Raw genomic sequence first — 121,896 nt, forward strand, 5'->3', positions numbered from 1 at the left:
TGAACACGAACTCAGAAGAATTTGCTGATGAATTAGTTGTGGTCCACGAGGGAAGCAGAGGAGTCAAGGATAACACAAAGGCTTTTGGCCTGAGAAAGTGGAAGGAGAGAATTGCCATAACTGAAAGATGGGACAAAATGATAGAAACACTAGAAGAAAGTATAATATTATATATTAATATTAACATTATATAATAACATTTCTATAGTCTTGGATTAGAGAAGGATTTCTTAAAGAAGACATGAAACTCAGAAGGTGCAAAGAAAAAAAATTACTAGATTTAACTACGACAAAATGCAAACTTCTTTATACTAAAAGACAAATTTTTTAAAAAAGTGATGAGCTGGAAGAGAATATTTGTAATGTATGTACCAAACTCAGATTAACATTCATAACTGTAAAGAGTACTTCTACAATATGCAAAGATAACTCAGTGAGAAAATGGTATAAGGTCATAAAACAGGCAGTTTACAGGAAAAGGAACACAAATTAGGCCAGTAAATCTATGAAAAGAGGCTTAACCTCATTAGAGAAATACAGAACTGGAATGCAATACCAGTTTTCATCCATGATACTAACAAAATTAAAAGACTGATAAATTTCATTGTGGACAAGGCTGTGGAGAAATGGGCACTCTCATACGCTCTTAATGGAGGTGTAGATTTGTAAAGAATTTCTGGTGAGCAATGTTTCATAATCTGCCCCAAATTAAAATGTTCATACCCCTTGATCATCCAGCAATTCCATTTCTAGGTACCTAATCTACAGAAATAATCACATAAGTGGGCAGAAATATAAGCAAAAGGATGTTCATTTCACCATTGTTTATAATAGTGAAATACTGGAAATGACCTAAGAATTCACCAAGAGGAGAATGGTAAAGTAAGTTGTGGTATTGTACATTCATACTATGAAATACCATATAGCCTTAAAACGGATAAGGTAGATCTATAGATGTACTTGTACATGGTGACATAAAGCGATAACAAGAGCGCTTTCTGGGGGGAAGAAAACCAACTTAATAGAAAAATACATATGATATGATTACCTTAAAAAAAAAAGAAAAAAACCCACCTCGTGCATGTGTGTAAATTCATAGAAAGGCCGAGAAAATGAAAAACTCCCATCGCTTGTGAACATGGCATGAGATTACACATGTGGGTGAGAGAATGGAGACTTTCTTTTTATCCTCTGTATGCTTCTTTGTTCTTTGAAATCCCTTTACAGTCAAAATGTATTACTTCTGTAATTTTTAAGTATAAAAAAAATGAGGGATAAGTCAGATAGTGCAGGTTTCTGAAAGTTCCCAGAGAAGAACCCTGAAGGCAGTGGCATGTTTGTTACGATATAGTTACACTGTGCAGTGTGACAGGAAGGACAGCATCTAATGCGTGCTCTGTGGCCTTGGGAAAGACACAACGTTTCTGAGCCTCTGTTTCCTTATACAGAGAATGTAGATAATACCTGCCCTATTTTATTATCAGCTGTGAAGATAAAATGGAAAAGCAGTTTAAAAATTGTAAAGCTCTGTAAAACTGTGCAAGATATTTGATAATATTTTATTTTAACAGAGCTCTACCTGTCCAAGTTAGTTCCCACGTAGCAACAGTGTAAGCATTTTACTTAAATTTTCTAGAGTGTTTTGTGTTTGTATGAGAGATTCTGGTGCAGATGGATTTTGGCAATAGCCTTAAGCTATACCCTCCACTCCCCATCTCAGGGCCAATCACCCTGGACATACTGAATTAGTTAGCAGGCTTTTATTTAGCAACTGCTTTGTGCGTAGCACTCTCCTGTGGGCAGGAGGCCAGACGTTCAGGTTTGCCTGGGACTGTCACGGTTTACACTGTCTCGTGTAATTGCTAATAGCACCACTTTCACTCTCAAAACTGTCCTAGTTTTATGATTAATTATATAATCACCCTACTATATCACCTATGGCACACGGAAGGAAACACAGGAAGTCCTTAGCTGATAAACACCAGACTCAGAGATTTCTTTCCCCATTCCAGCTCCCCACCACTGGAAAAGCCAGTATTACTTCCAGAGGAGCCATTATGAAAACTATGGGTCTCTCGGAGGCTTGGTGGCTCAGAGGTAAAGGCAGAACCAAGGCTGAGAAGAGCTGGTGTGGACCTCCAGAAGGCTGCCCTACAAGTTGTCCTCCTCTGCAAAACCTCCCTCAGACCATTTGTCTTTATTCATTGCCTGATACTCGTGTTCAGAGATTTATCTGGGGGAAGACAAGCATTCTATTTTCAATAGTGTAAACCGGTTGGGGAATGTTCATGGCAATTGATTTTGTTCCCTCCTAGTATGGAGCTGATACCTGCTTATACAGAAGAGGGAGTGTGTTTCTTGGAGGAATAGGATTGGAAAGAAAACAGTAATTTTTCCGCACAGGATTTTGGGGGAGTAAGACCCTCCCTTAGGGAAGCCTAGGTACACAAGGGGCCAGTGGACCACGAGGGTGGGGGGGGGGCAGAAGGGAAGGTGGGTGACAAAGACATGTAATAGTTATTTGGGAAAAAATGTTGCCTTGTGCTCAACCTGTGTCTTGGGAAAGGAAAGGAATGTTCTTTCTCTGCCACCTGCTGCCCCTTCTTCTCCTCCCCTACCCTACATTGCCCAGCACCCAGAATTCAAGCCAGTGCTAGACTATGCTCTGCATAGGTTTGGGAATGAGACTTCATTTATAGCATTGCTTTGGCAGGAATGTGTACTCTTGGGTCCAAACAATGGGCTTACCAATACCTTTTGGGGCATACCCTTTCTTAAGTTGGGAACTACTTGTATAAGACCTGGTCCCTGCCCTGGAGGGGCTCACAGCCAGTGGATTTAGGGGAGACCCCATTAATAAACAGGAGACTACTGAAGAGTAATCAGGTGCCAACTGTAGGGTATTGGATCTAAGTACAATACAGATTTATCCAAGAGGGAGCCCAGAGAGGGGCGGTTTGTGGGCTCTTCAAATTTTTCACATAGGACGGCACGACTGATCTGCACTAAGAATATGCTTAGAGAGCAAAAGGAGGGAGGAGAAAGTTCTAAGTAGTGATGGAATTCACCTGAAGCCAAAGTTTGGCATCAGACATGAACATGGACGGAGAAGGCTTCGAGAAGGTATCATACCTGATGAGAGCAAAATGGCTTTCTGAGGAGCAGTGGGAAATTGGCTTGGCTGAGATGAGATGGTGTCAAATATTTCCTGTGAATTAAAGTTCATAAAACATCTCATGCAACTTGTACATATTTCATGTGACTGAACACTTTGAGGCAATAACCTTTGGCAGCATTTTTCAGGAGGATGTCTTAGCATGACTTAAGTTCAGATGAGGTGAGGACCAGAGGCTGGAAGACTGGGAATCCAGAATAAGGACTTTGGACTTGATGAAAGAGTCCATAATGGTGTCATTGAAGATGCGTGATCAAGATTGGAACGTTGGCATGTGGCTGGTACACGGAGTGAAGGGGGAAGGAGTCAGGGAGACCATTTAGGAAGCTGCTACAGTAGGCTAGAGGCGAGGAGCTGCGGGCCTGGACCGGGATGGAAGCAGCAGGCTGGAGAAGGGACAAATCTGAGAACTACTGTAGAGACAGAAACACCAGCATTTAGAGCTTGCAGGTGAAGAGCCAGAGGAGGCCCTTATGTATCTCAGGGTAACGTAAGCATGAGAGCAACTTTGTTAGAAGTTCATGTTCAATTGAAGGCCTCTCGTCTCTGCAGCCTGCCATTCCTTTCTAGTGAACCCCCTTTCCAAGTTAACTCTGTGGTACCTATTCAGTATCCTAATTCTGCAAAAATTCAATCCAATGGAAGTCTTAAAGCATTTATTCATTCACCTGATTTTGCAAAATTAGGTGGATGAATAAATGCTATAGGGTTTCTAACTTGGAAGACAAAAGCATGCAATTCATCCTACTGCTAGGGCTTCACAAAAGTGTGACATGTCCAGAGTTTGTTCACATAGAAATGAATGCTTTCTTACTTCATGTCCGCTGTGCCCTTCCTGTGAACCCTGTTCCCTGAGAAAATCTTAGAGCACCAATTTGCTAACTTAATTTGTAAAACGTTAGTGAATCAATGCCCTGAGACTTTTATAGAAGTATTTGAAATTAATTAGCCTTGTCAACTTTTATTTATATAGGCTCTCTTCCAATTATATCTTTTCCCCCCCCCAAGTATAACTTTTCAATGAGATTGATTTTAAACAATAAAACTTAGAGAATCTGTGTAAGATTGAAGAATTTAAATATGTGGGTTTATCATTAACACAGTAGCAAATATGTCAAGGAAACACGCCCCATGAAAAGTGTTTCAAAGAAACACACATCTGTTCTGAGAAAGGTCTGTACCCAATAGTAAGCCCGAAGAGGCTTGTTTGCTTGGTGATGCCAGCAGATAAGCCTGGCAAACCTCGGTGTGACTGAAGAAGCCAGTTTGAGACTCAGCCTAGCCCAGGAGAGCTACTGGACCCTGGCTGCGCTCAGTGAACCTTGGCACGATGGTGTTCACATTTTGGAAGGTCTTTCTGATCCTAAGCTGCCTTGCAGGTAAGGAAAGGATCTGCAACCGACCACAGATCATTGGGAATAGAGTTTCTTTTTAAACTGAAATTGCAAATTTTTACATAGACTATTCCCCTCCTGTGCTTAAAAGGAACTATGATTAGTATGCTGAGTAAAATAATTTTTGGAAATCTTGCTTAGCAAATATGTCCCATGCCGATATTTTGGGGGCCCAGCCTGTAAATAGAATTGTTTTATGTAGTTTCTGAATAAGGATTTTTTTCACAGGAAAATCACAGTATCTTCCTTTTTTTCGTTTGAAAGTTGAATGGATGAATTTACTCAGAAGCTGAAGTTTGTGCCAAGGATACATTTTTCTCTGTTTTACTTGAGCATTTCCTTCAAACTCATTTTGATTGACTTGCTAAGCCTGGCTGGGAGTGCCTGCCGTGCTTTACTATCTAACATTTCTTAAGAGTTGTCCTTTTCCAAACATAAGACTGTGTTTAGGAAAATATGTGAGTGATCTATCATTGTGCACAGTATGGGTGTTTTTAGGGGTTTGAGTGGAACAAAATTATTTTTAGAGTCAAAATCCTAATGTTGGTAGGCCCAGGAGAGATCACTAATTCAGAAAAACCCCTTGGCCAGTTTTTTCAAATACCGGATACATTTTGAATCTGTTCTTATGATAAATTAGGTCCATGGTAGATACAAGAAGGTTGTTTACCCAAGAAATGATATTTTTAAGCCATCAGTAATATTAGGCAGTTATTAGAATGAGGTTTACTAAGCATATTTAATGACATAAGAAAATGCTCAGGATAAAATATTGAGTGAAAAAGCAGGATATACCCACATTCCTAGAATAAATTACTAGAAGGTTATATACCAAACTGCTCATGGTGATTGCCTCCGGCTGCTGGGATTATAGATGTTTTTTTATCTTATTCTCTGCCTTTTTCATATTTTCCACGGTTTCTACAAAGAATATTACATAATTTTTATAATCAGAAAAAAGTGTTACTTTTCAAAACTATATGGTATTTAGTAATAGTTCTCTAAATGTTCGTTACTGTTTAAACAAACATGTTCCGTGGAGTCACCAGAAGGCAATACTGCATTTATCCAGTGATCTAACCAGGACTTAGAGCTGGAAAAAGCCGCCTTTCTCAATTTCCATCCTGGTGGGAACATATGTTACTATTTTCCCTTTCCCCCAGGGATATTCATTTTAAAACCTTAACTTTAGACAGTGAAAGTCTTTGTTCCTTTTAAAGAGCTTCCAGTCATTAGCTAATTGGGTCGCCCCTGGGCCTTCTGCACTAGCCCTCTAAAAATCACACCTGTAGTCAACACCTACTTCCCTATGTGACGCCTTTCCCTGGCCTATACTAGATGCCAGTTTCAGAACAGTTGCAAGAGTGGTTGTTCACTCTAACAAACATATATATATATATATATATATATAAAATTTTTACTGATTATAAGTGTAATGTATGGTCTTTGTAGAGAGGTTGGAATACGGAAATGTATAAATAAGAAAATAAAAGTCACCAGAAATCTTACCAGAGATTTGGGTGAATTTCTTATTTTTTTCCTTTGCAAGTGTATGTATTACATTACAAAATTGGGTTTATACCTTGTATACATTTTTTTTATTGTTTAAAACTTACTTAGATGATGTCAGGATCTTACTTGATTATGACTTTTGGAACAAAGCCCAATCAGAATGACCAATAAATACTTCAGAGACTTTGTTTTTAAATTACTGTATAACTGGTTTTGTTGGTGCATAGTGTACATATACAATTTAGCTGGCCCAAAGCAAAATGTGGTAGTGTCAGTCTAGTAGATAGAATGGAAATATGGTACAATACATTGTTGTTTGCTTACATAAGTATGGAAGTCAGAGAAAAAAAGAGTTCAGTAATGTATGCCTGGCGTTAGTAGTGTCCATCAGTTGATCCAGAAATGGCTGTGAGGTAACTGGTAATGTTTCCATCCATGTGTAATTTGATGTCCTACCTGGACTTGTTTCCTGGTCAGGAAGAATGTCACATTTTTGGTGTCAAGCATGGTGCCTGGCACATAGTGGGCACATAGGAAAGGTTTACTGGAAGAATTAACTACCTTCCGAAATCTTGCCATTCGTGACATGGATGGACCTTAAGGGCATTATGCAAAGTGAAATAAGTCAGAGAAAGACAAACACTGTATGATCTCACTCGTATGTAGATTTGTATCTAAAAACAAAAAACTGAATTCATAGAAACAGAGAGTATAGCAGTGGTTACCAGGGGTGGTGGGTGTGCGGTAATGTGGAGATGTTGTTCGAAGGGTATAAACTTCCGGTTAGAAGATGAGTAAGTTCTGGGGATCTAATGTACAGCATGGTGACTATAATTGACAATACTGTATTACATGGTTGAAAGTTTTTAAGAGGGTAGATCTTAAATATTGTCACCACAAAAAAGAAAACATAATTATGTGATGTGATGGAAGTGTTAGTTAATGCTATGGTGGTAATCATTTTGAAATATATATCAAATCAACACTTTGTACAGCTTAAACTTACACGATGTTATATGTAAATCATATTTGAATAAAGGTGGAAAAATAAAAGAGTGGATTACCTCCTCAAACCCCAAGCATCCAGAAATGATTTTCACTTACATATATAAAACGAATTTTTTGTACAGGTAAGCATGACTGATTTTATTTTAATGAGAACCTTTCTGCTGACTTCTAAGGAAGTTGGGTTAAATTCTACTTCCGAAAAATAATGTTAATCAAAAATGTCTTCTGCAAAATAAAAATGTCTTTTGCAAAAGTTCAAGCATATCATTTTAGATGCTTGTAATATATATTAGTCACCTGTTGGAAAGATATGTTAATGTTGTTTCCATTCTCGGAAGGTACGTGCTATGCATTTTAATGCAGTAATATATTTGAACTTTGGTTTTGCAGTCAGATCCATAAAGTTAGTGATCATTTGGTTATATTATTCCCTAACTCAAAAATGAAGCAATTTTACATGAAATTGCTGGAAATTAAATCACTTCAAATGCATCAGGTCAAATATGGCTATTTGGTATAATAGGAGAATAATAATCCCCCTACAAGCAAAGTGCCTTCCACATTGTAGGCATTAAATAGATGAATGAATAATCATTACCAAAACATGAGGCATTTAAAATCTTTCTAGAGTGTTGATTAACTCAAGTGTATACAACTTGGATTATTTTCCTTTAATAGTATTCACTGATTTTTAAAAGCAGTCACACATATTTCAACCATGTATGTGTTTTTTTTGGGGGGGTGTTGTTTTTAATTCAGCCAGGTCAGTGAGTGAAATTGCAATTCTGAGTTTTGTTTAAATCAGGTACTAATCTTTATTTTGCTGTTTATTCACAGTCTCGTCAATGTGGAGATTTTTTCTGACTTTTTCAATTTTTAAATGATTTAGACTAAATGAATCCAAAGGGAGGGAACATTTTTTTTCCTGACACACACAGAATCACTTTCAGTTTAAGACTAAATTTGTACTGTTCACTAGCCACATGTGGCTATTTAAATATAAACGAATTCAAATGAAATAAAATAAGAAATTCTGTTCTTCACTAACCACATTTCAGGTGTTCCATAGCTACACGTGGGCAATGGCTACTGAACTGGACAGCACAGCTGTAGAACATTTCCATCATCACAGAAAGTTCTATTGGACAGTGCTGGGATAGACAGTGGTCTCAGAGGTTTAAGTAGTGTGCACTAATTGAATTACGTGACATTTTTTTTAAAGTTCATCTGGAAATATATAACTCAGCTCTGAAGTGTATTGTCATTGTATTAGAGAGGGACAGTTTCTGAAAACTGTCTTTTCTTCAGAATTTAAGGATTGATTATGGTGCTGAGTATTGGGAATCAGGGCAATAAAAATGGCCTGGAAATATTGCCTTGCCAATTGTCACCTATTTACAGAACAATGTGTCGTATTCTTAAAAATATGTTGTCTCACAGTAGATTTGGATGTTACCATACTTATTCCGAGGTGACATTGTTGAGCTTTTACAGATCTCAATTTACATATTTATATGTCTTCTATTAAAAATACGTTGAAAATCCCAAATCCTTGATTTTCATTTGCCTCCATCCTGGTCTGTACTATAAATGGTTCCTCATGCGTTGACATGGCAGGCAGAGATTGTGTCTGTCTTGTTCATTAGTATTTCCCCAGTGTTAGCACTGTTTGTGGCAGAAAATAGGTGCTCAACAGATACTAACTGATAGGCATCAAGGCTTCTTCCATGGCTTACCTTGTGTGAGAATTGTGTTTACTCTGCCTTCAGGCACTTTTGTCTGAGGGTAGCCCTTAAAGGCTTTTTTGGTTTGTTTTTGGTTTTGTTCTTTTTTTGCCTTACCTATCATAAATTATTACCATTAGCCAATCCCATAATAGATACTGGGACATAAACTAGAGAACAAAAATGATGGCCAAATAATATCTTCAAAAATCCCTTTTTTAGGGGAAAGTTTATGGAAATTTTAATGGCCACCGAATCCCCATTCTATCCCTTTAATTTTGGATGCTTTAAAGACATTTGGAAGTCACTATTTGGGCATAGCCAGAGATGGATGTGGCTAACTTCCAGGAGAAATGAGATGAGCTTCTGAGGGCAGGAGAGAGTCACTTAGCTTTCTCCAGTGAACTTTCCATCAGAAAATGTAGCTGATTTCTGCAGGCCAATTTTGTTTTGGGGATAGGCATTATGGGAACCAGGAACACATAAGGAGGAGAACATTGGGAAAGGGAAAACTGCATGGAGTTAGAAGGTGCTGCATCGGTGTCTACCCTAAAACACTTCTCCCAATTCATCAAGACATTGGTTGCCATGTAAACAGCCAACTCTAACAGAGAAGCAGCTGGACCAGATGGCCTGGCTGTGACAAAGAACATGGCTATTGAATCCAGGAAACCAAGGGTAATCAGTACCATGGTTTGCTTTTTCTTTAAAATTTTCAAAATGTTTAATTCTCTGAGTTCCTTTTGCCTGACCACTGTCATTAAGAAAAAATAAAATTAAAGTCGTCTTTGGGAAGGGGGCCAGGAATTTGTCTTTCTGTACTATTTCCTCTGATCTTCCCACTATCTTTGTATCCTCATCCTGTCCCAACCTGGAAGGCAGCTAGTGTTCTCACTCTAGCCCCCCTGCAGCATAGAGAGCACCTCTTAAACTTGACCTTTTCTAATACCTGCCTGACAGTCTTATGTTCCATCCTGGAAAGCTTCTATACTCTGACTTCGCAATGGATAATAACCAGTTATTACGATGAGCCAATGCCTCTATAGTGTTACCCAAAGTATTGTCCGCTATAACATCCCTTGGGAAAATGTTTACATAGTACTAAGGATTTCAAGTACAGTGGTAGGCTGGATTTTGGGGTAGGGAGCTCTTTGGTATTCCTCTAAATCGTATGGGAAGCCGATCCTTTTCTAAGGCCAATAGTTCTCTTAGGCCCCTTTTACAATCTTAAATCTTGAGGGAGATTTCTGGTTTGGACAAAATGACATAGATCTGTGTCTCCTTGCTTCTCCCTGCTAAGCACAAGTATAAACCCTCCCTGGAAATAATGCAAGAGACAACCAAGGGAGAACTCTGAAAGATAGTAAGAAGAAAGCAAACTGGCTTGGACCCTGGGAACTACAGAGAGGCAGGGTATCTTATGCCTCTTTACCCAAAGGAGGAAGGGGCCCCAGTCCTGACATTTCTTGATCCTAACATAGCAGCCCACAGGGAGACTGATTCTTCCCCCAAACTGAGTGGGGGTCCCTCTAACATCAGATGAGCTCAACACCACTGGCAAGGGGCAATCATCAGGAGACCCACCAACTATAGTAGACAAAAGAAGCAATCTCCTTCCTCACTGAGCCTGAGACTCCCTACTTTCACCTAGCGATACTGAGGAGGGAGGGTGGAACAGACAAGAGGGGTGAAACCACAGAAAGTATCCGGTTCTAGAAGGCTCTTTGTCTCTCCTCCCCCACAAAGAGACACCAGGGCAGCTGGGGGTTCCAATAGGAGTGTCCTGCCATACCTGTCTCCCACTGAGAGATACGCAGAAACCTGACCTAGGGAAATGCTTCCACGTGCTCAGGCAATGGGGTCAGAGATAAATAGAAGCCCTGGTGACCCCAGATAACCAAACAGACCAAAACAACACCACAAAAGTTAAACTGGCATTAGAAATATGCAAAAGTAGGCCAAGACCTGTGTGCAAAACATAAAACAAAATAAAAGTGACTGTCTGCTAAAATAAAAGATTTAAGTAGGAGTTTTCTAACATAATGCCTGTAGGTTTTGACAAATGTATAATCACATGTATCTACCATTATATTATCGTACAGAGTATTTTCACTGCCCTAAAAATCCTCTGTGCTCCACTTATTGATGTCTTCCTCTACACCAGCCCCTGTCAACCACTCATCTTTTTACTGTCTGCATAGTTTTGCCTTTTCCACAATGTCATATGGTTGGAATCATACAGTGTATAGCCTTTTCAAATTGGCTTATTTCACTTAGGAATATGCATTTAAGGTTCCTCCATGTCTTTTCATGGCTTGATAGCTCATTTCTTTTTAGCACTGAATAATATTGTCAGTGTCTGGATGTACCACAGTTTATTAATCCATTCACTTACTGAAGGACATCTTGGTTGCTTCCAAGTTTGGGCAGTTATAAATAAGCTGCTATAAACCTGTGTGCAGATTTTTGTGTAGACGTAAGTCTTCAACTTCTTTGGTTAAATATCAAGGAACACAATTGCTGGATAGTATGGTAAGAGTATGTTTAGTTTTGTAAGAAACCACCAAACTGTCTCAAAATGCCTGTACCATTTTACATTCCCACCAGCAACAAATGTTACTGGTGCTCCACATCCTCATCAGCATTCAATGTGTCACTGTTGTGAATTTTTTTAAAAAGTTAAAAAATTTTTTGGCTGCGCTGTTCAGCATGTGGAATCTTAGTTCCCCGACCAGGGATCGAACCCGTGCCCCCTCCATTAGAAGCGCGGAGTCTTAACCACTGGACCACCAGGGAAGTCCCCCAGTAGTGTTGTTTTAATTTGCATTTCCCTGATGACATAAAATGTGGAGCATCTTTTCATATGCTCATTTGCCATCTATATAGCACCTTTGGTGAGATGTCTCTTTAGGGTCTTTGCCATTTTTTAATCTGGTTGTTTGCTTTCTTATTATTGAGTTTTAAGAGTTCTTTGTATATTTTGGATAATGGTCCTTTATTATCTTTGTCTTCTGTAAATAGTTTCTCTGTGGCTTGTCTTTTCATTCTCTTGACAGTGTCTTTCACAGAGCAGTTTTAATTTTAATGAAATTCAGCTTATCAATTTTTTCTTTCATGGATCATGCTTTTGGTGTCATCATCAAACCCAAGGTCATCTAGATTTTCTCTTATGTTATGTTGTAGGAGTTTTATACCTTTGCTTTTTACATTTAGATCTGTGATCCATTTTGAGATAATTTTTGTGAAATGTGTAAGTTCTATGTCTAGATTCTTTTTTTTTTTTTTTTGGCAGATGGAAATCCAGTTGTTCCAGCACCATTTATTGGGAAGATTTTCTTTCCTCCATTGTATTGCCTTTGCTCCTTTGTCAAAGATCAGTTGACTATATTTATGTGGGTCTACTTCTGGCCTCTCTATTCTGTTCCATTGATCTATTTGTCTATTCTTTCATCAGTATTACACAGTCTTGATTACTATAGCTTTATAGGAAGTCTTTAAGTTGGTTACTGTCAGTCCTCCAACTTTGTTTTTCTCCTTCAGTATTTGTCTTGGTTATTCTGGGTCTTTTGCCTCGCCATATAAACTTTGGAAAAACTTTGTTGCTATCCACATAATAACTTGCTGGGATTTTGACTGCGATTACATTGAGTCCATAGATTAAGTTGGGAAGAACTGATATCTCGGAAATATTGAGTCTTCCTTAAACATGGAATATCCCTCCATTTATTAATTCTTGTCTGATTTCTTTCATCAGACTTTTTTAGTTTTCCTCATACAGATCTTGTACATATTTTGTTAGACTTACACTGAAGTATTTCATTTCTGGGGGTGCTAATGTAAATTGTATTGTGTTTTTTTAATTTTAATTTTATTATAGTACAGTTGATTTACAAAGTTGTGTTAGTTTCAGGTGTACAGCAAAGTGATTCAGTTATACATATACATGTATTCATTCTTTTTAAGATTCTTTTCCCATATAGGTTATCCCAGAATATTGAGTAGAGTCCTGTTTATAGATAGGAAAGCGATAAAGTTTTGTACATTAACCTTGTATCCCGAAAATTTGCAATAATCATTTATTAGTTCCAGGAGATTTTTGCTGATTCTTTTGGATTTTCTACATAGGCAGTCATGTCATCTCTTGTTTCCTTCACAATCTGTATACCTTTTATTCCCTTTTTGTGTCTTATTGCATTAGCTAGGCTTCCAGTATGAGGTTGAAAAGGAGTGATGAAAGGGGATATCCTTGCCTTGTTCCTGACCTTAGTAGGAAAGCTTCTAGTTTTTCACCATTAAGTATGATGTTAGCTGTAGGGTTTTTGTAAATGCTCTTCATCAAGTTGAAGAAGTCCTCTGTTCCTAGTTTATTGAGAGCTTTTATCATGAATGCATGTTGGATTTTGTCAAATGCTTTCTCTGAATAAATTGATATGATCATGTGATATTTTTCTTCAGCCTATTGCTGTGATGAGTTACATTAATCAATTTTCAAGTGTTGAACCAGCCTTGCATACTTGGGGTAAACCATTCAGTGTAATCTCTCATATCAACAGGCTAACTTAAAAAAAAAAGAGCATATCAATTGATACAGAAAAAGTACCTGACAAAATCCAACACCCATTTATGAAAGAGAGAAACCAAAACAACAAAACAAAAAACCCAAGACCTCTTAGCATGTTAGGAATAGACGATGTGTTAGTTTCCAAAAGCTGCTGCAGCAAATTGCCATAAACTGGGTGGCTTAAAACAGACAAATTTATTCTCTCACAGTTCTGGAGGCCAAAGTTCCAAAGTCAAAGTTGCTGGCAGAATTGATTCTGGAGAATCCATGCCATGCCTTTCTCCTAGCTGGCTGCTAGCAATTCTTGGCGTTCCTTGGCTTGTATATGCATCGCTCCAATTTCTGACTCCATCTTCACATGGCCTTTCCTTCTATGTATCTGTGTGACAAATCTCACTGTCCTTGTTCTTATAATGACAGCAGTCATTGGGTTTAGGCCCCACCTTAAATCCAGGGTGATCTATGTCATCATTAATTACATTGCAAAGACCCTGTTTCCAAATAAGGTCACATTCACAGGCGCCAGGGATTAGCACTTGTTCGTATCCTTTTGGGGGCCCTAATTCAACCCATGGCAGAATTCCCTTAACTTGATAAAGAACATCTACAAATATCCTATAGCTAACATTGTATTTAATGGTGAAATACTGAATGCTTTTCCCCTAAGACTGGGGACAAGGCAAGGATGTCTACTTTCTCAACTCTCTTATTCAATAAAATACTGGAAGTTATAGCTGCTGTAATAAGGCAATAAAAATTAATTAAAGACATACAGATAGGAAAGGAAGAAATAAAGTTCGCTCTACCCAACAAAAGACTAGCATCTAGGTTGTATAGAGAACTCTCAAAATTCAACAGTAAAAAATTAAGCAATCAGAAAATGGGCAAGAGACATGAAAGACATTTTGCTGAGGAAGATATACAAATGGCAAATAATCACAGGAAAAGTTATTTAGCATCATTAATTTGCATTAGGGAAATGCAAATTAAAATCACAATAATATATTACTACGCACCTATTAGAATGGCTAAATTAGAAAACAGTGACAGCACCAAATGCCGATGAGGATGTGGAGAGGCTGAACCACTCATACACTTTGGAAAACGCAGCAATTGCACTCTTGGGAATTTATCCCAGAGACATGGGAATTTATCCTCATACAAAAATCTGTACATGAATGTTTGTTGGAGTTTTATTCAACTGCTAAAAACTAGAGACAACCCAGATGTCCCTAAATGGGTAAATGGTTAAACAAATCATGGTACATACATAACATTGAATGTTACTAAGCAATAAAAGGCAATGAACTACTGATGCACAGAACAATTTGGATGAATTCCTAGGTAATTATGCTGAGTGAAAAAAAGCTAATCAGCAAAAAGGTTACCATGCTTCCGTTTATGCAACATTTATGAAATGACAAAATTTTAGAAATGGAAGACAGATTAGTGGTTGCCAATGCTTAGGATCAGGGATGGGGTACAGGAGGGAGGTGAGTGTGATTATGGAAGGGAAATATGAGGGATCTTTGTGGTGGTGGACTGTTCAGTATCTTGACTGTGGTTGTGGATACACAAACCTACACATGTGATACAATTGTGTAGAATTAAATGCATACACACACAGGAGTACAAGTAAAACTGGAGAAACCTGAAATGAATAAAATCGGGGGACTGTATCAATGTCAGTGTCCTGGTTGTGATATTATACAGTAGTTTTACAAAATAAGTTACCATGGGGTTGCTGAGTAAAATGTACATGGGATCTCCATCTTATTTCTTAGAATTGCATGTGATACTATTATCCCAATAAATTTTCAATTAAATATTGTTGAGGGCCCCAAAGACTTTTTGCTATGTAGGTTATTTCTATCTATATTTATTGTATTAGAAAATAAAACTAAAAGAAATTTAAACACAAAAATACACAAACATGCATTCCATTAGCCACTAGAGGAATATCATTACTTGTCATGTAACTGCTGGAACACTCCGTTGTACACTCATGAGAAGATGAGAGTGAAAAAAATAACAACTTAGTATTATTATGAACATCATTTTGATCTTGTAGCCTCCCCAAAATGGTCTCAGGGCTAGGATGACCAACTCATCTAGTTTTACTGGGACTTTCCTGGTTTAAGCACTGAAAGTCCTGGCAAAACCAGTATAGCTTGCCTGAGACTCACCTGGTTTTAAAACTGAAAGTGCCATATCTACAGAACCTCATCAGCCCTGGGCAAACTGAATTGGCTGTTCTCCATACTCATGGACTTTTCGGGTCCTTGGACAATGCTTTAAGAACCTCTTTGTCAGGCCATCCTTACACAGAAGAAATTCCCAGTTCAGTGTTATTACCTCACCATCACATAGGAGTTGAACATCTTCATTTGTTAGAAACTCCCCTACCCCATGTCAGTTGCTTGCTCGACTTTCCTATATGGTTCATTCTACATTCTCCTTACCTTGGATTCCCCAAATAAGATGTCATTGAAAGTGCTTTGTAATGAAAAAAATGTCATCAGAATGTGAGTGTGTACCATCGTTTTTTGATGATTATCTTTTCAGGTCCAGTTCGTGGAGTGCAAGTGACCATCCCAGACGATTTTGTGAATGTGACTGTCGGATCTGATGTCACTCTCATCTGCACCTACACCACCACTGTGGCCTCACTGGACAAGCTTTCCATCCAGTGGACATTCTTCCATAAGGAGTCACAGCCAGTTTCTGTAAGGACTTCTTCCCCCTAAACTCCTCTCCTTTGGTAGTTCTGACATAAACTGTTGGGGTCAGTGTGAGAAGAAGGAATGGTAAGCCAGTGGCAACAGGAGCAGAACCTCAGATGCAAGGTGTTTGAAGATAGCTGTTTAGAGAAGATCATCATCTAAGTGACTTTGCTTTTGTCCTCTCCTCATATTCAGTTACAGCCTGTTATCTCAATTCTGTGTAGGTCAACATCAAGTATATCATGCATTCTAGAGTAGACAGGAAGGGTCTTTCTCACAGGTGAAATGAGCAGTAGTTCTGAAAGGGCTTCTCCCATCCCCCAAATCTCTCCCTATTATTTCCAGAAAACCCCAGTTCAAATATATGTCCTAGTTGATCTGCAAATCTGTGTCAAACTTAATATCTGGGCTCTGCCTGTCAAGTGAGCTAGCTCATTGTGACAGACTGAGTCCTGATGGAATGAGACTCTCCAGGTGGGTTGATAAGGGCAAAGTAGTAATGAACCTTGGGAAATAAAAGGTATCTGGAGGCTAGAGGATAAGAGACAGGAGGGGAGGCTAGGGTCTGGGGAAGAGGTTGCTGGAGGAGGGTGGGTGAAAGTCAAAGGAGGAGGATGATTCTACATGCAAGCTGCCTATTCCCAGATTTTTTTCATCTGGCCCTAAGGGTAATGCCTTCTTTAAATTAGTCCAGGGACTAAAATGGTATACTCAAAAGTATGTGTGTGTGTGTGCATGTATACGCACATGTACGCATGTGCATGCACTCACGCATGTGAGTGTGCAAGCATATATGCCAACACATATCCCTTGAGGGAAAAAGTCTGTAGTTTTCATCAGATTTTCAGAAGGATGTATGATCCAAAACAAGGAGTTCAGAGAAGAGACAAATCAGTGTGGTTTGGATATAGTGGAGTTGGGCCTTGAAGGAAAGCAAGGGTTCTGATTATAGAAAGACAGAGGGAGAGGCGAGTTGAGCGGGCTAGAGGAGGCCCAAGGGCAGACGTGGAGAAGAAGGAAGGCCAGTATCTCTTCAGCCATCACTGGTCTTTTGGTCTTTTGTCTTTTCCAAAGGTCCTGAATATTTGTTTAGCAGGAAACATCGTTCAAGGGGAGACTATCAATGCCACCCTCTAATCAAAGTTCAACAATTTTGCTCAGTACTGGTTACTTTAGACAAGTATCTGAATCACTCTGTGCCTCTCTTCTAAACATGGTAGAATAGTAATATTCTTCTACATGGGCAGTACACCATGTAGCATTCAGTTCTCAGATCCACCCACTTTTTTTTTTACATCTTAATTGGAGTATAATTGCTTTACAATGGTGTGTTAGTTTCTGCTTTATAACAAAGTGAATCAGTTATACATATACATATGTCCCCATATCTCTTCCCTCTTGCGTCTCCCTCCCTCCCACCCTCCCTATCCCACCCCTCTAGGTGGTCACAAAGCACCGAGCTGATCTCCCTGTGCTATGCGGCTGCTTCCCACTAGCTTTCGGTTTTACATTTGGTAGTGTATATATGTCCATGCCACTCTCTCACTTCGTCCCAGCTTACCCTTCCCCCTCCCCACGTCCTCAAGTCCGTTCTCTAGTAGGTCTGTATCTTTATTCCTGTCTTACCCCTAGGTTCTTCAAGACATTTTTTCCCTTATATTCCATATATATATGTGTTAACATACGGTATTTCACTTTCTCTTTCTGACTTACTTCACTCTGTATGACAGACTCTAGGTCTATCCACCTCATTACAAATAGCTCAATTCCGTTTCTTGTTATGGCTGTGTAATATTCCATTGTATATATGTGCCACATCTTCTTTATCCATTCATCCAATGATGGGCACGTAGGTTGTTTCCATCTCCGGGCTATTGTAAATAGAGCTGCAATGAACATTTTGGTACGTGATTCTTTTTGAATTATGGTTTTCTCAGGGTATATGCCCAGTAGTGGGATTGCTGGGTTATATGGTAGCTGTATTTGTAGTTTTTTAAGGAAACTCCATACTGTTCTCCATAGTGGCTGTACCAATTCACATTCCCACCAGTAGTGCAAGAGTGTTCCCTTTTCTCCACACCCTCTCCAGCATTTATTGTTTCTAGATTTTTTGATGATGGCCATTCTGACCGGTGTGAGATGATTTGCATTTCTTTAATGATTAATGATGTTGAGCATTCTTTCATGTATTTGTTGGCGGTCTGTATATCTTCTTTGGAGAAATGTCTATTTAGGTCTGCTGCCCATTTTTGGATTGGGTTGTTTGTTTTTTTGTTATTGAGCTGCATGAGCTGTTTATAAATTTTGGAGATTAATCCTTTGTCAGTTGCTTCATTTGCAAATATTTTCTCCCATTCTGAGGGTTGTCTTTTGGTCTTGTTTATGGTTTCCTTTGCTGTGCAAAAGCTTTGAAGTTTCATTAGTTCCCATTGGTTTATCTTTGTTTTTATTTCCATTTCTCTAGGAGGTGGGTCAAAAAGGATCTTGCTGTGATTTATGCCATAGGGTGTTCTGCCTATGTTTTCCTCTAAGAGTTTGATAGTTTCTGGCCTTACATTTAGGTCTTTAATCCATTTTGAACTTATTTTTGTGTATGGTGTTAGGGAGTGATCTAATCTCATCCTTTTACATGTACCCGTCCAGTTTTCCCAGCACCACTTATTGAAGAGGCTGTCCTTTCTCCACTGTACATTTCTGCCTCCTTTATCAAAGATAAGGTGACCATATGTACGTGGGTTTATCTCTGGGCTTTCTATCCTGTTCCATTGATCTCCATTGATCTATCTTTCTGCTTTTGTGCCAGTACCATACTGTCTTGATTACTGTAGCTTTGTAGTATAGTCTGAAGTCAGGGAGCCTGATTCCTCCAGCTCCGTTTTTCGTTCTCAAGATTGCTTTGGCTATTCGGGGTCTTTTGTGTTTCCATACAAATTGTGAGATTTTTTGTTCTAGTTCTGTGAAAAATGCTAGTGGCAGTTTGATAGGGATTGCATTGAATCTGTAGATTGCTTTGGGTAGTAGAGTCATTTTCACAATGTTGATTCTTCCAATCCAAGAACATGGTATATCTCTCCATCTATTTGTATCATCTTTAATTTCTTTCATCAGTGTCTTATACTTTTCTGCATACAGGTCTTTTGTCTCCTTAGATAGGTTTATTCCTAGATATTTTATTCTTTTTGTTGCAGTGGTAAATGGGAGTGTTTTCTTGATTTCACTTTCAGATTTTTCATCATTAGTATATAGGAATGCCAGAGATTTCTGTGCATTAACTTTGTATCCTGCTACTTTACCAAATTCATTGATTAGCTCTAGTAGTTTTCTGGTAGCATCTTTAGGATTCTCTATGTGTGGTATCATGTCATCTGCAAACAGTGACAGCTTTACTTCTTCTTTTCCAATCTGGATTCCTTTTATTTCCTTTTCTTCTCTGATTACTGTGGCTAAAACTTCCAAAACTATGTTGAATAAGAGTGGTGAGAGTGGGCAACCTTGTCTTGTTCCTGATCTTAGTGGAAATGGTTTCAGTTTTTCACCATTGAGGACGATGTTGGCTGTGGGTTTGTCATATATGGCCTTTATTATGTTGAGGAAAGTTCCCTCTATGCCTACTCTCTGCAGGTTTTTTTTATCATAAATGGGTGTTGAATTTTGTCGAAAGCTTTCACCCACTTCTGATCAGACACAGCACGGCCCATGCCTCGATAGGGAGGGTATGAAGGAAAAGGCAGTCAGTCAGTGTCTAAAAATGGCGCATGCAAGAGAAGCTTGGGAAGGATGTAGTTGGACCTGTCAGGCAAGAACACCTGTACTGGACCCCTTCATTGTTTGGGGTCTCTAGGACAATGGCACCAGCTTTTAGGAGTAGGATGGGAGGGTCTGAGTTTGGTAACAATTCAGATCAGCACAAGCCCCTGGCAAAGCTGGGACAGTCTTGAGTTTGCCTTCTCATGCCCATGTCTGGAATTCCTTTCAGCTTCCTCCAAAAGGCTTTGGGACCTGTGGCTGCCTTGAGCAGGGCAGTGGTCAACTCTTGTCATAAGTTCATCTTCTTTTCCTCCCCCAAGATCATTGTGTTAAAGGAGCAGTTGACTCCAAGATCTAGTATTTCTCAGTACCCAGGAGAGACTATCATCTCTTACTGACTATCCCCGCCATGGGGTTCCTTTGTGAATGGGGGCTATGGAAGTATTCCATAAGTCTTCTGACCAGGAGCCAGGGTATTCATTAGCATGGTATTTCTCTTAGAGAAGCCCTCCTCTCAGAAGACATGGACAGATTCAGATAGTCAGTCCCTCAGCAGGGAGTCACAGCTGAAGCCTCTAGGCCCCAGAACAGGCAGGCTAGCATAGAAGTTTTGGTTCCCCTCTGATCACATGAATGGCCTCCTCTACCATCCAGCTAGTCACTGGTTAAAGTACAGAGACTTCTCCTGCCCATGAACAGAACAGGCATTGACCCTACTTAGCATGAGTCTCTCAACCAACACTTACTCTTCCAGAATAGCCACAGTGGAAGAAACCCTGTGCCATCTTCACCTTTCTAACACACATATAATGTGGACAACTTCTTTCTAGAACCTAGTATCTTTATATTCCATGGCCGCTCAGATTCTTCCAACTTGGCCTCTGCAGATAGCATTATATCAAATGCTTTTCAGATGTTGGTGGAGTGAGGGTGCTTCATCTCCTCAGGGGCATTTGAAAATGGGAGGAGTATTGGTTTAAGTGTTATAAATGGGAGTCACTACCAGCATTTAGTGGGTGGTGGCTAGAGAGGCTGATTGTCTTGCAATATGTAGGAGAGACCCACACAGGAAAGAATTGTCTGCCCCAAATGCCAGTGTGGCATCCCTTCCCATCAAAGTTTATCTATTCTGTGTCCCATTCCCTCAGGTGTCTATCCTTGTTAAATCTGATAAATTAGTGTAATGCTAAGGTGTTAAGGACTGGCGCTCGTTCACTTTGTTGTCTCCCGAAGAAAATAATTTAAGCCGAAACCTTCCATGCTTCAAAGAAGCAGTTCGGTTGGTGGGTGTCTCAGGCAAATGGCAGGCTGGGAAGGGAGTGGTTTGGAGGCAGGGAAGGCTTCCTTTTGGTGTTATATTCCTTCCACGTGCAATCCCAGCCCCCCTATGCAGTCTAGAGAAAATTCTGGGCTTGAGACCACTGCCACTCTATACTCCTCACCTCCCATGGCTAGCGCCTTTATGAACAGTGCAGGAAAGCAAGAAGCTGGAAGGGAAAGAATGGGTGGTTTGCTGTGAACTTCCATGCCCTCCTCATTTCCAAAATGTACCCACAAAGCAGCTCTGGAAGCTAAAGGTATTTATTAACTCCAACTCAGACTCAAACAGAAAGCAGACTGAATTCTTTCAACCCTTCTTGTTTATACTCCAGCTTCTAGTTAGAGAGCAGTGTCACAAAGCTGAGGGGAAAGAAATCTTTTTGGACAAATCTGGCTCCCAGCTGCATGGCCTCCTGTGAATAGGAACTTGGCACAGTAGGAAGAGAAAGGCTGTCATTGCAGCTGGCAGCCGTCGAAGGCCTCATGCGGTGAACCCACTCGGCATGGGAAGCATCATGCCAATGGATAGCAGCAACTGGCAGGAGAAGGGCTGGGTTGGAGTAGCGGATGGGATGGCCCCAAGAGGGGAAGTTTGCCTGGGAATCAGCTTCCTCGTCTAAGGCAGGGCTATGAGTGCCGTGTTAAGGTATTCAGCGGGAATTGGGAGGTCTGGATTCTAGGTCTGACTACAAATTGTGTGACCTTGGGAAGATCACTTCCTCTACTGGGGCCCTCAGTGTCCTTTTCTGTAATAGAAGAGGATGAATCAGAGGTTGCAAACTGGCAGCCTCTGGGCCTGATTTGGCCAGTGGATGCGTGTTGGTTGGCCAGCCCAGTATTTTGTTCATTTCCACAGTTTGAAAGCCTTGTTTGTCTTGGCTCTCCAGTTCACCACAGTTCCCACTATCCTCCATGATCTTACCACTATCCACCAGCCCCTCCCAGCCATTTCCCATATGTCCAATATCCAGCTGGTTCCTGAAGGCTCTTCAGCCTTAGCAGCCATGAGCTAAGTTATCTCTAAGGGGCTCTTATAACTAATGTGCTATTATGTCTCCACATGTCAGCCTCTAATATCACCAAGGGGCAGGCAGAGAGGACCTTGGGGGGAAAGTGGGGCAGTCTGTCATGAACACAGCCACAAAGGGCAAGTGGGCAAAAGAATGAACAAGCACCACTTAAGGGAACACTTGGATGGGTTTTCTTAAAGCTGACTTGTCAGCCCCCAAATCACCACCCCCAAAGGATGTGGCCTGTTGAACAACCATGACTTTTCCTGGACCTCAATTGCTTTGATTTCTAAATTGACAATATACTTTCTTTGAAAAGTGTACAAGACTCACAGGATCATGGGCCGGGATTTGGCCATCGTTCAGCTTTGATTTCTAAAAGGGTTATTCTTTTGTGAAAAATTGAACCAAGTTTCAGTCCTTCCTGTGTGATTAGATAAGTGGTTTCAGGAAAGCATTTCATTTTGTTTCTCTTTACAAGGACAGCGTGACAGTGTGGACTTCCCCTAACAGAAAGCCCCTCCTTCTGTGTGTCTGGCCACTGACCTGCCCTGGGGACTTTCCTTCTCACACAGCACCCTGAGGCCAAGGCCTTTCCCTTTTAGGTCTCCATGTTACACCTCCTTACCTCCATTTCTCTCCCAGACACCTCCAGTATTATTTGTGCGAGGGCAGCATATATTAGGCTACAGTGCGAGGAGCAAGGATAGAAGGGCTGGTGAAGGTCCTTTTTGTCGGGAAGTTACAAGTCCAGGGCCTCCTGACTTATTTGCTCATTGATTCCTGGCCAACCGTGAGACTTTTACAATGTGGCTTCTTTTCATGTCCTAGTGCTGACCTGAAACACATTCTCTTGGCCCCCTGTTTTCTGCAGTAATAAAGTCCTTTCAACTAGATCCTCTGGGACTTACCGTGGGCCGTAGGCAGGACTGATGTATCTCCCTGTGATGTCATCAGGCTTCAACATAAAACAGGCCGACCTACCCTCAGTCCTCCTAGGAGCAGGGGAAGCGGCCAGATGTCTAAGTTGTAAAGGGCTTCCTTGATAGACCACAGGCTGCGTTCCAGGTAAGAGTCCACAGGACCGCAAATTGTTAATTAGAAAGTAAATAAGGCTAGCGCTGGCTAGTGAAATGGAAAGCCAGATATCTTGGACGTCAACTCACATGAAGGTAATAGACCTTTGACAAGTTGAACTTCCTCCTGGCCTACCTGAATACCTTAGGTTACACTGGCTCTCCAGTTTGTAAGTCAAACAAGACCCCTCTGGGGCAAAAGTTTGTGATTTCAGTAGGTGTGAATGGACGAATTGAATTATAAATGGTTCATTTAGGGCAGAAAAGAAAGCTAGTTGATGTTAGAGAACTGGAGGAGAGAGACAAGTTGTTTTCTCCTTAAATATACTCTTTTCTTTGAATTTTCCGTCAGAATCTCCGTTTCTGCTTTAGTTTAAAAGTATATTGGCTTTCTACCTGAAGGAGAATACACTTGAATTTATCTAGACAATATCTTTTGGTTTACCGATTGCCTTCCCTCTCGTTAGCCTGTTAATGTAAAAAGCACTGGACAAGGAATTAGAAGGACGACGTTCTTGACCCGGCCCAACGGTTAACTTTGTGTGTCTCTTTTTTAACCTCTTTGAGCTTCAGTCTCTTCTGTAAAGTGAGGAGAGTGAATTAAATGAACCATAAGTCTCTTCTAGTAGATTTTATGAAATGTTAATTGCCATTGGACTAGGGCAATCCCAGTTTATTGAATAATAAAAAAACAATCACTGGAATTATACACATTTATATGAAACTAGCAAAGAGTGTAAATAGGCTTTGTGTATTATGAAGGGACCTCAGGGATCACCTAGTCCAGTGATTCCCAACGTTTAGTCATTCGTGTCTCATCTTCATGATTTGTGTCATATTTGTGTATTACCAACACTAGTAATTATTTAATGTCGTTTTCTCTATTGACTTGGGTCTTTTTGTTGGTTTGTTTGTTTTTGGCTGCACCACGCAGCTCGTGGGATCTTAGTTCCCTGACCAGAGATTGAACCCGGGTCCGGTAGTGAAAGTGTTGAGTCCTAACCACTGGACCACCAGGGCACTCCCTGACTCGGTTTTTAAAAGTCTTAAAAATGTCTGCCTTAGTTTCACTGTAAGCAATAATGTCCATGAAGTCACAGATTTGATGTGACAGCTATGTCTCTAATACACATTACATTTTTAAAGTTTTCAATTTCTTGCCACCTAAAATCAACTTGTCGGCTTATGCTTAGGGAGTACATATCATACTTTAGAGAACACTACTCTGGTTCCTCATTCAGATGTGGAAACTAAAGTTTGGAGAGATTAAATAACTTTGTTTCTTATTGCAAAGTAGGTTGCCATGTAGACATGAGGAGAGGCTACTTCCCCCATGTCACAGTCAGAGATCCAGCATGGCTAAAACCCAGGTCTTATGGAAGCAACCTAAGTGTCCATCAACAGAAGAATGGATAAAGAAGATGTGGCACATATATACAATGGAATGTTACTCAGCCATAAGAAGAAACGAAATTGAGTTATTTGTAGTGAGGTGGATGGACCTAGAGTCTGTCATACAGAGTGAAGTAAGTCAGAAAGAGGAAAACAAATACCGTATGCTAACACATAAATATGGAATCTAAAAAAGAAAAAATCATTCTAAAGGACCCAGGGGCAGCACAGGGGTAAAGACATAAAGACGCAGATGTAGAGAATGGACTTGAGGACACAGGGATGGGGAAGGGTAAGCTGGGACGAAGTGAGAGAGTGGCATGGACTTATATACACTACCAAATGTAAAATAGCTAGCTAGTGGGAAGCAGTCACATGGCACAGGGAGACCAGCTCGGCGCTTTGTGTCCACCTAGAGGGGTGGGATAGGGAGGGTGGGAGGGAGACGCAAGAGGGAGGAGATATGGGGATGTATGTATACATATAGCTGATTCACTTTGTTATAAAGCAGAAACTAACAAACACACCATTGTAAAGCAATTATACTCCAATAAAGATGTTTAAAATAAATAAATAAATAAATAAACCCCAGGTTTTCTTACTCCTAGACCAGGTCTCTTTCCATCACACCATGCTGCTTCCACAGTTGCCATTATGATCTGAATATCCATATTCTTTAACAGAGATGGGACTATAATCAAGATCTTTCTTAAATCTAGTAAATTATAATAATAATAAATAAATCTTTATGGATTTGGGTGAGTCGTTTAATCTCTGTGTTTGAGTGTCCTTATTTGTCTAAAAGCAGTAATAATTCCAGTTCTGCCTCCTGCTGTGTGGGGAGAAAGGTAGCAGCTACCATTGACCAAGCACTTCCTAGGCCCTTGGCTAAGTTACTTTGCTTCATTCTCGCACCACCACTATGAAGCGATGGGGCCAGATGGTTTCTCAGGAGCCTCTCTGCTCTGAAATGTTATTCTTCTAACAAACAGGATGAACTCAGTTTTGCTTACCCAAAGGAATATGCATGTAAGGAGCGTGAATATTCTTTTAGGGAAATCAGATATTCTAGATAATCCCACTGGGTAAAGTAAACCGAAATCAAAAATGTTTATCAAGTAGGAAAGACGATGCTTTTGGTTTTCCTATCAGATGTTTGTGTCCTATATAATGAGTTTCCTCTAGGTAGACTCATCAGGTGAGCATCTTGATCTGTTAGCCTAAGCTTAGGAGTTGAATTCTGTCAGCTCCAGCTGCCTACTGTCTATAAGATATGCATATCTCCCTGCCCTGATGACATCACAGAGCTGCTTTGAGCACAAATGAGGTCGTGGCTGTGCAATGCTGTGAGAAAGCTAAAGTGTCCCACTGCGCTGAGAAACTTTTGCCACAGGGACCTGTTCCTTACCGGGGGTGGGGGGCGGATACTGCTTCCTTTTTTCATTCAATGTCAAAGTAGGTAACATTGGATAGGGGGAACTTCCACGTAGCTTATCCTAGCCCCGGACACTGTCCAGTTCTCATTTCTGTCATTTTCTGTCCTAGATTTACTATTCTGAAGGTGGACAAGCTACAGCCATCGGGCAATTTAAAGATCGCATTGTAGGGTCCAATGCTCCAGGTAACGCATCCATCACTATTTCGCATATGCAACCAGCAGATAGTGGCATCTACGTCTGCGATGTTAACAACCCCCCTGACTTTTCCGGCAAAAATCAAGGCACCCTCAACGTCAGTGTGTTAGGTATGGACAATTTTTTCTGCTTTTTCTCTTCTTGCAGCAACTTAGGAATTGAATGAGCTAGGGCCGTGAGTTATTGGTACCAATTAAGCCCCAGGGTAAATATCCTCCCTGCTCCTTTTATTATCGGGAAAATAAAGACACACCACAAACCCAACCCACAGAGTAACACTGAGAAATCACTCATAAAACATGTTGAAACAATTGTCAAACCAAAAGGGCTGCCAACATGACAGATAGCAATAGATGACCATTTCCTGGATCCCTATCTCTGAAGGATGCGATGAGAACAGATGGGAAAATGCACAGTCCCACTATATGACCACTAGCAACTCTTTCCGAGGGAACCTCCAATTAGGGCCAGTCCTACCTGGGGGAAACAGCTGTCAATTTGTGTCTGAGCTTGCTGCCCAGGTGATGCCTAAAAAGAACCAGCTATTTACTGTGAGGCTTGCTACTGCATCTACCCACCTGGAAAAGAAGAAAAGGTAATCAAGAGCTGATTTCTAGGAACGGGATGACTCTATCATGTTTTTATTTTGCTGTACCCTGTGCTAGGCTTTGGGGTAAAGGGGATGACAAGAGAAGTATACACAAGCCCTTTCCTGGGAGAGTTGATGTTCCAGTGTGGAATAGATGCTAGCACATCAGGCTGGGAGTCAGAAGACCTAGGTTCTAGCTCTTACTCTGCTACTCAGTGGCCTCAGACAAGTCAGTCCACCTTTCTCTGGCCATTTTGAGATGGGGTTGAAATTCCTGCCCTGTCATATTATCGTTATGAGAATCAAATGATATGCTGGAGATTCAGTGTTCATAGAATTTGAGGGATTAGTCCTCTAATGTTTTTCTGTTACTCCCTGGCTCTGGGTTGTCCTTCTGACCAGAAACAACCTAAAGAAGCCAAGCCTCTTTTTCTCTGAGCTTGGAAATAGCCCTGAGGTAACGTTAGAGTGGTTAATATTCTTAAAGTTCAGAGAGTCCCCAATCAACTTCCATAAGAAGTTGAGGGTCATTTCCTCTCTAAGTTGTTTTTTCCCATGCATCTTTGGGTCAGTTGTTCTTGCAATGACTGTGCCATGACTTTTCCTTAAGCATCCAGTATCCAGGCAAGATAAGAGACAGAAGGCTCTGTGGATTTCTTTGTTTGGGAACTCTCAAAATCCTATTTTTATTAATTAGGCTAAGAACAAAGGCATTCCACAAATTTATGCTTTCTGGAAATTTTGAGACTGATATTTCCTCTAAAATTTGCAGAGGCTGCTTGCAGTTCTCAAATTCTTTGCACATGAGTGCCTGTTCCGCTTGCCCTGACTGAGGGGTGGGGCATGGTAGCGGCAAGTGTGTAAGGGAGACCAACTGAGGAGAAAGGTATTGATATTTCCTTAAATATTGCTCAGTTACCATGGTAGGCAATGGAGATGGAAAGATGTCAGAGTTCAGCTCCCAGCCCTCCTAAACTTCAAAGTCTAGTGGGGGAGGCAGATATATAACATAAGCTTACAGTGGAGGGAGGAGAGGAGAGCTGGGAGATCACAGGGGAAAGGGCATAAAGCCGTGCAGGGGGAACTGGAGAAGGCTTCCTGGAGAAAGTGACTTCTGCATTGAATGTTGAAGGATATGCAAGAGCGTGTCAGGCAGAAGAGGGGCTGAGGTGGCAGGGCACGATTTAGGTGAAGGAGACAGCAATGCACAAAGGCCCAGGTGGTTTGGACGACCATTCAATTGAGAGACTTCCATTAGGTATGATAGCCTTAGAAAATGAATCTCTGAAAAGTACCCAGCAGAAGTTTGAATAATTATTTTGTATGCATTTGGAAGGAGCATCATCTTCCTTCTGCAATTTGGCACATAAAAAGAAAATGATGAATTTAGAGAAGGTTTGAGAACACACTGAAGCATTTTCATTAATTTTCTGAGGTGAGCCTCTTCTTCCCATCCCAATTCTGTAGAAAGCAATAAAGCTAAATGGTAGATCAGTGGCTTTGCCAGTAAAACATCCAAGTTCTGTCGGGGACTTTAACTGGATGAAATGTCAATTCAATACTGAATCAGTAGTCTTAGAAAATATATGGGTTTGGGATGTGGTTCAAAGTGATTTACTAAGTGTTTGGTTAATAAAAAATAAAGAAAAATCTGTTCAGCAAAATAAAAAAAATGCCTATCTGGGTTTGATTCTGGGCTCAAGAAATGAATGCAAGTAATTCCAGGATTGTGTCCATAATTAGTTCAAGCCCTGGGGTCTGGCTTCGTGATGAAGCACCCCCATTTAATTTTCGGTTCAGATTATTCTATTCCACTTATAGTGGAATAAAATCACCATGTTTTTAAAAAAGGCAATATCTAAATCTAGTGATAGGTGCACTGGATTTCTGGTTAAATAGCCTAGTCTATTTAGGGTAGGCAAATCCAAGGAGTTATCTCCATCTGAGGAAATCAACAGTAAGAAAGAATAAAGAGGGACTTCCCTGGTGGCACAGTGGTTAAGAATTTGCCTGCCAATGCAGGGGACATGGGTTCGATCCCTGGTCCAGGAAGATGCCACATGCTGAGGAGCAACTAAGCCCATGTGCCACAACTACAGGGCCTGCGCTCTAGAGCCCGTGAGCCACAACTACTGAAGCCCGTGTGCCTAGAGCCCACGCTCCGCAACAAGAGAAGCCACCACAGTGAAAAGCCCATGCATCGCGATGCAGAGTAGCCCCTGCTTGCTGCAACTAGAGAAAGCCTGCGCGCGGCAATGAAAACCCCATGCGGCCAAAAATAAATAAATAAATTTATTTAAAAAAAGAAAGAATAAAGAGCTAAACAGAAAAAGACTTCTTTTAATTAAAAGACACCTGTTTAAAAGAAGGGATGGCACAACAGACAATTGGCTTAAGAAGGTATGGTACATACACACGATGGAATATTACTAAGCCATAAAAAAGAATGGAATACTGCTGTGCAGAATGGACAGGCCTAGAGAATATTATACTTAGTGAAATAAGTCCAACAGAGAAAGACAAATACTGGATATCATTTATGCGTGGAATCTAAAAAATAATACAAATGAATGTATATGCAGAACAGACTCACAGACATAGAAAACAAACTAGTGGCTATCAGAGGGAAGAGGGAAGGGGGAGGGACAGATTAGGGGTGTGGGATTAACAGATACAAGCTATTATATATATAATAGATAAGCAACAAGGATATACTGTAGAGCACAGGGAATTATACCCATTATCATAACCTATAATGGAGCATAATCTGCAAAAATACTGAACTGCTATGCTGTACATCTGAAACTATAACAGAAAATCACAAATCAAGTACACTTCAATTAAAAGACAAGAAGGGATTGTGAAATTTTCAAAGAACTATAGCTATATCCATCTGTTTTCCTGCTCACATGTACAGTGGGTTAGAGTCTGAGATTGGAAGATTATCAGTGGCAAGGTCGGAAATGTGGCAGCAGGAGTTCATTCCTGCCTGTGGCCAACAGCAATTCCACGTGTATGATACTATATACATTATTTTATTTATATAAATACAATATATTTGGATTAGCTGGAGGCCAGGTAATCTCTTGTTCACATTTTACAGATGAATCAACTGAGGTTTGGCTATGTTAGGTTACTTGCCTAAATACATCTAGGGTAAAGTTGTGGAGCAGTGTTCGGTGTGGATCCAGAGCTGTGCTCTTAACGGCTGCCTCCCAAGTAAGAGCCAGAGAGCTGGGCATCCTGGAGCATTTAGGGTCTAACTAGCCTAAGGCAGAGAATCTATGCCTTTGGAGTGTCTTATATCCAAATTAAGGAAGGTGAATTGGAAAGTATCGATTCAGATCCTTGTCTATAAGTCAGACTGAGGATAGAATAAGCTGTGAGCAGTAAGATAAGTGAGGAGAATCAGATTCTCAGCTTCCCACAGGAGTTCCCCATACGCAGATGAAACTCAGTATATCCCAAACTGACCTCATCATCGCCCCTTCCTCCTCCTCACTACTTCCCCGAAAACCTGCTACTCACCCTAACCCTAACCCTCACCCTCACCCTAACCCTAACCCTGTATTTATCTCAGGGGATGGCAAGATCATGTACCCAGCTGTCAAATCAGGAACCTGGGAGTAATCACTGAGCCCACCCTCTTCCTCATGCCACAGATCCAGCTGGTCCTCAAGCCCTCTCGACTTCTTAATACGGCTTGAATCTGTCTCCTCCTGTCCCTTGGCTCAGGAAGCCCTGGAGTCAGAGCAATTCATCTAAAACGTTAGAATGATCATCATCCCTCCTCTGCTTAAATTCCTTCTGTGGTCCTGCTGCTCTCAGTATAAAATACATGAAACACGAAGCCCCCTAATCTATGGCCTCACTGCTCTCTAGCCTAATCTCTTACCACTCCCCCACCCTACTTCAGAACTGTGTCAGAGTCACTTTTGAATTTCTGGTGCCTAGTCCAGTGCTGGGCACACAGAAGGCACTCAAGTAAGAGCTTGTGGCATGAAGGATGAATCAAGATTTCAGTGCCCTGTAGCACACCCCTCCCCCGCAATGGGTTTCCCCTCTCGATGAGGGACACGGGCAAATTCAAACCCTCTATTTTGTGTCACCCCCAGAAGAATAAATGCCAAAAAATGACTCACAAAGGAAAAATATGGCATTAATAAAACGTTTTAAAAAGAATAAGTAACCAGTTATCTCAAAGTATTTAAGGGTTCTGTTTTCCTTTAAGACTGTGCTTCCAAAGTATAAACTATGTTCCTAGTTGTTTTTTAATAAAGGCATATTTTAACACACAATGCAGAAATTCATGGTTATGAATCTGGGGAGCAGGCAGATAGAATGGATGCTATTAGAATATTAATGGCCCAGTGACAGAAGGTCTTTGTACCTGAAGTGCTCTACTCCCACCTGGTGGTACAGCTAGAAAACTGTCAAAATAAGTTTCTAAAGATTAAAAAATAAGTATACATACTCTACAAAATGAACGCGAGGAAGTGACTAAAATTGGTACAGACTGCCATTCATCATGCAGGATTTTTTACTCTTTGTCATTGCCTTACAGTCAAACCTTCTAAGCCCTTTTGCAGCATCCAAGGAATACCAGAAACTGGTCATCCTATATCTCTTACTTGCCTCTCTGTGCTTGGAACACCTTCCCCGGTGTACTACTGGTATAAACTTGAAGGAAGAGACATCGTCCCAGTGAAAGAAACCTTCAGTGAGTATAGCCCTCTGCTGCCCCTGGCAAGGCCTGGTGTGTGGGCTTGGTCGACAGCATGTGTGTGTGACTGGATGATTGTCCTTAGAGCACAATCTTCGAGTTTTCTGGGAGGAGAATGTACAAAGAATGTCAATCTCTCATCAAGATGGCTGTCCTCTGGTCTTCTCCCCAACTTCTAGAAACCAAGACCATTTTTGGCTCACAGGTGGTGGGTATGGAGAAAATAGGCATCGTCCCAGATGGGAGTCTCCAGGGGTCTAGTTGGACCCTGGACATCTCAAGAAAGAGAGGCCAATGTGAGGGAGTGGGTGGGCATTGAATGATCTGCTACATTCACATGATCTCTACCCACATAAGAGATTTCAAAATGCTATTTCCTGGTTTTGACAGACCCAGCCACCGGGATTTTGTTTATTGGAAATCTGACCAATTTTGTACAAGGTTATTACCTGTGCACCGCTATCAACAACCTTGGCAATAGTTCCTGTGAAATTGACCTAACTTCTTCACGTGAGTTGATCATATAACTTTAACAGTTTCTCCTTAAGTCAAGTATGCTGGGCCTTAAGTCAAGTATGCCAATCAAGTAAATTAATTAGAATCCCTGGTTAGTCCTTGCTGACTGGAGACTTTGGTGCTTTATTTATAGGTTGACATGGTGGATGGCCATCCTAATATCTAATGCTTACATAATACTTAATATATGCCACATGCTGCTTCAAACTGTTTACAAAAATTAAGTTGCTTAACCCTCACAAAATCTCCAGAAAGTAAAACAACAGCCTCATTCATAGTACGAGGCTGAATTTTCTTTGTGATGCTGTTGGTAGATCCAGGTGAAGCTATAGCAATCTGTGTCAAACATGGAGCTCACAAACTTTCCAGTTATTCACTAATTTGCTGAAATCTGCCTCTAATAATAATAGTAGTAACGACACTTGCACCTACATTCAGAGTGGCTAATATTGCGGAGCACAAAATATGTGCCGGACGCTTGGCCGCGTGCCGTGAGCATTATCCCACTCAGTCCTACAATCACCCCGTCTAGGAGGCAGAATATACTGTTAAGCTTCACTTTACTGAAAAGGAAACTAAAGCTCAGGGAGGTAAGTGACTTGCTCAGGGTCATTCAGTTTGTAACTGGCAGAGTCACAATGCCTCTAAACCTCAACCTTCCAGTTCAAACGTGCCTAGTTTCTAAGCATAGACTTGAGGGCCTGAGATTGTCAAATTGGGCCAGTTAGGGGGCAAGTTCTCACAAGGGATATCTTGCTACACCTCTCAAGGATCACTTCATTACATTTCAGATCCTGTCATTTATTCATTTTTTCAAACTTCCTTTGAATCTGTGATTTTAATATATACCATATCCAGGGGGGCCCATTTCCATTGGATTATTATTATTCTCCTATGAAGCTGGGCTTTCTTCCTTTTATTTGTCCGGAATCAGATTATTTTCCAACTCCAGTTTGCTCCTTCATTTTCGTATCACTTTCAGCCATTTTTTTAAACATCTTTATTGGAGTATAACTGCTTTACAATGTTGTGTTAGTTTCTGCTGTATAACAAAGTGAATCAGCTATACATATACATATGCCCCCATATCTCTTGCGTCTCCCTCCCTCCCACCCTCCCTATCCCACCCTCCCTAACCCACCCCTCTAGGTGGTCACAAAGCACCGAGCTGATCTCCCTGTGCTATGCGGCTGCTTCCCACCAGCTATCTATTTTACGTTTGGTACTGTATGTATATGTCCATGCCACTCTCTCAGTTTGTCCCAGCTTACCCTTCCCCCTCCCCATATGCTCAGGTCCATTCTCTACATCTGCGTCTTTATTCCTGTCCTGCCCCTAGGTTCTTCAGAACCTGTTTTGTTTTTTTTTTTTTTAGATTCCATATATATGTGTTAGCATACGGTATTTGTTGTTCTCTTTCTGACTTACTTCACTCTGTATGACAGACTCTAGGTCCATCCACCTCACTACAAATGATTCAATTTCGTTTCTTTTTATGGCTGGAAACTTCATCTCTTTGTGTGTCCTTTTTTGTGGTCCCATTCTGTCCCTGCTCCCTTGATCATTTCTGCTGTTTTTCTCCATATCTTCCCCAATCTCTTTTTGCCTTTCTAGAGGTACAGTCATATTGCAGATATAGAGACTCCTCAGATTTGTACTTGAGCCTTGCTTCCTTTTGAATCCTCTTTTCAATGATGTCTAGCATTTGGCTTCCTTCCTGCCTTCCTGCCTTCTTGACTTCCTGTCTCCCTCCTTCCCGCCATCCCTCCCTTCCTCAAAGCTTCACTGACTATCTACTGTATGTCAGGGAATGTCCTAGGCGATGGAGATTCAGACATTAATAAGATATATGTCTTACACTCAAGGAGCTCACAGATTAGCTAGAGGCACAAACACTAAAATTTGTTAAATGTTATAACAGAGGTCTGCACAGGGTCTATAGGATGCCAAAGAAGAAACAACTAATTATGCTTATAGAACCAGGGCCAGCTTTACCAACGAAGTGCTATTTGAGATGGAGCTTGCAAAGCCTGCTTCTTTATCTTTAAAATTAGGATGAGGGTAAAAGGAAGGTTGAAGGATGACAGCAGAGCAGCAGGCTTAGGAGGGCAACCAGTCGACGCTCAGGGAGGAAGGTGGAGGACTCCAGAAGGGATGTCTCCAAGGGAGGAAACAACAACAACATAAGAACCCGATAGATTAGCTGATGTGTTTGAAACTACTGAAAAGACTTTTGCTAGAAATTTTGGGGATTAGTAATAATACATTAAAAAACCCATAAATCCCCAAATGAGGCAATTATTAACCTTGGGGAAATTTAAAAAATGTTGTACAAGAAAGAGTCATACTATGTTCTGCAGCTGTGAACAATATTTACATGGTCATAATACTGCAAACATTGATTTAACGATACCTTATGTTATATTAGGAGAATATGGCGGGATGTGAGGGGAGTGGTGTAAGAGAGTTAAATCTTCAACCTCCAGAGTAGGAAGCCAATAGAAAATGACAAAATTTGGAAAAGGCAGAACATATTAGAACAAGTGTAATAGAAACATGGGGGCAAATTCCTCTTGTGGTGGGACTTAGGGATGGGAAGGAGTGGAGAAAGGAACTGCTGATTTTTTTTGTTGTTGTTAGAAGCCTAGTAGAACTGTTTGACTTTCTAAATGATGCACATGTATTCCTTTAATCATAGAAAGTTAAAAGAATGATCAGGCAACTCAACTAGCCTTTCATCTGAGTATAAGATATTCATCCTTGCTTGAAGGGAGGCCGATGGGGATGGGCCCACCTGGAATCCAGACATGGTCTCTTGGGGACAGTACCTCAGTGCTTGAAGGTCTGGCGCTCAGCTGGATCATTTCACACTCATTAAGTTTTTCCGTAGACTGATCTAATAAACCAGATGCTTGTTTATGGAAATGGGCATATCCCTTCCCAGTGGCCAGAATGCATGAGGCCCTTTGGTGAGCATGGAATCTATGGAAGAGAAGGTTTTTAGGGAACTACTTCACCCATGCTTTGGGAAAGCCTGGTGAAATGTCCCTGCCTGTAACAGACATTTCTCTGGTGACCGGATTGCAGCTCCATCGTGTCTCTCTCACTGCCCAAGCAAATGCACGGTGAAGACTCACTTCTCCAAACCGCATTTTTTAGTTCGGGGGGGCCGTGCCACAGGATCTTAGTTCCCCGACCAGGGATCGAACCCACACCCCCGGCGGTGGAAGCACAGAGTCCTAACCACTGGACCGCCAGGGAAGTCTGAAACCGCATTTCTAAAGCGACCCCACCTCCCCCAAGTTGGCATATTCTTTTTTCTTTATGTGTGTAAATGTGAATGGGAAGGCTACATAGTCAAGCCAGTCACCTTTCTTCTCCCACTATGAGTCCAGCTGAAAGAGTTCTAGGGGTTTCCATGCTCTCAGCCTATACAAGGCACCTTCCCACTATATGAATGCCCCGGATATTCCCCATTGGTCACGAATGCACGTGGATGAGGCAGACACTATGCTCCACTTTACTAACCAGCTGCTTGTGTCCTCCAGATCCAGAAGTTGGAATCATTGTCGGGGCCATGGTGGGTACCCTAATAGGTGCTGCCATTATCTTCTCTGTGGTGTGCTTCGCGAGGAACAAGGCAAAAGCGAAGGGGAAGAAAAGGAAGAGAAATTCTAAACCCACCACAGAACTCCAGTAAGACCTTACTTTGTTGCCTTTACTTGAATAGACATTTCTCAGGCCTATCTCTTTCAGTCAGCTCTTCCTAAGCACTCCTTTTAGCATAAGCTATAGAGGCATCTTTCTGCTCACCCTCACTGCTTTTATAAAAGAATGGTGATGGCTATCATGTACTGAGCGCTGTGTGCCAGACTCTGTGCTAAGCATTTTATGTGTATCAACTCATTTAACTGCCACGACAATCCTTTTAGGGTTAAGAAAATGTTTTAATATATTAATATACTTGTCCTTCTACCAAGAGTGATAAAATGTAATTTTTAATGTTTATTTTATGGAACAAGGGGCCCATGGAAGCAAAAGTGCTGAGGGCCCAGGCTCTTGACCACTTTGTTATTTCTTATCAAATGTTATTTCTTATCCATTTCTGTGCTTCCACAACCAAGTGCCAAGCATTGTGCTAGATGGAGTGGGTGCTAGATATGCACCAGAGCCATGAATTTGGCCAAAGACCTTATTAGAACTTTAGGCCCTTTCAACCTCATAAGTTTTCTCACCTCTTAAACACTGGTTTGTCTTTCTTGAACTCTCATTGTATTGTTGAGACCTAACCTTTCTGCACCCCAAATGGAGACCCGTGGTCTGACAGTAAGTCAGACTATCAGAAATCACAGAGGTCCTGAACGGTTCGGGACCTATGGTCACTGAGGCTGCAGAGCCTATGGCTCCATGTGAGATGTCAAACCCTAACTTGTTCTTCCCTGGGCCTTCTTCCTGCAGACCAATGACAAAAGTAAACCAAAGTGCAGAGTGTGAGACAATACCAGATGAAGATGTCATCCAAATAGAAGCAACTCTGCCATCTGCCATCCGTGAGGCTGAGCCTAATACCACCCTGGGGCCAGATCACAAGCCTCTCCCCAAGCCTGAGCCTGCCTTGCAGCCCGCCCTGGAGCTGGCCTCAGGGCCTGAGCTTGCCCCAGCGCCTGAGCTTGAGATCAAGCTGGAGCCACAGCAGGAACCGGAGCCCTCGATTGTAGTTGAGCCCTTCTGTGATAAGGGAGAGGGGGTGATTAAGACATAGGCCCGTAGCCTGAGTAGCGTTCATCACTAAGGAACCCATTACTGGCGTTTGGAATTCAGCTGACCTAACTAACCCACCACCTCCCTCCATTCTGACCAACCCTCTTCTAACAAGGTGCTCCTACCATCAATCCAAAACAGACAGGTCAAGATAACTACTAAATAAATGCAAGGGTTCCTGCATTACCAGTATAGAGTACTTACAGTTTGACTAACATGTAAACACAACTAATTAAATGACAAATGATTTTGAACTCAGTTGAAGGTGTTTTACAACATGTGTGTCTTATTTCAGACAATCTTACTTCTCTATTTTTAGCTACTCTTTGAGATTCCACATGCACACATGACAAGGTGGCATTAACTGGATTCAATATTATTTCTAGGATTTGTTGTTGACAGAGCTTCCCTATTCATTTTCACATTGACCACTAAGAAAAGAATTCACCAGCATTATCTCATAGATTGGAAAAAAATTCCTTACAATTCCAGAGGGAAATAAAGGGTACATATTAATTGGTACATAGCATTTAAAACTAGGTCTTAAAATTAATGCTTCATTTATCATATTAGATTTCCCAAAGAACCACCGGCTATCCAATATCTGAGCACAGCAAAATTTTAAAATAACCCAATTTTTAAATGCAAAATAACGTACAGGCAAACAATTCCAAATACACTTTTCCTTCGATGAATACAAAATATTGATACTACAGGTGATGTACAATTTAGCTTTGCATGAGCTATTATGTTGTCACACTGTCTGATGCTATCTACTTTGGAAGGGCCAGACTAGGAAACTGTTCTAAATGAACACTTAAGATCTATTTTGGATAATCGGAACTAATTAATCTATTTTACTGTTGGGATATTTCACATTAATAAAGAGATATCAATCTTGTATACATGCTTAATATTAACTAAAATGCATTGATATCACCTCTTCACCTGTTGAAAATCTTTTCTATTGATCATTTTTTACCCACATCTCACTTTGAAGAAATTTACCGGTAGACTTTTTCATCTGTGTAATCAATCAGATTTTAAATCTTATTTTAAGGTTCAATAATACTCAATAAAAATATTATTTTAATGATCCTAAGGTAAATCTTTTATACATAATTTTATTGATATATACATTATGTACAATAAACTGCACCTATTTCAAGTGTAAAATTTGATGAGTTTTGACAGATGTATACACCCATGAAACCACCGTGATAATCTAAATGGAGCATTTCCATCATCCCAAAGTGTTTCCTGTGTCCCTTTGTGCAATCCCACCATCACCCTGGACCCAGGTAACCACTGATTTGTTTTCCATCCTTAGAGAGTAGCTTTGCCTTTTCTTGACCTTCATATAAATAGGACCATACAGTATGCACTTTTTTGTGTCTGACTTCCTTCTAAGTGAAGTCTTTTAAAAAAATTTTAAAAATTTATTTTATTTTTGGCTGTGTTGGGTCTCTTGCTGTGCGCGGGCTTTCTCTAGTTGCGGTGAGCCGGGGCTACTCTTCGTTGCAGTGTGCGGGCTTCTCATTGTTGTGGCTTCTCTTGTTGCGGAGCACGGGCTCTAGGCGCGCAGGCTTCAGTAGTTGTAGCATGTGGGCTCAGTAGTTGTGGCTCGCAGGCTCTAGACTGCAGGCTCAGTAGTTGTGGTGCACATGCTTAGTTGCTCCACGGCATGTGGGATCTTCCCGGACCAGGGATCGAACCCGTGTGCCCTGCATCGGCAGGCAGATTCTTAACCACTGCACCACCAGGGAAGTCCCTAAGAGGGGACTCTTGAAGACAGATAATTCTTTAATCCAAAGATAATAAAAATGGTGGAATTTCAAGCATTGGAACAATCCAGAGGGGAGATATTCCTGAAGAAAGAAGCTTTCTCAGCCCCTCTCAAATCAAACCATGTGGGTTACCATCTAACTACTCCACCTACTTATAAGGCCACTCTGGGTCAGTGCAACTTTTATCCCAGTCTCCTTAATCTTCTATTAGTACATCCATAATATACCATATATTTATGTTTGTGATGAATCCTGAGACTGTATAAAATACAGAATCGTAACAAAATTGTGTTCACTAAATTTTACTTGGGCAGGAAAATGGACTCCTATGTACAAGAGATTTCCAATAAGGGAACAAAAGAAAGTTTTTTTTTTCCTGCTTATTCATCAGTGGATCAGAAGATAAGTAATGGAATAGGTCATTACCCAAATATTCTGATAGCTTAAGCTTCGACCAAATTGTTTCAGCTTAATTCTCACTAAGATAAGGTACTACCTGATTTATTTTGCTACAGGTAGTTAAAAGTTAAGTGGGTAGTGTAAGGCCAACTGGCCCGAGGCAGGGGAACACAATCAGATTCACAGGTTGCATCAGAACAAAATTCTCCGGACCACCCAGTTCCAGAAACTGCCCTGGAGACATTCCGGACCACCCAGTTCCAGGAACTGACCTGGGGACTTTGAACCCGGCCCAGCCTTCCCGCCTTTCGAGGGGCGGGACGAACGGTCCCCCAGGATACCCGAAAAGACCACCAAATAAGGAATACCCTGCGCCCTCCCAGATTCACCACACCCCTTTCCCTTCTTCCCCTATAAAATCTTGCCCAACCCTCGTCCGGGCGCGACTCCTCTGGCCCCCTTTCTCTCGGACCAGTGAACCTCGCCCGGGAGCGCTCCCTAATAAAGCTCACTTGAAGCTTTCCTCTGTTTTGTGGTGCCGTTTGTTAAGATCCGACCTTACATTTGGCGCCGAAACCCGGGAGGGGTACCAAGCCCCGCGGGTTACCGCGCGGGCCGCTCCTCCCCTCCCCCGGGAGACAACCAGGGAACCTCTACTCATTCACCCGATCCGGCAGAAAACGGGGTAAGTCCCCCTCCCTTGTTCCCTCCGACCCTCAGAGTCCCTGCCCACCGGACTCCCTGTCCTTAATCGCGGCCGCGTCAGGGATCCCTCCGTCCTCTCTCCGGGCCTCGGGCAACTGTGGAGACGTCCCAATCGCCTGACCGCCCTCCGACCTGCTGTGAATTGGAGACTGAGACCAGGGACGCCTCTCTCCCTCTCCACTCACTCAGGGACAGACTGGGGGTCACGGGAACCTCACAATCGAAACCAGATCCTAAGACGCCCCTGGGGTGTCTCCTAGCCAATTTTACAGCCCTTGGTTTCTCCCAAGATCTCCGTCGCCGACGGCTTGTTTCCTATTCCACTGTGGCCTGGCCACAATATCCTCTAGACAATCAATCCAAATGGCCTCCTGAAGGGACTTTCGATTTTAACATCCTCCGTGATCTAGATAATTACTGCCGCAGGACGGGCAAATGGTCCGAGGTCCCCTATGTTCAGGCCTTCTGGTATTTGCGCTCCCGCCCTTCCCTCTGCGTCGATTGTTCCACTTCCCAGATCCTTCTTGTCAAACAGACATCTCCTACATTCAAGCCCTTAATTTCCTTTGACGATGACCCCTCTCCACTAGCCGACCCTCCAGAATCTCTCGCCTCTCCCCCCTCCAGAGCTCCTCTCCAACCTCCACCCTACCCTGAGGCGGTCCCTCCTCCTCCCCCCAACCCTCGACGGTTTCTCCTCCCACGCCCCTTGCTTCGCCAATCAGTGCACACACACGCTCTCACGACTCCCAAGATTCAAATCTGCTCTGCCCTCTGAGGGAGGTGGCAAGAGCGCAAGGATTAGTTAGAGTTCACGTTCCCTTTTCTCTCCAAGATCTCTCTCAAATAGAAAAGCGATTAGGCTCCTTTTCTGCCGACTCTTCCCGCTACATCAAAGAATTTCGCTACCTCTCTCAAGCTTACGATCTAACCTGGCACGATATCTTTGTGATCCTATCTTCTACTCTGACCCCTGACGAGAGGGAAAGAATTCAAACTGCTGCCCGAAACCATGCAGATCAGGTTCACCTTACCGACAACTCCATGGCTGTCGGAGGGACTGCCGTGCCTGGCACCGACCCAGGCTGGACTTATCAGGATGGCCAAGATGGCCGCCATAAACGCGACCTCATGATCCAATGCCTCCTGGCTGGCAGGCAGGCCGCCGCTCATAAGGTAGTCGAATTTGAAAAACTAAAAGAGAGAACCCAAGAACCTAACGAAAATCCAGCTACCTTTCTCAATCGCCTTACAGAGGCCTTAACTCTCTACACCCGGCTGGACCCCGACACCCCGGCAGGGGCAGCGGTCCTAGCTACCCATTTTATCACCCAATCAGCCCCAGACATCCGAAAGAAATTAAAACGGGCAGAAGACGGCCCTCAAACCCCTATTCGAGACCTGGTAAAAATGGCCTTTAAAGTCTATAACGGCCGTGAGGATTTGGCAGAATCCAGCCGACAGGCTCGGATGCACCAGAAGGTAGCCCTCCAAACCCAAGCTCTTGTAGCCGCCCCTAAGGCCGGCCATCTCCCATGGATTGCAGCATCCACGGGGTCCGCAAAAGGCAACCCCGCCGGGGGCCTGCTTCAAATGCGGAAAAGAAGGCCACTGGGCTCGCCAATGTCCCAATCCCCGACCTCCTTCTAAGCCCTGTCCCAGCTGCGGGCTAACGGGCCACTGGAAGAGGGACTGCCCTACGACTGGCCCTCCCTCAGCGTCTCCACGCGGGGGGCAGGCTGACCCAACGGCATTACCACTCGAACTGCTGGGATTGGCTGACGACTGACGGCGCCCGGACTCGAAGACCCCCCATCACCCTCGCCGAGCCCAGGGTAACGCTACAGGTAGCGGGTAAGTCCATCTCATTTCTGGTGGACACGGGGGCTACCTATTCGGTCCTGCCTACTAACTCCGGGCCAGTTTCTCCTTCCCAGATCTCGGTCATGGGTATTGATGGCAAACCATCCTTCCCACTCCAGACCGGTCCACTCCCATGTCATATCGAAGGACTCCCTTTTACTCATTCTTTCTTAGTCATACCATCCTGCCCAGTTCCCTTGCTAGGCCGAGATGTCCTTTTCCACTTAGGGGCCTCCCTCCAGCTGGTTAGACTTGACCCTAAGGTCCCCTCCTCCCAACACCTGCTTCCTCTTCTCGGCCTGTCTCTAGAACCCTCCCCCCCATCCCCCTCTTCCAATCACACCGAACCCAATCAATCCCCAAGTCTGGGATACTTCTAAGCCTATAATAGCAACACACCATTCCCCCGTTCTCATCCGCCTAAAGGACCCCTCCAAATTTCCATCAAGGCCCCAATTTCCCATCTCTGAGACTCACCTTAGGGGCCTACAACCTATTATCACCGGACTCCTAAACCAGGGACTCCTTATCCCCACTGACTCTCCCTGCAACACCCCCATCCTGCCTGTCCGCAAGGCCTCTGGGGATTATCGCCTGGTCCAGGACCTCCGAATAATCAATGAGGCCATAATTCCTCTCCACCCAGTAGTACCAAACCCATACACCTTGCTCTCCCATATGCCCCCCATCCACAACCCACTTTACGGTTCTGAATCTCAAAGATGACTTTTGCACTATCCCCCTACATCCCGACTCCTATTTCCCCTTCGCCTTTACCTGGACGGATCCGGATACTCGTACTTCCAGTCAGCTCACCTGGACAGTTCTTCCCCAGGGCTCCCGCGACAGTCCTCACCTCTTCGGTCAGGCGCTGGCACGGGACCTCACTTCCTGCTCCCTTACCCCCAGCACACTCCTTCAATATATAGATGACCTCCTCCTTTGTAGCCCGTCTCTCAGCCTCTCAAGACAACATACTGCAGATCTCCTCAATTACCTTGGCTCTCGAGGTTATCGGGTCTCCCCAGCCAAGGCTCAGTTATCTGTATCTTCTGTAACCTACCTGGGGCTCCACCTTACCCCTACCACAAAAGGTCTAACAGCCGACCGCACCCAGATTATCCGTGAACTCCAGCCCCCGGAAACAGCGGAACAAATTCTCTCCTTTTTGGGCCTCATAGGATTTTTCCGACACTGGATCCCTAACTTTGCTCTCCTCACTAAACCCTTATATCTAGCCGCTAAAGAAACCCCTCAAGGACCCCTCACCTCTCCTTCCGCCGTTCGACAGGCCTTTCTCACCCTCCGTAACGCTCTGATATCTTCTCCTCCCCTTTCTCTGCCCAACCCAAACCGACCTTTTCACCTTTTTGTGGATGAACGGGCCGGAAGAGCCACTGGACTCCTTGCCCAGCCTGTAGGGCCTTCCTACCGCCCCGTGGCTTACCTCTCCAAACAGCTAGACCCAACCATTCGGGGATGGCAACCGTGCCTTCGGGCCCTAGCAGCGGCAGCCGAACTGACCAAACAAACACTCAAACTGACTCTGGCCCACCCGCTAACCGTGTTTTCCTCCCACCGGCTGGTCGACCTCCTAGGCCACAAGTCTCTCTCCCTCCTGGGCCCCTCCCGCATCCAGGAGTTCCACCTACTATTCATTGAAAACCCAGCTATTTCTCTTGATCTCTCCCCTCGCCTGAACCCGGCTTCCCTCCTGGCCTGTCTCTGGCACTGGGGGTTTTCCAATCCCATTCCTGCCCTCATGTCACAGAAGCCTTCAAACCACCAAGAGAGGGACTCTTTGACACCCCTCTTTCAAATCCGGACCGCAATCTCTTTGGCGACGGTAGTTCGATACTCGGTCCTGACGGGCGCCGACGGGCAGCCTACGCGGTGGTAACTATCTCAACTATTATCGAGGCTAACAGCCTCCCAGAAGGAACGACCTCCCGAAAGGCTGAACTAGTCGCACTTACACGAGCCCTTAATCTTTCCAAAGACCAAAGGGTTAACATCTACACAGACTCTAAATATGCCTTTCTCATTGCACACAGCCACTCAGCACTATGGAGGGAACGCGGATTTCTGACCACTAAGGGATCCCCAGTGGTCAACGCTTCCCTTATTGCAAAACTTCTGGAGGCCCTCCAGCTTCCTGAAGAAGTAGCAATTATCCATTGCAGGGGTCATCAACTCCCATCCAACCCAATAGCACAAGGTAACTCAAAGGCCGATTCCGTGGCCCGAGACCTTACAAAAGGGGATCCTCCAGCTCCACTCCTATTTTTTACCAGTCCTACCCAACCCACATATACCCCGCACGAGGAAGCTCCCTTACTATCAAAAGGGGGACACAAAGACAACAAAGGATGGATTTTTATAGACAACAAAATTGCCCTACCTCTGGCCCAAGCGGCCAGCCTCCTATCAGACATCCATAAATCCTTACACATTGGTCCAAAAGCAATGTTCCGTTTTTTGGACCCCCTCTTTCATCTGCCAGGACTTAGAGAGGCCATCTCAAAGACTCACACGGCCTGCCAAACCTGCGCATCCGTCTCCCCACAAGGAGGCCTACGGCCCCGAATTCCTACACACCAGATGCGTGGACATCAGCCTGGTGAAGACTGGCAGATCGACTTTACCCATATGCCCCGCTGCAAACGCTTCCGATATCTGCTCACTCACATTGACACCTTTTCAGGTTGGATCGAGGCCTATCCAACAATTCGAGAAACGGCAGACACAGTCGCCAGCGTCCTGCTTGAACACATCATCCCCCAGTTTGGTCTGCCGGGCTCCATTCGGTCGGATAACGGACCCGCCTTTGTCTCTCAGGTGGTTCAACAGGTATCAGAGGCTCTCCAGATCACCTGGAAACTCCACATCCCCTACCACCCCCAAGCATCCGGTAAGGTTGAACGCGCCAATGGGATCTTAAAAGACCACCTCACCAAACTGTCCCTTGAGGTCCGTGTCTCATGGCCCGACCTGCTTCCTCTAGCCCTTACCCGAATCCGAGCCTCACCTCAGACTCCTACTGGCCTCAGTCCATTTGAACTACTTTACGGCCGCCCTTTCCTCCTTCACAACCTACCAACCCAGAGTCCACCCCTAGCCTCCTACCTTCCCTACCTCTCCCTGCTTCGCCGTCTTCTCCGCGAACACCCTGACCGTCATCTACCGACAGTGACTGTCTCTGAAACTTCCTCTCTCCCTCTACAACCCGGCGATAGCGTCCTCCTCAAAGAATTACACCCTCAATCTCTCAAGCCACGGTGGACAGGCCCCCATACGGTGATCCTCACCACTCCCACGGCAGCTAAACTCCTGGGACACCCTTCCTGGTACCATGTTTCCCGCCTTAAAATGGCCCCAACTCCAGAGACTTGGACGGCCCTACCGCTGGGTCCCACGAGATTACGGCTTGTCCGTCACCCTGTCTCTCCTCCTGCTGCTCCTCCTGCCACCCAGGACTCACCAGATGTCCCTATGGCGCTTCCATGTCCACAGGACATGGCAAGCTAAAGGTCGGACCCACACCCGAGTCCTGGGCACGGGAGACTGCCAACCAGATGGGTGCCAGGCTTTGGTAACAGTCCAGATCCCCATCTCTAACATAGAAGGTGTTCCCTTGGGATGGTCCACCCCCACTGTCTGCTTCACTTACGATCAGACCCGAGACTACTGTCAATGGTGGAATGAGACCTATGGTGGGGGGGTGCCCCTATCACTCACGTAGCATCCATGTGGCAAAACTAGATACCAGGAGCTCGCTCCGACAATCCCACCTGCTCACCAGAAATGGCAAGGGTCAATTATTCATCAACGTCAAAGATCCCTGGGACACAAGATGGGTAAAAGGGGTACAAGGAAAAATCTACCAATGGGCAACTGATGCCTACCCCGTGGGCTCTATCAGGGTCTTTCGCTCATATATCAGTTTGATTCCCAAAGTTATCCAACAGTTGAGCGAACAAGCCACTGCCATCCAGGAAACAGAACAAGCCCTAAGACACCAACTACCTCACCCCGAACACAAAGAGGATCCTTTTTCTTGGTTGACCCTCGTCCGTCAAGCAGTACAGATACTCAACCACACAGGAATAGGTAACATCTCCGACTGCTTTCTATGTGCCTCGCCTGGCCGGCCACCCTTGGCTGCTGTCCCGCTCGACCAGCCCTTCAATTCTACTTCCCACACCTCCCAAGACCCACCTTTTTCTCCGTTAAAAGTCCCCATATTCCTTGATTCAAAAAATCTCACCATCTGTTACGGCAGCCGCCCAAATCTAGCTGATACTGGGTTTCTTTGCAACTCATCCCTCACGGTAAGCACATCAATTAAAGCACCACCAGGCACGTTTTTGTGGTGCAATGGTTCCCTCACAAAAGAGATCAATTCTTCCTCGCCCTTCCCATGTATCCCCGTTACTCTCGTCCCACAACTCACACTGTATAGCCAAGCCGAATTTTCCTCGCTAATCACGCCGTCCTTTACCCGACGGAAAAAGAGCTATCTTTCTTCCTCTGGTCGCAGGCATCTCTCTCGCCTCCTCCCTGGTCGCTGCAGGCCTCGGGGGGAGGAGCTCTAACACATAGTGTTTCAACATCCCGCCACTTAGAACATAAACTCCAGCTAGCCATTGAAGCCTCCGCCGGCTCCATCTCCTCTCTCCAGCGCCAAATCACCTCCATAGCCCAAGTCGCTCTCCAGAATCGACGAGCCCTGCATCTCCTGACGGCCGACAAAGGAGGTACCTGCCTCTTCCTACAGGAGGAATGCTGCTATTACATCAATGAAACAGGATTCGTCGAAGACAACGTAAAAGCCCTCCATCGCGTAAGAGAAGAACTCCAACGCAAACACCAACAGTCCGCCTCCCCAATTCCCGATTGGTGGCGATCCACCCTCTATACCTGGCTAACACCAATCTTAGGCCCCTTAATTCTCATCTGTATCTTGCTCACGTTTGCTCCCTGTTTTCTTAGGTTCCTTCGCAGGCGCACGGAGGAAGTCTCTCGGGTGGCCACAAACCAAATGCTCCTCGGTCCTTACACCTTGCTTCCTACAGAACCCCCCACTGGTCTCCCCTAAGCCTCAGACCTCTGGTCGCCCGACTCCCCTTTCGACGCCCCCATTCAGCAGGAAGTAGCCAGAGATCAGAACGCCGCCCCATTACACCAAAGATGTCGGGATGTAAGGCCAACTGGCCCGAGGCAGGGGAACACAATCAGATTCACAGGTTGCATCAGAACAAAATTCTCCGGACCACCCAGTTCCAGAAACTGCCCTGGAGACATTCCGGACCACCCAGTTCCAGGAACTGACCTGGGGACTTTGAAACCAGCCCAGCCTTCCCGCCTTTCGAGGGGCGGGACGAACGATCCCCCAGGATACCCGAAAAGACCACCAAATAAGGAATACCCTGCGCCCTCCCAGATTCACCACACCCCTTTCCCTTCTTCCCCTATAAAATCTTGCCCAACCCTCGCCCGGGCGCGACTTCTCTGGCCCCCTTTCTCTCGGACCAGCGAACCTTGCCCGGGAGCGCTCCCTAATAAGAGCTCACTTGAAGCTTTCCTCTGTTTTGCGGTGCCGTTTGTTAAGGTCCGACCTTACAGGTAGTCCCAACGAAATCCCAAACCAGCCTTGGCTTCTTAACCATTCACTTCTCACCACCCAAAAAGACTTCCAGGAACTTCTCTCACCTCTTTGTTTCAGCATTTAGCAGCTAGGATATGCTAAAGTCAATGGAACAGCTTTGGAGCTGTCTGTCGGTCCTTATTCTCCCCAAATTCATCTGCTTATTCAGTCACCCACTGGACACTTACTGAATGGGTACTATGGACCAGATACTGTGGCTGATGATACAATGGTGAGCAGAATCAGAGCTAGCTCTTGTCTTCATGTAATACACAGCTCTACTAACTATGACAAGTTCTTGCACGTCATTATCAACAGTAGTGTGCTGACTGAAGGGAAGGCTGGAATTTGTACGGCACTGTGGCGGGCCTCCAAATAATAGTGATCTATGATAAAAAAAAAAGGAGTAAAACATAGTAATTCTTGACCAACAACCAAGAAATTATGCATTTGAGATCTCCCATGTCCTTTAGAGTACCAAGTGAACTTTCCCCGCAATATTGTATGCTGAGAAGTTAATATTTGCAGCTTTTACACTGGCCTGTAACTCAGGTTTGATGAACTTTCAGTAAGAACTAGAATGGAGCTTTGAGATCAATAGTACTCGAAATTTTTCAATCTCAGTGCACCTGAGGGTAGTAACGCACACAATGGCCCACTCCTGACAATGATGGGGTGGAAGTGGGAGATGATGCAGAATTATATTCTTGGTGGGGGAGACAGGAAGGGGTAAGTGTTGTTTAAAAAGCTGGGTCATTCCTATAGAACCCCACCCAATCTCCAGAGGAGAATCCCTGAGTGAAGAGAGGTAAAATGATCTGCCTAAGATTTTACAAAGTCAATACTAGATCCCAAGTTCTCTGATTCCCAGTGTAATGCTCCTTCAACTGCACCAAACTACTAATTTCAATGAAACAAACCCAAGTTTTAGTAATAAAAGGTGGTTTTACAACCTTTAACCTGTAAAACAGGTTAGAGGGTCTCATAAAATGTTCAAACCAATCAATGAAGACTCAATCCCACTTGTCTTTGAAGCTTTGGTCTAAAAACAAAAAACTCAGAGATGATAATGAAGGTTCTGGGAAACCAGAAAACAAACCAAAAAAACATCCCCCAAACCCACGAATTTAAAAAAAAGCACAGGGTTTGGTCGGTGGGGTGTTACAACTAATGGGTCATTATCAAAATGCCACAGTACCTTCCATTTGGCCCACTGTTTTTGAGTAGAGGCAGAAAGAAAATGGATCAGGATCCAGGAAAGCTAGATTTTAGTGTTGGCTGTAGTGCTAGCTCTCAGTGTCTGCTCATCTGTAAAATGGAGATGATTTCTACCGTCTTAATGCCTGCAATGGAGAATGGATATAAACATTTATAAAGTGTGGTACTCTACTTTTGTAGAACCCAGGTCTACTGATAATTGATTCAGCATTCTTTTTTCTCTCAACCAGGGATCCTTAACCTTTTGGGAAGTCACAGATCCCTTTGAGAATCTGACGAAAGTTACTGAACCCTCTTCCCAGAAAAATGAACATAAAAATTTCTGCATTCAATTTTAGGCAGTCAATAGAACTGTGAAGCTAGTCATACACCCAAAGGAAAGCTCCCACACTATATCAAACTTGCTAACAGAAGGTTTTGGGGGTTTGATAGTGTAAAAGGATATGGCAACAGAAAGTAGAAGACGCTGCCATGTAATGAATTCAGTGTAGTTGGTATAGTTAAATTGGGAAATCAAAACACTGGGGTCATACAGTTAAGTTGTTAAGTCAAAGATTACAAAGTAAAATGCAGAATTATCTTGAATCTCACTCATAGAACCTCACTGAAACTGTGGATTCCCTCCAACAGATAGTTGAGAATGTAATTTTTTCCACTCTTCTATTTACCTGTTTCTTCCATCTTATATTCTCAGTTAAGCTCTACAATTAAAATTGTCATCTTTCCTGAGTTCATCTTGAAAGTAACTGTAAAACCTGCTGAACTTGAATCAGCTTCATCTCTATTGGGTTTCCTACAGGGAACAGGTAACAATCTGATCAATATCTGAGGCCATCAATATCCTTAGTTCACACAAATCAATGATTGAAATGTTAAGCCACTTCATTTAAAATGCCAATAGCCTACAAATTACCTGAGGCCTGGTTCCATCTGTATTATAAAGAACTAAGATGAATTTTCTTTTGCATTCACAAAGCCTATTACCTCAGACAATAAAACTCAGTACTTATGAATACCTTCAGCCCTAACAGGCCCTATTAGATATAACTTTACTCTTTGATCATGCTAAAAAGCATTAGAAAGAAATTATTTTCCCTGTCATTAGTTCTATCCCTGGCATTCAATAAACAAAGTTTAGTTCCATAAGAATATGCTTCCCTGATTAATAATCGTAAAGCTCAGCACTCAAAATACTTACGTAAAAGGGTCTGAATATCAACAACACGGTTTGCGTTTACAAAACTCATTTTAGATACTGGTCATTAAGTTTCTGACCCCAAATTAATTGAAGTTTGTGGACTCACTTGGATTACTTATTTCAAGCAATATTTGCAGCATAAAGTTCAAATTAAAAAATAATTTGAAGAGTCACCTGGAGTTCATTAGATTTTATGACTAGTAATCATTTAAAATGTTTCCCTAAATTGAGATCAAGTTTACACTTATTAATTTTCTTTTGTTCCACATTTAATTAGCAATTCAGAAGATTACTATTTTTAAAGATTTTAGCTGCAGGTCAAGCTTCACTGATTTTATTGACTTCAGAGCTACCCAGAAATTGTCTTTATAAAGAAATTGTCTTTATAAAGGATTTAAAGGCTTAAGTGGGTGTCTGATTTGCAAAAAGAATTAGGAGATTCTCTCAACATTTTATTTTTTTAGTTTCTGAAATACAAATCAAAACACATTTTTGTTACACATCATGATAACAAGCTTGACATTCTTTTCAATACAGGATGACTTAATATAGGTACTTTAAAACTTCCTTTATAAAAACAATAAACTTGGGCTTCCCTGGTGGCACAGTGGTTGAGTCTGCCTGCCGATGCAGGGGACACGGGTTCGTGCCCCGGTCCGGGAAGATCCCACATGCTGCGGAGCAGCTGGGCCCGTGTGCCATGGCTGCTGAGCCTGCGCGTCCGGAGCCTGTGCTCCGCAACGGGAGAGGCCACAACAGTGAGAGGCCCGTGTAAAACAATACACTTTATTTTGGAGGAAAATAGGTCATCATTAAAAACATACATTGGTACACAGGCTATTATTTTTCATTATTTTAGTGTTTATGAATGCCAAACTTGGATAGCATGCCTGCCCTCTGAACTGAAAACTTCATCCTCACAATATATAAGTATTCCTCCTATAACAAAAACAAATTAAACCATACTGTTGGAAAAAACAGAAATATTTGGCATAGGCCTCTGAGTGGGCTTGAAAAACGAGTTACGATGTGTTTCAACTGTATGGAAGAACATTCTAGAATTCACCTAGAAACATTTGGCAAAACAATTGGCCTGGTGCTATTGGGGTTGTTCTGCCTCAGAGGGGGATAGAGGGTGCATGGCAGGGTGCTGAAGACTCACAACAGCCACAGAATCACTGACTCAAAGTTAACCAAGATTCAATACAGAATAATATACAACAATAGAACAATCTCAATTATTATTATTGTTATTCAATGCCTGGAAAGCAAGTTGTAAGCTAAGAAAAAAATACCTCAGCAGGAACAATAGTCAACATGTTTATAATACTTGGAAGATGAAACAACTTCATAATTCATAGATGACATCTTGTGCACAAGTACATAGTTTCTAGGACAGTAGGGGACAACCACAAAACATACAAAGTAAGAGTGAATCCAAGCTGCTTAACTTTCCACCATTCTCTTGAGTATTAAACCCAGACCACCTTTGGCCACTTGCAGGGGTGTCTTTTCTTCTTTATTCTCAATGTAAATACTTGCTCCTTGGGACACCAGCAGTTTTGCTACTTCCACTCTCTCCTCATCACAGGCTAAGTGTCTGAAATCAAGGACCACAAAGATGGATTAATCATTTGCAATTCTATGTAATGGTTAGGATTTCCTGACAGGTAGTCTAAACTGCATACTATTAGGTAGTGTAATATCGGAAAGTTACTTAATCTGGAAAGGAAAATCGATTTTCATGGGGAAGACTGTTTATAAGTTAAAATTCATTGGAATAGTCTTATAATACCAGATCATAAATCACAATTCTGGTCCTACTACAACAGAAGTGATCTAAATGCCGGCCTAAGGAATAACGTCCTTATTTTATGAAGATTAGTGGTTTACACCAAACACATGCAATAATTCCAGGCTAGAACTTAGAAAAACCTCCACACACAACCTGCTAACAGCAATTTGTGTGGTTTAAATTTTGGAAAAGCAGTTTAAAAAATTTTATATTATCTGATTGTTACAGACACCTTGTAAGTTAGCAAGGTACTATTATCACCATTTTACAGTTGAAATTGTGACAGAGGTTAGTCTTTGCCTATGATGACATGGCTGAGCAGTAAGTGAGGGGGAAACCTTGTCAGGCACTTAACGGTTTACCAGGTAGGGTATTAGACACTAACATGTTATTTTATTTAACCTTCACAACAATCTAGTGAGGAAGGAATTATTATCCTCACATTACAGATAAGGAAATTAGAATCAGGAAAGTTAAGTAACTTCTCTGAGTTACTTAATACAAGTATTTAATATAGTTGTTTAAGTGGCTGAGTTTGGATCGGGTAAACAGCATGTAGCTATTCCTTAATCGTAGGCTCTGCTCAGGACCCGATACTGCCTGACTCCGAAATTTCCTCCAGGCCACCCTGCCTTTCTTATTTGGAGAAAAGGGATAGAATATGCATGTTTTTCTAGACAGAGTCGCTCAGAACTACAGAAAAAAATTGTAAAACTAAGAGTTAAGAAAACAGTACTTTAAAAAAATTGAATCCTACTTTGGACTAAAAAGAAGACTCACAGAATTTCTGGTTCAAAAAAGTCACCATTCGATAAGGAAGAATAGTGGCCAAGTACTGTAGAAAAAATATCAAGGTAGAGGACAGCTTCAGGTCAAGCGTAAATCAATTCCAGATGGATTTGAGTTAAATGAAAAACAATAACCAAACCAAATCAATGCAATGTTTTAAAAAAAATACAATAAAATACAGGTGAATAGTTAACTAATTTCAGGGTGAGGAAGCACTTTCTAGTTATGAGGGAAGATTAACAGGTTTGACTGTATAGAGTTGAAATCTTCGGTTATTTCAAAAAATCATAAACAAAATGAAAAGACAAACTGGGAAAAATATTTTCAACATGGCAGAAGGTTAATATTTGTACTATGTCAAGTCAAGGGTACATAAAAAAATCAGTAAAAATAAATTAATTCTCCAAAAGGAAACAGAGAAAGGGATACAAAGTGTTATAATTTAGAGAAGGAATATAATTAGTCATAGCCATTAAAAAATGTTTAGCTTCATTGATAATAAAAAATGTAAATTACAACTCTGAAATACCATTTTTCCTATAAGACAAGGATATTTTTGGTGTTGGTGAGGGGGTAATAGGCACTCTCACACTGCTATTGGGAGGGTACAATGATACAACTCCTCTGGAAGCAATCTCGGAATATACAGCAATTGTCTTAAACTATGTGTATCTGTTGACCCAGCAATTCTACTTCTAACTTCTATACTAAGATAATAATCAGCAGTATGGCCAATGATTTTTGTATAAAGTTGGTCAATGTAGCATTATTTATAATAATGGAAAACTCAAAAAAGCTTAAATATACAGTAATAGAGGAATCATTAAATTATGCCATATCCATAAAATGGAGTTGTGGATAGCCATTCAAAAACATTTTAGAAATATTTATTCACATTGGAAAATGCTCACAATATACTATGAGGTGAAAAGAACAAGATATAAAACTATATACACAGTATCATCCCAATTTTACAATAAAAAAAGCATATGTAAAGTAAGTATATTTGCATATAAAATACAGGGAGGAAATACATTAAAATGTTATCAGTGGTTATTTCTGGGTGGCAAAATGATAGGCATTTTGAATTTTTATCTTTATACTTTTGTGTACTTTCAAATTTTTTTGCCATAAACATGTATTACATTTATAAGCAGACTGAAAAAAAAAATGATGTGTAAGAATTAGTGCAAGAGGGCTGATGTCAGGTAGAATACAAATGACTGCTACTTGTCACTTACAGAGGAGTGTTACCCTCAGTGTCTTGGATGTTTGTAGAAGCTTTGTAGTACAGAAGAATATGAATCATCTTCAAGTTACCCTTGGCTGCTGCCCGGTGCATTGCTGTAGCCTCATAATGGTCCTTAGCATCTGGATTAGCCCCGCCTTCCAGTAACATGACAGCAATCTGGGAAGATGGAGAAGAAAACAATGCAGGGATCTATTTGTGTTTGCGTACAGGTTTAGAACTCAAAAGAAGTAGCCTAGGAATGGAACCCTACCTCATGCCTGTTTTTGGAAGCTGCATAATGTAGGGGAGTACAGCCATTTTGATTGACAGCATTCACTTGAGCACCTTTTCCCAGAAGAGCTTTTACAATCTCATCCCGGCCAGCGGAAGCAGCAATATGAAGAGGAGACCAACCTGCCTGTAAAAGAGGTGGGCAGAACAAAAACCAGGGAGAAAAGGCACAGGGATTAATGCTAACATTTAGGCAGGGTTTACAGAGCTGTGTGTAAATGGTTTAAAAAAATAATATTCTTTCTCTTTCCCTCATTAAGCACTGCAGGATATTTAGAAACCAGATATATAAAAGAAAAGAAAAGCACCCATAATCCCACAACATGGAAATAATACATAAGTCTAATTCTAATGTGTTTTAAGATTGGGATCAAGGATACCCCAATAGGATATCAAGTTCCGTGAGGTGCATTTTCCACAATGTCCACTTATCACTACGTTGTGAAAATTTTTCTATGTCATTCTTTGGAATCATAACTTTATTGGTTGCATATTATTATCATTATCATTATTTTTTTTTTTGGCCACGCCGGGCGGCTTGCGGGATCTTAGTTCCCTGACCAGGGATTGAACGTGTGCCCTCGGCAGCAAAAGCGCAGAGTCCCAACCAGTGGACCACCAGGGAATCCCCTGGTTGCATATTATTTTATTAGGTGTATATATATATATGCTGTATTCAACTGTTCCTCCATTAAACTGTTTTTACTTTTTTGCCATTATCAATATTATTTCATTGAGCATCCTCGAAAAGGAATCTGCCTACAAAAACATTTCCATCCTTATTCTTCACAAGTCTTATCCTAATATAACCAATACCATTACACCAAATCTTTATATAACAAAAAAAGATATCTAGGCCCTCATTATTCAGGCAATATTCACCAAAAACAATTTCCAACATAATAAAAAGGATTTGTAGTCTCTTAGGGATCATCATAATAAGACTTGATCTGCATGTTTACCTTAAATTACAGGCTATGGGTGGCAAAATGAACATTCTGAAATAATGCAACCACCAGTCCTGTATTTGGTCACTGGGGCCATGCTGTAACTTCCTAGTCATAAAGGTTAAAATTTGTTTGTGAGCTTAATACTCGGGCTTTAGTAAACACCAGTCTGGAGTCTAAAGATAACTGGGAATTTATCAACTCTGCCTAGTACTCACATCATCTTTATCATTCACTGGCACTCCAAGTTGCAGCAAGAATTCAACAATTTCTGTATGTCCGGCTGAGCATGCCCAATGCAAGGCAGTTCTGCTGTCCTACACGGGAAGCAGAGAAGCAATAAGACCAACATTCTCGAAGAAAAACAGAAGCACTAAGGCAAGAAAGCAGAAAAAAAATTAATATTGGAGCCAGCAAACCTACGGTTTGGGAACAAGAAATGGAGAGCACTGGATCCTCAGGTAGGTAACCTTAAACCATATTACTTACATAAGAGAGACCAAGGTTTTAGTAACATGAGGAGAATACATTGATGAAAGTAGGTAATTCTGGGCAGACTAGAGCCATGAAAGCAATAGAGCAAAAAACTGATTTCAGTGCTTCGGCAGAAAAACAGCTTTGGCTATTTCCATTATGTACATACTTTTATGTCAGGCACTGTGCTAAGAGTTTTACGTGCATCATCTCCTATAATCCCCATGATCCTATACAGTGGATATTATCCCCATTTTACAGACTCCTCAGGGTATCTTGTTAAGGTCGCACAGCTAGTAAATCGTGAAGTTGGGACACAAACCCATCAGCTCTTAATTTTCTAGATTCTCTAGGAAGAACAAATGTATCTTGTGGGAAAGAAATATTCATGAAACTAGTTGAGATTATAACCATTTAAAAAACATACCAGGGCTTCCCTGGTGGTGCAGTGGTTGAGAGTCCGCCTGCTGATGCAGGGGACACGGGTTCGTGCCCTGGTTCGGGAAGATCCCACATGCCGCGGAGCGGCTGGGCCCGTGAGCCATGGCCGCTGAGCCTGCGCATCCGGAGCCTGTGCTCCGCAACGGGAGAGGCCACAACAGTGAGAGGCCCGTGTACCGCAAAAACAAACAAACAAAAAAAACATACCACACACAGAATTAGAGAGCAACATTACTTTAAAAAAATAATAAGCTAGGAGTTAGGCATGTTTCTCAAAGGGAATCTCTCTCTCTTTTATTTTTTTTGCAGTGACTGCTATATTTCTTAGCCCTATGTAAAAGAAAATGGTATTTTAAACTTTATTACAAAAATTTCAAACTCATATAAAAATACAGGGAACATAATATAATCCATATGCCTATCATCTACATCTTATAACTATTTTTCCATACTTGCCTCATCTGTTTTTCTCCTTGATGAGATTTTTAAAAACAAATCTTAAATATTATGACCTTTCATACCTAAATATCTGAGTATCTAAAAAATACTTTACTACATAGCTATTACACTGATTAAAATTAACACTAACTCCTTTATAACATCAAATACCCAGATTTCCCCAGCTGTCCCCCAAATGCCTTTTTGCAGTTGGCTTGTTTCAATCAGGATCCATACAAGCTCCATAAGTTGCAAATGTTTGTTATGTTTCTTAAGTCTTTTGATCTTGAATAGTTTCTCCCTTTTTCATGCCATTGACTTGATGAAGAATGGTTAGAAGTATTATTAAATCTTAATATTGTTAAATTAAATCTAAAGTATTAAATATCACCAGAGCAAAATGAAGGTAAACTAGACAAAGGCATTTTCAGGTTGAGCAATAAAGAGAAGTTCCAGAAAAAAAGTCTCTGAACTTCTAATTCTCTTCCCAAACACACAAAATGGAGATTTGTAATTATGTGACACTGTCTTGCTAGTGCTGAGCACGGTGCCTGTCAAATAGGAGGCAATCTATAAATGTATGTTGGCTTACTGAGGGCACCGTGAATCTTTCTAGAAACTCAGGGTGAAAGCATGAGGGTCTTTTGAGGAGGGCAGAAAGAAACACTTCCCAAGGTCCACTCACTTTTGTTCTGCCTTTGCCTAGAATGCCCCTTCATCCCCCTGGGAAATCCCACTCATCCTTCAAGATACAGCCAATCTTCCCTCCTTTGCAAAGCCTCTTCAGTTACGACAACATTCGGCTTTTCTAAGCAAGATTAAATCAGGTCCTTCCATGATATGTTCTGAAAGCCCCACGTCAACTTCTCTCCCGAGTATTTACCACAATTTATAATCGGACATATGATTTGGGATTATTTTATTAACGTCTGATCCTTCCATTCGACAGTATCCTCAGCTCCCAGCTGAGGCGTTCAGTTGAATAGTCACTAATAAAAGCAAACAAACCCACTTCCAAAAACCAAAAACTTCCCTTCTCACGGATGTCTCAAAGATTGGGCATTTCTGAGAAACGCGCAAACGTTCTAGAAATATCCAAAATACAGCGACTAAGTACTGGGCCAAAAAACAACACTGGCGGTTTGTGGGGCTAGCTCCGGCCGCCCGGTCCCGAGTCCTGAGGTGACCCTGGGGTAAGGATGGGGCGGCGGGGGCGGGGATGTGGCCCTCCCGGAACCGGCCTCCCCATGGGTTGGGCTGGGCCGGGCAGCCACGTTGGTCTCCGCCGCTGCCGCCGCCGCCGCCAGCGGAGAGGCCCCAAGCGTTGCTTTACCTGGTCAGTCCTAGTGGCCAGGGATTTATCGGCCAGGATCCTCTCCTTCAACTCCTCCAGCTTCCCGCTGTAGGCCAGGTTGCAGACCATTAGGTTAGACACACACCCCTCCATTTCGCTTTCCCAGGATCTCGGTGAAGCCTGACCAAAGACCGCGTCACGTCGCCAGCTCCGACTGCCAATCAAAAGAGGCATTAGAGCTCCCCCAGTGACCAATCGCGCTCGTTCCTTTGCTTCTTTTCCCATCGCAGGGCGCCTCTGGGAGTTGCAGTTTGAGCGCAGTTCCGGGCGGGGAGGAGCCTTTGCCGCTGTCTCCGTCTCTGCCGTTAGCAGCGCGGAACTACGAGTCCCGGGGTCCCTTGCGGCCGCCGTAGTCAAGTGGCCGGTGGAATTGGCCCAGGATGACAGCTGGAGAATGGAGTCAGGTACGGGCAGCGGCTTCGTGTAGAACCGGGGTGGGTGGTCGCTGTTGGGGCATTGAGTCTGTGACGCGAAGTGGGTGCGGGGTCATGGCAAGAGAGTTATGGGAGCCAGAAAGTCCTGTCCCACGGGGGCCCTGACCTGCAGTGGTAAGCGGAAGGGAAAACGGTAGCAGCTGAGTACTACCTCCTGAGCTCGAACCAGTGCCTGTGGCCATCCTCCCCCGCCGCCAAAGGAATGGAAAGAACTAGGGGTTAATTATTCTTACGTTTCGACGGAGTGGCATTAGGGCAGAATTCTTCCACAACAGTGATAGCATATGACATCGTAGTAAGGTGATGTGCCAGGGTGATGCCAAAGGCAGGGTGTGATGCCATAGGACCCACTTGATATCTAAGAGATCTCGGGGAGTCCATGGCGTGGTGACATCACAACTTGATGAGGGTCATCTTGACACTGTGGCATGGTGTTGGCTCTTTAATATCACGATAATAACGGTGACATCGAAGTTTTGCTACAACTATTAAGCTAATAGTGTTTCTATTTATAGGATTCCTAAATAGTGCCATAGCAGAAGAGATGCAAGGCTTATCCTTTATAGGGCATATCCAGGCTGGCATCATACCAAAACCAGGTAACGATAAGAATACACTCAAGAAAGAAACTATGTTTATATTTACCCTGTTATGGTGTAGAACAGAGCTTGGCAACCTTTCCGTAAAGAGCCACATAGTAAATATTTTAGGCTTTGGGGGCCAAAAGGCAAAATCGAGGATAATTTGTAGGTACTTATATGACAAGGGAGAAAACAAATTTCAACAAATATTTATTGATGAAATTCAAGGTATAGTAATAATAATTGAGCATTTTTTTGTAATATGAGACTACTAATGAGAATAATGGAATTATTTTGGGGGGGATAACATTTTGTTTATTTGGGGCTAATAGTGTTCCCTATCATCAAAATCATTTCAAATGTTCATCTGTTAATACTGATCTGTAATGAGATTTTACCCATTTCATCTTTGTAAATGTCTTTTCACACAGATAGGTATGAATCCACAAACATATTCTTGTTATTTTTTATTTAAATACATTTTAAATTTCAGAATAGCTTTAGATTTATGGAAAAGTTGCAAAGATAATGCAGAATTCCTGTGTACCCCTCACCCAGTTTCCCCTACTCTTCCTTTCCTATTTTTAACAACTTTATTGGGATATAGTTTTCATATCATAAAATTCACTCATGTTAAGTATAGTTAAATATTTTTAGTAACTTTACTGAATGGTGCAACCATAATCATAATCAGTTTCAGAACATTTTCATTTCCCCCCAAAGATCCCTCATGCTCATTTATTTACAGTTAATCCTCGTTCCCACTCCCAGCCCCAGGTAACCACTGATCTACTTTGTCTCTATAAATTTGCCTATTCTGGGCATTTCATCTAAATTAAATCAAATAAGAAGTGGTCTTTTGTGCCTGGCTTCTTTCACTTAGCATAATATTCTTTGAGGTTCATCCATATTGTAGCATGTACCAGTACTTCATTAATTTTTATTGCCAAATAGTATTCCATTATGTGGCTATAAAACATTTTGTCTGTCTACTCGCTACACATGTAGGTTGTTTCCAGTTTTTGGCTATTATGAATAATGCTGCTAAGGACATTAGCGTGCGAGTCTTTGTGTGGACAGGTGTTTTCGTTTCTCTTTGGTAGGAACCTAAGGGTGGAATGACTGCATGATATGGCAAATTTATCTTTAACTTTGTAAGAAGCTATAAAACTATTTTCCAAAGCGGCAGCACTGTTTTGCATTGCCATTAGTAATGTATGAGGGTTTCTGTTTCTCCACGTCCTTGCCAACATTTGTTATTGTCTTTTTGATATAGCCATTCTGAATGGATGTGAAATTATATCTTATTGTAGTTATAATTTGTACGTCCTTAGTGACTAATGATGATGAGCGCCTTTTCATTTACTTACTAACCATTCATACATCTTTTCCATTTTTAAATTGAGTTATTATCTTTATTGTCTTTTTATTATTGAGTTGTAAGAATTATTTATATATTCTGGATACAAGTCCCTGTAGATATGATATGTGGATATTTTCTCCCACTCTGTTACTCATCTTTTCATTTTCTTAATGATGTCTTTTGAAGTGCAAAAGTTTTAAGTTTTGACAAGATCTAATTTATTGGGTTTTTTTTCTTTTATGGGTCATGCTTTTGGTGTTGTACACTTTTAAAAATTGTACAATTTAATGTTATTAGTATTTTAGAGTTGTGTTACCATCACCACACTCTTATTTGAAACATTTCCATTACCCCAGAAAGAAACCTCATGCCTGTTTTCACTCTCTCCCCATTTCCACTCCCAGGCCTAGGCAACCACTAATTTATTTTTTGTCTCTATGGATTTTCATTTTGGGGGATTTTATGTAAATAGAATCATACAGTATGTAATCTTTTGTGTCTGGCTTCTTTCACTTAGTATAAGGTTTTTGAAATTTATTATATCAATACTTCATTCATTTTAATGGCTGAGTAATATTCCATTGTTTGGCTATACCATATTTCACTTATCTGTTCATGAGTTCGTTGGTTTCTGCCTTTTGGTTATTATGAATAATGCCGTCATAAACGTTCACGTACACGTTTCTGTGCAGACATATGTTTTCATTTCTCTTAGCACATATCTAGGAGGGGAATTGCTAGGCCATATGGTAGCTCTATGTTTAACTTTGTGAGGAACTGCCAGACTTTACCAAAGTGGCTGCACCATTTCCCTTCCCACCAGCAATGTAGGAGGGTTAGAATTTCTCCACATCTTTACCAACACTTGTTAATGTCTTTTTTATTATAGCCATTCTAATGAGTGCGAAGTGGTATCTCACTGTGATTTTGTTGTTTTGACCTGTGACAGCATGGGATGCATATAAAGCATGTTGACATTACTTATGATTCAAACAATGTTAGCCGTTGAAATGACTTTCCTGCAGTGTAAGTTTCACATATAAGTGCTGTTTTGTCTTGTAATTTTAAGTTGAATTAATTAAGAAACATTATCAAGTCTGGAGCAAAAGCTAATTTCCAGGGCCATTCGGTGTTTGGTAGTAGTGGTTGAAGGCAGTTCTTCCAACAGTTAAAAAATGTAAAAATCATTTCTACCTTCCTTACCATAAGAAAAACACATAGTGGATCTAATTTGGCCTGCCAGATGTAGTTTGCTGATGGCTGGTGTGTAAAAGTGTCCTGTATTTAGCAGGTGTTCAATAAATATTTATCCAGTTGATTACATAGGTACAGTAGACCTGTTGTGTGGTATTCACACAGGATTGGGTATAGTAACATTTCACCATAATAATACATCAAGAAATTGGATTTGATTGTCAGAAACAGCTGGAAAAACAACTCCAAGTGCCTCTCCTACTGAGTGACTTGTTTGGGTAATCTTCCTTTATAGACTGTGTGTTGTGCTTTTATTTTATTTGATATGACAGGATGGTTAACTTTCAATTCTGAGTCCCTTAAGGCCAAGGGTAAGGTATTCTTTGACTCTTTGAAAGCTTTCAAAGGTGTCTTCCCTTTTGTCACTGTCCTCAAGTATGGAGGAACAATGTGGTTACTGTTTATCAAGAAGAGTCAAAGTGGGGCCCTGTTAGGGACTGACTCCGTTGCTGTGCATACAATTGCATATTCCCTTTACTACTGGTCATATAGAGTCTAGGTCCTAGAACAAGCCAAGTTCACCTTCTGGCCTTTAGAAAAACTAACGTTTACTGATCACATGTGTCAGGTATTGGGCTTATCTCATTTAATCCTTCACAACAACCCTAGGAGGGAGGTACCATTATCCTCCAGTCTCCACCTTTTAAAAAATGAGAATACAGGCACAGAGAAGTGAAGTAGCATGCCTGAGGTCACACAATTTGGCAAAAGTTGGAGCTAAAATTAAAATCCACTGCTATTCTACCCCAAGGCCCTAGCACTTAACCACTGCAACATACTGCTCAATATTGCTGAAGATGAAATTATGTGTAAATGCAAACCTCAGGGGCTTCCCTGGTGGCGCAGTGGTTGGGAGTCCGCCTGCCGATGCAGGGGACACGGGTTCGTGCCCCGGTCTGGGAGGATCCCACATCCCGCGGAGCGGCTGGGCCCCTGAGCCATGGCCCGCAGAGCCTGCGCGTCCGGAGCCCGTGCTCCACAACGGGAGAGGCCACAACAGTGAGAGGCCTGCGCACAGCAAAAAAAAAAAAAAAATGCAAACCTCAGGTAATGCAATACTAATTCCTGTCAGAGCTCTTTGGGCTGTAACACTACCTGTCCAGTAGAACTTTTTGTGATGATGGGAAAGTTCTACATCTATGCTGTTCTGGTAGGGTAGCCACTAGTCACACTGAGCACTTGAAATGTGTCCAGGGACTAAATTTTAAATTTAATTTTAATTATTTTTAATTTAAATAGCTTCATGTGGCAAGTGGTTATCATTGTGGACAGTGCAGAGAGAGGCAGTTTCCCCCTACTTGCTCCTTTCTAATTATCACTAAACATTTTATTTAATGTAAATATTCTTTCCATAGCACAGCTGGAAACCAATATATTCTATAGTGAAACAAACTTGAGGAAACCCTACAGAGGTATATGACAGTTAACTGTATGACAGGCACAGGAATAGGTTCTGTCTTATCCAGAATGAAACTTCTCCATTCCCACCACTTACTAGGTAAAGTTTGAACAACTGGCCTGAAGACCCTTTGCGATTGATTTTTTTCACTGTTTGCAGATGTAAGTTGTTTATGTGGTTAATTGCAAACAATTCACAATAGCCAGTTGCCTGGTTTAAGATGAGACATTTTAATCTGTGGATCTAATATTTTTTTAAGCACATGTTTTAATCCTACAGATAAAAATGTCCTTGGTATTGTGTGTCACTGACCTATGCAAATCTTCCCAGTTTAAATCTCTCCGTAAAGCTGGCATATTGTTATAGGCTATTATAATAAAACATTTTATTTACTTGCTCCCTGGGTTTTAGCTTCCACACACTCTTGTTTTCTGAGTTATTTGCTTTATAAATGGTTTACTTTTAAACTTTTTACTATAAAGAATAAGGGACTCACAAGAAGTTGCAAAAACTGTACCATATACTCTTCATCCAGTTTACCCCAATCATTACATTTTATGTAATTATAATACAAGGTAAGAAACAGGAAACTGACATTGGTAGGATGTGTGTGTACAGTTCTATGTTATTTTCTCACTTGCGTAGATTTGTGCCACCGTAACTGCAATCAAGATACAGAAATATTCCTTCACTAGAAAGCTACCCCTTCATAGTCACAGCTATCCACAACCCCTGCCAAATACTAATTTGTTTTCCTACTCTATAATTTTGTCATTTTGAGAATTTTATATAAATGAAGTAATGGAGAATGTGATATTTTCCAGTTTTTTCCACGTTGTTTAATGACCTTGAGACCCATCCAGGTTGATACGTGTATCAGTAGTCTGTTCTTTTTTTATTGCTGAGGAGTGTTTCATGCTATGGGTATACCACAGTTTGTTTAACCATTTACCTAATGAGAGACATTTTGGTTATTTGCAGTTTGGGTCTGTTGCAAATAAAACTGTTATAAACATTTGAGTATAGGATTTAGTGTAGACATAACTCTCATTTGTCTGAGATACATGCCCAGGAGAGTAATTGCTGGGTCATATGGTAAGTGTATGTTTAGTTTTTAAAGAAACTTCTCCAGAGTGGCTATATAGCATTTTACACTCCCACTGGCAATGTATGAGAGATCCAGTTTCTCTGCATCCTTACCAGCATTGTCGTTGTAATTGTTTCTTATTTTAGCCATTCTGATAGGTGCATAGTGATATCTTATTGTGGTTTTATTTGCATTTCTCTAATGGCTAAAGATGGTCAGTATTTTTTCATGTGTTTATTTTCCATCCCTATATCTTCAGTGAAATGTCTCTTCATGTCCTTTGCCTATTTTCTTTAAAATAAAAAAAATTATGAGGAAGCAGTGGTTAATAACATATGTTTCATGTGTACAATATTTTATTTCTGTGTACACGACAGTGGGCTCACCACCAAAAATCTAGTTTCTATCTTTCACCATGCAGTTGACCCCCGTTGCCCATTTTGCCATCCCTCCGCCCCTTCCCTTCTTGTAAGCACTGCTCTGTTCTCTATGTGTTTGTTTATATTTGGTTTCATTTGTTCATTTATTTTGTTTGTTTATACATTTCACATATAAGTGAAATCATACAGTATTTGTCTTTTTCCATCTGACTTATTTCACTTAGCATAATACCTCAAATTCCATCTACGTTATTGCAAATCCTTTGCCCATTTTACAATTGCATTGTTTGGGTTTTTTTGTTTTTTACCTGTTGAATTTTGAGAGTTCTTTATATATTCTAGATATAAGTTCTTTGTCACATATGTAGTTTGCAAATATTTTTCTACCAGTCTATGGCTTGTCCTTTCATCTTATTAATAGGATTTTTTCATAGAGCAAAAGCTTTTAATTTTGATGATGTCCAGTTCATCAATTTTTTTCTTTTATGGATTGTGCTTTTGTTGCTATGTCTAAGGACTCTTCACTAAGCCCTCGGTCTCAAAGATTTTCTCCTAGATTTTCTTCTAAAGTTTTTTTAGTTATATTTTACCTTCAGGTCCATGATTCATTTTGAGTTAATTTTTGTATTTAGTGTGAGGTTTAGGTTGAGGTTAATTTTTTTTAACTATGGATGTCCAGTTGCTTCAGCTCTATTGAATTGCTTTTGTACTATAGTAGAAAATGAGTATGCTGTACTTGTATAAGCCTATTTTGGGGTTCTCTTTTCTGATTCATTGATCTGTGTGTCTGTCCCTTTGCCATCTCACACAGTCTTGATTACTATAGCTCTATAATAAATTTTAAAATCGGGTAGAGTGATACTTCTTCCCTTATTATTTTTCAGTATTGTTTGTTTGTCTTTCCCTATACTTTTCAGAATAAGCTTGCCTATATCTAAAAAAAGTTTGCTAGGATGTTGATAGGAATTGTATAAGAACTGTATATCACTTTGGGGAGAACTGAAATCTTTACTATGGTGAGTCTTTCAATTCATGAACAGGGCATATCTCTCCATTTATTCACATCTTCTTTTATTTCTTTTGCTAGCATCGTGTCATTTTCAGCATTGTGTAGTTTTCAACATACAAGTCCTGTATATGTTTTGCTAGAATTATTTCATTTTTTGTGTGACTGTTAATGGTATTGTATTTAAAATTTTGGTTTCCATGTGTTCATTGCTAGTTCATAGTACTGCAATTGATTTTTATATAATTTGTACCCGGCAATGTTGCTGAATTTACTGATTAAGTTCTAGGAGGTTTTTCTGTTGTTGGTTTCTTTGGATTTTCTTTGTAGACCATCTTGTCATCTGCAAATAGGGACAGTGGTATTTCTTTCTTTCCACTTTTTATGCCTCTTATTTCTCTGTCTTCCCTTATTGTTCTGGCTCAGAATTCCAGTACTATGTGTAATAGCTGTGGTGAGAGCTGAACCTTTGCTTTGTTTCCAGTCCTGGGGGAAAGCAGTCAATCTTTCAGCATTAAGTGTGATGTTAACTGTAGTTTTTTTGGGGTAGATATTCTTTTTAAAATTGAGGCAATTCCCCCCTAATTCCTAGTTTTCTAAGGATTTTTATGGTCAATAAAGGTTGAATTTTGTCAAATAGCTTTTTCAGTATCCACTAATATGACCATGTGATTTTTTTTATTACACTGATTGATTTTCAAATATTGAACCCACCTTGCATCCCTGAAATAAATCCACTTGGTCATAGTGTATAAATTTGTTTACATATTGCTGAATTCTATTTGCTAATATTTTGTTAAGGATTTTTGTGTCTCTATTCATGAATGATATTGGCATGTTATTTAATTTTTCAGTACTATCTTTGTCTGATTTTCATATCAATGAGATATTAGCCTTATAATAAGAATTGGGAAGTATTTCCTCCTCTTGTATTTTCTGGAAGGGATTGTGTAATAGTATCTACATAAGATTAATTGTGTATTAATTTTCCTTTAAGTGGTTGGTAGAATTCTCTAGTATAACCAACTGGGCCTGGAGATTTTTTTTGGAGTTTTTTTTTTTTAAAGGGAATTTTATTTTTATTTATTTATTTATTTATTTTTGCCTGTGTTGGGTCTTCCTTGCTGTGCAGGCTTTCTTTAGTTGCGGTGAGTGGGAGCTACTCCTCCTTGAGGTGCACGGGCTTCTCATTGTGGTGGCCTCTCTTGTTGGGGAGCCCGGGCTCCAGGCACACCGGCTTCAGTAGTTGTGGCTCGCAGGCTCTAGAGCGCAGTCCCAGTAGTTGTGGTGCATGGGCCCAGTTGCTCCATGGCATGTGGGATCTTCCTGGACCAGGGCTCAAACCTGTGTCCCCTTCATTGGCAGGCAGATTCTTAACCACTGCGCGACCAGGGAAGCCCTGGAGTTTTAAAAGTACAGATTCAATTTCCTTAATAGCTATAGGACTACTAAAATTATCTATTTCATATTGGGTGTTTGTGTTTTTCATGGAATTGGTCCAGTTTTCAAAATTGTAAAATTTGTTTGTAATATTTCCTTTTTCCTTTTGGTGTTTGCAGAGTCTCTAGTGATATCCCCCGTCTTGTTCTGATAGTAATAATTTGTGTTTTCTCTATTTTTTTATTTGTCATTCTCGCTAGAGATTTGTCTATTTTATTGCTCTTTTCAAAGAATCAGCTCTTTATGTCATTGATTTTTCTCTATTAATTTTCAGTTTTCAATCTCATTGATTTTTGCTCTTAAATTGATTATTTCCTTCCTTGTCCTTGCTTTGGGTTTATTGTACTCTTATTTTTCTAGTTTTTTTTTAAGGTGGGAAATTATATTTTTAAATTTGAGACTTTTCCTCTTTTCTGAGGTAAGCATTTAGTGCTATAAATTTCCCACTCAGCAGTGGTTTAGCTGCATATCACATATTTTTTTATTGTGGTAAAAAACACATAATATGAAATCTACCCTCTTAAAATTTTAAGTGTACATTACACAATATTGTTAACTATAGGCACAATTTTTTTAAAATATTATTTTAAAATTATTTTTTAAAAATTTATTTATATTTATTTATTTATTTTTGGCTGCGTTGGGTCTTCATTGCTGCATGTGGGCTTTCTCTAGTTGCGATGAGCAGGGGCTACTCTTCATTGTGGTGCGTGGGCTTGTCATTGCAGTGGCTTCTCTTTGTTGCAGAGCACAGGCTCTAGGCATGCGGCTTCTGTAGTTGTGGCACGTGGGCTCAGTAGTTGTGGCTTGCAGGCTTTAGAGCACAGGCTCAGCAGTTGTGGCGCATAGGCTTAGTTGCTCCATGGCATGTGGGATCTTCCCAGACCAGGGCTTGAACCCATGTCCCCTGCATTGGCAGGCGGATTCTTAACCACTGCGCCACCAGGGAAGTCCTCCCCACAATGTTGTTTTCATCTTGCATGACTGAAACTCTATACCCATTGAATAGCAACTCCCCATTTCTCCCTCCCCCTAGTCCCTGGTAACCACCATTCTTTCAGTTTCTATGAGTTTGACTGCTTTAGATACCTCATTTAAGTGGAACTATGCAGTATTTGATCTTCTGTGACTGGCTTATTTCACTTAGCACAAGGTCCTCAAGTTCCATCTGTGTTGTAGCATATTGCAGGATTTCCTTTTTATATGGCAGACTAATATTCTATTCTATTTATATACCATATATCTACCACATTTTCTTTATTAATTCATTGATGGACATTTAGGTTATTTCTTCCTCTTGGCCATTGTGAATAATGCTGCAATGAACATGGGAGTGCAAATATCTCTTCCAAAGCCTATTTTCAATTCTTTTGGTTAAATACCCAGAAATGGTATTGCTGGATTATATAGTAGTTCTATTTTTAATTTTTTAGGAGCGTCTATACTATTTTTCCATAACAGTGGCATCATTTTACATTCCTACCAACAGTGTAGAAAGGTTCCATTTCTCTACATCTTTGCCAACACTTGTTTTTTTTAAAATAACCATCCTAGCAGGAGTGAGATGATGTCTAATTGTGGTTTTAATTTGCATTTCCCTGATGATTAGTGATAGTGAGCACTTTTTTCATATATCTGTTGGCCATTTGGATGTCTTCTTTGGAGAGAGGTATATTCAAGTCCTTTGCCCATTTTAACATAAAGTTGCTATTATTATTATTTGCTGTTGAGTTGTAGGAGTTCCTTATATATTTTGGATATAAACCCCTTATCAGAGATATGGTTTACATATATATATATATAACCTCCTATACTGTAGGTTGCCTTTTCATTCTGTTGATTGTTTCCCTTGCTATGCAGAAGATTTTTAGTTTGATGTAGTCCCACCTGTCTGTTTTTGTTTTGGTTGCCTGTGCTTTTAGTGTCATATCCAAGAAATCATTGCCAAGACCAATATCTTGAAGTTTTTTCCCTAGGTTTTCTTCTAAGTGTTTTATAGTTTTAGGTCTTCTGCTGAAGGCTTTAATTTTGAGTTGATTTTTGTGTGTGGTGTAAGATAAGGGTCTAGTTTCATTCTTTTACATGTGAATATTCAGTTTGCCCCACACCATTTGTTGAAGTGACTATCCTTTTCCCATTGTGTACTCTTGGCACCCTTGTTAAAGATCATTTGACCATATATGTGTGGATTTATTTCTGGGTACTGTGCTGTGTTCCATTTGTCCATATGTCTGTCTTTATGCCAGCACCATTTTGTTTTGATTACTGTAACTTTGTAATATGTTTTGAAATTAGGAAGTGTGAGGTACCTAGCTTTGTTCTTCTTTCTCAAGATTGTTTTGGCTATTTGGGGTTCTTTGGGGTTCTACATGAATTTTAGGATTTTTTTCTATTTCTATAAAAAATGCCATTGGGATTTTGATAGGGATCATATTGAATATGTAGATTGATTTGGATAGTGTGGACATTTGAACAATATTGTCTTACAGTCAATTAACATGAGATATCTTTCCATGTATTTGTACCTTTAAATTCCTTCCAGCAATGTTTTGTCATTTTCAGTGTACAAGAGTTTCACCTCTTTGGTTAAATTTATTCCTAAGTATTTTATTCTTTTTGATGCTGTTTTAAATGAAATTGGTTTCTAAATTTCCATTTCAGATGGTTCATTGTTAGCATATAGAAATATAACTGATTTTTGTATATTGATTTTATATCCTGTAAAGACTTAACAGTTAGAGCATATGCTATTAATTTATTAGTTCTAACAATTTTTGTGGTGTCTTTAGAGTTTTCTACATATAAGGTCATGTCATATATAAACAGAACTAATTTTACTTCCTCCTTTCTAATTTGAGTGCCTTTGTTTCTTTTTATTGCCTAATGGCTCTGGCTAGAACTTCCAGTACTATGTTGAATAGAAATGGTGAGAGTGGGCATCTTTGTCTTGTTCCTGAACGAGGAAATCTTTCAGTTTTTCATGATGGAGTATAATGTTAACTGTGGACTTTTTATATATGGCTTTTATCATGTAGAGGTAATTTCCTTTTATTCCTAGTTTGTTGAGTTTAGAATACTCAACTTTTTAACCTGAAAATGTGTTGAATTTTGTCAAATGCTTTTTCTGCATCTATTGAGATGATCATGTGATATTTTTCTCCCTTCATTATGTTAATGTGGTGTATCACATTGATTGATTTACATATGTTGAGTTATCCTTGCATCCTGGAGATAAATTCTACTTGGTTATGGTGTATAATTTTTTTAATGTGCTGTTGAATTTGGTTTGCTAGCATTTTGTTGAAAATTTTTGTGTCTATATTCATCAGGGATATTGGCCTATTGTTTTCTTTTCTTGTAGTGTCTTTCTTCTGGTTTTTGCATCAGGATAGTGCTGGCCTCACAAAGTGAACTGGGAAGGACTCACTCTTTTTCAGCTTTTTGGAAGAGTTTGAGAAAGATTGGCTTCTGAAACTCTTTTTAAAAAGGAATGAAGTTAATTCTTTAAATTAAGAATTAACTGAGACATGAATTTAAAGTTAATTCTTTAAAATAAGTTAATTTTTCTTTAAATGTTTTATAGAATTCACCAGTGAATCCATCTGGTCCTGGGCTTTTTATTTGTTGGAATATTTTTGATTACTGAGTCAATCTCCTTGCTACTTATAGTTCTGTTCAGATTTTCTGTTTCTTCATGATTGTCTTGATTAGTTATATATTTCTAGGAATTTATCCATTTCTTCTAGGTTATCCAATTTGTTGATGTATAATTGTTCATGGTAGTCAATATAATCCTTTTAATTTCTATGGCATTCATTATAATATCTCCTCTTTCATTTAAAATTTTTTTCCTCTTTCATTTTTGATTTTATTTATGAGTATTTTTTTAAACTACTGTAGTTAAAGGTCTGTAGATTTTGATGATCTTTAAAAAAACCCAGCACTTAGTATCATCGATTTCTTTCTATTCTCTATTTTGTTTATTTCTGCTCTTAATTACTTCCTTCCCCTAACTTTGGGCTTAATATGTTCTTTTTTTCTAGTTTATTGAGGTGTAATATTAGATTGTTCATTTGAAAAATTTCTTCTCTTTTAATGTAGGCAATTTTCACTATAAACTTCCCTCTTAGTACTGCTATTACTGCATTCCATAAATTTTAGTATGATGTGCTTTCATTTTCATTTGTCTCAAGGTATTTTCCAATTTCCCTTTTTATTTCTTCTGTGACTCACTGGTTGTTCAAGAGTGTGTTTTTAAATTTCCACATATTTGTGAATTTTCCAGTTTTCCTCCTGCTATTATTTTCCAGTTCCATTCCATTGTGGATGGAAAATATAGTTGGTATGATCCCAACCTTTTAAAATTTGTTAAGAATTATTTTGTTACCTAACATGTGATCTGTCCTAGGAAATGTTCTGTGTGCACTTGAGAAGAATGTGTATTTTGCTGCTATTGGCTGGAATGTTCTATATATGGCTGTCAGGCTCATATAGTGTTGCTCAAGTCTTTTGTTTTCTTACTGATCTCATGTCTGAGTATTCTGTCCATTATTGAGAGTGACATGTTGAAATCCCCTACTAATATTTTGTTGCTGTCTATATCTTCCTTCAGTTTTGTCAGTGTTTGCTTCATATGTTTGTGTCCTCTGATGTTGCATGCTTTATATTTGTGTTGTTATAACTTACTGGTGAATTGACTTTTTATCATTATATAATGGCTTTCTTTGTATTTCCTGGCAATTTTTTTAAACTTAAAATCGATTTTGTGTGATATAAGTATACCACGCCAACGCTCTTTTGATTACATTTTGTATGGAATGTCTTTTTCCATCCTTTCAAATTCAGCTTATGTGTGTCCTTAAATCTAAAGTGAGTCTCCTGTGGTTTTCTGAGTGCAGGTCTTTTGCCTCCTTAGGCAGGTTTATTCCTAGGTATTTTATTCTTTTTGTTGCAGTGGTAAATGGGATTGTTTCCTTAATTTCTCTTTCTGATCTTTCATTGTTAGTGTATAGGAATGCAAGAGATTTCTGTGTATTAATTTTGTATTCTTCAACTTTACCAATTTCATTGATTAGCTCTAGTAGTTTTCTGGTGGCATCTTTAGGATTTTCTATATATAGTATCATGTCATCTGCAAATAGTGACAGATTTGCTTCTTCTTTTCCAATTTGGATTCCTTTTATTTCTTTTTCTTCTCTGATTGCCGTGGCTAGGACTTCTAAAACTATGTTGAATAATAGTGGTGAGAGTGGACATCCTTGTATTTTTCCAGATCCTAGAGGAAATGCTTTCAGTTTTTCACCATCGAGAATGATGTTTGCTGTGGGTTTGTTGTATATGACCTTTATTATGTTGAGGTAGGTTCCCTCTATGCCCACTTTCTGGAGAGTTTTTTTTATCATAAATGGGTGCTGAATTTTGTCAAAAGCTTTTTCTGCATCTATTGAGATAATCATATGGTTTTCATTCTTCAATTTGTTACTATGGTGTATCACATTGATTAGTTTTCATATATTGAAGAATCCTTGCATCCCTGAGTTAAACCCCACTTGATCATGGTGTATGATCCTTTTAATGTGTTGTTGGATTCTGTTTGCTAGTATTTTCTTGAGGATTTTTGTATGTAGGTTCATCAGTGATACTGATGAAAGAAATCAATGACACAAACAGATGGAGAGATATACCATGTTCTTGGATTGGAAGAATCAATATTGTGAAAATGACTATACTACCCAAAGCAATCTACAGATTCAGTGCAATCCCTATCAAATTACCAATGGCACTTTTCACAGAATTAGAACAAAAATTTTACAATTTGCACAGAGACACAAAAGACCCTGAATAGCCAAAGCAACCTTGAGAAAGAAAAACAGAGCTGGAGGAATCACGTTCCCTGACTTCAGACTATGTTACAAAGCTACAGTAATCAAGACAGTATTGTACTGGCACAAAAACAGAAATATAGATCACTGGAACAGGATAGAAAGCCCAGAGATAAACCCACGCACCTATGATCACCTAATCTATGACAAAGGAGGCAAGAATATACAATAGAGAAAAGACAGTCTCTTCAATAAGTGATGCTGGGAAAACTGGACAGCTACATGCAAAAGAATGAAATTAGAACACTCCCTAACACCATACACAAAAATAAACTCAAAATGGATTAAAGACCTAAATGTAAGGCTGGACACTATAAAATTCTTAGAGGAAAACACGGCAAAACACTCTGTGACATAAATCACAGCAAGATCTTTTTTGACCCACCTCCTAGAATAATGAAAATAAAAACAAAAATCAACAAATGGGGCCTAATTAAACTTAAAAGTTTTTGCATAGCAAAGGAAACCATAAGCAAGATGAAAAGACAGCCCTCAGAATGGGAGAAAATATTTGCAAACGAAGCAACTGACAAGGGATTCATCTCCAAAATATACAAACAGCTCATGCAGCTCAATATGAAAAAAATAAAAAACCCAATCAAAAAGTGGGCAGAAGGCCTAAACAGGCATTTCTCCAAAGAAGACGTGCTAATGATCAATAGACACATGAAAAGATGCTCAACGTCACTAATTATTAGAGAAATGCAAATCAAAACTACAATGAGGTATCACCTCATACCAGTCAGAATGGCCATCATCAAAAAAATCTACAAACAATAAATGCTGGAGAGGGTGTGGAGAAAAGGGAACCTTCTCACACTGTTGTTGGGAATGTAAATTGATACAGCCACTATGGAGAATAGTATAGCGATTCCTTAAAAAAACTAAAAGTAGAACCATCGTATGATCCAGCAGTCCCACTCTTGGGCATATACCTGAGCCATAATTCAAAAAGACACATGCACCCCAATGTTCATTGCAGCACTGTTTACAATATCCAGGACATGGAAGCAACCTAAATGTTCATCAACAGAGGAGTGCATAAAGGAGATGTGGTATATATATACAACGCAATATTACTCAGCCATAAAAAGGAATGGAATTGTGCCATTTGCAGAGATGTGGATAGACCTAGAGTCTGTCATACAGTGAAGTAAGCCAGAAAGAGAAAAAAAATATTGTATAATACCTCTTACATGTGGAATCTAGAAAAATGATACAGATGGACTTATTTGCAAAGCAGAAATAGAGACACAGACTTAGAGAACAAATGTATGGATACCAAGGGGGAAAGGCAGGGGTGGGATGAATTGGGAGATTGGGATTGACATATATACACTACTATGTATAAAATAGGTAGCTAATGAGAACCTACTGTATATAGCACAGGGAACTCTCCTCATTGCTCTGAGGTGACCTAAATGGAAAGGAAATCCAAAAAAGAGGGGATATATGTATACGTATAGCTGATTCACTTTGCTGTATAGCAGAAACTAACACAACATTGTAAAGCAGCTATACTCCAATAAAAATTAATTTTAAAAGTTTTTTAAAAAAGAATACCAGGGCTTCCCTGGTGGCGCAGTGGTTGAGAGTCCGCTTGCCGATGCAGGGGACACGGGTTCGTGTCCTGGCCCGGGAGGATCCCACATGCCGCGGAGAGGCTGGGCCCATGAGCCATGGCCGCTGAGCCTGCGCGTCCGGAGCCTGTGCTCCGCAACGGGAGAGGCCACAACGGTGAGAGGCCCGCGTACCACAGAAAGAAAACAAAAACAAACAAAAAAAGTTCTAGAAGTGTGAACTGAATATAATGCATATTACATCACTAGAGCTACATCTAGAAGTCATAATTAGGAAAAACAAGGAAGGCAGTTATTAACTCTACTTCTGTGAACGTATCTATTTTTAGTATTTATTATAATGGAATTATTTCAACTTTTCAGGTATCTTAGAATTTGAGTGTATGTGCTAATCCTGACTCTGGTGAAGTATAAGATATGTGAAACTGAAATACAAGCTTTGAAATTTAAGTACATTTTCTATTGGCCACACCCAGGCACAAATTCTAATTAAACACAGCTTTGAGGATATTAACACTTCTTTACATTTTACAAAGCACTTTCACAACCATTTTCTTATTTGATCCTCACTATAGCTTTGTAGGGAGGAAAGTATTATCTCCATTTTATGGATAAGGAAAGGGAATCTTTGCTTGAAGACTGGCCCAAGGTAACTTGGCTAGTAAAAGAGCAGAAATAAAACCCAGCTCTTCTAATTCATAGGCCAGTGTTCTCTTTAGTATACTATGTTTTCTTTCATTAAGATTTGGGGAACAAATTCAATATATTTCTCTGATGAAGTGACTTTCAAATCAAAATGATCCTGTATAAATAGATAACATTTTAGAATGCTATAAATGGAAAAATCCAATAAATTAGCCTTATATCTAAATAATATCTGAAGCCCCAAACTACTTGCACTTATATTTGATATGGGTGTGTATGTGTGTGTGTGTGTGTGTGTGTGTGTGTGTGTGTACAGGGATAAATTCATAACTATATCTCTGCTCCTGATAACAAAATAATATTTTGTTGTTAGCATAATTTTTATTCGTATTGCCAATCTGTACCAGAAATAAATCCACTATAGGGACTTATCTTTTTCTTTTTTCTTGAACTGAGGTATTTCTTACAGACAATAAAGTACACAAATCTTAAGTGTACAGCTCAATGAAATTTTATGTATGTGCATCCTCCACCCATATCAAGACAGAACATTTCTGATCCCCCAGAAGTTTCTCTCTTGCCTCCTCTTAGTCAGTACCTTCTCCTAAGGGTAACAACTGCTTTGACTGCTATCATCATAGGTTAGCTTTTCCTGATTTCAAACTTTATATAAATAGAATTGTATTGTATGTAATGTTTTGTGTCTGGTTTCTTTTGTTTAACATAAGTTATGTGAGATCCATCCATGTTTTGCGTATAGTATTAGTTCTTTTTTGTAGCTGTGTACCATTCCCATGTGTTATTCACCACAATTTATTTATCCATTCCCCTTGTCTTAGTCAATTCAGGCTGCTGTAACAAAATTCCATAGACCAGGGGGATTAAACAGCAAACATTTATTTCTCACAGTTCTGGAGGCTGGGAAGCCCAAGAACATGGAACCAGCAGATTAGGTGTCTGGTGAGGTCCCTCTTTCTGGATTGCAGATGGCCACCTTCTTGCTATGTCCTTACATGCTGGAGAGAGATATCTCTTTGGTATCTCTTTTTATAAGGCCACTAATCCCATTCATAACAGCTCCACCCACATGACCTAATTACCTCCTGAAGATCCCAAATACCATCACATGGGATTAGGGCTTCAACATATGAATTTTGGGAGGACACAAATATTTAGTCCATAACATCCATGTTGATAGACATTTGTGTTTTTAGGTTTTGATTATTATGAATAAAACTGCTATGAACATTTTTTACCATATCTTTTGGTGGACATGAGTGCTCATTTTTCTTGTATATAAAACTAAGAGTGGAATTGCTAGGGTAGGTGCAATAAAAAGACATTTTAACTGAATTAATTTAACTTAGAATAATTTAGCTTAGTATTAATGAAAGAACTGATGGCAGAGAATAAGAAAACCTACTTTATGAAGAGCCACTTTTAGGGATTAAAAATGGATCTGTGTTTTGTTTAGCAGGTCAAGATTTTCTACCTGTCAGATATTAGAGAGTATTTTTGTTGTGGTTGGAGGGTTGGGTCTTTCATGCTTGTGGGTAGATAGATATTTATTTTCCTCGTGTCTGATACATAGAGTGCACATCAGGGCTGAGGAACCATTTTAATACAAGCTGTATCTTTTCTGGATGGGGTCAAATTGTCTTTTCTTGGGTAATGTGGCTCAAATGATCATAAGATAACATTGAAAAATCGAGTTCACTTTACAGAAATCTGCCTTAGGATTAACTTGGGAGTACATCTTTTGTTTTGGAAGTGAAGATACACATATAATTTTATGTAATCCAACAATTTAACTCTGGCAGTATAATTTTACATTACATTGGAGGTAAAGAATTTTTAAACATCATATGTCTGCTAGCAACATTTACTAATGAAGTGTGATGTTGAAAGGGTGTGTGGAAAATTCCTGTCGTCTGGGAAGTGGGTGAGGTGGTTGTAAACAGAGGAGAAAACTGGAAAAGTGCTCCAAATGAAGAGTACTGTTTCTGGAAAGGATTCAGCGTTTCTCCAGTTGTGCTGTACCACTGAGCGTGCTATAAGACAGAGACTCACCTTAAACCCTTCCTTGACAAAGATGGATACTTCAGGTTTTTGAGGATTTCTGTTTTGTTTTGTTTTGTTTCTTAACAGAATTTAATTTGATAATGAATGTAAAAAAAAAAAACAACTACGTTACAGGCAATTACTTGTTGCACAGCTTGGTTTCTGCAAATAGTGGAATACCTAGACTTCCTCTTGGATGTATTTGAAACCCTTCAGGGGCTCCATGAAGCCTGGGTTAAGTCCAGAATTTTTACCAAGGCTTCCAAGACCAGCATCTCTCAGCCCTGCCTGCCTCATCAACTTCAATCTTTGACAGTCTCCATGTGGCATCACTATTCCACAGTCTCTCAGCCCTCAGTGTTTTGGTACATGTTTCTCCTCGGCCTGGAACGTCCTTCCCTTGCCCAAATTGCCTAACATTTATCCGTTAAGGCTAAGTCCTGCCATCATCTTTCTTCCCAAAGCCTTCTCTGTACCCTAGGCTGGCTTAGACAACCCTCTGCTGTTCTGCCCTAGCCCCCTGTGCAGACACTGACCATACTATATCAAAATGAACTCTCCTTCTCATTATCTTCCCATTAGACTTGAAATTGCTTAAAATATATTGCTACCCCCAGGGCCTAGCACAGTGCTGGTCATATGCTAGGCACTCAGCAAAGGATTGTTAAATTAATGTGTGGATGGACATATAAACCAGCTTTTGGACTTTAGTCAGTGTGCCCATTCATTCAATAAACATTTGTTGACCCTTAGGGGACAACTTACTGCAGGGCACTATGATCAGAACTGTAGGAGATACAGAGATGAACACTACGTGGGCTGAGATGGGAATTCATTCCAATAGCAGAGAGATGACATGCCTGCAAATAACAATAATCTAAAGTAAAAAGTGCCCAGTGCCATAAAGGAGATATAAATAAAGGACTATGGAGGCTTAGAAGAAGGAGCAAGTATTTCTTGGTGGGAAAATTGAGGAGGAAGGGTTCATAGAGAAGGTAGTATTTGTGGTAGGACTTATGTGCAAGTAGGACATGAATGAGCAAAGAACCTCCAGTGTATAATGTGGTTTATATTGGCTGAAAAGAGTAGATCTCATGAAGGAGTAATGAGCAGTGGGGAACAATTAGAAATGTAGAATGTGGCCATATTGGAGAGGGCCTTAAATGCCAGGCTGATGAATTTGTATTTGATTCCTATCAGTTGGAGCGATCTGGGAAGCTGGTGGAAATTTCTTAGCAGCTTATTGACATGGGCAGAGAAAACCTTTAAGATTAATCTGGCAATGGTGTATTTTAGTGTTTTCTTAGTAAATCATTATTAGGTAATTAATTGCTAAGCTAATAATTAGTTTTACTAAATAGGGTGGAAAAACTCCAAGGCCTGTAGCTCCTTGACCTTTTTGCACTAGTCCTTTCTCACTGGAAATGTAGATGAGGTAAGAAATCATATGACCAATTAGTTTTCAGAAATGAAAATTGAAATCGACAGAGGAAAGAAACACTATCGAGTCAGAAATGGCTCATTAAAATGCATAGACATATAAAGTGATATTTGTTTAGGAACCATGTCCAAAACATTGCCTACAGCTGTCTGGAAAAGTCCGGACACAGTATGTGAATTATATTGTTAATATTTATTCCTTTGGGGGTAGTTTAGATCACTTCCAGTTAAAAATAACTATAGTGTTCTAACCTCAGACTGTCTACTCTTACTCTCCCCTATAAACAGTGGGTACTGAATTGTCAGTCTGCTTTATGGGATATTATATAACCAGAGCATCTGGTTTCTTGCCACCTTAGGTCAGGCCTTCAACACTTCATGCCTGGATTATTACAACTTTCTCATTGGTCTCCCTCTCTCCAGTGCTTCAAATCTAGCTTTTATCCTAACAGCAAGGTATAGTGGGAAGAATACTGAATGGAGAGTAAGATTAACTCAGTTTGAATCCTGGTTATACTGTTCATTAACTATATAACCCTGGGCAAGTCATATCACCTGAGACTCAGTTCCTCAACTCTAAAATGAAAGTAATGATCCTTGCCCTGGCTATCCCAAGGGGCTGTCACAGGATCATGTGAAAGTGCTCTGAAAACTGTTTAATGGCTTTACCGAGACTTTGGACTATACTGCCTGGCTTTCCAGCCTCCACAATCCAGTCCTAAGCCACCTATCTAATCTCTTTGCTCAGTATTCTCTGGAACCTGTCCCTGTCTCTGACACACATGAGGTGTTCCTCTCATCTGGAATATTCTCCCCTCTTATCTCTGCTCATCCATATCCAAGCAATAATTTAGGGACCAGTCCAAATCCTACATCGTCCTTGAAATCTTCCCTGATGACTCCAATGCTGACTGACTTCCCCCTTTTCTGAATTTTGACAGCACTTAGTTATTATCAACACTTGCCTATATACATTACCTTATATTTTTAGCTATTTCGTTTACCTAAGGCTCATATGCTTAACTAGATTATGATTTTATGATGCCTTAGCTTGTTTATTTAACATTTAGTGAATGTTTATAAGGATGTTTCCTCTGTATTCCTCACAGAACCACGTACGGAACTTAATAAATAATTGCCACCTCAATTACTTAGAAATTCACATACAGGCTCTCTTAAGAAAGAGACAAGTGAACCCATCTTGTCTTCCAAGCACTTGGAGTACCCCTCCTAACAATCCACCCCACTTCCACCTCCTACAGAATCATAGAAATGCCATTAGAATAGGACTGTCCAATAGAACTGTGATGATGGAACTATTCTACAGCTGTGCTGTCCAATACGGTAGCCCCTAGCTGCACGTGGCTATTGAGTGCTTGAAATGTGGTTAAGGCAACTAACTGAATTTTTGGTTGTATTTAATTTGAATTAATTTAATTGTAGATAGCTGCACGTGGCTAGTGGCTACTGTACTGGATAGCATAGGTCTAGACCAGTGCTAAGAATTGTTATCCAGCTCTTTATTTTCAAAATTCTTGGTTGTCAGAAAAGCAGGGCACTGGAAGGAAGAGAAATGAAGATGGGGGCAGGGCCTATGCACAGATGAGCAGAGGCTGGGAAGACCAGGACACTAAGTGGACCCAGGAGGAAGGGGATGAAGGTACATTTTAGGCTGAGTTTTGTTTTTCTGGATTCCTCCTGTTTTCCTAGGCTCTGCTAATCAACCTGCCATCTACCATGCCCGTCTACATGATCCCTATGCAGGTTGATTTTCCTCTTCGCTCTTTTTTTTTTTTAACCTCTCATTCCTTTGTCAACCAAATCCATGACTCCAACAGGTTCTGGCTGGATCAAGATTATTATCCCCCTATCCCCAACCATGTTTTTCTGCTACCATTTCATCACCCACACTTGAAAACTGCAACTTATTTTTGACTCTCTCTCTTTCTCACTCTTCCCAGACCCATCCCACATGCAGTTGCTTGCCAGATCCTTTTGGTGTTCCCCCATACAGGAGTTTCCTCCCTTCCCCCATCCCACTTATATCTTATTTCCATTAAGGTTCAGCTCTGATGCCACCTTTTCAAGGCTGTTGAAGATCCATTCATTCCCAGATTAATCATTTGTTGCCTTCCACATCACCTTCCTTTCTTTTTTTTAAATTGAAGTATAGTCGATTTACAATATTAGTTTCAGTTGTACAGCATTGTGATTCAGTACTTTTACATATTATACTCTGTTAAAAGTTATTACAAGACAATAGCTATAATTCCCTGTGTTATACAGTATATCCTTGTTGCTTATCTATCTTATACATAGTAGCTTTTATCTCTTAATCCCATACCCCTAATTTACTCTTCCCCCCTTCCCTTTCCCCTTTGGTAACCATTAATCTGTTTTCTATATCTGTAAGTCTGTTTCTGTTTTACATATATATTTGCTTGTATTATTTTTTATATTCCACATATAAGTGATATCATACAGTATTTGTATTTGTCTAATTTATTTCACTAAGGGTAATATTCTCTAGGTCCATCCATGTTTCTGGAAATGGCAGTATTTCATTCTTTTTTATGACTGAGTAATATTCCATTGTATATATATACCACATCTTCTTTATCCATTCATCTGTTGATGGGCACTTGGGTTGCTTCCATATCTTGGCTATTGTAAACAGTGTTGCTATGAACATTGGGGTGTATGTATCTTTTTGAATTAGTGTTTTCGTTTTTTCCAGGTGTATACCCAGGAGTAGAATTGCTGGATCATATGGTAGTTCTATTTTTAATTTATTGGGGAACCTCCATACTGTTCTTCATAGAGGCTGCATCAATTTACATTCCCACCAACAGTATACAAGGGTTCCCTTTTCTTCACATCCTCTCCAACATTTATTATTTGTAGGCTTTTTGATGATAGCCATTCAGGTATGAGGTCATATCTCCTTGTTGCTTTGATTTGCATTTCTCTGATAACTAGTGATGTTGAGCATCTTTTCATGTGCCTGTTAGTCATCTGTATGTCTTCTTTGGAAAAATGTCTATTCAGGTCTTCTGCTCATTTTTTAGTTGGGTTGTTTGTTTTTTTGATATTGAGTTATATGAGCTCTTTGTATATTTTGGATATCAACCCCTTGTTGGTCATATCATTGGCAAATACTTTCTCCCATTCGTAGTTTATCTTTTCATTTTGTGGATGATTTACTTTGCTGTACAAAAGCATTTAAGTTTAATTAGGTTCCATTTGTCTATTTTTGTTTTTATTTCTTTTGCCTTAGGAGACAGACCCGTAAAAATATTGCTAAAATTTATGTCAAAGAGTGTTATACCTATGAGCTCTTCTAGGAGTTTTATGGTTTCAGGTCTTACATTTAGATCTTTAATCCATTTTGAGTTTATTTTTGTATGTGATGTGAGGAAATGTTCTAATCTCATTGTTTTACATGTAGCCGTCGAGTTTTCCCAGCACCACTTATCGAAGAGACTGTCTTTTCTCCATTGTATAGTCTTGCCTTCTTTGTTGTAGATTAATTGACCATAGGTGCGTGTGTTTATTTCTGAACTCTCTATTCTATTCTGTTTATCTATATGTTGGTTTTTGTGCCAGTACCATACTGTTTTGATTGCCATAGCTTTGTAGTATAATTATGAAGTCAGGGAGTATGATACCTCCAGATTTGTTCATTTTTCTCAAGATTGCTTTGGCAAGTCATGGTCTTTTGTGGTTCCATATGAATTTTATTTGTTCCAGTTCTGTGAAAAAAAATGTCATGGGTATTTTGATAGGAATTGCATTAAACCTATAGATTGCTTTGGGTAGGGTGGCCATTTTAACAAATATTAATTCTTCCAATCCAAGAGCACAGTGTATCTTTCCATTTCTTTGTATCATCTTCAGTTTCATTCAGAATGCTTTATAGCTTTCAGCGTATAGGTCTTTTACCTCCTTGGTTAAGTTTATTTGTAGATAATTTATTCTTTTTAATGCAATTTTAAAGGGAGGTTTTTTTTTTTTACTTTCTCTTTCTGATAGTTCATTATTAGTGTACAGAAAAGCAACAGATTTCTATGTATTAATCTTGTATCCTGCAACTTTGCCAAATTCATTTATTAGTTCTAATAGTTTTGGGGTGGAGACTTTAGGGTTTTCTGTATAAAGTAGTATGTCATCTGCAAATAGTGACAGTTTTACTTCTTTCCATCCAATTTGGATACTTTTATTTCTTTTCCTTGTCTGATTGCTGTGACTAGGGCTTCCAATACTATGTTAAATAGTGGAGAGAATGGGCATTCTTGTCTTGTTCCTGTATTTAGAGAAAAGGCTTTTAGCTTTTTACTGTTGAATATAATGTTAGCTGTGGGTTTGTCATAAATGGCCTTTATTGCATTGAAATATGTTCCTGCTATACCTAATTTGTTGAGTTTTTTATCATGAATGGATATTGAACTCTGTCAAATGCTTTTTCTGCATTTATTGAGATAATCATGTGATTTTTGTCCTTCCTGTTGTTAATATGGTGTATCTCATTGGTTGATTTGCAAATTTGAACCATCTTTGTGTCCCTGGAATAAATCCAACTTGAATAAATCCAACTTGATTATGGTATATGATCCTTTTTATATATTGTTGGATTCAGTTTGCTAATAGTTTATTGAGGATTTTTGCATGTACATTCATCAAAGATACGGGCCTGTAATTTTCTTTTCTTGTAGCATCTTTTTGTGGTTTTGGTAGTGGAGTAATGGTGGCATTGTAGAAAGAATTTGGGAGTGTTCCATCCTCTTAATTTTTTAGAATAGCTTGAGAAGGAGAGGTGTCAGTTCTTCTTTATATGCTTGGTAGAATTTCCCCGTGAAGCCATCCAGTCCTGCAGTTTTGTTTGCTGGGAGTGTTTTTTTTTTTTTTTAATTACAAATTCAATTTCGCTACTAGTGATCAGTGGATTCAAATTGTGTTTCTTCTTGATTCAGTCTTAGCAGGTTGTATGTTTTTTGAAATTGGTCCATTTATTCTAGGTTGTCAATTTGTTGGCATATAACTATTCATAGTATTCTCTTATGATTTTTTGTATCTCTGTGGTATGGATGTCATTTCTCCTCTTTCATTTCATATTTATTTGGGTCCTCTCTCTTCTTGGTGAGCCTGGCTAAAGGTTGATCAATTTTGTTTATATTTTCAAAAAAACAGTTCTTGGTTTCATAGATCTTTTCTATTGCTTTTTATCTCTATTTTATTTATTTCCTCTCTGATCTTTATTATTTCCTTCATTCTGCTGACTTTGGGCTTTGTTCTTTTTTTTAACATCTTTATTGGAGTATAATTGCTTTACAATGGTGTGTTAGTTTCTGCTGTACTGTTTGTTCTTTTTCTAATTCCTTTAGGTGGCATGATCGGTTGTTTATTTGAGATTTTTCTTGTTTCTTGAGGAAGGCCTGTATTGCTATAAACTTCCTTCTTTGAACTGCTTCTGCTACATCCCATAGATTTTGGAATGTTGTTTTTCCATTTTCCTTTGTCTCAAGGTATTTTCTGATTTCCTCTTTGATTTCTTCATTGACCTGTTGGGTTTTTAGTAGCATGTCATTTAGTTTCCATGTGTTTGTGATTTCCCCATTTTTCTTCCTGTCATTGATTTCTAGTTTCATACTGTTGTGGTCAGGAAAAATGCTTGATATAATTTCTATCGTCTTAAGTTTGTTGAGACTTGTTTTGAGGCCTAGCATGTGATCTATCCTGGAGAACATTCTGTGTGCACTTGAAAAGAATGTGTATTGCTGTTTTTCATTGTAATGTCCTGTAGATATATATTAAGTCCAACTGGACTATTTTGTCATTTAAGACCACTGTTGCCTTATTGATTTTCTGCCTGGATGATCTGTCCATTGATGTGAGGTGGTAAAGTCCCCTACTATTATTTATTATTGTCAATATCTCCTTTTATGTCTGCCTTTGCTTTATATATTTAGGTGCTCCTGTATTGGGTACATATATGTTAACAAATGTAATATCCTCTTCTTGTATTGATCCCTTTATTATTATTATATAATATGCTTCTTTGTCTTTTGTTATAGCTTTTGTTTTAAAGTCTATTTTGTCTGATATGAGTATTACTACCCCCACTTTCTTTGCATGTTTCTGTTTGCATGAAACATCTTTTTCCATCCCCTCACTTTTATTCTATGTGTCTTTATCCCTGAAGTGAGTCTTCTGTAGGCAGCATATTGAAGGGTCTTGCTTTTTATCTAATCAGCCACCCTATGTCTTTTGATCAGAGCATGTAGTCCATTGACATTTAAAGTAATTATTGGTAAGTATGTACTTATTGCTATTTTATTACTTGTTTTCCACTTGTTTTTGTAGTTATTCTCTTTTCATTTCTTCTTCTTTTTGCTTCTTCCCTTGTGGTTTGAGGATTTTCTTTAGCAGTGTACGTGTGTTCCTTTCTTTTTAGTTTTTGTGTATTTATTGTAGGTTTTTGATTTGTAGTTACCATGAGGTTCATATATGCTGACCTATAATTATATCTACTTGTTTTAAAGTAGTAGTCATTTAAGTTCAAACACATTCTAAAAGATCTACATTTTTTACTTCCCTGCCCTACATTTTTCTTTTTTTTGGCGGTACGCAGGACTCTCACTGCTGTGGCCTCTCCCGCTGCGGAGCACAGGCTCCGGACACGCAGGCCCAGCGGGCATGGCTCATGGGCCCAGCCGCTCCGCAGCATGTGGGATCCTCCCAGACCAGGGCACGAACCCGTGTCCCCTGCATCGGCAGGCAGACCCTCAACCACTGCGCCACCAGGGAAGCCCCATTTTGTGTTTTTTGATGTCATATTTTACATCTTCAATCTTATCCCTTTACTGTTTACTGAAGTTATAGTTGCTTTTACAATTTTTTGTTTTTTAATCTACATACTGGCTTATTTAAGTGTTTGATCCTCAATCCTTACTATATATTTGCCTTTCCTAGTGGGATTTTCCCTTTCCTATAGATTCTTACTTCTTTTCCATTTAGAGAAGACCCTTCAGATTTCTTTTACGGTAGGTTTAGTATTGATGAACTCTTTTAGTTTTTGCATATCTGAGAAGTTATTTATCTCTCCTTGTAAATGATAATCTTGATGGGTAGAGTATCCTAGGTTGCAGGTTTTCCCCTTTCAGCACTTTGAATATATTATGTCACTCCCTTCTGGCCTGCAAGGTTTCTGCAAAGCAATAGCTGATAGCCTTATGGGGGTTCCCTTGCATATGACTCTTTGTTTTCCTCTTGCTGCCTTTAGAATTCTCTCTTTATCTATAACTTTTGCCATTTTAATTATGATATGTCTTGGTGTGGGTCTGTTTGGGTTCATCTTGTTTGGGGCCCTCTGTGATTCCTGTACCTGGATATCTGTTTCCTTCTTCAGGTTTGGGGAGTTTTCAGGCATAATTTCTTCAAGTACATTTTTGATCTGCTTTTCTCTCTCTTCTCCTTCTGGAACCCATATAATGCAAATGTTTGGATGCTTAATGTCCCAGAGATCTCTTCAATTGCTTTAATTTTTAAAATTTTGTTTTTCTTTCTGCTGTTCTGATTGTGTGGTTTCCATTATTCTGTCTTCTAGATCACTTATGTGTTCCTCTGTATTACTTTGTCTGCTATTCATTCCTTCTAGTGTGTTTTTTATTTCAGCTGTTGAATTATTCATTTCTGATTGGTTTTTTTTATATTTTCTAGTTCCTTGTTGAAATGGTCACTGTTTAGATCAATTCTTTTCCCTAATTCAGTTAACATTTTTATTACCAATGTTTTGAATTCTTTATGTGGTAAATCGTTTATTTCTGTTTCATTATTTATTTTTTCAGGGGCTTTCTCTTGCTCTTTCAATTAAGAGTAGTTATTCTGCCTTTTTATTTTGCTTAACTTTCTTGCCTCTGTGATTTCGGTGAAACAGTTATCTATTGCAGTCTTGAAGGTGTATTTTTCTGTGGGACCATCTCTATACAGACTGTGTATGCCGGATGCCTTTGATGGGAGAGCTGGATTTGATGTGAATGCAAGTCACATCTTTCCTCAGGGTGTGCTGGCAGCTATCACCTTTGTAGCTGGTGTGGCTGGAGATATAAGGGCTAGAGCTGGAGGTGGGTGTGAGGTGGGACTTCCTCTCTGCTCAGTGGCTGTCACCACCCTCTTGGGGGTGGGGCCTGAGCTAACTCTGTTCCCTTTAAGTGTGTATTTTTCCCTCTCCCCACACCAGGACCTTTGCCCCAGAGGAGGAGAATGCTGAAGCAAGCGGGGCCATGCGCTGACAGAGGTCTAATGCACTGCCTGTATAGGTGTCTGTGGCTCCACATAGCCTCAGGTGCAGATCCCCTTTGTTCTTCACAGCCTCTGCCACCCCTGCCCTGTTGTGGAACTGCCCTACAGGAAAGACGGTGCCTGTGTGAACTCTCCATGTATATTGGGAGGTTAGCTGTGGTACAGCCGCCACTGTCAGAGATCTGGGGGGCTTCTGAGGCACTGCTTGAGTAAGAGCTAAGAGTAGCTCCACTCTGGGACTGGGTCACCTCTGTGTCCCATAGTTGAGTCTTTTCCTCTGTCATGGGCACCCCAGATCCAGTCAGTGCTATGGCATGGGTTGAGCGGGGCTAGAGTATTCACTGAGCTTGGGCTGGCGGGCACGGCAAGGCAGTCCCGGGAAACCCAGCAGCTGCTAGGGCAGACCTCTCTCTGCCCTGCCTTAGGGGCAGTTCCCCTTTGTCTCCCACAGCTGGTCACTGTCCCCAGCCTCAGCTGCTCCCACCCTGTTGTAGAACTGCTCCTCAGGGCAGGCAGGGCCCTTGTGGTCACTCTGTGTGTATTGGGGTGGGGGAGTGAGCTGTGGTGGGGTGGCTGCCGTCAGAGATCTGGGTGGCTTCTGGGACGCTGCTTGAGTAAGTGTCAACAATGGCCACTGCCGCCCCACCCAGGCTCCACCCCATGACTCAGTCACCTCTGCATCCCATAGTCAAGTCTTTTCTCTGGTCGTGGCTACCCCAGATCCAATTGGAGTGCTGTGGCATGGAATGAGTGGGACGGAAGCATTGCTCGGTTCTTCAGGCTGAGGTGCATGGCTAGCTGGTCGTGGGAAAACCAGCCGCCTCAGAGCAGATCTCTCTCTGCCCTGCCTCGGGGACAGCCAACGTGCATGCACTCTTCACAAGTGGAGTCCAGTCTTGTTTGTCTAGCTGTCCTCCAACCAGCCGAGGGGCCTTGTCTCCTCCACAAAGAACCCCAGCTCTGGGACACCCAGTCTGTGGCTCAACCTGATCACTCCCCAGGGTGGGTGTCCACCCATGCGACCTCCCTTTTCCTCTGATTCCCCTCCCAGGGGCACGGGTCTCAACCTGATCGTTTTTCTTCCCTTCCTACTGGATTATGTGTGGATCGTTCTTACAATCTTGGTTGTACAGGAGTGCTTCTGCCAGTTTCCAGGGTTTTTTTTTTAATTAATTAATTTATTTATTTATTTTTGGCTGCGTTGGGTCTTTGTTTCTGCGTGGGGGCTTTCTCTAGTTGTGGTGAGAGGGGGCTACTTTTCGTTGTGGTGCGTGGGCTTCTCGTTGTGGTGGCTTCTCTTGTGGAGCACGGGCTCTAGGGGCGTGGGCTTCAGTAGTTGTAGCTCTCGGGCTCTAGAGCGCAGGCTTATTAGTCGTGGTACAGGGGCTTAGTTGCTTCTCAGCATGTGGGATCTTCCCGGACCAGGGCTCGAACCCATGTCCTCTGCATTGGCAGATGGATTCTTTTCTTTTTTATTTTAATTAGTTAATTAATTTTTAATTTTTGTCTACGTTGGGTCTTCGTTGCTGCATGCAGGCTTTCTCTGGTTGCCGTGAGCGGGGGCTACTCTTCCTTGTGGTTCATGGACTTCTCATTGCGGTGGCTTCTCTTGTTGCAGAGCATGGGCTCTTGGTGCACAGGCTTCAGTAGTTGTGGCATGTGGGCTTCAGTAGTTGTGGCTCACGGGCTCTAGAGTGCAGGCCCAGTAGTTGTGGCACATGGGCTTAGTTGCTCCATGGCATGTGGGATCTTCCCAGACCAGGGCTCGAACCCATGTCCCCTGCATTGGCAAGTGGATTCTTAACCACTGCACCACCAGGGAAGTCCCTCCAGTTAGTTCTAGTGAGAATTATTCCACATGTAGATGTATTTTTGATGCTTTTGTGGGGGGAGGTGGGCTCCATGTCTTCTTACTCCACCATCTTGATCTCTTCTCTCTCACTTTCCTTTCTCATAGGACTTATTGTTGTCAGTTGTTTCCAGACCTATCCTCTCTACTGGATTAAAAGCTTTTGGAGGATGGAGGCTACATCTCAGTGATGTCTTATTCTATGTGCTTAGCACATAGTAGGTACTCTAAAAATTTATGGAATGAGTATATTAATGTATATTCAGCCCTTACCATACCTGTCTGACGTGAACATTTTCTTATGTTTTTGAAGCTGTGACCTGACAGTATGTTAAATGTGTATGTATTAAACTAGTGAATATAACAGAAAGGAAATGGACTGACAGATATAGAGAACAAGCTAGTGGTTACTAGTAGGGAAGGGCAAGATAAGGGTCGGGGATTAAGAGGCGCAAACTACTATGTATAAAATATAAGCTACAAGTACATGTAATACAAAACAGGGAACATAACCAACATTTTATAATAGCTATAAGTGGAATATAACCTTTAAAAATTGTGAATCACTGTGTTGTACACCTGAAACTTAAATAATATTGTACATCAACTATACCTCAATTTTTTAAAAAATTCAAAACATGTATTGCTGAGAAGGCAGTTTTGGAAGCAGCAGTATCCTGGAGTGCTTTTAGAATAGGGTGATCTACAAGGAAGATATGCTGTGGTGCCTCAGGCTTTTTCTGGCCCTGAGATTCTGTGACCTTTTGATTTCATTTTAGAGTGATTGTGTTGTTTGTGGGGCACAAACCCCACAGAATCTGGGAGCCTTGATGTACAAGTTTTGTTAAGCCCTATCAGAAAATCTTGTTTAAAATGATTTTTTCTTCATTTACTTGCAGTTTTACAAAATAATCCTTAGAAATACAGTCAATCACTGGAAAGCAAATTATTTATTTATTTGCGGTACGCAGGCCTCTCACTGTTGTGGCCTCTCCCATTGCGGAGCGCAGGCTCAGCGGCCATGGCTCACGGGCCTAGCCGCTCCGCGGCATGTGGTATCTTCCTGGACCGGGGCACGAACCCGTGTCCCCTGCATCGGCAGGTGGACTCTCAACCACTGCGCCACCAGGGAAGCTCCCTGGAAAGCAAATTATTAAAGTAAGTTATCAGCAAAAATGGCAGAATGAGGGCTTCTGAAAATTCTACCCATAATAGAAATGACAAGAATTGGCAAAAATGATCAGAATCAACTTTTGCAGCACTCTGGAAATTAACCAAAGGCTTGCACCAATCTGGGGAGTATTCATTCATGAAAAGCGGCTGCATTTTGGTAAGAATAGTAAGCTTTGTGGCGTTTTCACTTGCGCTGTGCCCATCCTTTGCTCTCTAGCTCTGCAGTAGCCTTGAGAATCCACAGCCTGCAACCATAGGGAAAGCCAGCAACTTGGTAGCCCCTGGAGGACGCAGAACACGGTTGGAGCTCCTGTCAAGCCTCATTTTTAGAGAATTGTCATTATTTGATCTTTCTGACAATTCCCCGGAAGACCCCACTTACAAGACTTGTATTTATTTGTCCTGACTTGGAGGTACAGAAAGCCTTTCCTGCCGGGGCTTTTTTGGAAAATTATTAGAGGCAATTGATTAACTTCACAGCTGTTTGAGGAGTAGATAACCAAAAAGTTTAAAATGTAAAGCTAAGGAATAATATATCCACTGGGGCTTTGAAAAGTTCAGGCATATTCCTGGGAATATGGGAGGACCACATGCATGTTCAGGGCTATGTGCATTCCCAAGGCTGTGCACATGCTCAGGAAAGACCTGAGAAGGCCCTCAGCTCTCACTCTGGCTATCCTCGAGCTCTGTACAAGCAGAAAGGGAAAACTAAGGCAGAGTTAATCAACTGCCTGGCTGACTGTTGAAGGCATGCCCCAACATGCACACAGAGCCACTTGGCCAAGACTGGGAGACTTTTTGGTTCCAGGAGTTTATGGAAACCTTTTTATCAATTATTAGTTGACTACTAAGCTAACCCAGCAGAGACTTCGGTGCAATAATTATTAAAGTAGAATGGAACAGAGTGAAGCCTGTTGTCCATCGGACCTTGTAGAAGCTAATTCTTGGTCCACCAAGCTGCAGTATTTGCAGCTCTGCCTGTACAGTTCTATGTCTTTATAAACAGGCTGAAAGGGCAAGGAACTCATATGGGGCTGATGTCTTGTTTGTTAATTTTAAGGCAAGACAAAAGTAGTTTTCGAAAAATTTTTTCCAAACGATTGCCATTAGTGAGAAGTGATTTGTTTGGAAATGCCATTTCACCTCTGCGCCTCAGCCACATCCCAGCTGGCTTCTTCGTCTCTTGGAGGTCTCCTTGTGGAAGACCAATTCCTCTCTCCTCCCCGGACTCCCATTTATATACTCTCCGCGTGTTACTGCCCTTTGCTTCTGTTAATCTCATCTTCTGTTCTGGCTTTTCATTTGTTTCATCCATGTAGCTTTCAACTCAGGCTGGCTATGGCCTGACACACTGCATTCTGGGAGTCTGTTTTCTAAGAAGAGAATCAGGCAGAATAGAGACTGTAATGCCCTTTCTGCTGGCCTTGGGCGGTGGTGTGGAAGAGCAAGAGGAAAATTCTTTGGCTACCATTTTGGTCAGAGCCATCTCAGATGAAGCAGTGCAGTTCTCACAGGCTTTAAGGGGCTGTACTAATTTGACCAGATAGCTGGGCAATGACTCACTGAGACAGGGTTGGCGATAGAAGAATGTTTCTTTTTTCAGCCAGTACTAAAAAAAGACCCAAGGCTTATATGCATACATGCTGTACATTCATCCAGTGCCACCCTTCCTCATCCCTACCAGGGGAATGCCAGAGAGGTTGCCCCTTTCCCACACTCCTCGCAAGCTACTTATTTCCTGACTTCTTTTTTCTCTTTTCTATGCTACACTGGATGTTCATTTTAAGCTGATTTCTCTTGCCTGTGAGGGGTGTAGAGTAGGGTGGGGAGGTATACACAGTGTGATTTATGCCACCTCAGTCCACCACCTCCTGGGGATGGCCTGACCTGGATGATCATTTTTAGCCTGCTGTTTCCTGGGCATGGGCCAGGGGCTGAGGCCAGTGGCAGAAAGGCTAAGACGGCACAAGCTCCCTGGCAGATTCGGCAGTGATGAGTTTTCACTGGGGAATGAAATGGCTGTCTCATTTCTAACTTCTTTAGGTTTGAAATACTGCCAAGGCTGTAACCCTAATGATTAAAACATCTTGAGGAGAAAGGCTACCTAAATCCCTGAAAGATTGGACTTCTGGAATGTGTTTCAAGAAAGGCGGTATCCCTGGGTAGCTGTGTTTCTAAAATTTTAACTTCAAACAAATTATAACTTCAATTTATACAAATTATACAAAGTATAACATCAGCCTCCAACCACGTAACCTATTTTCATGATCAGATAAGACTCATTTATACTTAAGAACATTTATTTCTATGAAAACAGCATGCCTTAGAAAACAAAACCAAAAGAAAGCAATTTGTCCTTTCAAGTGAGCTTAAACACATCCCACAATGCCTTTTTTTATAGGAAGCTATTCCCCTGGTGCTCTTAGGGACTGGTTTGGGAGAGTCCCTGCAGCTACTTGTATCTGCACAAAATGACCCCTGCTCTGTCTGAGATCCCCTCCCCATAGGGGCTGGGAGCCTCCAAGAGCTGAGAAGAGAAGGTGTGTGTTGAGTTGTCTCAGCTTTGAACTTGAAATATGATTTGTCATTGAAATAACACCATAAACTACGATATATACTAGCAATTTGATTTTTCTGGTTACAGGTTAAGATAGATTTTTCTGGGCTGGCTTGGAAACTTATTTACCTACAGCATTCTTTCTCTCAGAAAATTACTTAAAGGGAACTTTTGCAATAAGACCCCTTCATAAATCAGTCTTGACTCTTCTAGCAGACCCTTTCTCCGCAGGTGGTAGAAAAGTGAATATTAACATATCTCGCATTACATGGCCATAAGTTCTGAGACTGTGGCCTGTGAACTTATGAGATTTAATTGTATTTTGTTCAGTTGCTTTCTCTTGAGAGAGAGTCACTTGTGAATCCCAAGAACAAGTTATATTTATCGGCAGCTTCAAGATTCTTCTTTGCAGAAGTTATAAGTGAATAAAATGGTAAATGAAAGTACTGTTAAAACATCTGGTCTTCCAGCTAAAATATTACGTTTTCACAGTTGTATAGTCTTTCAGGCTTATCATAACCCCCTTCTAAGCCACTGGCCGCTAGAAACCTCACAATATTCCCTGTGATGTGGACAGGGGTTAGGTATGCAGGTATTATTGTGCCACCTGCTACAGTCACACTAGGAGAAGCTGGAAAGTGACTATTTACAAAGAAAGCCCCGTTGGAAAAAAAAAGTTTGACATAGCTGTGATCAAAAAATTATTCAGAGATGGTGCCGCATGGGACCATGAGAAAGGGAAGGTTAAAATAGGTGGTCAAGAGGAAATCCCTCTACTAAAGGATTTTCAGGCCTTGTGAGTGTCTTTGTTCCTCAAGGAAAAGGATTTGCTTCCATTAAATTCTAGCCAGCCACCTTTTACCTTCAGGACAAAGGTAATAATCAGTAAACCACCGAAGCAAGCCCTCTGTATTAAATTTTGCCTAAGTTTCTTTCTTTTTCTTTCAGTTTTATCCAAGTATGAAAACCAGATTACTATTTTCGCTGACTACCTAGAAGAATTTCCAGATACAGATGAGCTGGTATGGATCTTGGGGAAACAGCATCTTCTTAAAACCGGTAAGGTTTGGTAGCATTGGACTGTGAGAACCCAAATGAGGTGGGTGCCCAAGGTTAAGGTCCTATCCTGTTTTCCTCCTTGGGTTGATAAGGGTTAATGCTACTCCTAGGCGGATTTACCTGACAACCAGAGGAGTTTTAAGCCTCAGGCCCCTTGCTTGCATGTAAGGTCCCTTCTAAGGCCCTGAGAGGTCCTAGCAGTGTGTTCACATGGTCATTGGTATTTGTACGATTTGAAAAAGTCATGTATTTTTGTTCTTTTCCTTAAAGGAGAACCCCCAGATTCTATAAGCCTCGGGTTTCAAAAAACATGGACCTGCTCCTGGTATCACTAACCAGTATCTAGTCTTTGATGACTGGGCTACATACTTCTCATTCCTCTCATGTCCTTTTCTATCTAGATGAAAAACACTGCCACCCAAGGGACTTCTAAACAGCCCATGGCTGTTTAGAAGTCAGAAACAATATCAGACACTGAGAAGTCTTATAGTTTTAGAGCCTTTGCTGACTGCAGCACTGTCTCCGTTTATTCTGATTTTGTATAGAACTTTTACCCACTGCAACTAGATGGAAAGGAGGCTTGGATTTTTCTTCTTTACCCTTACTCTCTTATAGATTGGGAAAGACCTTTTCACCTGAAACCGCTACCAACCCAGCACATAGATAAAGCCTGAACTTGGAGAGAGGCAGCTCTGATTTTTGTATCTGAGGAGAGATCCTCTTTGGAGGCCCTAGCATGGCGGGAGGGACAGAAGAAGCTGGTCAAAAGGCAGGAGGGGGGCTTCCCTGGTGGCGCAGTGGTTGAGAACCCGCCTGCCGATGCAGGGGACGCGGGTTCGTGCCCCGGTCCGGGAGGATCCCACATGCCGCGGAGCGGCTGGGCCCGTGAGCCATGGCCGCTGAGCCTGCGCGCCCGGAGCCTGTGCTCCACAACGGGAGAGGCCACGACAGCGAGAGGCCCGCATACCGCAAAAAAAAAAAAAAAAAAAAAGGCAGGAGGGGGGGACTTCCCTGGCAGCTCAGTGGTTAAGACTCTGTGCTTCCAATGCAGGGGGCGTGGGTTCAATCCCTGGCTGGGGGACTAGGATCCCACGTGCCACGTGGCATGGCCAAAAAATTTAAAAAATTTTTTTAAAAAAGGCAGGAGAGGAAGTTAGCATCTCTTAACTCCATCTGAGTCTGGCTTCATCCTTTTGATTGGAGAATCCTGAATAGTAGAGAGCACCTAGTGCTAGCAATTAGGAGACCTTTTGTATTCAGGCTCTTCTACCTTGGATAATTCACTTTCTCTTTCCACATCTTAACTCCTTTCACCAGTAATTAACTGGAGGGGGACTGGAGATGATCTCTTCTAGTTCAGCATTCCATGACAACAGGGATCCCCAAGTTGCCAGATATGCCCATTTTCTTTTTTTAAGCATCTTTATTGGAGTATAATTGCTTTACAATGGTGTGTTAGTTTCTGCTTTATAACAAAGTGAATCAGTTATACATATACATATGTTCCCATATCTCTTCCCTCTTGCGTCTCCCTCCCTCCCACCCTCCCTATCCCACCCCTCCAGTCGGTCACAAAGCTCCGAGCCGATATCCCTGTGCCATGCGGCTGCTTCCCACTAGATATCTACCTTACGTTTGGTAGTGTATATATGTCCATGCCTCTCTCTTGCCCTGTCACAGCTCACCCTTCCCCCTCCCCATATCCACAAGTCCGTTCTCCAGTAGGTCTGTGTCTTTATTCCTGTCTTACCCCTAGGTTCTTCATGACATTTTTTTCCTTAAATTCCATATATATGTGTTAGCATACGGTATTTGTCTTTCTCTTTCTGACTTACTTCACGCTGTATGACAGACTCTACGTCTATCCACCTCATTACAAATAGCTCAATTTCGTTTCTTTTTATGGCTGAGTAATATTCCATTGTATATATGTGCCACATCTTCTTTATCCATTTCATCTGTCGAGGGACACTTAGGTTGCTTCCATGTCCTCAAATATGCCCATTTTCAAACGTTAGGCTGGAAAAGGCCTTTCAAGGTGAAATTATTATTAAAATGTCTATACAACTTTTCCCCAGACTTTCTAGCATATAGGCAAGCTGGAAGACATAGAGAATATCAGAGGAAGGAGTGAGTGGCGTGAGCATTTGAGAGGAGGGAATATAATAACAGCTAACATTTACCTCAGGCTTACTGCATACTGTACCATGTAAGCTACTACTTTCCATGTAGTGTTATCTTGTTGAATACTCATAAGTCTATGAAGTAGGTACGATCATTCTCCCCATTTTACAGATGAGGGAACTGAAGCTTAGAGAGGTTAAGTGACAAGCCCACACAGTTGGTAAGTAGTAGAGTCAGGGTTCAAACCCAGGTAGAATATGGCTCCAGAAGTCTTGCTCTTAACCATTTTACGTCTGCTTCCCATAATGTGCTCGGCACCGGCAACATGAAGGGGAAGGAAAATCCAGACAGCTCAACTTTCTGATTTGTTCAAAGGAAAGGCAGGAGAAAAAATAGAGACTGTTGGCTAAAATTGAACTTCCTTTTCTTCTTTTAAAGTGCAATGGCTATAAGTTCTCTATAGAATACAAATATAGATGTGTTGTTGAGAAGGGGGAGAGAGAAGACTAAGGAAGACAGAACCATATCTAAGTACAGATGACATGTGGATGCCAGATTTGTGGCCATCGAAGTAAATTTATGCCATGAAATACAAGAAAGCATGCTTTGGAAAAAAATATACAAAAGCATTTGTGATGTTATACATCCATTTAGATTAAAAATGCCAGTTGCAGTACGTAGTATTGATAAATTTCTTATACACTTAATTTGCTTAGCAGGGACATCTCCTTCATAGTTAAACATTTGTGTGTACCCCCCCACACATACACACACACACACACACACACACACACACACATGACCCATCCCTAGTTTTAGATAACAGACAGTGGATGCTGATAAGAGATCCAACCAACCATCATCATTCAGGCAGGGGCTGATTGCCTTGTGAGCAGGTTATCCAGGATCCTCGCTTTTCCTAGTCCTTGTCTTTTGGCCATGTGACCCCAGTGTTAAGTACCTGTTGGGGCTTTGGCTGTCAGTGAGAAGGAGGCAGGAACCACTCAGCATCATTGTACTAGCCAGTAGCTCTGATCAAAACATAGGTGGGGGCTTCCCTGGTGGCACAGTGGTTGAGAGTCCGCCTGCCGATGCGGGGGACACGGGTTCATGCCCCGGTCCGGGAGGATCCCATGTGCTGTGGAGCGGCTGGTCCCATGAGCCGTGGCCGCTGAGCCTGTGCGTCCAGAGCCTGTGCTCCACAACGGGAGAGGCCACAACGGTGAGAGGCCCGCATGCCGCAAACAAACAAACAAAAATACATAGGTGGGAGGAAATGCTGAAATTATTTGGCTAAAATGAGATTGGGTTGCTTATGAATTTCCCTTAGCCTCATAACAATGGAATTGTCTGGTTATTTGAAACTGAGTTTGCTGCTGGCTCAGAAATCAAAGGCAGATATCTTCAGATGGGATACGATGATTTAATTTTAATTTCACATTTAATTACAGAAAAATCTAAGCTGTTGTCTGATATAAGTGCTCGTCTGTGGTTTACATACAGAAGGAAATTTTCACCAATTGGTAGGTATATCATTTATTATACCGTGCTTTCTTCTTTGTAGATAGCTTTCCTGAGGTTATCAGTGACATCATGGAAACCTCAGAACTAAGCTCACTATGGCGAAGAATTTAATGTGGCGGAGTAGTTAAGTCTTATGCTTCATCCAGAAATCTCATTGCCGACGTGCCTCGTCGTGTATGGTTCCATGGTGTTAATGTGTAATGCCAGTATACTTTTTGAGCCCAACCACCTCCAAGTGTTCAGGCACTTAGAAGTGTTACTTGTTTTAATTCTAAGAGCTAGGCAAAAGTCAAGCTTTTAATTTGGACAGTATCTATTAAATTATAATCCACTGCTTTGTGGAGATATTTGATTATTAAAGATGGCTGTACCTTGAAGGAAAGAAAATAATTCCTTTGCTTTTCTTTTCCCTGTGAGATGAAAACATCTTGCCACTGGGAGATGAATTATAATGGACTTGCTTGGAACTAATTCTAGTCAGTTAAGAGTACCAGCTGCTGTCTAGAAAAAAGGACAGTTCAATGAGCTAAGTGAATAGGATCCCTCCAGAGAAAATTTGTGAAATGTTCGCAAGTAGGGTGACCTCTTCCTAGTCTCGTGGTACTGTAGGAAAGGATCACCAAACTCAAATGGTGGAAGCTATTCTAAGAGGAAACCTGTCTGACTAATTTTGGTCCAGGACTGGACCTAGTAACCGGAGTGAAATAAACCTTTCTGATAAGAGCAAAGAGTGAAGTTCACACAGACATTTTTTTTTTTTTTTTTGCTCTCCACAGGAAGTACCTGAGCAAAATATGCAAAAGAACAATCTTTAGTACCCAGTGATTCTAAACTGTTAAACTTTTTTCTGGGTGAAGAGATCTTTGCAAGATTTGAAAACATTTGCAGTTCAACTCTGACAATGTTTTGGAAGAGATGATCTTTTTTTATGTGGGCTTCCTTGCATCTTTTCCATACTAATCTGGCCCATAATCCCACCATTAGCAAGAGCCAAAGGACTCCCCTTCCAGCTCACAAATTGGCTCAACCTTCCCCATCTTGCTGTAGCAACTCTCCTTCAGCCCCCACAACAAAAGGAAAGGAGCGGCCACCTTGGCCCACTTGTCTTACGTGGTTGATGACCCCCTTTACAGTTAGTCTTGTGAGACCATGCTTACAGCATACTTTTCCACTTCCATGTTGGGAAATGAAGCAATGAAAGCAGAATGTCTCTTTCACCATCCAAGTTATCTCATTTCACTGGTACCTCGAAAAAGGATACTGAGCTCACCCTGGCCACGTTTATGGGATTTTTGTTACATCAAGTGTTCTTAAAATGGAACCCGTTGTCTTATTAACTGGCTTTGTGCCTTTTAAAAAGGTAGTACATTTCTAATTTATTAGTGGTATTTTTAATTATGACCATACTCATAACACCAAATATTTACATCGTCCTTAGTGGGTTATAGAACACTTTTATACTCTCTCTTTTAATTCTTACAATATCCACTAATAGTAGGCAAGGCATGTGCTATTATCCCCAGTCTACAGATGAGACTGGTCTTCTGATGCCTAATCTAGGACTCTTTCCTCTATTTTACATTCTCCCTCTTACTGTTCAGACCTTCATAATGTATATTTAGAACAGTCAAGAGCCTTCCAGATTTCCTTGACCATTTTGATAATCAAGTTTGGTAGCATTTATTCCTTAACTAAGGTAAGATTGCCCTCCCCGAGAAGTGAGTTGTGAAAAGTCAGGTTCGGTCAAGCAGATGATGACATGGCATGGACTAAGTGTTGGTAGTCATACATGTTAGTCATATACCAAAACTGTACACATACCTGGATGTCTCTAGGCAGAAAACATAAGGGGCAGGTTTTGTTCATTTGTTTGTTTTCCTTTGGCCATAGAACCTGTTTTGGTTAACTCAGCATTATCTTTGCAAGTTCCGCCCTGTAACAAACCCTGTTTGATGTCTGACTATATCTCTTGCCTCTCTATTCCAAGTATGTGTACCTGTCTGTCTTGTATGATTCCCAAATATGCTGATGTTTCGGGAAAGGGCAGTTCAAGGAACTCATATTCATTCCCAACCATTTTGCCAACAGGGGGAACGGGCCCTTCGTCAGACGCCGGCTGGGGATGTATGCTACGCTGTGGACAGATGATGCTGGCTCAAGCCCTTATCTGCAGACACTTGGGCAGGGGTGAGTTAAATTTGTTCTGGAAATTGCCTCAGAGACCTCTGCGGTCACACTTGCTGCTGGTAGTTTAGCACTGGTGCCGAGGGAACAGAGCTGCAGGTCCTGAAGTGCTCTCTGCAAGTCCAAGTAGTGGGGCTGACAAGTTGACAAAACCTCTTGTGAGAAGAAAACAGCCGGCATTTCCTTGTGACTCACCAAGCTGGAGACTTATTTTCCTGGGGCAGATGAACGCTGAGGCAGGTGTATCATTTAGAGTTTCCATCTTCACTATTGTTCGCGTGAGTCCTTAAACAGGTCAGATAACAAAGGGAGCAGGAAGAAGGGTGTGGTGGTAAGTCTGTTTTTCGACCTCATTTAAAATATCTGCCTAGTGAAGGATGTCAGTGACCTAAAGGAAGTGCCTAATGAGGGAGATATTTTGGTTTGGGTTCACTGATGATGTCCATTCGACGATGAAGAAATCCTTAAATCACCTTCCTCAGGAGGCTGCTTCATTCAGAACCTTCCAGTAATCACTGTTGGAACTCTCGAGTCTTGCTTTCTTAAGACATGCGAGTGCTTCCCTGTCGGCATCTGTAGGCTGACCTTGGGTAGATGCCAGTTCAGGCACTTGGGTGAAAGTCTGGTTTGCCTTGGGGATGAGGGAGTGAAAGAACACCTTGGATGAGATTGGAATGCTGAACTCATCGGCTTTTGCTCCTTGAGATTCAGAGGTACAAAAACGTCGCTCCCTGTCCGGGACTACGCAACCTCACACATCTTCCTGCGGTTCCCAGAGAAGATTGGGGAAGAGGCTGGGGAGAGTTTAGGGCTTCGTGCCTTCTTTTCAGGGTTTAGGATGTCCTGTGCCTGTGTTCCCTGGGTACTATCATAATTTCTGTTTTACAGATGAGGAAACTGAGGCTCAGGAAGTAAGGTGACTTGCCCTGGGTCAAACAGCAAGAAGGCATCGATTTGGGAATAGAATGCAGGTCTTCTGACTCCTTGTCCAGTGATTTCTCTACTGTACACATACTTCTTGGAGCAGATTGTTCTTACTGTTTAACTTTCTCATTTATGAAGCGCTTCAAGATGATTCTTCTGGAAGTGAATTTTGTGGAAAGCAAACTGGGGGAAAAAACCCACAGTCAGCAATCTCAATTGTCTTAATATAAAAGCAAGTAGCAGGAAGAATGTGGAAATAGATCTTGTAGCTAAGACGAATGAGAAGATGTAATTTTATAAAGAAGTATTTTGGAGTGTTTCCTATTTGGTTATTTTACAGTTGAGGTGGGGTGTTCACTTATCACTGTCATCAGTAAATATTTAGTGGTACTTAGAAGCCAGCTAATCAGGGTTTCCCCCAGACTTGGACAGTTTGGTAGCTGATGAAAAACAGTTCGGTGTTCTTCACCCTTTGAAGACTGCTGGATACGAAGTTTAAAACTTTGGTTTCAGAAATACTAGAAGCGAAGAGAACTAAAGACTCTGGAGATAGTGGCCTTTGGCTTCAAGTAGATTTCAGTTGTGAATTCAAATGCTCTCTAAAACCTCAGGAGAGAAACTTCTGTCTTGGAAGCAAAATAAGTCTCAGAAATCTGTCCCATTAGACAGAGTTCCTAGAGCTGAGGGAATGGGAATAGTGCGTCCTGTCCACAGCAGTGACGACGAGGGTTTTTGCAGTTGTCCTCAGTAAGCGATAAGCAGCCCCTATCGGATTTGGGGGGCTGTGCCTGAGGCACAGATGGGATCCCCACAGATGTAACTATTTTAGTTTTGGTCATAAGGAAACCTGGAACACCTGATAACAAAGGTATTTGTTTTTCCCAAACTCATTGTGGCCTTTTTAAAAGGTTGTGTAAACATGGCAACATGCATTTAAAAAAAAAAGCTTCCTTAGTTGCAAATTGTGTATATTCCCCTGGGAATAGGTGTGTGTCAGAAGAGCACTTCCCCCCATGAGACTCTGTGGGCAATGCTGCCAAAATATACGAACTAAAGCCATTGCTGTCTGTGTGGACATGAGACATAACAGCGTCTGGGTGAGACACGGATATACTGCCAGGTTTTGTGGTGACCTCCTGTTCACTGAGTAGCTGACCAGAAAGGCCTTGTGACACTGTCTTCATGTAATATTTATCCAACTCAAGCTCGTGGGCTAAGTCAATTCCTTGGTCAACTTCTTGTTTTGCTTTTACTTTATACCCAGTGAGTCTTTGAAAGAAATCAGTTTCCAGATGTCTTGGTCATCAACATTAAAGATACTTAGGAATGTTCTGACCTGATCGCTCCCACCTTCTACATGTAACTCCTTTGTTTTCCTTCTAACCTCGTAGTCCCAGTAAGAGTGCAGAGATAACAAGCAGTTATAAAAATGATTTTAACTCATTTTTTCTTTTTCCTAAAAAGACTGGAACTGGGAGAGACAGAAAGAACAACCCAAAGAATACCAACGAATCCTACAGTGCTTCCTAGATAGAAAAGACTGTTGCTACTCTATCCATCAGATGGGTAAGGTCACATGAGTAGTTTAAAGGCTGTCTCTCTGTTCTGTAGTTCAATTAAGAGGAAAGGAACCCTGTATGTGAAATTCAGCTTACATTGCTGTACTTGTTTTTCTTGTTCCCTGCTTTATATGTGTCTCTACTAAGTCGTCCCATCTACTTATTTATGCAAAAAATTAGGAGTTGGTGGTTTGCTAACCTGTTTATTATTTTTCCACATAAAAACAGCACAGATGGGTGTAGGAGAAGGGAAATCAATTGGCGAATGGTTTGGACCAAATACAGTTGCACAGGTGTTAAAGTAAGTAAAAGAGTCTGTCATGCGCCTTATTCTACCATCTCCTATGCCTCCCTCCACCAACTCAACATCCCATGAACCCAGCTGTTCCTGCCATCCCACTAAGCCACCAAACATCTGTACCATTTTGCTCAGATAGTTCTTTGAAATGTGTAATGTGTGTGGGCAACTGTCTTGGTAAATCACAGTTATAGTCATTGGTACCAGTCTATGGGGAGGCCCCTCGGGACTCATTCCGTATCCCACTTGTAGATTGGTGCTCGCGTGCTCAGCCGTCAGCCTGAGGGTCACTTTGAAGCCAAAGGGTTTGCACTAGGCGGGGAAGCCTGAGCCAGCCTAGGCAAGACACAGACTCCCGCCCTGTATGGTATATAAAAAAATAAATTCTTCACGGATTCATTCAACATTTACTGGGTGCCTCTGTTGCCCTAAGTACTGAGTGCACAGAAATAAACTAGGTGTAGTTCTTGCTTCAAGGACCTCACCACCTATTAGAGGAGACAAACCTCAAGGGAGTCTTAGAATCAGTTTGTCATCTCTTAGGAGACTCAAGGTACCCCAGCATGGTACTTTCGCAATTGTCCTGTTAAGTCTCAGAATTCACCTCCCACAGCAAGAGGCGACATGGAGAGGCCAGGACCAATGCTTTGGAAATGAATGGGGTGAGTGGCATCAGCACCTACACCTGCGGGCCACCTCACCTATTGTCACTCTCCTTTCTGACAACCTATCACCAAATGGGAACTCCATGAGGGCAGAGATTGTATTTGCCTCGTTCACTCCTGTAATATTAGCACATGAAACTGCCTGGCACATGTAAGTGCTCAATAAATACTTGATGAATGAATGAATGAAAATGGCAGATAGAATCTGGGGCTGGATTTAGGCATCAGAAAATTGAAACCGTCTAGCCTCCTTTGGTAGCTACTTCAATTCCTGGCTCTCTGGCGTGTGATGATGGGACCTGCTCCATGCAAAATACAGATGGGGCACTGTTTCAATTATTAGCCAACCTTCAATGAACTGGAATGCTTTGTAAATGTGCTTTTGAGGGGAGTAGTCTGGACTTCCTGAGGACCCAAGTGAAACCTGTATCTTTGCATTACTCTGCTAACACTGCAGCCTCTCTGAGACCACTTTCTTACCTTGGTCCGTAGTGGTTTTTGGGGTGTTGTTGATCTGCTGAGTGAGGATCTGGTGGTATTTCGGAAACCACTGTAGGAACCCAGGACAGAAAGTGTAGAAGATTAGAATGGCTGTGCCGAGCCCAAAACCTAGCTTGATATGGTTGGTTTATAAATGACATCCCTCAGAATTTGCTTCTTTCTTCTAAATTTTGAGCTTCCCACAACAAGCAAATGGAAACATACATTTTTAAAGAACTTAAGTGGGTTCTGAGTCATCGTGATTGTTATTAACAACAGTAGATGATGATGATGTCGTCATTGTTATTTTGGGGGAAAGATACTACATTAAATGAAATTAAAATATAATGGTAATTAACCTCTTCTTGGGAGTTACTTTGGTTTGGGAGAGAACGTGTCTTTTGTTTTGTTGGCCATTGAGACTGGGCTTTACTGCAGAATTCCAGAGTAGCCAGGGTAAACATGTCTTCTTCATACTGGCAAGAGGAGAAAGAAATAAGGGAGAGATAGACAAGGTACTTTACTCAGACATCAGATAATCTCTCTTTTAAAGGGGTTTTCTTTCTAATCTCCTCTGAAGTCATACACTTCAGCATGCTCTGTCTTCAGCTGTTGACCAGCAAGGCCCGGCACTGAAGCCATCTGCGGCCCAAGTCTCCTGGGACAGCATCCTTACCGCATGTGGGAAGGGACAGAAGAGATCACCTCTCTCTCTCTCTCCGCCCCCGCCCCCCCGCCGGATTTCCCTAGAACTTATTGTTTGTATTATGTATGCTCCTAAACAAATATATATATGTGTATATTAATAACAGTTTTCTTTTTTTGAAAAAAGGAGTAAGTCAGAATGTCTCTTATTTAAGAAAAGAAAACAAAATCTCTTGGGAGAAGATGCACTGGTAACCTCTCTCTTTCGCCCAGTAGGAGTAACATTGTTTAGCAAGGCAGCCTTTTGCATTTTGTAAAGCAGTCCTTATTTTTGAGGTGCGGAAACAGTGCCTCTGGCATTCTCAAGGTCCCTGGACATGGAATGTTCCAGAGCTCAGTCAAGGGAGCCAGACCCGACCTGAATCCCAACTTCTCTGTGGCTCAGTGTTCACTAACTTCAGGAACGCTGGGCATACATAGGTTGTACTGCTTCCTGCCGAGATGTCCATCTTCCCCAATTGTGACTTCATTGTATGTTGCTTTGCAGAAAACTTGCTTTATTTGATGAATGGAATTCCTTGGCTGTTTATGTTTCAATGGATAACACCGTGGTTATTGAAGATATCAGTGAGTCCCGGGCCAGTTTACCTTCTCGGGTGGCTGGGTGATGAGGTTCTTCCTCACCATTCAGAATGTGTGTGGGGCGTGGTGGGAGAGAAAGACACAAAGCGAGGGAGAAAAAGAGAAAGAAGATACATACACACCCCCATTCCCCCACCCCACGACTCTCTGGCCTGCCCATCTAGCAGGACAGGGGAGCACCGGGCTCCGGTTAATCATTCCCTGTGCCCCTTCTTCTCTTCCCTTTCAGCTTTCTGAAAGGGAGAAAACAATTAGAGGATCTCTGCTGCCCCTCAGTGAGGCACCAGACCCTTTCCCTGCAGGACTCCCCAAGTGCGGGTAATCAGTTAAACCACTGACAGGTCTTCTGTGGCAGCCCCCCTGTGCTCCCTGCCACGGGGTTAGAGGGACCAACAGATACAGTCCCTGTTTCCAAGGCCCTTGCAGTCTGGTTGAGAAATGAGATTCTCCCAGTGAGCCCGTAATACCTGACAAGAGGTAAGTGAGTGTTCAGTTGCCAGAAGGAGGAGAAGTAAGGGCTGGAGGAGTGGCCTGGGCTTCCTGTAGGAGGTTGGGCAGCGGGGCCCCGGTGGCAGGGGGAAGGGCCTTCCAGGCAGCGGCTGTCATGTGAGGTCTCCTTTAGTTTTGCCCTTGGCACATCTCCTAGGGCTGGATGCCCCTTATTTACCCAGCTCTCTTGTCTTCTGTTTCTAGAAAAAATGTGCCACACCCTCCCCTTGAGTGCCGAAACAGCTGCTGAGAGCCCCCCTGAGTCTCTGAATGCTTCGACCCAGAGTAAGGGCCCCTCTGCCTGCTCTCCAGCCTGGAAACCCTTGCTGCTCATTGTGCCCCTCCGCTTGGGCATAAACCAAATCAATCCTGTCTATGTCGACGCCTTCAAAGTAAGTCGCACCTTTCCCCAAGCCGCTTGCTGCCCGCCCATCCCACCGCCATGTGAGCACGGAGATCCGTGAGCAGCAGTCCACACATGAGCTGAGAATCTTGCGTTCTCTTTCCCTCCAGGAGTGTTTTAAGATGCCACAGTCTTTAGGGGCATTAGGAGGAAAACCAAATAACGCCTATTATTTCATAGGATTCTTAGGTAAGAAAAGAGGAATCACAAGTAAGTCATCATGGGCTAGGGGAGGGTGGGCAGAAGGTCTGCACGGGAGACCAGGCAATTCCAGTTTTAGGGGGCCCTCACCTAGCCTGGAGATGCTGTGGCCTCTGGGCAGCTCATCTTGTCTCTGGCCTGGAGAGTAACGTTTACCTGTGCCTGACAGAGAGCAGATCCCCCTTCAGTGCCTCTGCTTCATTGCCTCTTGACAAGATGGTTCCATGGCTGCTTTCCCACTGGACGGCCCCAAGGTCATAGCATTGCTTCAGCACCTGTCTCTCTTTCCTGTGGCGCCCAGGGTGGCAGGGCTTCACTCCCCTGGCCTTGCCGATACCCCTCTTACTGGGGCTCGGGCGTTCAGGCTAGGAGCCGTCCTCTGGCTTCCTAGGCTCATGCAGCTTGGGTTGCTAGCTTATTGTTCAGAGCCCTGACTCTGGTGAGAATAAGAAGAGGCGAAGACAGAGGTATCCCTTTCCTGATACTGGAGGCTAAGCCTTAAAACGACTAACCTCCTAATGTGGATCCTGATGAGCAGCCCGGCATTACCTGCCTCAGTAGATGCCTCTGGAAACCCAGCCACCTTACTCACTAGCTGTGACCAGAGACATTTAAGGCCCTTGGCACACGACGGGAGCTAGCCCGGTGCTTCTCAAACTTTAACGTGCACGTGAATCACCTTGAGAGCCTATTATAATGTGGGTTCAGCAGTTCTGGGGTGGAGCCTGAGAGCCTGCATTTCTAACTAGGTAGTGCCGGTGCTGCTGGTGCCACACGTTGAGTACCAAGGGCCTAGACACCTGCTTGGTGCCGCAGAGTAAGGGAGTCATGCGGTGAGGGAAGTGGGGTACGGGACACCTCTCGCAGGAGTGGGCTTCGAGGAAGCTATGAGCTTAGAGTGCAAGGGAGAGCCAGAGCAGGCGTGGGGAATGGCCTGAGGCATGTGCAGAGGACTGAGTGAGATGGGCTTGGTCACCTCCCCACTCATCTCCTCCTCGGAGATTCATGGAGGTGGGGCGGGTGGAAACAGACCCAGCCCTGTATGTGGTCAGTCTCCCACTGGCTAGCTAGCTGTGTGCCAGCAGGAAAAGAGTGTCAGCTCTTTCAGTCTCAAGTTCCCTTTATGGAAGATAGGGCTGACCCCCAGTTCACCATGTTGTCCCCTCACAGGAAAGCACTCAGCAAAAAGAGCCAGCCTGACCCCAGCGCCTCTTTCCTCTGCTCGCTCTTTCTCTCTTTAAGGTAGGGTTTCTCCACAGTTGCTGGGGCTCTGTCGAATGCTGCCATCTACTGGTCGATCCTAAGAACTGCAGCTTGATGGAACATTTGGAAAGTGGAGGCTTTTCTTTTTCTAAGTACAAACCCCAGTATTTAGAGTGTTATAAATTTAGATGTTCTCTGTTTCTAAGCTTTTGGGTTCCTGTCAAAGAAAATGTAGCAAAAGTATATTTCCTACTGTCTGTGCTTGAGGAAAAGGTGGAAACACTGGAAAATAATTTTGGAGGGATCTCAGTGAATCCTGGGCACCCTGGCCTCCTTTATCCCAAGTTACCCAGAGAGAATTTGCCAAGCTGGCATAGCCCTCCTGTTTCCTGAGGCCACTGGGTCGGGGAGACATTGGTGGAGTTGGACTGCTTTTGAAAGAGGTGTGGGCAATCCTCAGTTCCCAAGACAGAGGTTTACATAGTGCCCATTTGCCCGCTAATGTCCATAAATCCTTTGTTTAACCTTCACTTGAGGCTGCAAACTCCCCTCAACTCCCATTTTCTGACTTACCCCCTTACTGTATTAGGCTCAGGTGGGGAGAGTCTGGATTGGCAGAATGTCTGAAGGGAGGGGACAGATGAGAACTGCCATTTTCTGAACAAGGGACTCTGCAGAGGGTTCTCTCTCAATCTCTCTCCCCCTCTTTCTCTCTCTCTCTCCATGTATAAAAATATATATATTTATATTACTTGTCATTATAATATATTGTTTCCTATATTATATATAAATATATAATTTATATTATATAATATACAATTATATATTAAAACATATATACATGTATAGAGAGATATAGATTAATATCGATAGTTATGTAGAGATGTATGGCTTTAGATAGATTGATTGATTGATAGAGTTAGCACAACACCCCTGTGAGGTAGAGATCATTATTTCCATTTAGGCCTAGTGGAAGACTTAGAGGGGTTGTTTACTCAAGGTTACTGGGCTCAAAAGTAGCAAAGCCAGGATTCGATCCCAATTTGACCGTCCCTGCCCACCACACCACATTGCTTCCCGAGTGCCCTCTTGCCCGGTGGGAAGCTGGGAGAAGCTCCTGGTGCACAAGACTGTGGCCAGGGTGAGAGACTGGCTGGGAGATTTTTTTCTGCTTAGAATGTTTGTCCCCTGTGCTTTGGTGGAGGGTGCCACCTGGAGATCCGTCGCATGAGCCCAGTGTCCGCAGATGGTGGACCTGCCTGCCACTTCTTCTTGGGCCTCATTAGAGACCTTCATTTAGCCCCCATATCATTTCTAGGACTTTTTTTTTGTGGTACGCAGGCCTCTCACTGCTGTGGCCTCTCCCGTTGCGGAGCACAGGCTCCGGACGCGCAGGCTCAGCCGCCATGGCTCACGGGCCCAGCTGCTCCGCGGCACGTGGGATCCTCCCGGACCGGGGCACGAACCCGCGTCCCCTGCATCGGCAGGCGGACTCTCAACCACTGCACCACCAGGCAAGCCCTCTCTAGGACTTTTTGATCTACTGTATCTCTTTTAAGCACTCTCAGAAATAGGGCAGCCCACAAAGCTCCACTACACACACACACACACACACACACACACACACACACACACACACACCCATGGGAAAGGGCCAGAGTCAGAGAGGATACTGCTATTATTTCCAGTACCTTAACTCAAAACTGGCAGAACGCTTGGTCCTAATCCTGCTTTGGAGTCACATTTTCTCGTGCACAGCTTCCTTCTCCCCTTCCCTTTCTATGGTCTTAGGTAGGCTTTCCTCTAAACATCCTGGTTGTTGCTCTTCATTGAGCCTTGAGGCTTTTTTGATATAACTGGTCTCACCCGCCTGTGGTCTGGGGGAATATGTACCTTGACTTTCCTAAAGCAAGCCATATGGGGGCATTGATTTCCATACGCTCTTAAACACATATTTGTAGGAAAATCCTTTTGAGTCTCAGCAAGGTACATCTATGACTACCTTGCGTTTGTATTGTGTTTTAAGCAGTTCACAGAGGTGAGATCTTCTCATTCTGATAATACCCTGTGAGGTAACTGGAACAGACCCAGTGGCCCCAGTTTAAAAGCAAGAAAATTAAGACAGAGTGAAGTGGTTTGTCCTAGGTCTGCGACAGAGATAAGTTAAACTTGGCATCAGACATCAGAAACACTCTTTGCCAATGGAAGCACTTAGATGTACCCAGAAGAATCCCGGGTGCCATTCCAGAGAGTGTCTTCGGGGTGTCCCTTCCCACCCCATCCTCCTGCCTCAGGCAGATCTCTCTCTTTGCTTGCTTAAACCCGTCTAGAACACAGAGGCCCAGATGGTTCTCAGGCCTGGACAGCGAGGTTGGGTACGTCAGCCTACTCGGTATGCTGATGATGAGCATTAGAGGGACTCTCAACCTTTTGAACATTAGATAAAAGTAGAGACTTTATTATCCCATACTCCCCCCAGATCATTATTGGGCTAGACTTTTTCAATTTAATGAAGCAGCATTTTTCTCCAATTTGTAACGGTCGACCAATCTCAAAGTGAGTTTTCCCAGCAAGGCGTATGTGTACTGATATTACTGTGACCAAGGCAGTGCTTTCTGACAGGAATTACTGACTTGCTAACAATGACTAACTTGCTAGCGAATCAAGACCAGAAGTCAGCTCCCTGGTATCTCACCCATGGCAGAGTCAGCATTCCCATTTCTTTTGGAAGCCAAGGCCTTTTTCCTTCCCAGATGTGCTCTTTGACCATAGGTCTAAGAGCCAATGGTCTAGAGCAAGAGGCTTTCCAGTGTTGAAAGGGTCGGGAAGCTCCCTGATGGCACCTGGACTCATGGCTACTGCTGCTCACCGAGCCCGCCATGTCATCTGTGGTCGCTCATTCCCGCCTTTCCCCAAACCTGTGCCTTTCCACTTTTGGACTTGGGCTTTGAGGAGATATAAATGCTAGGGCAAGTCTTCGCATTGAATGATTGGCTTTGGGCGTGGGTGGCTTCCTTCAAGCATGGTCACCCTCCTTCAGGCTTTCTGTCATCTCATTCTCATTGTCACCAAGGGAGGGGTTAGGACAACCAGAGCGCCTCATCCCAAGGACAGCAGTGTGGCCAGGGCCGGTGGTTCTTCGAAGGTTAAGCATGTCTCATTCAAAACAGGTGATGAGCTCATTTTCCTGGACCCTCACACAACCCAGACCTTTGTTGACACTGAGGAGAACGGAACGGTTGACGACCAGACTTTCCATTGTCTGCAACCTCCACAGCGAATGAACATCCTGAACTTGGATCCTTCCGTAGCATTGGTGGGTATCTGAAGGTTGGGTGGCCCAAGAGACACAGCGCTGCCCTATCACAGTTTGGCTCCCTGGAAGCTATCCAGGTTGTTAGGTAGGGCGGCAAAAGAATGTTCGCTCCCCACCCCCACGAGAGGTAGTGTCGTGTGTGGTGTAGTGGGGAAGGAATGGGCCCTGAAGCCGAGTTAGGATCGAAGCCGCTTACCAGCCATGGACTTATGGGGAGTCCCTTAACTTTTTTGAGCTTCGGCCTTCTCATCTCTCCAGTGGGCAAAACGGTAGTTCCTTCCTTGCATGGCTGTATGAGTACACTATGTGTAAGGCACATAGCACAGTGCCTGGCGTGTTGTAGGCATTCTAGAAACGTTAGTCACGACCAGTGTTACCATCTTTCCCCCTTTTCCTTCTTGCCCTCTAAATATTGCTATCCGGGCACCGGGAATCAGGTGAGACATAGGGAAGGAGGGATAAGGAGGCAAGACCTCCTGAGTGGACAATGTCCATTCCTCTGGGCACACAATCCAGGAAGCTGCAGGCTTTCCCCCGCTGGAAATATGACTGCCGTCCACACATGGAAGGGACAGCTGCCTGGGAAGTAGCCAGTTGTTCTGAGGCCTGTCTGCATCCTCTCTACCAGTTTAACCCAATTGTCGGAGGGCCAGTGATGGAGAGCTGACAGAGTCCTCCTCTTGTTTTGGACCATTCTTTTAGTGCTGTAGGATGGTTCTGAGGATGGGGAAGGAGGCTGATGGTTCTCTTTATTCCTTTTTTTTTTTTTTTTTACCACCAGGGACGTCCCTGACTCTTTTTTTTTATTTAATTTGATTTGATTTTTTATACAGCGGGTTCTCATTAGTTATCCATTTTATACACATTAGTGTATATATATCAATGCCAATCTCCCAATTCATCACACCACCACCTCTTTATTCTAAAAGATAATTTCCTTAAGGTCAAAGCCACCTTGTTAAGTAATGCCTCTAGCTTAAAGTACTATTTGGCTTTTGTTTGCTGGTTTTAATGGATTGTTTTTTATACGTAGGTATATTTGTGCACTGAATGTAATGGAAGTAACCCTGTGCTTTGGAGATTGGTTTTCAAGTTACTGTATCTCACCGTGTGAAGGGAGAGGATCAGGGAGGGAAAGGGACAGGGTAAAAGGGAAAGGGACAGAATAAGAGAAAGAGGCAGAGAGAGAAAGAAAATATGAAGATGAATGAGCAGATGTGTGTGTCCAAGTGAGGCACTGATCTAGGAGAGAGATAAGCTCAGACACTCTTCCTCCTTGTTGCTGGGAGGACACATCCAAAGGAAGTGGCCCACATCCTACTTCACAACTCCGGGCCAACGGCTCCATCTTGCAATACAAAGGGCCTGCCTGGGTGCCCCTGACCAGTTCTAAGTTGTCTTCTTTTGCTTTCCCCCAAGGGATTTTTCTGCAAAGAAGAAAAAGACTTTGATAGCTGGTGTAGCCTTGTTCAGAAGGTAAAGATGTATGTTTTTCTTAGTCTTAAAAAACAAGTGTTATTCAATATAATTCCTTTTCAAGACGGTTTTTCATAGTAACATAAATCCAGCCTGATATGACTTTATTGCAAAAGAAAGAAACTAGGATGTGGGGAATTGTACATAACTTTGGGGAAACTAAAGGAAAACTTTGGTTTGCAATATGCTTAGTGTGTCAGGTGAGCGATATTTTTAACTACTGAATGTTCCATCTCATTGAGCCCGTGAGTCAATGAAATATTCAACTAATATTCTACCATTTTAACTTAAAAATGCCAATTTCATATAGCTCAGCCTAAATTCTTCCTTACTCTGTTTGTAACACTGAGATGGTTGAAGAAGCCAAACTACTTTTCTATTTGTTTTGTGTCCATCTACAGTTTAATGTGTTCCATTATGGTTTAAGGGGCTTGTCTTTCTATTAACTGTCTTATTTATATAAAATATAGGCACACTGCCACTTAAAGCAAACACAGTTTGCAGAAATCTGTGTAAATACGAAAGCAAGTTATTCTTTCTTTTTGGCATTTTATGTCAGAGGGTATTTATCATTTTGCTGGCTCACAACTTTTGTATCTGCCTCCCTCATCCTTTGCTTCTAACACATGCCAATTATGTGGAAGATATTGATCAACTCTTATTGAAAGAATGAGGGGAAATCATAGGGAGTAGTTTAAAGAGCCCTGGATGGGGTGGCAGGAGACATCATGTTCTCTTATCTGCAAAACAGAGGGGTTGGAGAGATGGGATCTCAGAGCCTCTCGTAAGTGTAAGGAGGGAAGATTTTTCTTCACAGGTGAACAAATAATTAACACTAAAGTCCCCAGCTGAATCTGAAACCGCAGTCAATAATTGGCTGAGACATAATGGAGAATTATTTTCTAAAGGCATTACTTACATTTCAGAATGCCGCAAAACTGTATATCACGTTTAACGTTAGAAAGAAAATTTTCTAATAAGACTATGCTATTTAAATTAGGACATATATCATACGTCTTGGATTGAAACTGAAACCATGCCAATATGTACCAATATTCTTTGGGGGCAGATTTAACTTGACTAACCAACATTTCTTTGGAGCCAACACTTCAGGAACATCTCACCCCTAAATTGAGTTGGTCCCATGCAACTGGCGTAAGCATGGGCAGTGATGGAGCATGGGCAGTGAGTACTGGCCTTCCATCAGATCCTCCCTCCAGTGTCCTTCCTTCCTGGCCAACAGTATCTAGAATTGAAGAGAGCTGGGTCTTCAGACGGGTCAAGTAGAGGATGGGTGTATTTGCTAAGCCTCTGCTTTCACCTTTCAACAACCAGGCCACTCTCTTAGGGTTTGGAGTCATATACTGCCAACTGGGCAGATATGTAGTGACTCTGCAGTGTTTACAACTGTTTCTATGTCTCCTCAGGAAATTCTAAAGGAAAATTTAAGGATGTTTGAATTAGTTCAGAAACATCCATCACACTGGCCTCCCTTTGTTCCTCCAGCCAAGCCAGAAGTGACAACCACGGGGGCAGGTAAGCTGTTGTTCAGAAGCTCTCTGGCCAGCAGACCCATGGATAGCAGTTGCTTTTTGTTTTTTGTTTTTTTTTTTGCTGTACGCGGGCCTCTCACTGTTGTGGCCTCTCCGGTTGCGGAGCACAGGCTCCGGACGCGCAGGCTCAGCGGCCACGGCTCACGGGCCCAGCCACTCCGCAGCATGTGGGATCTTCCCGGACCGGGGCACGAACCCGTGTCCCCTGCATCGGCAGGCGGACTTTCAACCACTGCGCCACCAGGGAAGGCCTAGCAGTTGTTTTATGAGACAGAAGCAATTGTGTGTCATGTTTTCCGTGGAAATGAAAAATTTCTACTCAGCTGCACTGATCAAGGAATGGTGCTTCTTCTGATGAACTAATATTTACCAATTTCAAAGAATGATAGTAAAAAAAAAAATGAGCTCCGTGTAAAAGTTCCATACAAAATCAAAATGACTAGAATTTCTTTTTTTCGTGGTCTGGTTCAGAAGACAAATCAGAGGCCATGGGTAATTCAAAAGGTACCTTGAAGGTCTTACAGAGCCTCAACTTCATCACTTTGAATAGGACTGTGTAACAAGTCCAGTTAGTTTGATTCTTTTTTTTTAATTGAAGTATAGTTGATTTACAATGTTGTGTTAGTTTCAGGTGTACAGTAAGAGATTCAGTTATATGTGTACCTTTTCAGTTTCTTTTCCATTATAGGTTATTATAAGATATTAAATATAGTTCCCTGTGCTATATAGTAGGTCCTTGTTTATCTATTTTATATATAGTAGTACGTATCTGTTAACCCCAAACTCCTAATTTATCCCTCCCCGCCCCTTTCCTTTTGGCAACCATAAATTTGTTTTCTATGTCTGTGAGTCTGTTTCTGTTTTGTAAATAAGTTCGTTTGTATAATTTTTTTAGATTCCACATATAAGTGATATCATATGGTATTGACCTTTCTCTGACTTACCTCACTTAGTGTGATAATCTCTAGGTCCGTCCATGTTGCTGCAAATGGCATTATTTCATTATTTTTTATGGCTGAGTAATATTCCATTGTGTGTGTGTGTGTGTGTGTGTGTGTGTGTGTGTGTGTGTGTGTGTATCTTACATCTTCTTTACCCATTCACCTGTAGATGGGCATTTAGGTTGCTTCCATGTCTTGGCTATTGTAAATAGTGCTGCCATGAACACTGGGGTACATGTATCTTTTCAAATTAGAGTTTTTGTCTTTTCGGGATATATGCCCAGGAGTGGAATTGCTGGGTCATGTGGTAACTCTATTTTAGTTTTTTAAGGAGCCTCCATACTGTTCTCCATAGTGGCCACACCAATATACATTCCCAGCAACAGTGTAAGAGGGTTCCCTTTTCTCCACACCCTCTCCAGCATTTATTATTCGTAGACTTTTTGATGATGCCCATTCTAACTGGTGTGAGGTGATACATCATTGTAGTTTTGATTTGCATTTCTCTAATAATTAGTGATGTTGAGCATCTTTTCATGGGCCTGTTGGCCATTTGTATGTCTTCTTTGGAGAAATGTCTATATAGGTCTTCTGCCTATTTTTTGATTGGGTTGTTTGTTGTTTTGCTATTGAGCTGTATGAGCTGTTTGTGTATTTGAAAATTAATCCCTCGTCAGTCACATCATTTGCCAATATTTTCTCCCAGTCCGTAGGCTGTCTTTTCATTTTTTTTAATGATTTCCTTTGCTGTGCAAATGTTTTCAAGTTTAATTAGGGCCCATTTGTTTATTTTTGCTTTTGTTTCCATTACTCTAGGAGACGGATCCAAAAAAATATTGCTGCAATTTATGTCAAGGAGTGTTCTGCCAATGTTTTCTGCTGGGAGTTTTATAGTATCTGGTCTTACATTTAGGTCTTTAATCCATTTTGAGTTTATTTTTGGATATGGTGTTAGAGAATATTCTGATTTCATTCTTTTACATGTAGCTGTCCAATTTTCCCAACACCATTTATTGAAGAGACTGTCTTTTCTCCACTGTATATTCTTGCCTGCTTTGTCGTAGATTAATTGATGATAAGTGCATGGGTTTATTTCTGGGCTTTCTATCCTGTTCCATTGATCTATGCATCTGTTTTTATGCCAGTACCATGCTGTTTTGATGACTGTAGCTTTGTAGTATAGTCTGAAGTCAGGGAGCCTGATTCCTCCAGATTTGTTTTTCTTTCTCAAGATTGCTTTGGCTATTTGTAGTCTTTTGTGTTTCCATACAAATTGTAAAAATGTTTGTTCTAGTTTTGTGAAAAATGCCATTGGTAATTTGATAGGGATTGCATTGAATCTGTAGATTGCCTTGGGTAGTATGGTCTCTTTAGCAATATTAATTCTTCCAATCCAAGAACATGGCATATCTTTCCATCTGTTTGTGTCATCTTCAGTTTCTTTAATCAGTGTCTTATAGTTTTTGGAGTACAGTTCTTTTGCCTCCTTAGGTAGGTTGATTCCTAGGTATTTTATTCTTTTTGATGTGATAGTAAGTGGGATTGTTTCCTTAATTTCTCTTTCTGATAGTTCATTGTTAGTGAATAGAAATCCAACAGATTTCTGTATATTAATCTTGTACCCTGCAACTTTACCATATTCATTGATGAGCTTTAGTAGTTTTCTGGTGGCATCTTTAGGATTTTCTATGTATAGTATCATGTCATCTGCAAGCAGTGACCGTTTTACTTCTTTCTTTCCAATTTGGATTCCTTTTATTTCTTTTTCTTCTCTGATTGCTGTGGCTTGGATTGCCAAAACTATGTTGAGTAAAAGTGGTGAGAGTGGACATCCTTGTCTTGTTTCTGATATTAGAGGGAATGCTTTCAGCTTCTTACTGTTGAGTAAGATGTTTAGCTGTGGGTTTGTCATATATGGGCTTTATTATGTTAAGGTATGTTTCTTCTATGCCCACTTTCTGGAGAGTTTTTATCATAAATTGATGTTGACTTTAATCAAAAGCTTTTTCTGTATCTATTGAGATGATTGTATGGTTTTTATTCTTCAATTTGTTAATGTGGTGTATCACATTGATTTGCAGATATTGAAAAATCCTTGCATCCCTGGGATAAATCCCACTTGATCATGGTGTGTGATCCTTATAATATATTGTTGGAGTCAGTTTTTTGTTGGAGTCAGTTTTTAGTATTTTGTTGAGGATTTTTCCATCTATGTTCATCAGTGATATTGGCCTGTAATTTTCTTATTTTTTGAGATATCTTTGTTCTGTTTTGGTATCTGGGTGATAGTGGCCTCATGGAATGAGTTTGGAAGTGTTCCTTCCTCTGCACTTTTTTGGAATAGTTTGAGAAGGATAGCTGTTAACTCTTGTCTAAATGTTTTGGTAGAATTCATCTGTGATGCCATCTGGTCCTGGTCTTTTGTTTGTGGGGAGTTTTTAAATTACTGATTCAATTTCAGTACTGGTAATTGGTCTGTTCATAGTTTCTTTTCTTCCTGGTTCAGTCTTGGGAGATAGTACCTTTCTAAGAATTTTTCCATTTCTTCTAGGCTGTTCATTTTATTGCCATATAGTTGCTCATAGTAGTTTCTTATGATCCTTCGTATTTCTGTGGTGTTGGTTTTAGCTTCTCTTTTTTCACTTCTGATTTTATTGATTTGGGCCTTCTCCCTTTTTTTCTTGATGAGTTTGGCTAAAGGTTTATCAATTTTGTTTTTCAAAGAACCAGCTCTTCGTTTCATTTATTTCTGTTGTTTCTTTAGTCTCTATTTTATTTCTGCTCTGACCTTAATGCTTTCTTTCCTTCTACTAACTTGGGGTTTTGTTTGTTCTTCTTTCTCTAACCTGTTTTAGGTGTCAGGTTAGGTTGTTTGAGATTTTTCTTGTTTCCTGAGGTAAGCTTCTATCGCTATAAACTTCCTTCTTAGAACTGCTTTTGCTGTGTCCCATAGGTTTTGGATCATCATGTTTTCATTTTCATTTGTCTCTAGGTATATTTTAATTTCATCTTTGATTTCTTCAGTGATCCATTGGTTGTTTAGTAGCATATTGTTTAGCCTCCACATGTTTGTGTTTTTTGCAGTTTTTTTTTTTTGTAGTTGATTCCTAATCTCATAGTGTTGTGGTTGGAAAAGATGCTTGATATGATTTCCGTTTTCTTAAATTTACCAAGGCTTGTTTTATGGCCTGGCATGTAATCTATCCTGGAGAATGTTCCATGTGCACTTGAAAATAATGTGTATTCTGCCGCTTTCAGATAGAATGCTCTACAAGTATCAAGTTCATTTAGTCTAATGTGTTATTTAAGACCTGTGTTTACTTATTGATATTCTGTCTGGATGATTCATCCATTGATGTGAGTGGGGTGTTAAAGTCCCCTACTATTATTGTGCTACTGTCAATTTCTCCTTTTATGTCTGTTAATATTTACCTTGTATATTGAGGTGCTCCTATGTTGGGTGCATATATATTTACAATTGTTATATCCTCTTCTTGGATTGATCCCTTGATCATTATGTGGTGTCCTTCTTTGTCTCCTAACAGTCTTTATTTTAAAGTCTATTTTGTCTGATATGAGTACTGCTTTCTTTTGATTTCCATTTGCATGGGATACCTTTTTCTATCCCCTTACCTTCAGTCTGTATGTGTCTCTAGATCTGAAGTGAGTCTCTTGTAGGCAGCATATATACAGGTCTTGTTTTTGTATCCATTCAGCCAGTCTATGTCTTTTGGTTGGAGCATTTAATCCATTTACGTTTAAGGTAATTATAGATATGTATGTTCTTATTGCCATTTTGTTAATTGTTTTGGATTTGTTTTTGTAGATCTTTTATTCCCTTTTCTTCTTTTGTTCTCTTCTCTTGTGATTTGATAACTACCTTTAGTGTTATGTTTGGATTCCTTTTTCTTTTTTGTGTGTATATCTATTATAGGTTTTTGGTTTGCAGTTACTATGAGGTTTTTGTATAACAGTCTCTATATAAACGTGATTGTTTAAGTTGCTGATCTCTTAATTTCAAGTGCATTTCAAATTCCCTGTATTTGTACTCTCCTCCGCTCACGATTACAGTTTTTTTTTTTTTACAATTACAGTTTTTGATATCATATTTTACATCTGATTGTTTTCTGTATCCTTTAACTGCTTATTATGGATACAGCTGACTTTACAAGTTTTGTCTTTTAACCTCCCTACTAGTTTTGTCTGTGTATTATATACTACCTTTATTTGTCTTTACTGGTGAGCTTTTTCATTTTATAATTTTCTTGTTTCTGGTTGTGGCCTTTTCTTTTTCACCCCGAGAAGTTCCTTTAATATTTATTGTAAAGCTGATTTGGTGGTGCTGAATTCGTTTAGCTTTTGCTTGTCTGTAAAGCTTTTGATTTCTCTTAAGGAGAGCCTTGCTGGGTAGAGTATTCTTGGTTGTAGGTTTTTCCTTTTCATCACTTTAAATATACTGTGTCACTCCCTTCTGGCCTGCAGAGTTCCTGCTGAAAAATCAGCTGATAGCCTTATGGGAGTTCCCTTGTATATTATTTGTTGCTTTTCTCTTGCTGCTTTTAGTATTCTCTTTATCTTTAATTTTTGTAAGTTTGATTACGGTGTGTCTTGGTGTGTTTCTCTTTGCGTTCATCCTATATGGGACTCTCTGTGCTTCTTGGACTTGGGTGCCTGTTTCCTTTCCCAGGTTAGGGAATTTTTTAGCTATTACCTCTTCAAATATTTTCTCAGGCCCTTTGTCTCTCTCTTTTCCTGCTGGGACCCCTATAATGCAAATATTAGTGCACTTGGTGTTGTCCCAGAGATCTCTTAAACTGTCCTCATTTCTTTTCATTCTTTTTCTCTTTTTTCTGTTCAGCTGCAGTGGTTTCCATTACTCTGTCTTCCTGAACACTGGTGCATTCTTCTGTATCATTTGGTCTACTATTGATTCCTTCTAGTGTATTTTTCATTTCGGTTATTGTACTCTCCATCTCTGTTTGGTTGTTCTTTGTATTTTCTCTTTGTTAAAAACTAGCTTCTCATTCTGTGCATCCATTCTCCTCCTGAGTTCTTTGATCATCTTTACGACCATTACTCTGAACTCTTTCTTGGGTAGATTGCCTATCTCCACTTCACTTAGTTCTTTTTCTGGGGTTTTATCTTGTTCCTTTGTCTGGAACCTATTCCTCTGCCACCTCATTCTGTCTAAGTTGCTATCTGTATTTTTATGTCTGTGGTAGGTTAGTTACGTTTCTCAACCTTGGAGAAGTGGCCCTCTGTAGGAGGCATCCTATGTGTTCCAGCAGTGTACTCCTCTCTTGTCACCCAAGCTATATGCTCTAGGTGTTCCCCCTAAGAGGGCTGTTTGGTTCCTTCTGTTGTGGCGGGCTGAGTATGTGGGTGGCCTGCTAGGCTTAGCTGGCTTCTAGTCTGGTTGGTTGCCAGGCCCTGCCTTGTGCAGATGCTGCTGGTTGCTGTTTAGTGGGGCCTGGTCACGAGGTGGCTGGTTGTGGAATCCAAGGGGGCCCTGGAGCTAGTGCTGGCTCACTGGTGGCCGGAGTCAGGGTCCCGAAGCCTCTGGGGCTGTTGCCCAACTACTGGCAGGGGTTAGTGCTGGATTACTGGCAGGCAGAGCTGTTTCCTGGAGTGTGGCTCCTGGGCCCAGGGATCCCAGAGCTCATTTCAGATCACTGGTAAGGGGGGGCTGGTTTCTGATACAGTTGGGTATGGGGTCTGGGGTGTCCCTGAGGTTGCAGTGGCCTGCTAGTTGGCAGGGTCAGGGGCCAGCTGGTTCCAGGATAGGGTCTCTGGCCTGTGTTGTGGGATTGTAGTTTTCTTGCTTCTGGTGTCTGCCCCCTGGTGGGTGAGCCTGCTTTAGAGTCTTGTTCAGGCTTCCTTGTGGGAGGGGCCAGGGCCTGCCCACTGGTGCGTGGAGCTGGGTCTTGGCCCTCAGATGGGCAGGGCCATGTCTAGGGGCTTGTCTGGAGGCTGTGGGTCAGGACTTCTTTAGGCAGCCTGTCTGCTGATGGATGGGGCTGTGTCTCTGCCCAATTGGTTGTTTGGCCTGAGGTGTCCCAGCACTGGAGCCTATAGGCTGTCGGGTGGGGCCAGGTCTTGGCACTGATGATCCAACATGTCAGCCACCAGGAGTGTTCATGTAGTTGAGTGTTCCCCAGTATGTCTGCCACCAGGGTGTATGTCCCCCGGGTGAGCTTCAGCCACCACCACCCCCCGCCCCGCCTCTCCAGGCGAGTCCCCAGGCCCAGCAGATAGGTCTGGCCTAGGCTCCTATCAAATCATTGCTTTTGTCCTGGGTCCCAGTGCACATGAGATTTTTGTGTGCGCCCTTTAAGGGTGTAGTCTGTATTTCCCCCAGTCCTGTGGGGTTCCTGCAGTAAAGCCCCACTGGCCTTCAAAGCCAAATGCTCTGGGGGCTCCTCCCCCCAGTGCCAGACCCCCAGGCTGGGGAGCCTGATGTGGGGCTCAGAACTCTCACTCCTGCGGGAGAACTTCTGTGATATAATTATTCTCCAGTTTGTGGGTCGCCCACCCTGGGGGTGTGGGATTTGATTATATCGCGAGTCTGCCCCTCCTACCCGTCATGTTGTGGATCCTTCTTTAGGACTTTAGTTGTAGAAGATCATTTCCGGTAGGCTCCAGTCTTTTTCATCAATGGTTATTCTGCAGATAGTTGTGATTTTGGTGTGCTCATGAGAGCAGATGAGCTCAGGGTCTTTCTACTCCCACATCTTGGCCCTTAAACCTATTTTGATTCTTTATAGAGAATTGCTAATACTCAGCAGTGGTCCCACCTATAAGTCTCCTCTACACAAACTTTTCTGTAGCAAAGCAATTAAAAATGCATGGTGTTGGGGCTTCCCTGGTGGCGCAGTGGTTGAGAGTCCGCCTGCCCATGCAGGGGTCGCGGGTTCGTGCCCCGGTCCGGGAAGATCCCACATGTTGCGGAGCGGCTGGGCCTGTGAGCCATGGCCGCTGAGCCGGCACGTCCGGAGCCTGTGCTCCGCAACAAGAGAGGCCACAACAGTGAGAGGCCCACATAACGCAAAAGAAAAAAAAATGCATGGTCTTAACTATTGAGTAACTTATTGACTGCTTGAGACAAAGTGTCAAGCTTTTTTCTTCCTCTTTTCTGTATTGTGATAGAATTCATCGACTCTACTGAACAACTAGAGGACTTTGACCTGGAGGAAGATTTCGAGATTCTGAGCATATAGGATAGTGGGAACTCACCTTGGAGATCTGTCTTCCATCTGGCACCAGAAGAACATGAATTCATCACATAAAACTTTTCTAGTCAGCAAGTGCCTGATATGCCAACAGCATACAAACTTGATAGCAATCATGACTGAGCCAATCACCTTTTCTCAGAAAAAAAACAAACAAGTGAACAATATACCCCTTCCCCAGAAAGAACTAAAACAATCATGGAATCTAGGAGCAGAAAGATTAGGAGTCGTCTCTTGCACTTCCCAGCTTCTTACATGGCCACAGCGAATCTTCAGCTACTGAAATGAGGAGGTGGATGTCTGGAAGATAGACAGCAACTCCCACCTTGCTTCCAGCACCAGCAGATGAGAGATGGTTACCCTGTGCTTCTTCACCCCTTCAGGTTTGACCTCTCTGGGCTAAATACTAAGAAGCAATCTGTTCTCTTGCTCTAATAATAAAGCGATAATCGTATCAGGGAAAAAAAGTTCTTGTTAAATTATTTGAACATGTGTTTAAATAATTATAATTGATCTCAAAAAGTGTGTCAAAGACATTACATCAAATGTATACTTATTGATCTCCTGCCTATTTGAGAGAACCTTAACTATTTGATGGGTCACTGTCCCCATCTTTACTGATACTTTTGTCAGATGGTCACCCTGTCCTTAAATCATTATCATTTAGATCAGGGGTCTGCAAACTTTTTCTGTCAAGGGTCAGCTAGGAAATGTTTTAGGCTCTGAAGACCACATAGTGTCTGTCACAGCTACTCATATCTGCTGGTGAAACCCCAAGACAGCCATAGACAATGTGCATGCACGTGAGCCCGGCCGTAATCCAATAAAACTTCATTTACAAAAACAGGCAGAGGGCTGGATTTAGCCCACAGGCTGTAGTTTGCTAATCACTGACTTAAATTGTTGATTTTTGTTTGGGAAATTAAAAATTGTGTTTGAATTTGACTCCATTTTGCTTGACAGTCATAACTGGAAAGAATTATTCATGTGGTGACATTAATCTGTGCATCAAATACAATTCCAAACCATTTCGGGACTAGCAAGCAACATACTAAATTTGAAAGCACATATTCGTCAAATTGGCTTTGCTAACCACTCTCTTGTGTGGAT

The 121,896-nt window shown here is 41.5% G+C and overlaps 3 protein-coding genes across 5 annotated transcripts; 2 read left to right on the forward strand and 1 right to left on the reverse strand.

Moving 5' to 3' along the window:
- The first annotated feature begins 4,438 nt into the window (after window positions 1-4,438).
- Window positions 4,439-38,037, forward strand: VSIG1 (V-set and immunoglobulin domain containing 1). Its single transcript, XM_065901049.1, has 7 exons — window positions 4,439-4,554; window positions 15,940-16,100; window positions 26,188-26,386; window positions 31,430-31,585; window positions 31,979-32,098; window positions 35,653-35,800; window positions 36,563-38,037. The coding sequence occupies exons 1-7, from the start codon at window positions 4,506-4,508 to the stop codon at window positions 36,864-36,866; spliced, it is 1,137 nt and encodes a 378-aa protein (XP_065757121.1). The 5' UTR covers window positions 4,439-4,505; the 3' UTR covers window positions 36,867-38,037.
- A 12,844-nt stretch (window positions 38,038-50,881) lies between these two features.
- On the reverse strand, window positions 50,882-57,574 carry PSMD10 (proteasome 26S subunit, non-ATPase 10). Of its 2 annotated transcripts, none has more exons than XM_065901056.1 (5): window positions 57,422-57,574; window positions 54,954-55,052; window positions 53,769-53,915; window positions 53,587-53,674; window positions 50,882-51,282 (listed from the first exon to the last, which is right to left on the reverse strand). In XM_065901056.1, exons 1-5 carry the CDS (start codon window positions 57,533-57,535, stop codon window positions 51,275-51,277), a joined length of 456 nt encoding a protein of 151 aa, XP_065757128.1. In that variant the 5' UTR covers window positions 57,536-57,574; the 3' UTR covers window positions 50,882-51,274. The 2 variants fall into 2 exon arrangements, with proteins under 2 accessions (XP_065757128.1, XP_065757127.1); XM_065901055.1 differs by having other exon boundaries at window positions 51,129-51,282; window positions 53,508-53,674; window positions 57,422-57,552.
- Window positions 57,575-57,797: 223 nt separating this feature from the next.
- On the forward strand, window positions 57,798-121,245 carry ATG4A (autophagy related 4A cysteine peptidase). 2 transcript variants are annotated; one of them, XM_065900322.1, is made up of 13 exons: window positions 57,798-57,846; window positions 92,820-92,930; window positions 96,506-96,577; window positions 98,667-98,765; window positions 101,151-101,252; window positions 101,474-101,546; window positions 103,881-103,960; window positions 104,669-104,856; window positions 104,978-105,056; window positions 109,442-109,587; window positions 111,007-111,063; window positions 112,491-112,599; window positions 120,704-121,245. In XM_065900322.1, the coding sequence occupies exons 1-13, from the start codon at window positions 57,837-57,839 to the stop codon at window positions 120,772-120,774; spliced, it is 1,197 nt and encodes a 398-aa protein (XP_065756394.1). In that variant the 5' UTR covers window positions 57,798-57,836; the 3' UTR covers window positions 120,775-121,245. The 2 variants fall into 2 exon arrangements, with proteins under 2 accessions (XP_065756394.1, XP_065756395.1); XM_065900323.1 differs by lacking the exons at window positions 57,798-57,846; window positions 92,820-92,930; window positions 96,506-96,577; window positions 104,978-105,056 and having other exon boundaries at window positions 98,705-98,765; window positions 104,669-104,749; window positions 120,704-120,774.
- The last annotated feature ends 651 nt before the right edge of the window (window positions 121,246-121,896 follow it).

Source organism: Phocoena phocoena, chromosome X (genome assembly GCF_963924675.1).
Source record: "Phocoena phocoena chromosome X, mPhoPho1.1, whole genome shotgun sequence".
In the NCBI taxonomy this organism is placed as follows: Eukaryota; Metazoa; Chordata; class Mammalia; order Artiodactyla; family Phocoenidae; genus Phocoena; species Phocoena phocoena.

What these genes read in the sequence shown, in the direction of transcription:
- PSMD10 (XM_065901055.1), bottom strand. Translation starts at nt 57,535, where the DNA reads ATGGAGGGGTGTGTGTCTAACCTAATGGTCTGCAACCTGGCCTACAGC. An exon ending in TGGCCACTAGGACTGACCAG is followed by an intron (nt 55,053 to 57,421) that starts GTAAAGCAACGC and finishes CTTCCCGTGTAG; the next exon opens with GACAGCAGAACTGCCTTGCA. An exon ending in ACTGAGGGTAACACTCCTCT is followed by an intron (nt 51,283 to 53,507) that starts GTAAGTGACAAG and finishes CCTTGATTTCAG; the next exon opens with ACACTTAGCCTGTGATGAGG.
- ATG4A (XM_065900322.1), top strand. An exon ending in ACAGTTGCACAGGTGTTAAA is followed by an intron (nt 101,547 to 103,880) that starts GTAAGTAAAAGA and finishes GTTGCTTTGCAG; the next exon opens with AAAACTTGCTTTATTTGATG. An exon ending in AGTGACAACCACGGGGGCAG is followed by an intron (nt 112,600 to 120,703) that starts GTAAGCTGTTGT and finishes GTATTGTGATAG; the next exon opens with AATTCATCGACTCTACTGAA.
- VSIG1 (XM_065901049.1), top strand. Translation starts at nt 4,506, where the DNA reads ATGGTGTTCACATTTTGGAAGGTCTTTCTGATCCTAAGCTGCCTTGCA. An exon ending in GATCCTAAGCTGCCTTGCAG is followed by an intron (nt 4,555 to 15,939) that starts GTAAGGAAAGGA and finishes TTATCTTTTCAG; the next exon opens with GTCCAGTTCGTGGAGTGCAA. An exon ending in CCCAGTGAAAGAAACCTTCA is followed by an intron (nt 31,586 to 31,978) that starts GTGAGTATAGCC and finishes TGGTTTTGACAG; the next exon opens with ACCCAGCCACCGGGATTTTG.